The sequence below is a fragment of the Hylobates moloch genome, unplaced genomic scaffold, assembly GCF_009828535.3.
Source record: "Hylobates moloch isolate HMO894 unplaced genomic scaffold, HMol_V3 SCAFFOLD_3, whole genome shotgun sequence".
NCBI lineage: Eukaryota > Metazoa > Chordata > Mammalia > Primates > Hylobatidae > Hylobates > Hylobates moloch.
The window spans coordinates 97877459-97994993 of record NW_026652278.1 but is presented as its reverse complement, the minus strand read 5'-3'; the positions used below and the strand labels follow the sequence as shown (position 1 = coordinate 97994993).

General features: G+C 39.9%; 1 protein-coding gene and 1 long non-coding RNA gene across 3 annotated transcripts; one reads left to right on the top strand and one right to left on the bottom strand.

The window, feature by feature from the left end:
- Positions 1–13234: 13234 nt before the first annotated feature.
- MKX (mohawk homeobox) lies at positions 13235–86697 on the bottom strand. 2 transcript variants are annotated; one of them, XM_032144509.2, is made up of 7 exons: positions 86585–86697; positions 84099–84368; positions 82190–82349; positions 76074–76227; positions 75310–75645; positions 15881–15914; positions 13235–15775 (listed from the first exon to the last, which is right to left on the bottom strand). In XM_032144509.2, the coding sequence occupies exons 2-7, from the start codon at positions 84284–84286 to the stop codon at positions 15589–15591; spliced, it is 1059 nt and encodes a 352-aa protein (XP_032000400.1). In that variant the 5' UTR covers positions 84287–84368; positions 86585–86697; the 3' UTR covers positions 13235–15588. The 2 variants fall into 2 exon arrangements, with proteins under 2 accessions (XP_032000400.1, XP_032000403.1); XM_032144512.2 differs by lacking the exon at positions 15881–15914 and having other exon boundaries at positions 15625–15775; positions 86585–86672.
- LOC116462230 (uncharacterized) lies at positions 85485–109036 on the top strand. The gene is made up of 2 exons (XR_004246314.1): positions 85485–85824; positions 108592–109036. It is a non-coding gene; the product is annotated as an uncharacterized LOC116462230 (long non-coding RNA).
- The last annotated feature ends 8499 nt before the right edge of the window (positions 109037–117535 follow it).

The following is a 117535-nucleotide window of genomic DNA, read 5'->3' as shown; positions in this document are numbered from 1 at the left end:
GTTGGCCAGCCTGGTCTCGAACTCCTGATCTCAAGTGATCCGCCCGCCTCGGCCTCCCAAATTGCTGGGGTTACAGGCGTGGGCATGCCAGACCTGATCTTTCCTTTAAACACTACTTAAGGCTTCTCCATTTTTGCGGATTGGTGCCATGAGCTACTCCTGCCCGTCCCTGCCTTCACCAGGGTCCTATACCTGCCCCCTACTTCTGGTGGTGAAGCTAAAGCAAACTGTGCTACCTGGTTTGAGGGCTTTAGGGCTGGGCCAGGGGTCAAAGTGGTCACCAGCCCAACTGGTGGTTTGGCATGCTGGTTCCAGAGATTTGGCCTGTTTCCCGCACAGGCAGTGGGGCCCAGGCTGTGGCCGACCACGTAGTCCAAGTGCTGTTTTGTTTCTCAGGAAGGGCTGCAGAGTGGGAGGAGCTGTGGGCTCTGCCCAGAAGGACTTTGTGGCAGCACAGAAGTGGTGAGTGTGCTTTCTTAAATCTCAGCAGGTGTTAGTTGGAATTGTCACACTCTGCTTGGCACCATTCAGACTCAGAAGTGAGACGGGGCCAGGCACAGTGGCTCATGCCTGTAATCCTGGCACTTTGGGAAGCTGAGACAGGAGGATCATTTGATCCCAGGAGTTCGAGACCAGCCTGGGCAACACAACAAGACTCTAGCTCTACAAAAAAATATTGAAAAATTAGCCAAGCATGGTGGTGCATGCACGTAGTCCTAGCTACTTGGGAAGCTGACATGAGAGGATCGCTTGAGCCTGAGAGGTCGAGGCTGCAGTGAGCTGTGACGGCACCACTGCACTCCAGCTGGGGCGACAGAGTGAGACTCTGTCTCTAAAGAAAAAAAAAAGAAGCAGCGAGGCAGGGGAGGAGGATCTGAGAACAATGGAGGAACAAGTCACAGGAACTTGGGGTGAGACTATACAGGGAGGGAGAGAGGGAGGAGAGAGGAATGGAGCAACTTCAGAGGGTGAAGAAGATAATGAGCTGGACTGTGATCCCCTGAGGGACAGTCAAGGGCCTCAGCATTCTGAACGAATGGGATCCCACGGCAGGGCCCCAGGATGTGCATTTACTCACTGTATCCCAGAAGGTAAGTCTGGAGGAATCAAAAGTCCTAAAGTTACTTCTTGACAATTTTTTTCAAAGTAATACATTACTTTTCTAAAATAAGCCATTTTAACTAATTTTAAGTGTGTAATTTACTGGCATTAATTGCATTCATAATGTTGTGCAACCATCAGCACTATCTATTTCTAAAACTTTTTATTATCAGAAACAGAAACTCAGCAACCATGAAGCAATCACTCCCCATTCCTCCTCCCCCAGCCCCTGGTATACGCGAATCTACTTTCTGTCTCTGTGAATTTGCCTATTCTAGCTACTTCGTCTAAGTGGAATTATAAGACGTCTGTCATTTTGTTTGGCTTATGTCACTTAGCACAATATCTTCAAGGTTCATCCATGTGGTAACATGTATCAGAATTCCATTCCTTTTTATATCTGAGTAATATTTGACTTCACTTTACTTTTATTTTACTTTTTTGAGACAGAGTCTTGCTCTGTCACCCAGGCTGGAGTGCAGTGGCATGATCTCGGCTCACTGCAACCTCCACCTCCCGGGTTCAAGAAATCCTCCTGCCTCAGACTCCCAAGAAGCTGGGACTACAGGTGTGTGCCACCATGCCCAGCTAATTTTTGTATTGTTAGTAGAGATGGGGTTTTGCCATGTTGCCTAGGGTGGTCTTGAACTCCTGACCCCAAATGATTTGCCCACCTCTGCCTCCCAAAGTGCTGGGTTTATAGGCGTGAGCCACTGCACCTGGCTGACATCTTTTTTTAAACCACTGGATTTCCCCTACTTTAGATACCTTTGCAAAAGCTCAGAATACCTGATAAGATGCATGAAGCTGTGAATGTAATTGAAGCATTTGTTTTAAGACCAAAGGGCTGGTAAAGGAGCAGACCCCCTCAGCAGCTCAGGCTGGGGTAGAAAAAAGCTGCTACCTTAACAGATCCATCCATTCTTGGTTTCCAAGGAGGTCTCTGCCCACTCAACAACTGACCACATTTGACTTTTTGAGCTTGGGCAAACTTGGAAGAATGTGCTAGCAGGGAGTTAACTATATGGAGAAAGATGACTCAGGATCCATTTTCACCCTTGCCTACCATACCTTAAAGGAAAAGAAATTTTCCTAATTGTGGTTATTTACAGCAGTGTAAATCAAGCAAATGCCATGAAGTGCCAATAAAAATTTTTTAAAAATCAGCCTTAAATAGCTAAACTCTCAACAGCAGCTCATAAAGTGAGGCTTGGCAGTTGTTAGGTAGTTATGGTTAAATTGACAGTCCTTTGGGGAATTAAGATATCCAAAAAGCAGAGGTAGTTAAGACTATAGTGATAAATGGTTGGGCTTGTTGGTTGAAGAGATTTTATAGTACACATTTAAGCTGACCGCCTGTGAGAAAGTGAACCGGAAATAGAGGTTATCACTTCTTCATAGCTATTCCATTCATTATTGACCTCAGGGGGGTATTGTGACATACTAGGAAAGTCAAGACTGAGGCTGTTTGAGGAAAGAAATCATTTGTAGGTAACATGATAGTGTCAAGCAAAAAAAAAAAAGTGTTAAGAATTGTACAAATCTAGCAAAGAAAGTAAAAAAAATATCAGAACAGGAATTTTTAGGACCACAATAAAGAAAAATAGTAAGAATATAATTTGCCCCAAGACTTCTGATAGAAGATGATAGCGTAAAGTTATACTTACCTTATGCCCTTTGCTAGAGCCTTCCACAAGCACAAGAAGAAGAAAAACAGAGGGCAAAGTTCCATCTTTGATGAAACTTGGTTTAGACCCAGCTACAGCATATGAAGAGTATCTGCACCATGCAGTGAAACTTTGACTAACTTGAGAGAGAATATAAGAGTTGACACATGCCTTTCTACATCTCAAGAAGGGTAGAGATTGCTCTAAAAGTAAGTTAAGCAAAATCCTAAAATAGTCAACTAATAATCCTTGACTTAGAAAGACAAGGACTTGAGTCATGGGTAGACCATAGGAAAAGGGATAAATCCCAATGGGAGTTTAGTTTCATAACATAGAATTGGAAGGAAAAGTGGGGCTGAAAGGCTTATTTTTTTTTCTATCCCCAAAATTGACTAGAAGCGAGGCAGGTTTGAAACAACAGAAAAAACAATAATCGGATTCGCAATTGTTGAACTGAGTCACGTGAACAAAGAAATAATCTGTGAGAACTACCACACTTCACTGTAAGCCATTTTAATTCCTGCCTGGGAGATCTGCCCACCCTGGAGAGAGGAGGTCTATCCTCATGTAGAGACAGAGAAGATTTGCTAAGAAATATGAGCATGGTGTTGTTCCAAGACTTGCCATGGACACTGTGCCCTCCCCACCCCTGCAACTATTTTTAAGCAAAGAGTGTTAGTAAGTATAAAGGATGAAAAGTGAGACTTGAATGTTATTCTCAAAGAGGAGAAAAGCAAACATAACAAGGAAAAAGCAAATGAAGAACCTGCATAAAGAGCAATTCTCCAAGGAAAGAAGAAAATTTCTGACAAATATTACTCTATATACTCCAAAAAGTTAAAGAGGAAAGAGATTTTGAAAAGCAAGCTCAAAGAGGGGATGAAAGAGAAAACAAGCACGGAGGGGAGAATAACAACAGTGAGCTTCCTGAGGACAAGGAAGAAATGGAAGATAATAAACAAAGCCAAAGCAAAATCAAGAGACATGAAAATAATACCATGAAAACTTGATACTGCTAAAAATAAGTATGAGAGACCGAGGCAGGAGATTGATCGAGAATTGCACTGCACGTTTTTATTCACATTACTGAATACCCAACACTTTTAGCAAAGTGCCTGGCAAATGTAGGTATGCAATAAGTAACAGTTGAATAAACGAATACAGCAAATAGGCAATTTTGAGAAAAATAAAAGAAAAAAGGAACTTAGGAAATAATTTAGATCTAATGATTTTTTCCTGAAATTTAGATATAACAATTTCTTTTTCCAGATTTCAGTCTGTAAATCCACGATATATCCTGGTTAAGTGAGTGAACTTTAGGTACAAATAAGGAATTGTATGTGCCCTCAGGCAAAGCAAAGACAAAAACAAAACCAAAGCCAAAACAATCCAGTAGACAATGTATCAGGCTGACGTCAGATTTTGCCACAGCAATATTCAATTAGTTGTGGAGCAATGACAAGAGTTCTGAAAGCAAAAATAAGAGCTCAGACTTCTATACCTAGTTAACTTACCAGGAGTATATAAGGGAAAAGAAGACAGCTTCAACCTGAGGGAATACAACATCTGCATGATAAACTTTAAAAACAAAATTAATGATAACATCCATCTAATCAAAAGAAAAATCAAAATAGAGACCTCAAGAAGGGGAAGTAGCATATGGAAGTATTCCCAGTAAGCATCATACCTATTTCAGTAACTGTAAGAGTTATCGTTTCAGAGAATAATTTAAGTAGCATAAATACTGACAATGTAAAATTAACAAGAAAGTATTAAAAATGACATGTGAGAATGAGAGGAAGTATCAAAATTCTAGTTACTTCACCTTTCATATTGAGGATTCAAGGTTTGTAGCTTAAGAAATTGAGATTGGGAAAATGGCCACCTTTGTGTGCCTCGACTGCCTTGCCTCTCAAACCCAACTCCAATTCAACTACCTCAGGGAAGCTGCTCTTGAAGTTGTTAGGCAGAGCCTGCGGAGTTGAAATAAGGACTTGGCTCTGCAAGGAAAGATGTAGGAGAGAGGAGAAGAGGAGAAGAGGGAGGGAGGGACAGAGATCATTTGTTAGTTTCCCTCTGTCAAGACGAGAACCTGGATTGCTATAGAGGAGAACCCCCAAATGGGCATCAAGTTGTAAGTTCTTAGAAAAAGCATGGCTTGTGAAAATACAGAGGCCTCTGAGAAGAAGGCAGCACTAGACCATGTGAAGTCTTGACTCTCAAAGTGCTGTGGGATTGCTGAGCAACTGGCCAAGTTCTTCTTCCATTCGCAGTTATGCAGCCTGGAGAGCAGAAGGGATATGTCTTGGTGCCTTAACAAGGAAGTACAGCTTGTCAGCGGGTCTATTTCCTGATCACAAGGGCTGAAAGTGTCTGCCCCATCCATTGACTCATAGGATTTCCACTGCTTACAGTGGACTTGAGTTTCAAATTGAAGAAAGTCTTGTGCATGCAATGAAAAATGGTGATTGAGCAGCCAAAGAGAGAAATGAAACACAATATCCCAGATAGGCAGTTTCTACTGAAATGGAACCTTTGGAGGTTGTATTACAACCTGACAATAAATAATTAATCAAACAAATGCATTTAAGGAGAATCAGTTGTAGCAAGATATTTTTCTGGAAGACATTTGCTATCTCTCTCTCTCTCACACACACACACACACACATACACACACACACACACACATCTGACAAAGGATTCATATCCAGAATATATTAAAGAACACTTAAAAATTAATAAGTAAAGAACAAACAAAAATCTTGAACAGTCACTGCTATAATATCCAAATAGTCAGTACTTATCAAAGAACACACATTGGGGAAAAGATAGTTATCCAGAATATATAAGTAACTCAAGCAACTCAACAGCCAAAAAAAAAAATGAAATAAAATAAAATAACCTGATTTCAAAGGGGACAAAATACTTTAAAGACATTTCTCAAAAGAAAACCTAAACATGGCCAACAGGTATATAGAAAAATGCCCAACATCACTAATTATCAAGGAAATGCAAATCAAAACCACAATGAGATGCCACTTAACTCCAGTTAGAATGGCTATTATCAAAAACACAAAAGAAAACAAGCGTTGGTGAGGATGTAGAGACAAGGGACACCTAGGCATTGTTGGTGAAATTATAAACTAGTACAGCCATTATGGAAAACAGGATGAAGCTTCCTCAGAAAATTAAAAACAGAACTACCGTGTGATTCAGCAATCCCACTACTGAGTATATATCCAAGGGAAATAAAATCAGTATATCAAAAAGATAGCTGCACTTCCATGTTTATTGAACACTAGTTATAATAGCCAAGATATGGAATCAAACTCTGTCCAACGAGTGGATGGAGAAAGAAAATGTAATATATATATACAATTCAGCCATAAAAAAGAATGAAATCCTGTCATTTGCTGCAACATAGATGAACCTGGAAGACACCATATTAAGTGAAATAAGGCAGGCACAGAAAGACATGATTCCACTGATATATGAAGTCCATTTAAAAAAATGTTGATATCATAGAAGCAGAGAGTGGAACAATAGTTACCAGAGACTGGAGAGGGAAGGGGGAAAGAAGAGGCTGGGCAGAGGTTGGTCACGGGGTACAAAGTGACAATTAGGAGGAATAAGTTCTGGTATTTGATTGCACAGGAGGGTAACCTGCTTAACAGTAAGGTATTGTATGTGACAAAATAGCTCGAAGAGAGGCTTTTGAATGTTCTCACCACAAAGAAATGATAAATGCATGAAGTGATGGATACACTACCCGATTAGGTCATTCTACAAGATATATACATTGAAACATCAAGTTGTACCCCATAAATATGTACAATTATAATGTCTCAATTAAAAAAAAACTTGAGGCCGGGCACAGTGGCTCACACCTATAATCCAGTCACTTTGAGAGGCCAAGGCAGGTGGATTGCTTGAGACCACAAGTTCAAGACCAGCCTGGGTAACATGGCAAAAACCTGTGTCTACAAAAAATAAAAAAAAATGTAGTCACAGCTATTTAAGAGGGTGATTGGGGTAGATCACCTGAGCTAGGGAGGTTGAGGCAGTGAGCTGTGACTGTGCCACTGCACTCCAGCATGGGTGACACAGCAAGACCCTGTCTCAAAGAAAAAAAGAAAACTTGAACAGATACTGCCACAATATCCAAATACTACATATTAAAATCACCAATTAAATATCAATTACATGTTGATATTAAACAATATCAGTTTGTTCTTAATGTTAAATCATAAGATGCCTCTACAAATCTATTATAAAAGCCAAAACACTGACATCTGAAAATATCAAAATTAGCAAGTCTATGGAGCAACTAGATCTCTCATACCCTGCTTTGGAGATGTAAACTGGTGTTACCAGCATGGAAAAGTGTTTGATAATATCCACTACAACTGAACATAACTCAAAAAGTCTAGCTCCTGTCTACCAGAAACGCATACATAAATTTACCAAAAGAAACATACGAGCATGTTTATAGAAGTGTTATTCATCATAGCCCCCAAAATGGAAAACCCACATGTCCATCAACAGGAGGATGTATAAATAATCTGTTTTATATTCACATAATGATGCAACTATATATAGCAATAAAGAAAAATGAATGGATGCTACAAGAATGAATTCATGCAACAAGATGGCGGAATTTCACAAATATAATATTGATCAAAAAGACCTACTCATCTGACAAAGGGCTAATATCCAGAATCTACAATGAACTCAAACAAATTTACAAGAAAAAAACAACCCCATCAAAAAGTGGGCGAAGGATATGAACAGACACTTCTCAAAAGAAGACATTTATGCAGCCAAAAAAGACATGAAAAAATGCTCATCATCACTGGCCATCAGAGAAATGCAAATCAAAACCACAGTGAGATGCCATCTCACACCAGTTAGAATGGCGATCATTAAAAAGTCAGGAAACAACAGGTGCTGGAGAGGATGTGGAGAAATAGGAACACTTTTACACTGTTGGTGGGACTGTAAAGTAGTTCAACTATTGTGGAAGTCGGTGTGGTGATTCCTCAGGGATCTAGAACTAGAAATACCATTTGACCCAGCCATCCCATTACTGGGTATATACCCAAAGGATTATAAATCATGCTGCTATAAAGACACATGCACACATATGTTTGTTGTGTCACTATTCACAATAGCAAAGACTTGGAACCAACCCAGATGTCCAACAATGATAGACTGGATTAAGAAAATGTGGCACATATACACCATGGAATACTATGCAGCCATAAAAAATGATGAGTTCATGTCCTTTGTAGGGACATGGATGAAGCTGGAAACCATCATTCTCAGCAAACTATCTCAAGGACAAAAGACCAAACACCGCATGTTCTCACTCATAGGTCGGAATTGAACAGTGAGAAGACATGGACACAGGAAGGAGAACATCACACACTGGGGACTGTTGTGGGGTTGGGGGAGAGGGGAGGGATAGCATTAGGAGATATACCTAATGCTAAATGACGAGTTAATGGGTGCAGCACACCAACATGGCACATGTATACTTATGTGACAAACCTGCACGTTGTGCACATGTATCCTAAAACTTAAAGTATAACAATAATAAAAAAAGAGATAGAAATATGAATGTAACTCTATGATTCAATTTACTTAAATTTCGCAACTAGGTAGAAGTCAGAAAAATAGTTACATCTGGGGTAGGAGCTTCGGGAATACTTATAATGGTTCTAATCTTGATCTTGGTTTTGCTTTCACAATTATATTCTCTAGGTTAAAATTTGTTGAGCTGTACATTTATGGCTTGCAAATTTTTTACATTATAACTTAATAAAAAATGTTTGGGAAAATATTCAACATCCGTTTATAATAAAATATTTTAGTCAATCCAGAATGAAACAATATTGTCTTAAAATATGAAAAAGAATAATTCTCAAATCAATATCCATTACAGCTTAAATATTTAAACACTAGAAGTGATTCCATTAAAGTAGGGAAAAACACAAGAGAGCTTACCATCTCTGTCATTAAAAATTGTTCTGGAAATACCAGTCAATACTACAAGGAAAGGAAAGGAATAGAGTATAAATATTAGAAAAGGATCAGTAAATTTTCATTATTTGGAAATAACATGATGGTATACCTCAAAGTCCAAGAGAAATATTTGGAATATTAATTTTTAAAAAAGAATCCTAATTAAGTGTCTGGCTAACAAAAGTAATATTAAAAAACCAACAGTTTGTCTGCAAACAAATGATAATTAAGATTACACAAAAATGGAAAAATTACACTGACAGATGCAAGACAAAAATAAACACCAATGAATGAAATTAATGAGAAATAGGAAACAAAACTAAAACTCTACTGAGATCAAATGAAAGAAGAAAACTGAATAATAGAACTCAATATTGCAAAGTATAAACTGATCTATATATTCATGAACTCCACAAATGCCAACATTATTTTGGGGGCAGTAGGGATTTGATAATATAATGTATCACGTATATCCTTAAAAGTTATGATGTAGAAAGAGCCAGGAAAATTCTGAGGAAAAATGATATTGAAGAATTTATATTCACTACTATAGTAAGGCCCTGAAAAGAGCTCAGAAGCAAATACTGAGATCAGTGGATTATCTAGTAACCAGTTTTGAGACAGCCAGCTAGATTCTCTTTTGCTAGGAGGATCAGGGAGAGAGCCAGATACCTAGCTTACTTCTTAGCCAAAATAAATCACCAATGGATACAAGATTTAAATATACAAAAATAAATCCTAAAACTGATAGTAGAAAACATGGATGAATCTTTTTACAATCTTGGCACTAACTATATGCCAGGTGGCATTGTAAGTACTTTATATATAATAACTAATTTAATCCTCACAGCACTAAGAAGTAGATATTATTATCAACCATCTTTTACAGATGAGGAAACTGAGACATAGATGGGTTAAGTGTACTGTGCAAGTTAATAGAGCCAGTAAGCACAAGAGAAGTGACTTGAACCTAAGCAGTCTGGTTCCAGAGTGTATGCTCTGAACTACCACGTGACACTGCTTCTGTGATGACCAGATAGATGCAGTAGCATTCTGTGTATCCTAAATATACACACAGATGAGGCTTAGCCTTCTGAATATCAAAATATGATAAGTGAAGTTAAAAAAACCCTAACAAAGTGGGAAAACATAGCATATATTACAGACAAAGTACTAAATTTTCTTTAATATACGAAGAATTCATACAAATCACTTACAAATGGACAAGTAAAGGGAAAAAAGAAAGAAAAAGAAAAACATGAACAAGCAGTTTACTAAAAAGAAATACTAAGAGGCTTATGCACAGGGCCACTCATCTTAAACAAGCACAAGTGAAAACAATGTTTAGACATAATTTTTATCAACCACATTGTCAACTATTGAAAAGTTTACTACTACTCAATGTTTTGACCAGGTTGAAGGAAAACAGGCTTATTGTTGGAAGTGTAAATTGGTAGAATTTTAAAATACTAATTTGATAACATTCATCAAAAAACTTAATGTGCTTATCATTTGACCCATTAATTCCACTTCTCGCTATCTATTCCATAGATGTATAAGTGTCTGAAGACACATAGGCATAAGAATGTTCATTGAATCATTGTTTTTTGTTTGTTTGTTTGTTTTGTTTTGTTTTGTTTTTTGAGACAGAGTCTCACTCTGTCGCCCAGGCTGGAGTGCAGTGGTGTGATCTCAGCTCACTGCAACCTCCGCCTCCAGGTTCGAGCAATTCTCCTGTCTCAGCCTCCCGAGTAGCTGAGACTACAGGCATGCACCACCACACCTGGCTAATTTTTTTTGTATTTCTCGTAGAGATGGGGTTTCACTATGTTGGCCAGGCTGGTCTTGAATGCCTGACCTTAAATGATCCACCCGCCTTGGCCTCCTAAAGTGCTGGGATTACAGGTGTGAGCCACTGTGCCCAACCTGAATCATTGTTTATCAGTGCTGCTTAATGTAAATCAACTGCATTGCTGAGAGCACTGTAAATTCAGCTGACTTTTTTTTCTTATAGAAAGACTTTCTTGAATGAAGAAAGAAATCCATTTTGTTGCAAGCTCCTTATCCCAATGTGAAATAGCACTTTGAGTAGCACTAGTTTATAATAATTAAAAATTGGAAATAACCCAAAAATTCATCAGTGGGCTATCTGCTAAATAAATTATAATAGATCCAAAAATAATAGATCCCCATGTAGGTGCTTTTTATCTTGTACCCTTCTATACTGTTTACAATTTTCTACAATTAGCATAAATTACATCTATCGTTTTTTAAAACACTTGTAATTAAAAATTTAAATTTTGTTTAGATGTCAAAAATATCTGTCAGATTAGACTCATTGTAGGTCAAATTTCCAGAAACTGGCTTTGGGCTAAAATTTGTTGTAGAAGACCTAGTGAGACCATCTTACCTAGGGTGAATTCGCATGGAGTCATTTGTGCAAAATGTAAAAACACCTCAGCTTTTTTTTTTTGTTTCCAAACTCAAAAATCTGTTTTTCCTCGCGTTGAGAGAAAAAGTTTATTGTGGCCAATTCGCTCTTCTCCCAAACCAAAGTTTTAGTCCATCTCTAAGATGGGTCTCAAAGCTCGGAGTGGTGAAATCAGGATTCTATTCCTGCAGTGTGGCAATCTGTCTTCTAATTCTAATCATAATGGTTACAAAGAAGAACAGGACTGACTGGGCGCCGTGGCTTATGCCTGTAATCTCAGCACTTTGAGAGGCCAAGGCGGGTGGATCACCTGAGGTCAGGAGTTGGAGACCAGCCTGGCCAACATGGTGAAACCCTGTCTCTACTAAAAATAAAAAATTAGCCAGGTCTGGTGGCACACGCCTGTAGTCCCAGCTACTCGGGAGGCTGAGGCAGGAGAATCACTTGAACCCAGGGGGAAGAGGTTGCAGTGAGCCGAGATCGCACCACTGCACTCCAGCCTGGGCGACAGAGTGAGACTCCATCTCAAGAAAAAAAAAAAAAAGAACAGGACCAAGAAGTTCTTGGTGCTCACAAGGACCCAATGATGGTGACCCTAACACATATTTGACAGAATCTAGGGGTGCTATATGCTTCATGGAAACTACAGTTTATAGTGCCCAAAAGTGTGAGACATGAGGCCTTTTAGGGCTGTGTGGAATACGGTCATAATCGCTAACATTTGTACAGTGCCATGCAGTTTGCAAAGTGCTTTTATATCGACTGCCTCATTGACTCCCCACAACAGATCATTGGAGTAGGTAAATTTCACAGGTCTAATTTTATAGGTGCAAACAATGGGTGTAGAAAGAAGGCTTATGCTTATTCCCCAAAGGTACTGAGAAGTGAAGTAGCAAAGCCAGAGCATGCCAGCCCAGGTTCTTACCACCACAACACACTGCCTTCCGAGGCATGACTTGCCTATGCCACCCCTGGCAGGACAGCGTGGGGGGCTTGCCCTTCTTTGTGTTTATTTGCATGCTGTGACACCATTGAGCTGGATAAGTTTAAAAGCAGGCTATGGCTGTTGCCACTGTTTGTTAAACATTGCTACTTGGAGCAGATGGAGAACACAGGCAGCAGCTTGAGTTTTTCTTAGCCATCTTGAACAGTATCAAGCAGGACAAATAGAGGGAAAGCAATCCTTGTTTATCCCAAAGAAGGAAGCGACAGCACATATCGTGTTTTCTGTTGGAATGTCTGTTCTGCCTTGGCTTTGCAACGCTTTATGCTTTTTGCCTGGAAGTTCAAAGTGATGATGCTAAAATAATCTTCCTTGAAGGCCTTTCTAACTCTGATACCAACTTTCACCATTGCACAGCAGCTTTTCTTATCGGGCATCTCTACCTCTCCACAGCTGTCCATTAAACTACCCGTGTCTTATGTTCCATTTATTTTAAATATTTCTACTTTCTTGTGCATAAAGCCTGGATAGAGGAATTGTAACTATGCAATAATACGTTCCAGTTACCAAGCACCTATTATCTGACAGACACTGAGGTAGGCACTTTATGTATTGTATTTTATCTCAGTCTTAGTGCAAACTCTACAAGGTATAGCTCCTTACTGCCACTTTGCAGATGAAGAAACTAGATAAGAATGACTAAGTAGTAAGGGACAGAGCTGAGATTAAAAGGTAGTTCTGTCCAGCTTCAAAGCCAAGGTTTTCTCTCCAGTGCAGGGCACGCCACAAATAATGCAATTGTATTAGTGAGGGAAAGAAGGCATTATGTGAAAATGTTCATTTTAAAGTTACGCATTTTAATAGTCAGCATCATACTCCCTTTTTCTCAGTCTTTAAAAGCTGGATTGGTGGCCTAAGGTGATGAAATTCAAACCTAATACAAATGCAGCACTCCCATATCATATCCCTTAACAGTCTAAGGAGAATTGCTGAATATAATGGGCCCCTCTGTTCTACTGCTTCATCTACCTGGTCAGCTCTCAAAGGAAAACAAAATCCATACGATCATCGAGGTCTAGAAATTAACTTTTATTTTAAATCTGTCAAGAACTCCTGGCAGTTATTAATTTTATTAAAATGATTACATACGGCAAAACAAAGAACAGAGGTAATTCTATTTCTCTACAACATAAATTATGAGTTAGATTTTCAGCTGCCGGCTCAGCATTGTTCAAGATTCTTTGAAAGGACTGGGGGGATTTTAATATCCAGAAAATGTTAAAGCAGCAAAAGAAAAAATAAATTAAAAAGTCATTGCAATTGGAGATATTGCCAAGGATGTGCTTATTATAAAGTCTTCTTGACATGTTAATTATAAAATCTTCCAACCTTTGGTATTAAAAAAAATCATGTGAATAGTTGTCCTATATTGCCTTGTCATCTATAATTTATAACATAGAAGAAATTTGCTGATTTTTTTAAAAAGATGGCAAACACGAATCATGACTCGTTCAAATAAAATACAACCAGCATTCATTCATTTAACTGAAATATGTCAAAACCAAGACACTTTTATTAACATATTTAATACCAGAATAACTTATAATAGTATGAAAAAGAGTGAAGTATTTGTCTTTAGTTTTCATTGACATGCTCACATTTTGGCATTTTTGTATTGTTTTGCAAAGATTCCAAAGTTTTTATTAGAGATCTCTAACTATTTAAGGATGCAAACCAAAAGAACTCATACTTCATCTGATCATACAGTCATAACTTATATATTTTGCTTTGCGCTTACTGTTACTGCAAACAGCAATTTAGAAAACAAAGTAAAAATATATATATACACAAAATATTTTTATATCAAATTATCTTCATTACACTAAATAAACCCAATCCCCAAATGTTATGTTACATGAAAAAGTGTCCTACAATTTAGATCAAGACTGATACTGTCCGTCAACTAGAGCAGCCTTTGGTTTTAAAAGCATTTTGCAAAATAAAGAAAAATGTCACCACTTGGCTGCACTATTGACCCTCATTCACACTGACAAAAATGCTTTCCAGTTAAAAAAAAAAAATAGATTACATACCCAGAAAAAAAAATCCCATCATAAAAGAGTCAAACCCTTTTTACTTCTCTGTAGCACATACCCTCTGTTATATTTGGCATTTCCACTGTTTATTCAAGTTTCAAGTCTTCCCAAGTTGATTAGAATATTATTGTTTAGTTGAGAAAGATAGTCTTCTTTCTTGATATTGATTATTCTCACTCAATGGTAGTCTAATTTAGAAACAAAATGTTTTCTTTCAATGCATGATTTCACTTCATTTTTACTTTAATGTCCAACTTGGCAAAATTCAAACTGTTCAATGTTTTGTTTTCCATATGTTTTAAATTTAAAAATCAATTTTATGTATGTATATGTATAGCCGCACAGAGATACATTTCTTTCATTCTGTTGTTCTCGCTGCAATACAAATTGTCCATCAGCAATTGTAATTTGAAACGAACCAAATAAAAGATTTTTAGTCATTCCATATGAACACAGTTTCCATCACAAAAAGACAGTGAGCTCTAATGCAAACAGGATTATGTTTTAAAACTACAGGTTTAGTATTACACAGGAAAATTTTGAGTTATTTGTATAATAAAGTTTTTTTTTAAACTTCAGCAGAACTTGAGAAACAAATCCAGATTAATTCTAAAGGGCTTTGTGGTGCTTTCCAACAGTGCTTGAAAAAAAGTTTTCCTGGTCACCATGTGTTCATTGAAATTTTAAATTAGCTTGAAGGAATCACTTCTTAAATGTACAACATTATGTGGATCGCTGCACCTTGAATTTTGGAAGTTTGTAACATATCAAATATGCAGGCAAGATACATGCATAAAATTCTCACTGTCACTCTGAAAAGCACATTGAACAATTTTCAATACTGTAGACTTTTTTTAAAAGGAAGATTTCATTTGAGTTGAACAGATATCCAAGTTTTAACATATGAATTATTGAATGTATTTCAAGGGCTTTCAGCGATTCTGATTTCAGTCCTGGAATGATTAGGCCCGTCTGGAATGATGCACACAGGCTAATAAGCATATGGCGTTGGCATTTTGAGGCATAGCTGTTCAACTATGCCCACGTTGGAGCTTATTTTCGGGAAGCAAGGCACTTACTGTAATGGTAATGCAGACGTTTTATGCATAGTTTGAGTAACATAAAATAAGTTAATATTTTTGATTAAAATGAGTTTTTTATAATTTATATGTCTTTTATAGAAGCAACTAAATGATATATGTGGGATAATTAAAAAGAAGAAGAGGTTTGGGAGAGAGTCATTTTCATCCCTGCTTCGGCTCTTAGGATGAGGGTTGATGAAAACACCAGAAAGAACATCCACTGGATCTGAAAAGCAACAAGCTCTTAAAACTGCTGCACCAGCGGCACTTTGACAGTCTTTACTTCTGCTATATGGGACGACTTCTGGATGATGCAGCTGGTAGTTCCCTGCAGTTTGTCCTTTCCCTGTGCAAGATTTGTTAAGGCCATAGCTGCGTTGATCTCCTTCCAATACGTGTCATCCTTGCTTGGTCCTTTTCTGTTAGCTGCGCTGGAGTTAAGCAAAACAGAAAGTAAACGATCAAACTCACTGCAGTTTACATTGAAAATGCCATCGCTGAAAAGCAGGAACGGCCAATGGGAACATTTTGCTCACCTGTCACCCTTACTGGATCCGTTTTCCAGAGTGTCTGTAAAGAAAAGCAAAAATTCAATTATTTTTATTTTTTTCCTTTCTTTTCTCATCTCAGGGGTTTCATCACTAATGACCAGAAGTAAAAGTTCTTCAGGAAATATGTTTGAAAATTAGTTTGCTTTTAATAAAGATAAAGCAGTTTATATTAAGATGCAAAAAAAATTGCAAAGGAGCAGAAATAAGATGACAGCGGGTAGTAAAGAATAAAAGGTAGCTCTCATAGATATACAAAAATCTGAAGTTATTTACTCTGAAAAATTGGGCCTTTTGGATCAGGAGACAAGCAGCATAAAGAGTGCTGACTGTACTTGGGGACAAGTTCTGGCCTTGCCCTACTACCCACCTGCAGTGTAACTTGGGGGCAGATTATGACCTCCCACAATGTCTGGGATTCAGTTCTCTAACTATAAAATCAGGGAGTTTTGGCTGGGCAAAGTGGCTCATATCTGTAATCCCAGCACTTTGGGAGGCCAAGGCAGGGGGATTGCTTGAGCCTAGGAATTCGAGACCAGCCTGCGCTACATAGTGAGACCTCATCTCTACTAAAAATAAAAATAAAAATAGCTGGGTATGGTGGGTGTTCACCTGTATTCCCAGTTACTCAGGAGGCTGAGGCAGGAGGATTGCTTGAGCCCAGGGGGTTGAAGGTGCAGTAAGCAGTGATTGTGCCACTGCACTCCAGCCTGGGCAACAGAGCAAGACCCTGTCTCTAAGAAAATTAAAATTAAAAAGGGGGGTTTCTAGAAAATCTTGGGGGTGCTTCTGGCTCAATGATTCTATAATTTCATGGTTATCAAATTTTCTTTTTTCTTTTTTGGTTTTTTTTGAGATGGAGGCTTGCTCTGTTGCCCAGGCTGGAGTGCAGTGGTGCGATCTTGGCTCACTGCAACCTCCGCCTCCCGGGTTCAAGCAATTCTTCTGCGTCAGGCTCCTGAGTAGCTGGGATTACAGGCACCTGCCACCATGGCTGGCTAATTTATGTATTTTTAGTAGAGACAGGGTTTCACCATGTTGATCAGGCTGGTCTCGAACTCCTGACCTCGTGATCCGCCTCCCTCGGCCTCCTAAAGTGCTGGGATTACAGGCGTGAGCCACCATGCCTGGCCAGTTATCAAACATTTATTTCAGACAAAGGATGGGCAAATAGTTCCCTCTGCTAGTTAGCAAATGAGTAACTGACCCAATGGTGATAGCAATACAGGATTTCCTGGCATATTTATTAGAAGAAGCAGGCACCAGTCCTCAGTTTCCAAAAGAACGCCTCCTTCTGCTGCTGCAGGAAATGAAAGTTAGGATGCTAGCTTTTGCTTCTGCACTCACATCTTTGGTTTAGATTTGCTGTTTCACTCAGAACACGAATGTCTCCCAACACCACATAAATATAAAGAACCCACAAAAATGGGTTCTCGAGGTCCTTAGGCTAAAAGAATCTGGTATGAGTAATACAAAAATTTACCTACTGAAGGGAAAGATGTAGGGGGGTGGTAGAGAGGCTACTGGCATGGCATCCGAGCAAAGGAGTGGGGTTGAGACTCCAAAACCAGATAGTGGGTAAGCCCCTCTTCATCATCATCACCATCCACAACAATAATCAATATTACTAGGGAGCTACTGCACTTGGCACTGTGCTGCACACAGGAAACTTGGAAAATGCAAGGCTCTCTGCTAGTTCTAGGGCCTTTGCAAAACTGTCTTTTCCTGCCCTTAGTCCTCTCCCTTCCTTTTACCCCCCACCTGCCCCTGCCAACCCAATATTTCTCACAATTTCTTTTTCTCTGCACTGCTCAAGGCTAGTTAGGAAATGCAACCTAATTTCCAATTCTGAGTTCTAAGAGAGTCACAGAACTAGAAGAGGTTTGAGAAGAATAACGTCAACATGATCATCATATAGTCTAACCAGGGCAAAACTTCCCAGGAAGAGATAGTCAAGAGAAAATAAATTATATGCCCATGAGGCAGCCAAGCTTCAATGCCCTCTCTGAAGGAAAAGGATGGGGAAAGCCTGCTGACATATCCTGAGTTAAGCCTTAAGATGCAGACCGCGAGACAATCATGGGTCACTCTGAGCTCTTTTCACAACCCTTCACCTAAGGAACTTAAATAAACAAGGCGAACAAACCAAACAAAAGCATTTAGTGAACAAATGGCAAGGTTGTTGTGAAGAACACGTGAAATCATGTGTGTCTGGCCCAGAATGGAACAACAAGTGTTAGTTCCTTTGGTCTCCTTTCACTGACTACTCAGGCGGCATTTTATAAGGTTTTAGGGATCCTTTGGGGGAAATAATTGGATCTGTGAACAGTTAGATCGTTACCTTCTGCAGCTCTGCCAGCTTCTGGCTCTTACAGGGCCAGCCTGGATGCTTAGCTATACCTCTGCTGCTTTCCATAATTTTGCAATATAAAGTAACTCATGTAAATGCAGGAAAAGAATGATCATTTGTAATTTACACAACTCTGATACTACTGATTTACAGATCATTTACTACGTATCAGGCATAATTCTGAGCACTTTGTGTCCTAATTTATTTACCATTACTGACTTTGTGTATGAATAGCATGTCTCCATGGTATCTGTGAAGTCATTTTTTATTGAGTTCTATTCTCCTATCTGTAAATCTTCACTCAGTAAGGACAGAGACAAGGCGCTACCAGAACAGAGAACAAGTCAAGGCTTTCGTTTGGGAGAAGGAAAGCCAGCAAAATTTACAGAGGAAAACAAAATGAGTTAGACCTTTCCTCCATTTTGCCCACAAATTGCAACAATTCTGTTGCCAAAGTGAAGCAATAGGTTATGGAGATATTTATTCAATGGAAAGACTTGGCAAAAGCAGAATAAGTTCCATGAGGCTTAAATAACGTTAGGGAAATAACAAAACATGATTTAGAGAAGACTATGTAACTGACGCTCTGGCTCCCAGATGAAGCCATCTCACATAGGCGAAGGAGACCAGAACCCAGTTCCCTACCTGAACTGTCAATCTCAGAGTGGTTACTGCACAGACAAGAAGAAAGCCTGTGGCTATCAAATATGTTAGGGGTTGCAGAACCCGTCAATGCATCAATGCCATCAATGCATGGAGCCTGCATGTGGAAGGAGAAGATGTAATTCACGGCTCAGGTCCACGGAGAGCTTTTATTTTAGATGAGGAGTCAACTTGTATGTCTTGCAGCCCCATGAGCTCCTGGCTGTAGCCAGCACTCCCTGTGGCTGACTCCTTGAACTTGTTCCACTGAGAAACACATTTACTGCAGCCAACTGTGAAATTATAAAATTCTGCTTACTCTTTGGGTGTATGTGTTTGACACTTTGGTGCCTATGAAAATACCTTTGAAGTGCAAAAACGTAGACTCAAACTCCCATTCAGGTATTCTTAATTGGGTTTTACAAATCTCAGCAATGTACTACACAGGATTCAATAGACTGAATTCTGTATTTTATTTTTCAGGCAGATGGGCACATTCAATGTCACTAGGTATAGATTGGATTCCTTTCCAATAACAGAAGAAAATCGTCTTACATCACACACCGGGGCCTGTCGGGAGGTTAGGGGCTGGGGGAGGGAAAGCATTAGGAGAAATACCTAATGTAAATGACAAGTTGATGAGTGTAGCAAACCAACATGGCACATGTATACCTATGTAACAAACCTGCACGTTGTGCACATGTACCCTAGAACATAAATAATAATACAATAAAAAAAAGAATTTCTATTAAAAAAAAGTAATGGAGAATAGAGACATGTTGCTTCTCTATCAATAGTCAGTGTGAAAACTGCATACAACAAAGCTCAATCTCAAAGACTGAAATCAACAAGGAAAAGCTGCTTACCCCCACTTGGGAAGTACGGGGGGTGGGCAGTCTCTGTGTTCAAAGTGATTTTAGTTCAAAAAATGAATTGATATTAGAAGGGCACGCTTTTCCTGACGCTGTTACTGGTGGGCTGCCCAGTGTCACTTGGGTATTTTGAGTCCAAGAGCCACCTCCTGTGGAGTAACGTGTTCTGGTTCCCAGAAGAGGCAAACCGGCAAAAGGAAGATAGCAAACAGAGCCCTTTGACTCTGAAACATTTGTGCTTTTTTAGGAAAGCAAGGACTCTAAAGATCTGGGAGTTTGGGGAGATTTTTTTTTTTTTATTTGTTGTGCTAAGATGAAATCTGGAGAAATGTCGCAGCTTTTAGAGAATTGATATCATTTGAGGGGAATTCAGAAAATTTACAATCTTCTCATTATACTAACTGGTTGAATTAAGTGTTGTAATTTTTTTTCTTATGCTCTTTCCCTTTGAAGTAAAAACTTATCAGCTCTTCTCTGGCTCAAGTGTGTTGTGTGTTGTGTCTTTTCAGCTCATGGTCAGTATTTGAGGAGCAGTGGGTCTGTGTACCCACCACTGGTGGTCATAGGGGTCCTGACACGTCTGTCCACTGCTGACAGGTGGTCTCACCGGCTGCACTCCAGAAGTGGCACCTAGTAGCTCCAGAAACAATCAGACAGGAGAGGGAAGGATTGTGCATGTTGTGAAAGAGGGAAAATGCAAGTTGGAGCTAGCTCCTGGTATGTAGACTCTTGAGAGCAGTTCATTAGCATGCACAGACTTGGGGTCTGACGGCCCCACATTTGGCTCGGCTGTATCTCTTACTCTGCAAGTAGCTTGGCTCAGCCTCTCCAAAGTCTGAGCTAAAATGCCTTTTTAGATTCCAAGGTTCCAAAAATCAGCTACACTGTCAATTACCATAAAAGCAACTGGTTGGCAGGAACAGCTTATTGAACCAGCCAAAAGAGCGTGTTTTAAGACCAAAAAAGAAAAGAAAAGAAAAAAAAAAAAAGAGGTGTGTATTTAGGAAAATCTTGGATGCTGCAAAACCCAAACCATGTTGAAACTTAAAGTGGGGCTATCCTCAGTTTGGACATGTGTTTCCTTCTACAGTTAAGTAGAGAAAAAATTATACAGAAAACTCAGTTCCAATGCAACTCGAGATAGCTAAGCAAAAAGCTCTGTGGCCAACTGTGAAAAATGCAACTCAGAAGCACATTAATTCTGATATATATTCCTGATGTTACATTTGTAGCCATAAAAAGAGACAAAAATGTGGCCAAATCTTTTTCTCTGAGGTTTTTAAAAAATTTAATAAATAAGCCCTAAAGGGAAAAATGTTTTTGTTTCACATATGCCACTGAAACGTAAATAAAATGAGGTGAGATTTAGAATTCAGGTTTTTAAATCAAATAATGTAAAAATTATATATGCTTCCCTAAATTAAAATGGAGGGAGTAGAAGAAAAAAAACTTTTGAGATGATGGAAAGGGAAGTAAATGAGTCAGTGGGAAATCATTACTGAAATAGCTCGGCCAAGGGGGAAAACAAAGACAGACCACTAGGATTATTTGAGTGGGAAGAGGAAGCCACTCATATTTTAAAACAATAAAAGAAGGTACAGTTGTGCACCACCTAATGATAATTCGGTCAGTGGCAAACCATATATACGACAGTGGCCCATAAGATTATAATGGAGCTGAAAAATTCCTATCACCTAGTGACATCGTAATGTGGTCATGCCACACATTGCTCATGTGTTTGTGGTGATGCTGGTGTAAAGAAACCTACTGAGGCTGGGCGCGGTGGCTCATGCCTGTAATCTCAGCACTTTGGGAGGCTGAGGCGGGCGAATCACTTGAGTTCAGGAGTTCGAGACCAGCCTGGCCAAAATGGTGAAATCCTGTCTCTACTAAAAAATACAAAAAATTAGCCAGGAGTGGTGGTGCATGCCTGTAATCCCAGCTACTCAGGAGGCTGAGGTGGGAGAATCGCTGGAATCCGGGAGGCAGAGGTTGCAGTGAGCCAAGATCTCGCCATTGCACTCCAGCCTGGTGACAGAGCGGGACTCCATCGCGAAACAAACAAACAAACAAACAAAAAAACACCTACTGAGCTGCTAAATGTATAAAGTATAGCACATAAATTATGTACAGTACATAATACTTGATAATAATAAATGACTATGTTACTGGGTTTATGTGTTTAGTATATTTTTTGTTGTTATTTGAGAGTGTGCTCCTTCAACTTAGATTTAAAAAGTTAACTGTAGCCGGGCATGGTGGCTCACACCTGTAATCCTAGCACTTTGGGAGGCCGAGGTGGGCGAATCACTTGAGGCCAGGAGTTTGAAACCAATCTGGCCAACATGATGAAACCCTGTCTCTACTAAAAATACAAAAAAATTATCTGGGCGTGGTGGTGGTGCCTGTAATACCAGCTACTTGGGAGGTTGAGGCAGGAGAATTGCTTGAACCTGAGAGGCAGAGGTTGCAGAGAGCTGAGATTGCACCATTGCACTCCAGCCTGGGCGACAGAGCAAGACTATGTCTCAAAAAAAAAAAAAAAAAAAAGTTAACTGTAAAACAGCCTCAGGCAGGCCCTTCAGGAGGAATTCCAGAAGAAGGCATTGCTATTATCAGAGATGACAGCTCCATGCGTGTTATTGCCCCTGAAGACCTTCCAGTGGGACAAGACATGGAGGTGGAAGACAGTGATACTGATGAGCCTTACCCTGTGCAGGCCTAGGCTAATGTGTGTGTTTGTGGCTTAGTTTTTAACAAAAATGTTTAGAAAGTAAAAATCAAAAATGAAAAACTTTAATAACGGGAAAAGGTTTATAGAATAGGATATAAAGAAAATATTTTCATACAGCTGTCCAATGTGTTTGTGTTTTAAGCTAAGTGTTATTACAAAAGAGTCAAAACGTTTTTTTAAAAAGTGTATAAAGTAAAAAAGTAACAGTAAGCTAAGATTAATTTATTACAGAAGAAAAAAATTTTATAATAAATTTAGGGTGGCCTAAGTGTCCAGTGTTTATAAAGTCTACAGTAATGTAGAGTAATGTCCTAGGCCTTCACATTCACTCACCACTCACTTACTCACTCACCCAAAGCAACTTCCAGCCTTGCAAGCTCTGTTCATGGTAAGTGCCTTATACAAGTCCATAATTTTTTATTTTTTTTTACCAGCGGTCCTCAACCTTTTTGGCACCAGTGCCTGGTTTTGTGGAAGACCATTTTCCCATGGACCAGGGATGGGGGGGGTTTCAGGATAAAACTGTTCCACCTTGGATCATCAGGCATTAGTTATATTCTCATAAAAAGTGCACAACCGACCAGGCGCGGTGGCTTGTGCTTGTAATCACAGCACTTTGGGAGGCCGAGGCGGGTGGATCACAAGGTCAGGAGTTCGAGACCAGCCTGGCCAATACAGTGAAACCCCGTCTCTACTAAAAATACAAAAATTAGCCAGGCATGGTGGCAGGCACCTGTAATCCCAGCTACTTGGGAGGCTGAGGAAGAGAATCGCTTGAACCCGGGAGGTGGAGGTGGCAGTGAGCTGAGATCTCATCCTGCCACTGCACTCCAGCCTGGGCAACAGAGCTAGACTCAGTCTCAAAAAAAAAAAAAAAAAGAAGAAAAGAAAAGAAAAGAAAAAGAAGCGCACAACTACATGTGCAGTTCACAATAGGGTTTGTGCTCCTGTGAGAATCTAATGCCACCGCTGACCTGACAGGAGGTGAGCTCAGACGGTAATGTGAGTGATGGGGGAGCAGCTGTAAATACAGATGAAGCTGCTTATCTCCTGCTATGCAGCCTGGACCGCTACCGGTCCGTGGCCCGGGGGCAGGGGGCCCTTGTTTTAAACCGTATTTTACTGTGTCTTTTCTATGGAAGGTATGTTTAGATACATATTTTTAATGCTTACCATTGGTTCTGATTGCCTACAGTAGTCAGTACAGTGATCTACTGTACAGGTTTGTAGCCTAGGAGCAATAGGCTGCACCATGCAGCCTCAGTATGCAGAAAGCTATGCTGTCTAGGTTTGTGTTAGTACACACTATAAGGTTTGCACCTGATGAAACTGCCTGATGATAAATTTGCATTTCTTAGAGCACATCCCTGTTGTTAAGCAACGCATGACTATATTCACCTTGCTCATGAGGCCTGGCCTAGTGCCCTTGCAGAGCAATTAAAAATCCGGGACCTGTGATAATGATCCAAAGCAAGTCAGAGCTCCAGACACTTGAAAACTGTGCTTCTGCACACCTGTTAAGTTTGGGGGCCATTACTTTGATAGCAGGTGCGCAGAGCCTGCGTCTAGTGTGTTACTGACCTCAGAAGTCTAGAGAGCCTCTGGGGATACCAGATCAGTTTCTAGAGTTATTCACATACTTGGAACAACTGAGGATAAGAACAAGACTCTGGTGAGTAGGGCAGGTATAAAAACCTCACTGAAGATTCTGAAATACCAATTGCTGTGAAGTTGCAGTGCCTTACCAAATGACCCCCAGGGCTCATAAGCAATCCCCAGGGCTCCCTGCTCACATTGCTACAGACTCCATCTCTACTTCTCCGTACCTGGAGACTGAAGCTAGGCTTCCATACCCCTCTACAAATTGGTTCTACAGTGACTATACAGTTCTTTCTTTTTATAAATAGCATTTGTTGGCTGGATACAGCAGCTTATGCCTGTAATCCTAGCAGTTTGGGAGACTGAGGCGGGAGGATTGCTTGAGCCCACGAGTTTGAGACCAGCCTGGGCAACTCATTGAGACTTCATGTCTATTAAAAATTTTGAAAATTAGCCAGGCATGGTGGTGTGTGCCTGTAGACCCAGCTACTCTGAAGGCCGAGGTGGGAGGATCACTTGAGCCTAGGAAGTCAAGGCTGCAGTGAGCTGAGATCATGCCACTGCACTTGGGCCCGGGTGACAGAGTGAGACCCTGTCTCAAAAAAGAAAAAAAAAATATGTATATATATATATACACACACACACACACACACACACACACACACACACACACACACATAAATATAGCATTTGTTGTTTTTCTTTAATAAGAAAGTAATACATCTTCCCGGCAGAAAATCTAAGAAAAAGTGTAAAATAGAAAATAAGGGGTAATCAGAGATAACTAATATTAACATTTGGATATATGGCCTTCCAAACAAGTATTATACACATTTTTAAAAATGGCATCGTTCTGGACATGTGTTATAACCTGCATTTTCTACTGAACTTCCATGTTCTCCTTACCTTTTGTTAATAAATAAGACAATAATTTACCCCTTGGCCTTTCCCAGTGTGACAGTGGATTTTGCCTGTGAAATAGAAACAGCCTGAAAGAATTCAAAATCCAGCTCCATCCAACTTAAACTTAAACGGCAAGAAGGAGTTATCTTTAAAATAACCAGGGACTGGTTTCGTGGAAGACAATTTTTCCACAGACCAGGGAGCGGGGGGTTTGAGATGAAACGATTCCACCTCAGATCATCAGACATTAGTTAGATTCTCATAAGGAGTGCACAACCTAGATCCCTTGTATGCACAATTCACAATAGGGTTCACGCTCCAATGAGAATCTAATGCTGCTGTTAATATTTATTGAATGCTTATTCTATGCCAGGCACTATGCCAGAAACTCTACTAATGTTATTTGGTTAAATGCCTGCAATGACCCTGTGTGACAGCACCACCACCCTTATTTACAAATGACACTGTAGCTTAGAGGGATCCAGGAACTTGCACCTTTGCAAGCTGTGAGACTCAGCGCCAGGTCCCCTGGCCCTGAAGTTCATGTTTTTAACTCCTGCATGGCATTATCCAAGTAACTTCTGTCAATAAAGCCACCTGCAAAGACCATGGCAAGGCTTAATGCATTGTATATACAGAAAGCCTATGGCAACAGAACCTATTAAAAATGGATTAAACTTTTCTCTGTACTTTTTGCTAGGATTTTAGATAACAAAGAGACCAAAACCAGATTTTTTCTCCTTATGATTTAATATGTAATATCAAGGAATCTGTCCAAATTGTAGAATAGGGAATTCAAGTAAGTTGTCTTGAGATCTCCTTTATTCTTTCAGTAGAGTGATTTCTTTTCTTTTTTGAGACAGAGTCTCACTCTGTCACCCAGGCTGGAGTGCAATGGCGTGATCTTGGCTCACTGCAAGCTCTGCCTCCTGGGTTCATGCCATTCTCCTGCCTCAGCCTCCCAAGTAGCTGGGACTACAGGCGCCCGCCACCACGCCCGGCTAATTTTTTTTGTATTTGTAGTAGAGACGGGGTTTCACCATGTTAGCCAGGATGGTCTCGATCTCCTGACCTCGGGATCCGCTTGCCTTGGCCTCCCAGTGTTGGGATTACAGGCGTGAGCCACCACACCCGGTCCAGTAGAGTGATTTCTAATAGATGTGTGATATCCCTATAGCCGCTCCTCTATAGCCCTGAGCGAATGACTGCTAAACAGTTCCTAGGCAGCTGCTGCTGCATCACTTTCAGAGGAAATTTTTGTGGTTATCCTCTCTTTGGGACAGTTAGAGCTTTTGAATGAGTAAAGATAAATCATTCTAAGTGATATTTGCCAAAAAAAAAGGAAGAAAAGAAAAACCACCCAACAACCCATAACAGTTATTTGCTGATGACCAAACGCTTCTACCAGTCCCACTGACCAAAGTGAGCTTTACTTTAAAACTTTGGCATGACAGGAAGAGACTGCAACTAAAGCCTGGTGAAGATCAAGGCTACTGAAGATGAAAGAGTTATTAGAAGCCTGGACTTTGTGGGTCTGGAGATAGGAGAGCTTTGGAAGCTTTCTAAATGGTGAGAAATGAATAATAAATAAATGAATAAAATGAAACCCACCCCATCTTGATGGGAAAAAAAAAAAAAAAAAAAAGGAAAGAAAGAAGGAAGAAAATTTTTTTTTTTCTGAGACAGTTTGTTGTCACCCATGTGGACGTGCAACCTCCGCCTCCCGGGTTCAAATGATTCTCCTGCCTCAGCTTCCTGAGTAGCTGGGATTGCAGGTGCCCACCACCATGCCCAGCTAATTTTTGTATTTTTAGAAGAGATGGGATTTCATCGTGTTGGCCAGGCTGGTCTCAAACTCTCAACCTCAGGTGATCCGCCCACCTTGGCTCCCAAAGTGTTGGGATTATCGGCATGAGCCACCGCTCCCGGCCAACTTTTTTCCAAAAATAAAGCCAGTGTTGCCTCCAGCCATGACTTCCATATTCTGGCCAGAGATTCTTTTCCTTTCTGCCACCCATCATGTGGGCTGGCCCCTCATGAGGGCTAATGATAGCCAGATGTCCTGGAACCAAAGGGTCCTCACCTTCAACTGCCTTTCTGTCAATGCATAGTCCCCCCACCTAGCTCCTGCCAGAGAATAAAAATTAAAAGCCACATCTCTCTCTCTTTTTTTTTTTTGAAACAGAGTCTCCGTCGTCCAGGCTGGAGTGCAGTGGCACGATCTCGGTTCACTGCAACCTCCGCCTCCCGGGTTCAAGCGATTCTCCTGCCTCAGCCTCCTGAGTAGCTAGGATTACAGGTGCCCGCCACCACGCCCAGCTAATTTTTGTATTTTTAGTAGAGACAGGTTTCACTATGTTGAAGACAGGTTTCACTATGTTGGTCAGGCTGGTCTTGAACACCTGACCTCATGATCCACCCGCCTCGGCCTCCCAAAATGCTGGGATTACAGGCGTGAGCCATCGCGCCCAGCCCAGACCTTTCTATTTTGAACCAACGGTGAAGAGCTCCCTGGTTAAGATGGGGCTATTTTCATATCTCGAAGCTCTCAGGCTAGGTTATTAATTCCATTAATAACAAGGATAGGACACCTTTCTTTTTGCAGGAGTATCAATGCCTCAGGTCGACCTGTGAAAGTGCTGCTTGGCTCCTTATGTTAGGGAGCTACAACCCTGGCTGGTGGCTCTTTAGTCATTTCCTGATGTTTCTTTTTTTCTGGCAAAATGCACAGCTCTTCTGGCCTCATCATTCTGGGCCAGTGGAGGTGCAGGAAGCAGGACTTATAACTTAAAAGTAGCTTTTCAGAATAAACAGACCACCACCCAATGATTGTTTTCACTAAGCACATTAAATATTCTTGATGCTAAGTCATTCAGCATAGTCCCACCTTCCAAGATTGCTCCTCTGTGATCTCAAAGGCTCCATCTTCCCCAAGTTTAAAAAGTTCAGCCTGAAATTTCACTTTGAAGATTTGAATGCAGTCTATGGGGAGGCCAGTGTCAGTGGGGGATGAGAAAGGGGGTCTGGAAATGTTAAGTATTCTCATTTCTATTCTTGGCTCTTGGTATTCAACACGAGGGTGGTCTGGAGGGAGCCTTAGAAGCCGTGTAGTGTAATGGTCAGAGCCCAGACTCTAAACCTAGACAGCACGAGCTGCACCTCTGCTCTCTCACTTAGCATCCGCGTGCCAAGCTGGCCAGCTGCTTGACTTCTCTGCGTTTCATCTTTATCACCTATTAAACAAGGATAATAGTACCGGAGTCATAGGGTAGTTATGTGGACCACACGAGTTCATATTTTATAAAACACTTAGAAGAGAGCTGGAGCACATATACCAAGCACTATAGAAGTCCTTGTTCAAAAAAAAAAAAAAAAAAAACCCAGAAAAAGTTAACCTCCTCTCTCACTTTACTCACTTTAATTTTCTACGTTTAGAAAATGGAATTAAATGCAGTCACCAGAAAAATTAGTGTTATTTGATGATTTAATATGAAAACCATTATGTAAGGAGAAAATATTTTAACTCTGGGCAAAAGCCCATCAGCTCAGATTAATGGATTAAGTGTGCAGAATCTATCATCTTCAAAGACAAAAATGGCTTTTCTGATGGTCCTTTGTGCCAAAACACCACAACATGCCAAGACAAAGAGACCTGGAGCCACATTAAAGAATATCTATTAGCTTTAAGTGTCTAATGGATTTTGTTACTTCATTTTCTCAAGGGGAATATTGGAGATGTTACCCAAAGTGTTTCATCCATGAAACCTAGATTTCCAGCCAAAGTCTCAGAAAATGACTTCCTAACTATGCATGAATAACTTCTGTGTGTGCTTGTATGTTGCAAAGAGCATTAATTGTTCATAAAAGCACTCCTTTTTACATGCAGGTTGGGCTACTAGTTCTGAAACCTAAATGCATTTATAGTACTTCTTAGCTAAACCTTAATTTTGTCCCCACATCTTAATATTGATATTCATCCTTTCAGTTCTATATAGCCCAAGGGTTATTTCTCCCACGATTCACTTTATAGTTACCACACTGCAGTTTTAGAAGGGTTGACTTGTTTAATAAATAAACAGCTGAATGGTGTTAGGCTACAAAAGACTAATATGACTTCAGCAAAAAAAGACTTTTTAAATGGAAAAAAATGTGCATTCATGATCTAGAAGTTGGCTGGAAAGTCTGTCTCCTCCATCTATTTTCAAACTCCTCAATATCTCTGAAAAACCATCGAAAAGTATTTTTCCTTTGATACATGAACTGTAGTGTATCTTTGAATTGGCTCACATTATTACCATGCTTTTTGTATTCCTCAAATTACCATCTCCAGAAATGACACTTCAGACTAGGAGATCTCTGTGTTAAACCTGTCTGACTGATTAACACCAGAAATGACACAAAGAGAGAGATGACGCTCACAAACTTCTTGGCTCTTTCACAAGAGTGGCAAATGGCAGTTTCTCTACTCACTGTTCATCTGCTGTATTTACTACTAGAAAAAAAAAACACATTTTGGACATAAGATGAATACTATTACCAGTTTTTCTTCTACATTTTAAATATGCTGCAATGTTCTTAATAAACTTAAACCTTAAACCTGTACTTGGCATGTCGGTGTTCTGGGTTCACACATTTCTATGCTTAAAGGTTCTGCAATTTTCTGCTTTTAATTTAGGAACAGTATTTAAAGCCTAAACTGGGGTGAAGGTATACTTTGAAATGAAAATTGGGAAGATTTCTGCTGATGGTATCAAAGAGTATAAATTAAAAAAGAACTATGCATAAGGATGGGGTAAAATTCCTTGCCCGTGGGAAGGTGGCTGGAGCTAGAGGTTACAGAGCACCCCTAGTCTAGCGGTCCTCCCATGACCCCTTTTGACCAAAAGAACACTAAATAACGTGTCTCCACTTTAAATCTTGCCAAGAGATCTACTCTAAATTTTGCCCAGGCATGTACGTCCCAAACCAAGAAGAAATGTAGCCTCCAAAAAAAGGAAGAGACCGGTCACCACTACTTTTAAATGAGAACCACTCTGCTCCTAGAGAAAGATTCCCTGCTAAGGAGAACCGGTTCTGGCTGAAGGAAGCCACATGTGGGTGAGTGGGGACAGCTCTTGCTAACTGGAAGCATCTGATTATGTTCCTTTCCTATTAATCTATTAAATATACACTTATTAAATTCCAATGGCATACAGATCCTTTTTCCATGATTACCACCTAAATTTAGAATACAAGATATTGTTAGAAAAAAGTAAGGGATAAACTGCTTAAACCTAACAAGTCAGCCAGGTGTGGTGGCTCACGCTTGTAATCCCAGCACTTTGGGAGGCTGAGGCCAGCAGATCACGAGGTCAGGAGTTCAAGATCAGACTCACCGACATGGTGAAACCCCGTCTCTACTAAAAATACAAAAATTAGCTGGGCATGGTGGCGTGCACCTGTAATCCCAGCTACTCAGGAGGCTGAGGCCGGAGATTCATTTGAACCCAGGAGGCGGAGTTTGCAGTGAGCCAAGATCGCACCAGTGCACTCCAGCCTGAGTGACAGAGTGAGACTCCATCTCAAAAAACAACAAAAACCTAACAAGTTCATCTTTTGGGAGGAAAATAAAAAACATTTCATAGATCCCAAACCACCTGCTTATACAGTATTTGTCTGAGGCACTGGATTGGTCCTAGGGCCACGGGAACATAGTGGACTCACTAAGTACGTGACCTTGGACAAGTTATTTACACACACTATATCTAGGTTTCTTCACCTATAAAATGGGGATCATTGTAACACCTACTTCATACAGTTGCTGTGGGGATAAAATGAGGTATTAAATGGAAAGCTCTTGAAACAGTGCCCAGCACGTAAGAAGGGCTGTGGCACCCTGCTTCCTGACTTGAAGAAGTCAGGGTGCAAATCATCCTTTGTTAGCCAAGGGGCCACTCCAAGCTCTATAAAGGTACTAAGCCCCTTACTGGGTCTCTCCTGTCATACCTTAGGCCTTGATATGGTTTGCTTGTGTCCTCAAATCTCATCTTGAATTGTAATGCCCACATGTCAAGGGAGGGACCCAGTGAGAGGTGATCAGATCATGGGGTGGTTTCCCCCATGCTCTTCTCGTCATGTGAGAGAACTCTCATGAGATCTGATGGTTTTATAAGGCAATTGTCCCTGCTCTTGCTCACTCTTCTCTCTCCTGCTGCCTTGTGAAGAAGGTGCCTGCTTCTCCTTCCACCATGATTGTATATTTCCTGAGGCCTCCCCAGCTATACAGACCTGTGAGTCAATCAAACCTCCTTTGTTTATAAATGACCCAGTCTCAGGTAGTATCTTTATAGCAGTGTGAGAATGGACTAATACAAGCCTCTTATTCATTTTCTTAGGATGCTCTAGAGAAGAGAATAAAATTCTCTGGGGAAGTCTTCAAAGGGGAAGCTTCCTGGATCCCATCTCTGAGATTGTGTTCAGGTAGGTCATGGCTATGGCACTTGAACAAGCTCCTCAGGTGTTCTGATGTTCATGGTGAAGGGGCTGCCCTAAGAGAACTACTGTGTGGAGCATTCTAAATGGATTGTTTTAGTAAAGAACCATGCTGGAATTCCTGGTGTTCACTCAAGTATAGCAGCACAAGGCACTATTACCTTGTCATAGTAAAAAATATATATATTATTGGATTTCTAATATTCCAGTAAGGGTCAACTAGCCATCTTAAGCCTGTATCGAGTGAACCAAGATTTTTTTGGTAATAATTTCAACTACTATTTTAAATTCAGGAGGTACATATGCAGGTTTGTTACACAGGTATATTGTGTGATGCTGAGGTTTGGGGTGTGAATGATCCCATCACTCAGTAGTGAGCACAGTATCCAATAGGCAGCTTTTTAGGCTTTGCTCTCCCTCTCTCCACCCTTTTGGAGTCTCCAGTGCTTATGGTTTCCTTCTTTGTGTCTATGTGTACTCAATGCTTAGCTCTCATTTATAAATGAGAACATGTGGTATTTGATTTTTTGTTCCTGTGTTAATTTGCTTAGGATAATGGCCTCCAGCTGCATCCATGTTGCTGCAAAGGATATAACTTAATTCTTTTTTATGACTGTGTAGTGTTCCATGGTGTATATGTACCTCACTTTCTTTATCCAATCCACTCTTGATGGACATCTGGGTTGATTTAATGTCTTTGCTGTTGTGAATAGTGCTGCAATGAATATACAAATGCATGTGTCTTTTTGGTCGAATGATTTATTTTCCTTTGGCTATATACCCACTAATGGGATTGCTGGGTTGAATGGTAATTCTGTTTTAATAAACCAAGTTCTTGACTCTAATTAAATATGAACAGCAGATATAACACTTTTATAAGAAAATATCACCCAGAAATCAGTAATTCCAACTTCAAAAATACTATTTATTGTCTATCTTTGCTTAAATATGGATATAATACCTCTAAAAATGCTTTTCGTCAGGTAAGGTGGTAAAACATCTCACTTTACTTGCATTTCCTTTGCCTGGTTCTTACAATTTTTACTATGCTATGACATATAAATCAGGGAGAATTATTACTAATACACACTTGAGAACAAAGGAATCCAAGATTTTCATTGTATTATATTACAGGATACTCCAGAATATGCAAATCACCCTCCTTCTTCTAACTGGAATAGCCATGGTAATGATATACTGTCATGAGATCTGTGTTTTCTGTTTTGAAAATAAACATGTTGGCCCAGTGCAAAATTGCTGTGCTGGTAGGGCCTTTTATTTTTATAAGTCTTTGACTTTTTTCTTAATCTTTCCTTTGGGAAAATAAGGTGACAAATAGTATTCCACATGGGGTCATCAAAAACTAATTATTCAACCTAACATAGAATTTCTTTCTAGGGTAGGATAATAAGCTTTTATAAACTAAAGTGAACTTAGTTTCTGCTGCTCTTGGAATATTTTATTCAGGCCTGCCTCAAAAAGAACAGAGCATTGTTTTATTATACACTGACATAGTGATGAGGTTTTACGAACGAGTATTTGGTTATTTTTAGTCTGTTATTTCTAGGTCAGCCCTGCGAGGTAGCTGGAGCTACATGGTCTCTAAAGAGGAACAGGGACTAGGGTAGAGATCCGCCAGGCGAACAGCTTGGCAACTGCTCAACAAAAATGACTGAGGCAGAGCACAGAGGTTAGGATCCTGGATTGAATTGTGATGGAGGATAGAGAGGGTCCTATCTAGGCCTTCTGATGGCTTTGCTTTTGAACAGCCACAGAATGTCACAGCACCAGCTCTGGAACCATAGGGCTGAAGAGGACTAAACTGCTAATGGTGGCCATCTGAAAGCCACCTATATGTCTAGGGACAGAGCTTGAGATCTGAGACAACTCTTGGCTGTGTGTGTGCTGAGAGATGAGCTGGGCTTGTGCCTCCCCCAGAGTCTGTGGGGTCATTCTGTGCAGAGACCACTCCTCCCAATGACCAAAAATTAAACATAGCAGGTCTAAAATAATAAGGATCTATACTACAGAGTTAAGAAGTGTAATATGCAGGAGAGGTATTTCTGTAGGCATCACCAGACATTCAAACTACAGTACTTAAGCATGAATCAAAGAAATTATAAAGAAAGAAAGGGAAAGAGAGAGAGAACAAACACCATGATGATCTTAGGTTTAAAAATACCCCCAAACAAGAACTGAATGACTACCAGGAAAAGGCAAGAACAAGTATAATACACAGAAAAGTTTTTGCAAGGCCATTTCATAGAAATTTAAGTACAAAAGAATGGCATGTTCACATGATTTAAACGTATTTAAATGTCCAGCCATACATACTGCATTACAGATGTCACATATGGTTATAAGTAAATAAAACACCTATAAATAAAAAAGAAAACGTATTTGTTTTAGTCACTAAAAGTTACTGATTTAGAGAAATGGCCAATGAATCTAATACTTCTGGGGGATTAAAAGCAATTTTCTGCTTTTTCTTATCTTTTCTACTCTTTGTTATATCTTTTGATGACCGTTATGGTTTGGCTGTGTCCCCACCCAAATCTCATCCTGAATTGTAGCTCCCACAATTCCCATGTGCAGTGAGAGGGACCTGGTGGGAGGTAACTGAATCATGGGGGCAGGTCTTTTCCATACTGTTCTCATGGTAGTGAATAAGTCTCATGAGATCTGATGATTTCACAAGGGGTTTCCCCTTTTGCTTGGGTCTCATCTTCTTTTGCCTGCTGCCATGAAAATGTGCCTTTTGCCTTTTGCCATGATTGCGAGGCCTCTCCAGCCATGTGAAACTGTGAGTCCATTAAACATCTTTTTCTTGATATATCACCCAGTCTTAGGTATGTCTTTATCAGCAGCATGAAAATGGACTAATACAATGATTATAGAGAGAAATGTAATATTTTAACAACCACTAACACAATCCTACCAATTTTAAAATAAGCAACAGAAATAGAGGGAAAGGCAGAAAGCTGTGCGAAAGAGAAAAGGAAGCAAACACGACATTTCCAGGACAAACCAGATCCATTTATCTATACTTTCTGGGGTTGGTTTTGGAATATACTACACATACTCCAAAGTGCTTTAAAAATTAAATCTCCAGGCCCGGCCCAGTGGCTCATGCCTGTAATCCCAGCACTTTGGGAGGCCGAGGCAGGTGGATCACGAGGTCAGGAGATCGAGACCATCCTGGCTAACACGGTGAAACCCCGTCTCAACTAAAAATATATATACATTAACAAAAAATTAGCTGAGTGTGTGGCAGGCGCCTGTAGTCCCAGCTACTCAAGAGGCTGAGGCAGGAGAATGGCGTGAACCCGGGAGGCGGAGCTTGCAGTGAGCCGAGATCGTGCCACTGCACTCCAGCCTGGGCGACAGAGCAAGACTCTGTCTCAAAACAAAACAAACGAACAAACAAAATTTAATCTTCCAATTCTAAATTCTCTCCAGGCATCCAGAACTAGATGGTGAATGAGCAATGAGAAACAGATAGTAGTTACTGCCTTGAATCAAAGTATCATACAAAAAAGCCTGGCACTCGTACACAAGAGTAAACAGACTACATATTTTCATCATAGAAGCACAAACAAATTGCCCCCCCTTTTTTTTACACAACAGCCAGGAAAACCTCCATTCCTTGCAAGAGTCCCAAGCTCCTGCAGGTGTGTGGTAGTTCTAGTTACTTTTCCACCACTCAGAAGGTGGAAGCAAGAGGGGTTGTTATAGCCCAGCCTTGCATTCAAGGGCGGAATCGTTTCTCACAAGAAACCAGGAACTGTGAGGACCTCTGAGCCTCAAAATGTGTCCCAGCACCATTGCTCCTGACATCCTCTGTTATTTTCAATGTCTCTCCAGTTAGACCCCTCCCAGTTAATGGCCAGCAGTAGTGTGCCACTGTCTGCGTTGCATGTGGTTTGCACATGAGTCCGAACCCAAGGGAGCTGAAGACATCTACTGAACATAGAAGGAGAAACGCTCCTTCCCAGGCCACCCACAGTGGGAGCTGAAAACAAGGCATGACACAATACACAACGAAGAAGTGAGCCACTGTCCCAGGCCTCTGGGCAATGTTAATTACACCGCCCACAGCATAAGACAAGAATAGGAGACAGGAAAGGAGAGATGCTCGGTAAGGCTTAACAGAAAAAAAAAAATCTCATATTTTCCATGTACTCAGTAACTAGTTCTATCATCCAGCCAATTTTCAGCTTAATTGAGGAGGTTTATAAAAATCATCCAACAAGATAGATGGTTTGTTAGGCAACTTAATATATAGACTCTTATTTGGACAGAAAGATGCACATAAAATGAAGAACACTTCCAATGTGAAAGGAGCAAGGAATCTGTATTTGCGCTGACTTTTAGGAACTCATGGAGAAGAATAAAGACAGGAGAGATGAGGGATGAGGAAGGGCCCTACTAAAGGTAAAAATGCAGTTAATTAATTATTCACATGACTAATCATAATGATAATAAAGAAAATAGAAAAAGCAGAAAGTGGGCCAGAGTTGGAAAAAGATGATTATTTTTATACCGAAGAAGAAAAGGGTAATGAGAGCTGTGTGGTACAAGGGCTGGAAGCATATATCAAAAGGTTACTTTAGAACTGGGAGTTTATGATTAATTGAAGAGGTATTCAAATGGAAATTCCATGCTAACTTTAGTAGTTATAAAGGCACAGAGAAAAAGAATAACCTATTAGCTATTTGAATTCCTAAAGTGGCTTTCTCGTAGGATTCATGCCTTTTTTGTTGTTGTTGCTTATCTTGAATTAAACACACTTGTTTACTGCTAATCAGTACAAACTTAACCACATTCTATTCCTTGAACGGTAAGTTACACTGGAAAGATAATAGATTTGGGAACTCAGAGACTGGGGTTTGAATCCCAGTTCTGCTGGGATTTTATTCAAAAAGGTTCGGGACAAGTTACTTAATCTCTCTGAGTTTTATTTTTTCTGCTCATCTGTAAAATAGATATAAGAGTAGCAAACAATTGGTACTCTTGTGAAAATTAGAAATAGTCACTGTCAGTCATGGGTACCCAATAATGTTCAATGAGCTGCAGCAATAATTACTCCACAATTGCAAATATTGTTTTTGTAGTGACAGCAAACTTTTAAGATTTACCTTGAAATGGATCAGAAAATAAGTAACGCAACAATCCAGAATAGTTTTTGTATTTGAATTGCCTAAGCTGGGTCAAGGGCAGTTATGTTATGTCTATGATTGATGTTCGAGTGTGGAAAATTCTCAAAAGAGCACAAGCTGCATATTACAAAGTTTCCAGTTTTAGAGACTCCTTGGAGAAGGTCACTTAAATTGGTTAGTAGCCATAATATGCAAAACATTAGGATGGAATCTTCACAGACAGTGAGAACGTGCATACCAAGGCTAATTCCAAAATTATGTCAGCAGCTAGTCTTCTGCTGTTCTCTTTTAGAGCTGGTGCATGAACTAGCATCCTAAGTATATCACCCACTCAATCATAGAGGTATGTGACAGTGTGTTACTCTTTTTTTTTTTTTTTTTTTTACTGTTTGAATTCTTTTTTTTTTTTTTTATACTTTAGGTTTTAGGGTACATGTGCACAATGTGCAGGTTTGCTACATATGTATCCATGTGCCATGTTGATTTCCTGCACCCATTAACTCGTCATTTTGCATTAGGTATATCTCCTAATGCTGTCCCTCCCCCCTCCCCCCACCCCACCACAGTCCCCGGAGTGTGATGTTCCCCTTCCTGTGTCCATGAGTTCTCATTGTTCAATTCCCACCTATGAGTGAGAACATGCGGTGCTTGGTTTTTTGTCCTTGCAATAGTTTACTGAGAATGATGTTTTCCAGTTTCATCCATGTCCCTACAAAGGACGTGAACTCACCATTTTTTATGGCTGCATAGTATTCCATGGTGTATATGTGCCACATTTTCTTAATCCAGTCTATCGTTGTTGGACATGTGGGTTGGTTCCAACTCTTCGCTATTGTGAATAGTGCCGCAATAAACATACGTGTGCATGTGTCTTTATAGCGGCATGATTTATAGTCCTTTGGGTATATACCCAGTAATGGGATGGCTGGGTCAAATGGTATTTCTAGTTCTAGATCCCTGAGGAATCGCCACACTGACTTCCACAATGGTTGAACTAGTTTACAGTCCCACCAACAGTGTAAAAGTGTTCCTATTTCTCCACATCCTCTCCAGCACCTGTTGTTTCCTGATTTTTTAATGATGGCCATCAGAGTGAACAGGCAACCTATAGAATGGGAGAAAATTTTTGCAACCTACTCATCTGACAAAGGGCTAATATCCAGAATCTACAATGAACTCAAACAAATTTACAGGAAAAAAATAAACAACCCCATCAAAAAGTGGGCAAAGGACATGAACAGACACTTCTCAAAAGAAGACATTTATGCAGCCAAAAAACACATGAAGAAATGCTCATCATCACTGGCCATCAGAGAAATGCAAATCAAAACCACAGTGAGATACCATCTCACAGCAGTTAGAATGGCCATCATTAAAAAATCAGTGTGTTACTCTTAATGGCTTGGAGACAAGTTTTAAATGTAAAGGTTCTTACTCAAGAAGAGTATGGCATTTGAATGTAGGTGACACCTTTGGAAATTCCCCATTTTTAAAAGCTACTTCTCTAATCTGTTGGTAAGAATTTTCTATGGGGATCTAACTGTTATATCCATCCTTTTCACAACTTTTCACAAAGTAACCACGTGTTACCTAAAAGAATTAAATTGTATCACTGTTTCATTCTTAACCAGTATACTTGGTATTCTCAAATTCTCAGATTTACTGGTGCAAGAATGTATATATGTTTTCAAATAATCCTGGTATTTTACAAATAGGCTGACAATCTCAAAACTTCTTCCCCCTGCCTTGCTGAATGGGAATAATATTCAGTTTTCCTTGGAATTATTGTTGCCATCCTTGGATGCCTGGCACTTAGATAGGGAACATGTAATCGCATTACAATGTATCTGAAGTTATTCAAATGAAAACCAAATTATCTTTTTGTAAGTGTTGTATGGAAAACTATACTTTGCATGCAGAATGTTGCCTCTTTCTCCCCCTTTTTGATATAATAAAGAGCCAGGACACCTTAATACAACCCGTGATGATAATAACAGTATTTAGTGAGCATTTTGCAAGTCATAAACCTGCAATTTATCTCATTTCTTTTTTGTGCACGCTTCCATTATTTTCAAAACAATCCCCAATTTATAATGTGGAAATTGAGCCTCAGAAAAGCCCACTGACAGGTCCAAGGCCAAATTGTTAGTCAACAATAGGGCTAGCACTAAAAGTCAGATCTTCTCATTTCAAGTGTAACAGAATTTGCTCTTCTTCATGTTGTCTTTGTTTACTTATTCACAGGTTCATTGGTTTATTCAGCAAACATTTACTGAATGTGTGCTGTATACCGGGCACTGTGACAAGCCCTCAAAATACGAATTGCAAATGGATCTCATTACAAAGAAGCTCACTTTGTGGTGAATGAATGGCAATAGCTCATTGTAGTAAGTATGGTGGGAACAGAGGGGGGATGGAGCAATGGCAGGGATAAGGAGGCAGTGGTCATGAAAATTGCCCTAAAGAAGATGATACCAGCGGGGCAGCAGGGAAGAGACCCCACGCAATTGCTTCCAGCAGCAGGCAGCCTGCCCTGGTCTTGCCAGTGTGCCCAACCAAGGTTTTCATTATCTGAGTGCCAAGACATGGAAAAGATGGGAATGCCTCAGCCTGAGGTCAAGGTGAACAGGAGTTACTGAGATGAACAAGTGGAGAGAAGCAGCCCAAGGAGAGGGATGAGCCCTATGAAAGTGCAATGTCTTGACTCCTCTGGGAAAGTGTTTGAGTTTTTGTTTGAGCTGAAACGATTGGAGAATATGAAAGGGCAGCTGGAAAATGAACCGAGAGAGATCAGCAGAGACCAGGCATTGAGGGGTTTGTGGTTCTGTGTGCCAAGATAAGGAAAGTGAACTCTATCCTGACAGGCATGGGGAGTCACTCGCTAATATTTAAATAACAGGATCAGATTTGGATGTTGGAAAGATTCCTCTTGCCCTGGTGGAAGACCAGACTGAAGGAGCCAGGCGGGATCATGGCAGGAGCCTAAGGGAGACGTGAGGAGTCCTGGGGATTAAGGGAGTAGCAGGGGGGATGGAAAGGCAAAATTCGAGAGATATTTACAGGAGAGACTTGTGGAATGACCACATGGAGTTGGGAGAGTGGGAGCTGGGAGTCTGAAACGTTTCTCAGATTTCTGCCTTGGGTGACTGGGTGGTTGGCAATGGCATTGTCTGAGGAAGGGGGGCAAGGAAGAAGGCCAAGCTTCACTTTGAAGGATGCAGGACATAAAGTGTTTGATTTGGATGTGTTGAGAGTATGTGGTGTTTTCAGGACCTTCCTGTGTAGCTGTTGATGTACTCAGAGATGTCTGATGCAGCTCTTTGCAAAAAGAAAACCACGATGTGAAATTACTTAGCAACATATTTGGAAAGACAGGGTGTTTTGATATTTTCTCCTCAATGCATTCCTTTTAATGTGGAAAGTCCGTCACATATAGAAAAAAAAGAGGTATGTAAATCAATCAATCAATAAGAGTTTTATATAAATGTAATTACAGTATAATATCTTACCACATAGATCTAAATATTTTTCCATATGCTCAGCTAATATTATTCAACATGTGATTTTAAAAAAGTGTAAAATGCCAGTCTTGAAAGATGAATTATTTAAAAATATTTATTAGTCACACATCCTTAATCCATACTCTATTTACTCTCAGAAAGAAACGTACACCCAAAGGGTGAAGCAGAAAGTAATAGTTTCCTTAAGTGAAGAAACAGAAAGAACAGAGGGTCTGTCTGGCAAGCGGCCAGTCAGAGAATATTGAAAAGCTAGAAGTCTCAAGGCAAATCTCTACTAATCCATCTTTTACCAAAGTTCTCACTTAAAGTCCCACCTTTTGACATGAAATATTTAATAGGAGTTTTATTTTAGCCACAAAGTGCCCTTAAAAATTTAACATTGGACCCCATACTAGACTAAAAGAAGAAGTTATTCAGTGACTAAAAAGAAACATGTATGTTAAAAAGAAAAGGAGAAGAAAAAAGGGACTTGTGGAAAGCACAAAGAAGTTAAAGAGAATTTCTATTGAAAACCAAAAGTTAATGACAACACAAAGCTCCTTTCTTATTGAGGACAGATGCTTCAATGAAGAATGAATATGTCGATAAAGTTCACTTGCTATTGGCATATGGAACCACAGTTGTAATCTATTGAAATGGCACAAAGACAAAAAAAAATTTTTTTAAACCCACAAAATACAAATAAACAACAACAAAAAAGGCTTTCTTATAGCAAGAGACTCCATTTAATTGGCTTCCACATGCACCTTCCCAGTTTCAATTCAGCTCCCTAACATGGGAATAACTCCCTCAGAAAGATGATCTTTGGGGTGCATGCGTGATGTTCATTTGTCTTGCATCTAAAAATTAGAAGGTAACAAGCTTCTAATCATCACTTGTTAATTTGAAACAAAAAAATTCTTCTTTCCATTAAAAGCAGATTGTAGTAAGAACTCAGCATTCTCCAAGGTCATATGCTATTGGCAAAGCTCAGAAAAACCTTGTAGTCCAACTTGCTTATGTTCAGCTGTGTTTACTTAGACTTAACTTGACAAAGTCTGCCTCTGATTATACAGAGCAGTCATCTGCTCGCAGATAAATAGATATTACACAAACTTTTGGAGGGAATGACATTTGGCCTCCATAATTCTGGAATAATTTACTATGTACCCTCAACTTAAAACAACAAAATGATTCACAATATGTTTTTGGGATTGAAACATAAATATTTCATTTTACAAAGGGAGAAGTCTCTATGACCTTTATGGATTTTAGATGATTTACTAACAAAGTATGGTATTACTTTGGAAGGTGTAGAGTAGCCCTAAAACAGGCAGTTTCAGGCAACATTTATTTCAGTCTTCTCAATAACCATCAAGATTTCAAGGAATTTATGTAAACAAACTGTCACTTAAAGAAAATAACTTTCCATCAATTTTTGCAACAAGTCTCCAGAACAGAACATGCATATAAAAATAAGAGTTAACTAAATTATTTCCAGAGACTACATCTTGGAGTAATGTTTACACTATCGGTAAAAAGCAAAAGCTCAATGTTTTACCACTGTATCTTACACTAAATGCAAAATTGTGCTTTTGGAATAATGTAAACCATTTCCGCTGAATAGAGCCTGTTCCTCATTACCCAAGAATCAATTCTGGCCCTTCATGCTTTCTTTGCTTGCTGTTATATCTACATAACAAAGGATAGACATACTTTCCTCTTTAAACTAAGAGTGTTTCGAAGGTGGAAGTACTTATTATATTCCCTAGTGATCAATCAATAAACCGATCAATCAACAGATTTTCATTGCATTTCGTTAACAGCTAGTAATACAGTAGTGAACAAGAGGAAGGTGGTTTGTGTCCTCTGAAGTTTTCTTAGCGAGAAAAATCATCCATTAAACACATACTCTCATTTTCTAAGTTGTTCATTTTAATTTATACAATAATAAAATGTTTTCCTCTACCAAAATTAACACGTTGTCTTCCCCGACTCCTGTTCCGTAACTTTTAAAAAAAATTTTAATTTTTGTGGGTACACAGTAGGTGTATGTACCTATTTTATTATTGAATAAACTTAGGGATGAAGCCCTTCATTTGGAGTAGTGGTCTGTTAAAGTAGCCACAAATGATTTCCTAGGCTGGATGCCTCTAGCAGTTCAGGCTATGTCTACAAAGGGGTTAAGTTTTTAATGGATTCACTTAATTGTTTCTATTTTGACTTTTATTCTAATTTACTAAATCTGCTTTGATAAGCACTCTGTGAAGTCAGCTAACATAAGTGATGACACTGCTACTGTTGGAACAATTGCTACTTAACGTTTTAATAAACAAGGGTTTTCAAAGGACTTTCCCTCTAAAGAACTGAAGCAGTGCACATCACGGCACACAGCGCTTTCTCACATGATTTTATCTCATGTTTGAGCTTTGAGAGTCACAAAAGATGATTTTATATATATACGTATAAAATTATAAAATATAACAGATTTTACTATAGATAATATACATAAAATACATAAGTATATAAAAGATTAAAATTATTATACATAAAAGATATATATATAATATATATTTATTATATATAAAAGACATATTATATTTAATATCTTTGTATGTTTATTTAGATATATAGATATAAAATAATGTATAAATGTATATATAATATAAATTATTGTTTTTAATATTAAAAATAATTAATATTAAAATAATTAATAATCTATTTATATATTATATTAATGTTATTTTATATTATGTAAATATATTAATTTATATTTATATTACATATTATATTGTATAGAGAAATATATAGTATATAAATTATAATATAAATAAACATAATATAAAAAGAAGTTTACAGAGTTATTTTGTGTGTGTGTACATATGTATATATATGTATATACATACATATACACACACAAAAAAAGAAGGAATGTTTTCAAATGTACGTATATATATATATACACACACATATAAACACACACAAAGAAGGAATATGTTTTTAAATGTACATATATATATATATACACACACACACACAAACACACACACACAAAAAGAAGGAATATGTTTTCAAATATGCTTTCCTTTAAGGTCAGTAAGCTAATCCACAGCCTTGTCTGGAGACTAGAACGTCCTCCTCCTACCAATCTCCAGGAGAGAATACATTAAGACCTCATTAGCTTTCAGTGCAAAACTGATCTCCACTCCTTCCACAAAGGGCAAATTCCTCCTATTCGAAGTTAGCTGTAGAACTGAATCCAGGAAAATGAGGGAGTATGAAACTCTCTTCTGAAGCCAGGCACGGACAAAGCCAAAAGCATCTCCCAAAGCCACTGATAGGCCAGGAAGCCAAGGGTAAAGGCGGCTGCTGCTGGAAAAACAACTTTCCCAGCTGGATACGAGGTCCTAAGAGAGAGAGCTGTCTAAATAGGAAGGTTAGTGGTATTAGGAAACACACAGACGTACCAATGACCACACATACTTTGCAAGCTAGATGCCTGCATGGGAGGTGCAGGGCGGGGGCAGCTGATATGTAACTAAAACCCTTGAAGGAGTGAAGCCACTTGCTGGGTGGTTTCTTACAAAGGAAAAGCAAATTTGCAAATTTTATCAGATTGGACCAGGACACAAAACTTTGCACAGAAACTAGTTATGGAAGCTCGTTTTTCAAAAGGAATGCAAACATCCTACATACCGAAGTTATTATACATTCAGTCAAGGCTATCAGGCAGCAGTGTTGTGTCTAAGGGTGAAAGAAGAACCACTGTCCTATCTCTAGACATGCAGTTCATTCTCTACCAAATTTAACGCAAGAGAAGGAAATTTAATGCAGGATCGCAGATCAGAATTAGTTTGCAGAAGACTTACAGCTGAATCAAACTTCTATGGCCTTCTCAATGTTAACCAAAGTGGAGGCGTGGGCGGAGGAAAGGAAAGATTTTCACAACCAAAAATCTTGAAAAATCTCCTATATTTTCTGGTTTCATTTTTCCCAGAATTGAAGCACCACAAAATAACAACATGCCAGTGCACTCACTTCCAGCTCACTCAGGAAGTGCTGAGGTACATAAACATTTTTTATTTCACTTTTTTACAAGAAGGTGACCAACATTTTCTTAGGCTTCCAAAAAGCTTCAGGTTTGGAATACATTTTGGTTAAATGTCAGCAAAGGAATTTGCTCATCGTTCAAAAAACACTTTTTCTTTCCAGCCTTGGAGTATATGTAGAAAATGGAATTACAAAAAGGCGCAGGATCACAAAGGGAAGTCCAGTTTTATAATTCCTAAAAGAGTGCCGTAGAAGAGCATTCTCCGTAGGAGGAAATAGGAATAACACGGAACTCTTATATAGCACAGTTTACCAAGTGCTTTCTCCATCGTTATCATATTGGAAACTTGAAAGAGCCCTGGGAGTTAGGTATTTGTATTGCCTTCATTTTATAGAGATGAATGTAAATCAGAGAAATTAAATGTTTCACCTAATGTTTTTCAGTGATTGGCAGAGGGAAAAATTGGAACCCAGGTCCTCAAAGTCTAAAACCATAATCTGAGCAGGCATTGATTGAAACCCAAAGGCCAGCAACTTACATAACACCACTAAGGTCAATGGAAGTATAATTCAATGCAATAAGCTAGAGAAAGACATCTATGGCAAAAAAAGAAAAAAAAAAATCAAAGAGGTGGTAAAATCATCACTCTTTGCAAATATGATTGTATTGCTAGAAAACACAGAAAAATCAACTAAAAGACTTCCAAGTTGGCAGGGCTTGGTGGCTCATACCTGTAATCCCAATACTCTGGGAGGCCGTAGCGGGCGGATCACTTGAGGTCAGGAGTTCATGACCAGCCTGGCCAACATGGTGAAACCCCATCTCTACTAAAAAATACAAAAATTATCCAGTCATGGTGGCGTGCACCTATAATCCCAACTACTCGGGAGGCTGAGGCAGGAGAATCGCTTGAACCCAGGAGATGGAGGTTTCAGTGAGCTGAGACTGCACCATTGCACTCCAGCCTGGGCGACAGAGCGAGACTCTGTATCCAAAAAAGACTACCAAAAGGATAAGCAAATTTATGATGGTAGCAAAATACAAGAAAACACAGAAAAATAAACTAAAAGACTACCAAAATGATAAGCTAATTTATGACGGTGGCAGAATACAATATTAACATATAGAAATGTATGGCTTTCTTATATAAAAAGCAGTTAGAAAATGCGATGGAAGAAAGGACCTGCTTATAACAAAACAAACAGATAAAATGCATAGGGATAATTTTATAAGAAGTGTTCAAGGCCAATTTAGGACATCTTAAAATATTGTTAAAAGTGACATAAGAAGACATGAACAGACATACCAAGTGTTTGGATAAGAGGATTCTACATCCTAGAAATATTGATTTTTCTATAATTATTTTGTAAATGTAACACAATTTCATTAAAAATAACAAAAGGATTTTTTAAATAGACAAGTTGTCCCTAAAGTTAATATGCAAAAATAAGCAAGACTGGCTAGAAAAACTATGAAAAAGAACAATGAGGAAGAATAAGCACAACCAGACATTAAACATATTCTAAAACCTCCATAATTAAAACAGCATAGGACAGAAACATGAGTAAAAAGAAAAGTTAATAGAAGAGAATAGAAAGACAAGACCAAAGAAAAATTAATAGAAGAAAATAGAAAGACAAGACCAACTCAATTTAAAATATGGTATTTCCAGTGAGGGAGGACAAGAAAGACTGGACAATAAATGGTGTTAGAATAACTGTGTAACTGTGGAAAAAAATAAAGTTGGACATTTTTGTCACCCATATTATACTATACCTCAAACTAAGATATTCCAAATTGATGAAAGATGTGAAGTGAAAATTGAGACCATAGAAATCCTTGAAGAAAACTTGCAATACTCCCTTTAAAGTTTTAAAATGAGGAAGTTCTTGCTATCACTTAAATTCTAGAAGCTATAAAAAATAATCAGTGTAATTACATTTCAAAATGGCTACATAAGGAAAAAATCTTTATTAAAATAAATATATACAATGATATATAACTAATTTGGGCAAAATATTTGTTAATGAATATTACAGGCTCATCTCCCTCCATAAAGAGCTGTTCAAATTAATAAAACATTATCCATGAGAGTCCATATCAAAAGAAATATGAGTATGTGTGCACAGGAAAATGGAATTATGAATGGCCCTTAAACATAGAGAGGTGCTCAGATTCATTCTTCACCAATCAGATGGATAAAATAATTAATGAGTTTAATGACACTGCATCTAGAGGCTGTAAGGAAACAAGGATTCTCATCCTTAGTGAGTGCAAACTGATTCCGAGCCTACAGAGAGCTATTTGGAATTGGGATTGAATGCTACGCAGCTGTAAAAAAAAGAATGTGAATGCTCTCCATGTGCTATTATGGAAACATCTCTAGCATACATTATTAAATTTAAAATCTCAAAGTAAAGGGATATATATACCTGTTTTTTGGTTGGTTTGTTTTGTACAGAGTGAGTCTCTGTCACCCAAGCTGGAGTGCAGTGGCACGGTCATACCTCACTGCAGACTCAAACTTCTGGATTTAAGTGATCCTACTGCCTCAGCCTCCTGAGTAGTTGGGACTACAGGTGTGCACCACCATGCCTGGCTGATCTTTAAATTTTTTGTAGAGACAAAGTCTCACTATGGTGCCCAGGCTGGTCTTGAACTCATGGCCCCAAGCAATCCTATCACTTCGGCCTCCCAGAGTGCTGAGAATACAAGTGTAAGCCACCATGTCCAGCCATATGCTACCTTTTTAAAAAATGTAAAACAAAGTAATTTTTTATTGTTAGTACACAGTACCAAGTGTGGCTATCACTATTGTTTTTTCTGGCTATGAGATAAATACACTAGTCATCATAGTCCAAATCAAAGACAAATAATTCTAGCCTATTAGCAGCCTGTATGATCTGAAATCGTTTTGATGAAGACTTTCTTTAAAAAATTGTGGTAAAATATACATAACATAAAATGTATCGTTTTAACTATTTTTAACTGTGCAGTTCTGTGGCATTAAGTACATTCACATGGTTGTGCAATCATTACCACTACCCACCTCCAGAAATGTTTACACCTTCGAGACTGAAACTTGATATTCATTAAACTATCACTCCTCATTCCTCCCTCCCCCAGCCGTGGGTGACCACCATTTTTTTCTGTCTCTATGAATTTGACTATTCTAGGTACCTCATATAAATGGAACCATACAATATTTGTCATTCTGTGACTGACTTATTTCACTTAGCACAATGTCTTGAAAGTATATCTATGTTGTAGCATGTGTCAGAATTTCCTTCTTCTTTAAGGCTGAATAATGTTCATATATATATATTTGTCCATTCTTCTGTCAATGGACGACTGGGCTGCTTCCACGTTTTGATTGTTATAAATAATGCTGCTACAAACGTGGGTATATAAATATTTGTTTCAGTCCCTGCCTTTAACTCTTGCTGGTATGTACCCAGAAGGTGCATTGCTGGATCATATGACAACTCTATTTTTAAATTTTTGAAGAAACACCATACTGTTTTCCATAGCTGTACCATTTACAATCCCAGCAGTGCTCAAGGGTCCTGATTTTTCCCCATCCTTGCCAACCCTTGTTAATTTCTGTGTGTCTGTGTGTTTAATAATAGCCATCCTAGTGGGTGTGAGGCGGTGTATCGTTGTAGTTTTCATTTGCGTTTCTCTAATGATTGGTAATGCTGAGCATCTTTTCATGTGCTTGTTAACTATTTGTATATCTTCTTTGGAAAAATGTCTATTTAAGCCCTTTGCTCATTTTAATTGAGGTGTTTGGTTTTTTTGTTGTTGAGTTGAATAGCCTACCTTTGATATAAAAGCGAGGAAAAGAAGAATCTATATTTACACTTGCTCTTAAATCCATAAAGAATCTCCGTAAGAATACAATAAAAGTTAAATATTTTAAAGATGTATTTAGATGAGATCTCTCTGTCCCGTGCTGTATGCACCCTGTATTTCTGTGTGGCATTTTGCACACTTCCTTGTTCTATGCTCATCTACCACAAAGTACTGTTTGTCATGGTCACTGCGTCAGCCCCAACTCACAGCAGAAACGATTCTCAATGATTATTTGTTAACAGATTGACGAACTGATGGGGAGAGATTAATTTAATACTTCAGCATACAGCATGTTATTAAGATGCTAAACTGTCTGATGACAAAATAGCAGTCCCTTTGGAAAGCAAAAAGATGTGCCCCAGGGGATTAAAAAAGTGGGGTCAGGACTGCATTATGACTTTCATCAGCTCTAGGTACTTGTGCTTTGGTGTGCCCTTTCCTACATAAAAAAAATTAAAAATGATATTTTACAAATGCATTGGTCTATAGGTGTATATAATCCAGGCTTATGATGTATTCATTATTATTGTATTCATTTTTCTTGTGATTAAAAAAATTGAAATCGAAACATTTTCATGGGCCCTAGGCACCATGCTACTCTGCCTAACTAGGGAAGTTGGCCTTGGGTAAGGTAACCCAGGAAAAAGTAGTGGGTGTGGGTATCTCTTAAAGAAATCAGGTCAAATCAAAACCACAATGAGATACCATCTCACACCAGTTAGAATGGCCATCATTAAAAAGTCAGGAAACAACAGGTGCTGGAGAGGATGTGGAGAAATAGGAACACTTTTACACTGTTGGTGGGACTGTAAACTAGTTCAACCATTGTGGAAGTCAGTGTGGCGATTCCTCAGGGATCTAGAACTAGAAATACCATTTGACCCAGCCATCCCATTACTGGGTATATACCCAAAGGATTATAAATCATGCCGCTATAAAGACACATGCACACGTATGTTTGTTGTGGCACTATTCACAATAGCAAAGAGTTAGAACCAACCCAAATGTCCAACAACGATAGACTGGATTAAGAAAATGTGGCACATATACACCATGGAATACTATGCAGCCATAAAAAATGATGAGTTCACGTCCTTTGTAGGGACATGGATGAAACTGGAAAACATCATTCTCAGTAAACTATTGCAAGGACAAAAAACCAAACACCGCATGTTCTCACTCATAGGTGGGAATTGAACAACGAGAACTCATGGACACAGGAAGGGGAACATCACACTCCGGGGACTGTTGTGGGGTGGGGGGAGGGGGGAGGGACAGCATTAGGAGATATACCTAATGCTAAATGACGAGTTAATGGGTGCAGCAAAACAACATGGCACATGGATACATATGTAACAAACCTGCACATTGTGCACATGTACCCTAAAACCTAAAGTATAATAATAAAAAAAATAAAAAATAAAAAAATAAAATAAAACAAAGGAATGGAGTAGAAAAAAAAAAAAAGAAATCAGGTCTGTAATGCCCAAGGTCGTGGTCCTGGGTAATTAAGAGGCAACGTGAGGATGCGGGAACCCAGCACTGCTGTCGAAAGGAGAGGTATTAATAAAAGCAACATAAAAATTCAGCCACTTCCAGGCTTGCCACACTTCATCCACACTGCTGCATCCTCTCTGACAGTTACCGGCGGCAACACTTAGCATGCATTGGCACTAAGTATGGGTTAGTTCTGCAAAGCTAACTTAAGAAGTTTTGAATTTCAAAGAAAAATGAAAATAAAATAGAACTTTCCTTCCACCCAAACTGAAATGTTCCTCTAGCTAATCCATTTGTGTTTTTAAGGGAATTTTATTTTTTAAAAAGCGTATTTTTCTAAATGGAAGCTTATATCCTCTAAACAAAAATGCTTCTGTTTGAAAGTACAGTGACTTATGTCATACAAGTGTAGATGAAATTAAACAGGTCTCTGCATTATTCTATCAGAAGTGAACAGGTTAAACCAAAGCCAACTTTGTATCCTTAAAATAGTGGGAGAGTGGGAGATGGTAAACTTTATACATTTTCTAAATAACGTTCTTCTACATTTTGTTCTTAAAGAAGGAAACTGTGACTTCTCTTAGTTGATTTAATTAAAAAAAAAAAAAAACTAAGAAATCCTTCCAACCAGAGAATATTGAAATATTTAACAGCCAGTATGGCATTCGCACCAAACAATCACGAGAGATGCTGGCTGTAGAGAACTCAGAGCGACCACTGGTGCATCCTGGCAAGTATCTCACCCCTTGTAAAAAGTACTTTACTTCTCACTTCACACTTTTTTTCCCCTGGTTTAGCTCACTGACCATCACAAGGCCTTCTCCTGTATACCTAAGCCCACAGAAATTAATAATGGTTTATTGTGCACCATTAATTTATTTGTTCATTTATTCATCTGTACATTTTCTATTTCTTTAATGCATCAAAAAATTGACTATAGGCAGGGCGCGGTTGCTCACAGCTGTAATCCCAGCACTTTGGGAGGCCGAGGTGGGCAGATCACGAGATCAGGAGATCGAAACCATTCTGACCAACATGGTGAAACCCCATCTCTTTTAAAATAAAAAAAATTAGCTGGGCGTGGTGGCGTGCGCCTCTAGTCCCAGCTACTTGGGAGGCTGAGGCAAGAGAATCACTTGAACCTGGGAGGCAGAGGTTGCAGTGAGCCAGGATGACACCACTGCACTCCAGCCTGGGTGACATAGTGAGACTTCTTCTCAAAAAAAAAAAAAAAATCGACTATACGCCAGATAATATGTCGCGTACCAGGGATGAACGAGACAAATCTATACAGTTGGAACTCCATGTCTGCATCTGCAGATCCAACCAACAGTGAATTGAAAAATATTTGGAAAAAAATAAACAATAAAAAACAACAATACCGGTTGGGTGCAGTGGCTCACGCCTGTAATCCCAGCACTTTGGGAGGCTGAGGCAATTCTAAGAGCACAATTCTAAGAGCTCTCTAGGAAGAATGAACAAGTGAACCACTCTGTGGGCTGTTCCTTAAATCTCATAGTGAGATAGTGAATTCTGAGGATGCCTCAGAAGTTCAGAGATATCATAGTTTCCTATAGCATTCCTGTGGAAGCAGAGATTCCTAGAACTGTCCTGTGACGAAAAAGTTGAAGATGAGCTAGGGCTTGATTTGTGGCCATGTACTTTGCTTCCTATTCTTGATCCCTGGTTTAAAGGAACTTATTCTGGATTCACTACTGACTGGTCACAAGGACTGGATTCCCCTCTCACCAGCTCATCTTTAGTTTCTGCATTAGCATGAGAAGGACACACTCCCCAGTGTCCTCCAATAGATCAATCAGAGAGTAAGCTAAAGCCTAAGGCCCACAGAAGGGACTCCTCCTCTGCGGGCAGCATGGGCAAGGCTAATTCCCAGTTTGAGAATTTCTACCTTTTCCACACAACTGCAGAATTGGCAATGGGTCTAATTCCATTTCTGGCCTATCTCTAACTCCATATTTCTGCTAGTTTTTTATTTTTTATTTTTATTGATTGATTGATTGATTGAGATAAAGTCTTGCTCTGTCACCCAGTCTGGAGTGCAGTGGTACGATCTTGGCTCACTGCAACTTCCACTTCCTTGGTTCAAGTGATTTTTGTGCCTCAGCCTCCAAGTAGCTGGGAATAGAGGCATGAGTCACTACATATGGCTAATTTTTGTATTTTTAGTAGAGACGGGGTTTCACCATGTTGGCCAGGCTGGTCTCAAACTCCTGACCTCAAGTGATCTGCCTGCCTCGGCCTCCCAAATTGCTGGGATTACAGCCGTAAGCCACTGTGCTCAGCCAGTTTTTGTTTCTAAACATTTGTGCTTACCAGTTATATTTATAAGTCATATCATTGGACTGGCAAGAGTTTCCTTTAGAAACGTGTTCAATCTTAGCCTAATCATATCATTACTTTTCAAGTAAGATGATAATAATTTTTTGTACTATCCAATCACAGGTATGAACAAAACTAGATGTGCTAGAATACCCTGGAAACAGAGATAAATCCCAGGCAACAGTGCTTTAAAGTCACAGACCATCAACAAGAAGAGAAGCTTCATCACTGGGAAAAGAATGCATCTCTTGGAATAACATAGCTTCAAATTTGAATCCAATTAAAAATATATTAATATTTTAAAACACTTCTTTCCTAAAAGCACTATCTACTTTTAAAATGCTATTTTATGTCATTATCTATTCTTATTTCATAATTATCACTTTTTTCTTTTTTATTTTCTTTCTTCCTTTCCTTCTTTCCCTTTCTTTCTTTTTCTTTCTTTCTTCTTTCTTTCTTTCTTTCTTTCTTCTTTCTTTCTCTTTTCTTTCTTTTTTTCTTTTTTTTCTGGGTCTTGCTTTATTGTCCAGGCTGCAGCACAGTGGCACAGTCATAGCTCACTGCAGCCTCGAACTCCTGGGCTCAAGTGACCCTCCTGCCTCAATCCCTCCCCAGTAGCCAAAACTACAGGTGCCCACCACTGTGCTCAGCTAATTTTTAAAACTTTTTTTTATAGAGATGGGGTCCCAGTGTGTTGCCCAGGCTGGTCTTGAACTCCCAGCCTCAAGCAATCCTCCTGCTCTTGGGTGCTGGGATTACAGGCATGAACAACTGTGTTCATCCTTCACTTTTTCTTATAAAACAGGTATCATTTCCCACAAAGGACAAGAAGCAGGTAGACTGATAAGCACGAACCAAGGCAGATTTTTGTTGGATCAACTGACCTGTTTTCTTTTTTCCTAGAAGTTTCCATACCAACCCCTGCTTCTAGATTGGCCAGGTGAAGGAGATGGGAGGGCCATGAGCATGGGATCCCATGATGCCCCACACCAGCTATCCTGGCTTGGATACAGCTCTGGAGTGGTCAAAAGAGCGCTCTGTCCCTAATCATCAACTCTGCTCCAAAAAGGAACCTGAATAAAGCTCTAAACTCACAGATCCAAGAAGACCAGACACTCCCATTGCTGTCTTCGAATGGGATTCTTAAGCCAGGGGGATGATGTTTTAGGGAATCCTTGAAACTCCTACAATTATAAACAGGTGTGCATGAAGAAAATACACTACCATTTAATGTCCCCAACTCCTTATAAGGGAGGTGAAGGGGACCTAGAAAGCCCCTTAAGTTCACTTAGCCTCTCAGTAAGTTGTCTGAGCATGGAACAGAATTTGGGAGTTGAAACTGGAGAGACCTGGGTTACACTACAGGTAAAGAACATGGGATTTTGAGGCAACTGGGGATTAGGAGGTAAAAGGAAAGGGTGGGAGGGGGAAGAGTAGAACCAGTGAGGTGCTGTGAGGCTGGAGAGCTGGGACGTGAAGCAGGCAAGGGAGAGTCCCATGTGGGGGTGGCCAAGGGGCACTAAAGAATGAAGACAAGTAGTGCTCTGTAGGAAATATATAAACTGCTGTGCCCAGGCACAGTGGCTCAGGCCTGTCATCCGAACACTTTGGGATGCTGAGGTGGGAGGATTGCTTGAGGCCAGGAGTTTGCGACAAAACACAGCAAGACCCCGTCTCTGCAAATAAAATGTTAGCAAGGCAGAGTGGTGAGTGCCTGTGGTCCTAGCTACTACAGAAGCTGAGGTGGGAGGACGGCTTGAGCCCAAGAGCTCAAGTTGGCAGTGAGCCATGATCGTGCCATTGCACTGCAGCCTGGGTGACGGAGCAAGGCCCTGTCTCTAAAAAAAACAACAATAATAAAGTCATATGAATTGCTGTGATGGAAGGTCCTCCTTCACTCCCTCTGAATCTTCCTTCAAGTGTACCACGTGCACAGGCTTTCTGAGAGTGGGGATCTTCTGACGTTTAAGGGAGTACATTTCACACCTGAATCCACGCGATGCAGAACAGGGAGCACATATGTGGAATGGCAACACGACCCAAGCACCAAATGTACCATATGCTTAGAAGACAGAGCCCTTGGGCATCTCTAGAAATCTTCAGAAGTGTCTGACCTTCCATAGTGTGCAATCAAGTATTTAAGGGATTGCTATTTAGATAGAAAGGATCAGAGATACCCTTGTTGCCATCTGGGCTACACAACAGTGTCTATGTGTTTGTGTGGGTTTAAGGGGGTGGATGTGCATTTTTCTGAAGAAAGATACAAGGATTTTTACCCAATTTTTAAAGCAGTCCACGTACAAAAGGAAGTTAAGAGTGACTGCTTTAGAGAGTTCTATTCTGTAAGTGATTTTTTAATTTTGACTTGACTTAACCAGGATGGAAAACACAGTAAAATTGAGTGGAAAGAGCCTGAACCAGGAGCTTAGAGACTTAAATTTTCTTTCTGGCTCTGCCATTAAGTAGCTGTGCAAGAGTTGATCACTCCCTCCCACCCTGTGTGAAAGCAGGAATAATTATCCTTATTTTTACCTCATAGAGTTATAATGAGGATCAAATAAAATAACAGATGTTCAGGTACTTTCTACAGTACACAGTGCAACACAATATAAGATATTATTAGATCTAATCTGGCATTAGATTTGCTAATCTAATACTAGAATAGTAAGTACAAAAATGACCTGAGTAAAAATATTTTTACAATTCAACCGTGGATACCATGGATATTATCCCCTCTTCTTGCCATGATAAACAATGGCGTTCTACTTTAGATGATATTTTCATCATACATCCAACATTTGGAGTTTCACTGTGTTCTAGCCTCACTTTACAACTTCTATTTTGTGACTTTTTTTACTTCTCGCCTGCTCCTCTGTAGGCGAGTACAGCAAATTTGTGCAAAGACAAAAAAAAAAAAAAAAGAGAAAAGAGGCTTTGCTTGCTTTTTCTCTGCATGGCAACAGGAATGACATTTGATCTGACACAGGGATTAAGTCATTCATGAGTAGAGCCCAAAGGGAGGAACAGCTCCAAAAAAACAACCAGGCTCGCTGGTACTACAACATCGAGAAATTCACAGTCGCTTCTGCTACATTTATAATTTGTAGTCTGTCTGGCACTGAGAAATCTAACTGCAGTCTCTGTGGTTTAAATAAAATGTATGTAGAGCAGCTTGGAGCCATGTTTTAAAATGTTCCATGTTATTTTAGTTCAAGGACAAGCTTTTAACATTTAAAAAAACCTTTGGCTTTAATGATAGATTAAAAGTGAAAGTTGTTTTAAAGGAATGTCATTGAGTCCCACTGTTGGAGAAAGTGCTTGACATTTTTTAAAATTAATTATTCTCTTAAAGTAACAATCTTCATTAATATAGGATGATCAAAAACAGAGTATGTACTCCCTCATCAAGACAATATTTTTGTGGTTTTCAAACTATGGTAGTCACAGTTCGCCCACTTAGTATTATATTTTCCAGTGATTTCAGTTATATTTTACAACCAGGATGCAATATTTTAAGAGCCGTTACTGCCGACACAATGACAGACTCAACCAAAGGAAGTTAATATTGCTGGTTAACATTAAATATAAGAAAAACTCGGCATCTTAGAACTTAAACTTATGAAACAGAAGTTGACTTACGCTGTACATATAACAAAACGATTTATGGCAAGATTAGTTTAAAACACCAAGTGTCTGCGCTGTCCTTAAACCTTCATTAGATGTAAACCTTTTGTTTTTGGAATGTATCTATTCTGAAAATCAAGGTGCAACTTTATTTTCTGTGGATTTACAGAGTGATGTGAAGTAAAGGGTGTAAGTCAAATCTACAGGCAGGGGCAGTGACTGAGGGCCTGGATCCCAGACCCCAGGCAGGGTCTCTCTTCCTTTCCTGCCTTTGGCATTCTGAGGCCACTCAGATCTTTAGGCCATAGGAAGGAACTCGACTGCAGTCTTGTTTTCTTAACAGACTTGCTGTCCCTTTCAAAGGAGCAGCTCTCCCCACTAATAGGGAGCCTGTAACCCTTGTTCCATGCAAATGCTGTACTTTCCTTTATCATAGTTTTGGCCTCTATGGCCCTCAAGAGAATTGCTGCAGGCAGATGCTTGCTTTGCCCTGGACACTCTGTTATGTTGCTGGAGTCCCTCTCCTCTCTACAGAGATGTTCAGTGGTCCGTCCTGGGATTCTAAGACCAAAATGCCACTGGCCTGTGCTACAGAGAAGGCTCAGTCCTAATGGCATTCTCTCCAGCCTCAAATGCTCACAGTGGCACTCCTGGAGAAAGGATCTGAAGTAAGACGAAGGAGGGATGAAATAAATTCTAGACTGAAGGTTGTTACTGAAGATGAGGGTGCTACATGGCTGATCCTAATCTTCGAGAATGAGGAAAGGATTAGGGTGGCCTGCAGAAGCCAAGGAGTCTCCCTGCAAACTCTCTCACACGGTTAATCCCCTCAGGATTTAGAAATTCTGCTTTCAAAATACCCTGTGGGAAATGAGGATAATAAGGTACCTACTTCATGGGGTATTATGAGGATTGAGTAAGAAAATACATGTAGGGCGCTTAGTGCAGTGCCTGGCACAGGGATCCCTAGCTATTTTTGTCATTATTATGCCCTGGTATAAGCTATTTTGATGGTGCTGTTTTCATACTTCACTGACGTCAGCTGCCTGAGATGAGGGCCTGCCGTTCTCGATTGACAGATGGAAAACCACTTACTCCGGAAGATTGAAGGGCAGACAGAGGACCTATGGGATGGGCTGGGGGCTGGGCATAGCGTAAAGACATAGGTTGCTCTGTGCATAGTGGGAAAAAAAGGTAGAGGAAGACTTATAAAAGCAGGTAGAAGGATCTCTCAAAAATAAACTGCCATCTTTTCCCAGGATTGGGAAAAAGTAAAAGATAGTGCTGAAGAACGATTTAGAGTCAAACAGATATGAATTCGAATCATGGTTCTGCAACATCTCAGCTTATATGAGCACATTCTGCTATTTAAGTCTGTTCCCTCATCCTTAAAATAAGGATAGTAATATGTACCTCATAGAGTTATTGTAAGGACTAACTAAAATAATACCTGCAAGTGTAGCACATAGCACAATGCCGGGCACATAGGAAGTGCTTGATAAATAGCAGCCATTATTATGTGTCATAAACATTCATCATGCCATGGGGGATACCTTAGAAGCACATTGTCAGGCTACCTTAGAAGCACATTGTCAGGCTACCTTCGAAGCACATTGTCAGGCTACTGGAGAGGCTGAAGTGGGAGGATCACCTAAGCCCGGGAGGTTGAGGCTGCAGTCAGTCAGCTACCTTAGAAGCACATTGTCAGGCTACTAGAGAGGCTGAGGTGGGAGGATCACCTAAGCCCGGGAGGTTGAGGCTGCAGTCAGTCATGATCATGCCACTGCACTTCAGCCTGGGTGACAGAGTGACACTCTGTCTCAAAAAAAAGCACATTGTCAATTGCCTGATGCTGGCCTGCATGTGAAAATGCCTACTTCATGTTATGAGATAAAATACAAGTAACCTTAAGGAAAGCAAGATTGACTGAATGGATAAAGAGAACACGTGTTTTCTGTGCTCATATGTAAATAATTATGTAAATTTCAACTAACTTATTTAGACAGGATTTGATTACTCCATTTGTAGATTAGCCATACCAAAAGCATTTAAAGCAGTACATTTTCTATACTTTATAATTATAAGCTCACACTCATCATAATATTAATTGTCTAAACATTTGTGGTTGTATGGGCAAAACCTTACCCAAATCCCGCTGCCACATGATCTATGCTGGGATAGGAAGAATTTTGCCCTCATGACTTTTCAACCTGGTATTACATCTGTGAATATGTTATGTTCCATGTTAAAAGGAACTATACAGATGTAATTGAGATGATCAATCAGTTGACCTTAAATAGGAAGATTACCTGGATGGGCTTGATGTAATTACATGAACCCTTAAATGCAGAGCTTTTTCCTTGGGGGAAGGCAGGGGGAGAAGTCAGAGAGGTTCAAGCCTGAGAAAGACTCAACATGCGGGTGTTGGTTTAAAAGTGCCAGGAGGCCACAGAGGAGGGAGGTGGGCAGCCTCTAGAAATTGAGAGGCAAGGAAATGTGGATCTCAGTCCTGTAGCCACAAGGAAATGAGCTGTGCCATTGGCCTGGATAAGCTTGTACATGGGTTCTCTCTTAGAGCCCAGAATGACACCTTGATGTCATCCTGGTGAGACCCTGAGCAGAGAATCCAGCTATGCCATGCCAGACTTCCAACTTCCAGAACTTTGGGCTCATAAATGGGTGCTGTTTAAAGCTACAAAATTTGTGATGATTTGTTATGCAGCAAGAGAAAACTAATACATATGCATAAAAACCATTCTCTGATTTATAACTCTAGTCATCAGTTTTCAACCTGACATTGTTAATGAATTCAGAAACCACATACTGCATTCCTGACTGCTGCATGCAAGCTGTCTGTTCCTGGCCATGCAGGTGCCATGATCTCAGGCTGGACGTCTGGCATTTCTCTTGCCCTTCTTAGTTGCAGAGGCTTCACTTAATATGTTCGTAGAATATGTGCATGGAGATGACGCTGCCCATCAGCATCTCCAACAGGATATACAGAAACATTGGAAAAGAAAACCCTTCAAATTCCCATATTCCCAGGGAAAGCCTGGTGGAGGAGTATGCTGCAATTGTTAGCTAGAAATTAGGTCTGGATATTTGCTGTTTATGATTTTTGCCCAGTGGCGAGATCAACTAGTGATAACATGTAAAACTCGACCTCATCAGAGTGATTTTAGCACCTTAAAGGATGAACCAGAGAACTGGCTCTATAATTCAGGGAAAGACCCATGCAGCATAATAGGGACTGCCTAACACAATGACGATAAATGCCCTGCAAGCAAAGGACTCTAGAAATGTTAGTTACTCCACTGAAAGCTTGCTGCTCTTGGAAAGATCTTGGGAACAGTGGCTTATTTTAAATTTGTTACTGTGTAAGCATCACAGTTTCCTCCTGCTGACGGATGAACAATCAAACTTATTCCTGAAGGAAGAAAGAAAACTCATAGAAAAATATTCTGTGGTCAGTTCACCACTGCTCAGGGACATAGGAGTATAGTGAAATACTCAGCCAGCTCATTCACAGTCAAACAAACCAACGAAGAATCTAATGCGCTGAGCAAAGCAACACACTGTATTATTATTAAGAAGAAGAAGAAAAAGAAGAAATAATAATGAAGGTATTAGGAGAAAGCAAAACTATTTTGACATTTTCACAATAAGCCAAATATGCAAATTTAAATATGTACTTTATTGGTATGTTTTCAAAATATGATCATCTTTTCCCTTCCATGGTTTTGTTTTATTTTGATGTATAATTTTAGTCAATTACATTTGTAGCACTAGCTGAAAATTATTAAAATAACCCAAGTACAAAAGGGTAAAAAAGCAATATGAAGCATATGTTATTTAATGCTCCATTAATTGATAATTTTGCTTGAAGGAAATATTGGCAAGAAGGAGTGGAATTCTTAGCTCTTTGTTTTTACTTTAAAAAATCCCAGCAGTCCTCACTCAAAGGACCTAAGTTTTCCACTGGAAAGACAAAAAGAAAAGTCAGGTCTAGCGTGCTACATGCTTAACGACACAGTAAAACAGTATCCACTTGGACTCCAGTCACATTTCAAAAGTACAGTACAGCTTAGGTGCACAACTGCCAAGTAATAATATATCATATTATTATAATTATGGCTTTTTTATTTAACTAAATTATATTTATCTCTTTATTCAAGAACCGTAGTTGAAGAAGTCTTACCTATCACAATGCATCATGTTTTTGTACATGACACCTACCAGGAATGTTGCAATAATTCCCACTGCTCCATTGTGTGCACAGTTACTCTGTATTTATTATTCGTTGATATTCAGAATCTATGCTTAACTTTGAATGTGTGCAAATTCTCCATAAAAACTCTCAGAAGTAAGGAAAACATCTTTTACCATAAAATCATTTGCTAAAAGTCTATGTTATAGAATTACCCTTTAAGAGGGGGTACTGAATAAGCTTTATTAATTTCTCTCTCAAAATCTCATTAAATTGCAAAATGTAAGTTTGAAAACAAATACATGCTTAATGGGGCTCAAAAACAATAAAATGTACCATTGCCAAGTCAGAAAAGTTGAGAAATTCATGGAAAGGAAAATATATATGGCATCAAGTTCGTGGGGAAATCCAAACAGGGAACCACAACCCAAAACAGGTGGAGGGCAAGACCGTGGAGAGTGTGAGCTGCTTCTCCCAACAGGGCACAGATGTTCTAAGTGCACAGTTCACAGAGAATAAGTGGCCTACCAGGGGAATCAATGTTATCAGTTACGAGACAGCTGTCAGAAGAGCTAGGGCATACCTCTTCTTCCTCTCTGAGTCCACAGAGAGCTTTCTGGGTCATCTAACCCCAGGATAAAGCTGCTACAAATGCTCTTTAAATAGGTTAGGGGACCTGTCTAAGGGGGGTTCCTAGAAAAGACTTTAAGGCCATTAAGTGGTACAGAGTAGAGATTCTAGTAACTTCTGATCTCTACAGGGATCATAGCTGCTATGACAAAGGAGTGATAAGAAAAAAAAAAGATGTTCTTAGAGAATAAAAGTAAGATACCAAACTTAAAAGAAAAACTGCAGTAGAAAAATTGATTTATAGGGCCAGGCATGCTGGCTCCCATCTGTCAATCTCAGAACTTTGGAAGGCCAAGGTAGCAGGACTGCTTGAGGCCATGAGTTTGAGAGCAGCCTGGGCAACATAGTAAGACTCCCATCTCAACAAAAAAATTTAAAAATTAGCTGGGCATGGTGGCACATGCCTGTAATCCCAGCCACTCTCGAGGCCCAAGGTAGGAGGATTCTTTGAGCCCAGGAGTTTGAGGCTGATGTGAGCTATGATTGTGCCACTGCACTCCAGCCTGGGCAACAGAGGGAGATCCTGTCTCAAAAAAAAAAAAAAAAAAAAAGAGAGAGAGAGAGAAAAAAAGTTGATTAAAGTATGAATGGGGGAAAAGTTAAAGACCAAATTATTAATAATAATCTAGAAGATAAAGCTGAAACTGTTCAGAAAATGGAGGAGAAAGATGAGAAACGTAAGAGAAAAAGTAGAGAACCAAGGAATCTCAGGCTGAGATCCTTTCACAAGTGAATTCTTTTAAACTTTCAAGGCATCAGGAAGAGCTAATGCTTACTTTATTTAAAATTTCCTAGCATAGAAAAAGATAAAATACATTCTAGCTCATTCCATAAGCCTAACATAACTCTAATACTAAAACTGTGCAAGGAGACCGTTAGAAAAAAAAAAAAGCTAAAGACAAATCTCAGTTAAGAATTTCGATGCAAAATTATTAAATAATGTTAATAAATTGAATCCAGAAATATATTAAAAGAATATTACATTGATATGGGATAAAAATTTTCCCAAGAATTCAAGGATGATTAAACATTAGAAAATGTACTACTGTAAATAACCTGAATAGATTAAAAGAGGACAACTAGATGACAATCTTAAAAACTATACAAATAGCAGTTTGTTGTAAATGCAATGACCTATTCAGTTAAGCATGTGGTTGGGAGATATCTTATTAAATAATCTAGGAATGGAAAGAGAATGCCTTAACTCAATAAAGTGATTACACCAGAAACCTTCTGCAAACATTATACTCAATGGCAAAATATAAGACAAATTCTCATTAATGTGTGTTATTACTGTTGTGAGTCAATGATGTTTTGTCAACCTGGCCAACATAATGCAATAAATGGAGGGAGGAAGGAAGGGAAAGAGAAGGAGAGTAAATACACAGAACTTACTATCTGAAGATGAGATACTTGTGTACTTGAACAATGGAACTAGATATAAGAAAAATATACAAAACGCAACAGCTTTCCCATATATCCATTATAGCTATTATTGAAAAGAACTCATCTGCAATAGAAACAATAAGAGCAACAAATAAAAATCCAGAAATTAACCTAATGAGAAATATCCCAACCCTATATAAAGAAAACTATAAAAACTAAAAAGGTGACCAGAATAAATGGAGAAATCTGCCATGCCCTCAGTGGGAAGACTTGATATAAATATCATGGACAAAAATATTCCCCAAACTAACATTTAAAGTCAATGAAATCCCAAATTAACTTCTAACAAGAGTTTTTAAAATAGAATTATCAAACTTAAACTTCTACTAGAAAAATAAATTCAAGGACCTAGATGAGAATATTTTGAAAAAATAAACTGGAAGTAGACATACCCTGTCATATATCAAAATGGACAATAAAACTACAGTCACGAAAATGGTACGCTATTCTATTCACAATAGCAAACACATGGAACCAACCCAAATGCCCATCAGTGATAGACTGGATAAAGGAAATGTACTACATATACACCATGGAATACTATGCACCCATAAAAAGGAATGCAATCATGTCCTTTGCAGGGACATGCATGGAGCTGGAAGCCATTAGCCTTGGCAAACTAATGCAGGAACAGAAAACCAAACACAACATGTTCTCTCTTATAAGTGGGAGCTGAATAATGAGAACATGTGGACATAGGGAGGGTAACAACACACACTAGGGCCTGTCATGGGGGGTTCAGGGGGAGGGAGAGCATCAGGAAAAATAGCTAAAGCATGTTGGGCTTAATACCTAGGTGAGGGGTTGACAAGTGCAGCAAAGCACCATGGCACATGTTTACCTATGTAACAAATCTTCACATCCTGCACATGTATCCCAGAACTTAAAATAAAATAAAAAGGAAATCAAATGTTATGCTATTAATATATGTTTAAGCTTGATAGAATACAACAGAGTCCAGAAATAGGCATACATATAAAGGAAGTCAGTGTATAATAGGGGTAGCATTTCAAATCAATAAGGACAGGTAGAAGTATTCAGTAAAATGTGTTGGGACAATTGGCTGCTCATTTGGCGGAGAAAAAAGTAGTCTGATTATGATCTCATATAATTTACAAAAATAAATTGTAGGAAGATTATAAGTATATAATATGTACTTAAAATAATAAAAATGTCAGAAAATATACTTCTGATAAAAATTATCAGAAAAATTAAAATATAGCATACTTCTGTAATCTTGGGAGAGATCTCCAAAAAATGACATATGACATAAGGCAAACATTGCCAGATTTAAACACGTGTCATCTACCCTCTTGGCCTCCTACCGTATGCTCAGGGCCCAACACCCCCACTGGGCAGAGTCCTTTATCTGCCACCAGGGAGGTTTACTGGTGCTATGCTCCCCAATGCTCCTTTGCAATGTCCCTGTCTTGTGGCTCAGAGCCCAAGTTCTGTTCTAATAGAGACACTGCGATATGCATTTAGCTATGACTTTCTATAAACTGTGGGCTTCCTTGTCTCCCTATGCATTGCACAGAATTGCACGCTGTCAGAGGTGTAAGGTACTTATGGATTATCTTGTCATAAATCTTCGTTTTACAGCTAAAGGGATGAAAGCCATGATTAATAAAGGCGCTTGCCTTAGAACACATACCCAGTTGCTAACAGATCTGGCCAACACACAGAGCTGCTGATTTCTAAGGCATTGCTCTCTGCTCTGTCCACATTATAGCTTCCTGTGGTCTCATCTACAAGTGGATAATTTCATGTAGGTCAGGAGGCTGGTTGGAGAGAAAACTGGGGCACTACAAAGTCATTTTCCAAATCATAGTTGAAACAGCGGGAACTTTATTGTAATCAAAATATACATTTGATGTGTATTTCTTCAACCCAGCCTCTACCCAGACCTTTATGCTGTCATTTTAATGAAAGCATCTGAGAGACAAGGTGAGGTCAAACATAGCACAGACGGGTCATATGCCTCTACGGTTCTTCTCTGAGCTTCCTATGAGCATTTCACAGAGTCTGTGTGTGTCAGGGGGTGGGGATTAGAATGGAATTTAAAGGTTGGTAATATGTCGTGAAATCATAAAGTTGAGCTTTTTTATATTTTCCTAATGAGAGGAAAGTTATTGTAACTATAAACTAAATTTTACTGCTTCAATCATAGTAACCATGAAATAGTCCTCGCACACCTTTCAAGATAGTTGAGAATTACTATTCCAGATGATTTATGCTTATACTTTTCCAAGCACATTTTAAGAAAAAAAATATACATACAAAATCTTCTGAAAGAAAAAAGTACACAGTTGAAAGAAAAAAAGTGCACAGTTAGATAAGCTAGAGTCCCCATGGGTTACTGCATAAACATGAATTGGTGCCATATTTCTAAAAAGGTCTAAAATAAATGAATCCAGGAGACACCATCAAAACTAAAACAAGTCCAGTTGCACTAGTGACAAGGTTATGACCCATCTGGATAGATTTAGCAGCTCAGAAGAGAATTCTAGGAGAAGAAAATATACCAAGATTAGATGCAACCAAAACAATTATAAGAAAAAAATGGAAAACAATCATATCACTCGATCTTGGTTGCAAATTAACAAAGGGTGTGTGGATTCCAACAGCCAGCCACAATATTGCAACCATCCAGCTTCCTGCTAGGCTCAGGCATCACAGCAAAGACACTTGGCACCAAATAGCTTCTGGCTAGGAATTTTATGTTTAGAAATGTAAGCCCCAGTAACATTTAAGGAATTCTCTCGCTTGCCAGATAGCCATCCTTTTGCTCTGAAGCCATGTGACATACCACTTTGCCTTTTGTGCATCTGTTGTCTACATCAGTGTAGAAACTGGGAGGAGAGACTCTGAATTTTGGCCCTTAGCAAAAGGGTACATTTTAGTATCATGACAGTCTTGGCAGAACAGGGCATTCTTACTTGAAATGTCTCTGCCATACTGGGAGATTTGTTCACCATCACCTGAGACTGGCTCAGCTGAAGGGACTATCAGTTCTTAACACACAGGCAACTATGTGAAAACTTAAGAAGCAAGCTGTTTCTTGGAAATACCACTTTATGAATGGTTGTCTCTGACCACCTTTCAGCATTTTAAAAGGTTTCATTTTCATTTGAGTTCTGTTTTTCCATTTTAATTTTGTATTACTAAAATATTTCTCTCTAAATCACATTGTAAAAAACGTTCTCTTTATTTAAATGCAAACTGATCAAAATTTTCATTTAAAACAAAAACAGCACACAAAAAAACAAAATTGTGTGTATGTGTGTGTAATAGGACCAAAAAGTGAACACAGTGTGTAAAAGATGTACGTATTTATCACTGTATCAAAGATACTCAAAAGTACTGAAGTCAGTGGGCAAGAGGCAGTTTTTTACCCCTATCTGCAGTCCAGCAATTCTGGAAGACATGAAAAAAGCGCCTAAGAGAATCATGGCCACTGCTAAGGTGCTGCCCAAAACCATGAGCCGGTGAAGTCTAAACTTCAATTTTGCTTTTTTTGGTTGTGTGACCCGAGCAAATGCTAAAAGTGAAGTTCACCCTGTAGCACCTCCTGCTGGGCTTGGAAAAACAGTTACTGACTCACTTTGGGGAAGACTCCAAACTGTTCAAAGTAGAGTGGTGTTGCTGCTTCAAACTGAGACTAATCTATCTCCTCAAAACCACTTTCAAACTGGGTTGTTATCCCTCAAGTTGTTTCTGGCCACTTCCTGGTAATAACTTCAATGTCTCCAGTGTTATCTACAAGGCAGAAGGGAGATGCCACCGATCGTCTTCAAAAGCAACCTTGTTTTTCCAACTATATTTAATTTCTATTACTGCTGCTACTACTACTACTACCTACACACACACACACACACACACACACACACACACACTCCCCACAGAAACCTTTGGCCACCAGTATTAACGGTGTGGGATCTTCTGCAAACCATTTCTATTTCCCATAATAACCAAAGATGACCCCTAGGTACTGTATGGCTATTACAACCCACAGTTTATAATATCAACTTGTGTAAAAACCTTTCCACTCTAGCTATTAAAACAGAGAAACTTTTAGAAATGCACACACACCTACTCCAAGTTCTCAAAAGTTCAACACTAATGATTTAAGTATTTTTTAAGTAAAAGTCATTTAAGTACCTGAAGCTGCCAAAAACCGTTAGACTTACTGTACAAAGGATCAGGATCACATCTCCAAGCAACAGAGCAACTCATAGCCAAAAGTGAACATTTTCAGGGCCTTGTATAGAGGCTAAAGCAATTTCCTAACCTGAAAAATAAGGGATTGATCTGGAAGATCCTTTAAAAGCTGATTGCTGGATTTACAAAAATCCCTGACTATTTACTTCTCTAGTACAGTGAAACAGAGAAATTGGGTAACGGAAACTGTCAAAGAGGAAAGAGAGAAAAAGTTCATTACGCAGCTGTTATTTAAACACACCACCCTTCATTTAAACTGAAAACTGAGAAAAATATTCAAATTTTGTGAAGGAATTTGGGCAAAGTGAACACGTTTATTATTATATTTTTTCACTTCCTCAAAACTCACAGTTATAAATGATATCATTTATAATGGAAAACAAGAAACCAGGCTTCCAAAATTAAAAGTACCAAAACTCTGGACTGGAAGGAAACACATATTTACCCTGTGTAAAAATTCAGTTACATCAACAAGACAAATTTTAACACAGAAAAATACCTTCTTAATTTTAGAAACAAAGTAGGGAGGCAGAAAGGAAAAAACTAACTGCAGCTAACAAAAAAAAAAGAAGAAGAAGGGAGAAAAGAAACCACTTCTATATTCATTAATTAGAATGTCTTATTATTTTCATAGACAGTAAAAACTTTTTGAAATTCTTTTTAATCTGAGGCCACAGAAGCATCAATGGATCATATTTGGTCTCGTCAGTGTATAAAGCATTTACAAACCTAACTAAATATAGAATTAATGGGAGTTAGGTGCTTATATTCCTTATACATAGAAGAAGGAAAAAAAGGACCCCTTTATGCCAGCTTTGAGTTTGGCTTGATTTTTTACGACTTATTTAGAAGCCCTAGGGAATGAGAAAGTCTCTTAATGGAAATACTGACACAGTCTTAAATATAGTGACATGAACAAGCACTTCTATGAAGCTGCCCCGGGATGTGACTGACCACTGAAGCAAGTCTGAAATGCATTGAGTATCAGAAAGTCAATTATGATCGATTTGCTGATAAATATCAGTAGAACGGTAATGCCAAAATACAGAGAATGCATTTGCAAGATCAAAATTTCACGTTGGTAAACTTGTTCTTAGCAGGAAAATGTCAAAAATGTATGGGATCTTTGCTCTTGCACATGGAGGAGACAGAAAGTGTAAAATTTCTGTATGGACTTTCTCCTATTCTCCTATGCAGCTAAAAATAGTCATTCTGAAAAAGTCACAACTTTGACTTTTGTCAACCTTGACAGTAAAGGTGGCATGCCGCAGGGTTTAAATGAGTGGGTTTAGATCTGTGCTTTATTTCTTAAGTCTCACCTCCAAGGTTATGTATGCTGCTAGGTAAACAATACATCCCATTACTTAGTGAAGTCAAATTTGTAAAAGCTCCATTTGTTTTTATTTGTCTGTTGGCTGTGCTTTTTATTCTTTGGTGGATTTTCTTTAAACTATCTAAATTTCTCCATTTTTCATCCTTGCATCTCCTTGGAAGTCACTCTTTTACTTGAAAATCGATTTAGTTTCATTTTATTCTTTCTATGTTTTTATTTTGATTCTCTTAAACATTTCATTGTTTTCAGCTTCAGTGTTTTTTTTTTTTTTTTTTTTTTACTTTACATTTTTCTTCTTTTTAAAACTTTTTTTAAACCAATTCAAATGTATTCAGGACCCTTTCTCTTGTTCTGTTTACAGACACAGATCAACATATACTTAAGTAAATTTAACGTTTTTTATGATTTAAGGAGCAGACATACTAAATCATCAAAACACGAATTCATTCACTGAAGAAACATTTATAGAGTAAATACGTGAAAGACACAGTCGTAAGCACTAGGGGAATTATAAAAATTAATACAACACCATTTCAGGGCCTCCAGAAGCTTTTAATACACACAAGGCAGTGACAGCCAGTACCAAAGGAAAGAGATAGGATACGGCTGCATTTCGGAAAACAATTTGCCCACATTCAGCCAAATATGAAATCAGTGTTGCTACATTTTTTAGGTACCACAATGTAAAAGGACAAAAATGTCAGAAGCAAACACAACCCTAAAATATCTGTACAGTTTCTAGGCTAAACTGCCTCATACTTTCGATTTGTTTGTAAGCCATATACTATGAAAGTGCGAGTCTCAGCGTCTATCTACATGTAGGATTTTTCGGGCTCTCACATGATACCAAATAACAATGAAAAGTGAATGGAAAGCCACCTCTGAAGGAGCCAGCACACAGCTCATGTTGCCAATATTTCTTTTCTTCTTTTCTTGTCTGCCATTAATGTCTCAGTTCTTCACAATGGGTGAAACCCTGGTACAATTGCATTTGAATTTTTGCAAGTGAAGCCAGAAAGAAATGTAATTTTCGAACATCAAATTAATTTGAACTTCAGAAAGAATCCATGTCAATGTGTTTTGCTACAATCATCACTCATAAATGTTTACTAAGAATCTATGGTATTCCGAATAGTGCTTAAGATTTTATAATTCTATAGCAATCCCTTGCATATTCAAAGGGTCAGCATTTGTATAAATCTCATTTTAAAAGATTCTGCTTAGAAATAAGTAATTAGAAAAGTTCCCTTTCAAAAAGGCTGTCAGGAAGACAAGGCTCTTTATTCAAACGAGTGAGGGGCAAGTTTCCGATTGTGATTAACTCTGAGGTTACTGATTTGAAAGGGTGGAACAGTATATAAGAAATACAAGGAAGAGGACATTTAGAGAATAGAAAGATTATTAAAGTACCTCTCCAAAGTTGTGCTGAATAGTGTAAGTTTAGAAGAGAAGAAAATTCTCTATTTTTTAAATTGGTCCTTAAATTTCTGCTATCTGGAAATTGGACTTATGTGAAATACCTCATTCCCAGATGGCCTTTGTTAGGTAAGGTACAAGACAAGGAATTGGACAACCTTTCAAATATCCTTTAAATGTCACTCGCTGGACTGGTGATAGAGGCTTTTATTATTCTCTGCTGGAGTACATCAACAGTCATTTGCATGCCAGGAAAAGAATGTCTGGAATAATCCAAAAAGGCAAAGCTTAATTCTTTCACTAAAACCAAGAAAGTGACAGCACAGAAAGGGAAATAAAATAAGAAAATAAGTATCCAAGGTAGACTTACTGGTCAATAAAAGCCCAAAAGAGAAACCGTGCGTGTGCACCGAGGCACTCATGCAGGGCCCTTAACACAGATGACTCTTGATGCCACCGTAAGACTTTTTTAAGCTACCCCCCAAGACAAAAGCTGAAATGAAGGAAACAGATATTGTCAGGGGGAATATTCACTGCTCAAAAAGACCTGCCAAGGCATCTTTTTAAACCTTTCTTCTGGTTCATTTAAATATGGTTTCATGGATAGAGTGGCCAGCACCAAACACAGGGCTCCGGTGAGTCTAAGGCAGAGCTTTCAGGGAGTGGCTCTGAATTATCATTTTTGCATGTGGAATGAATGCACATAGGAGCAGCACCTCATATGCCAATGGATTGTGTCCCAGAAGGGTCCTTGTTACATTGGTTGTTAAGAACGGAGAGTACATTTCTCCAAAGAAACTATGCCATAAATTAAGCTTGAAGCCCAGGCAGATCCAATGGTTTATTGAACTCATGAACATATCTAGATTTTATTACTGATACCAGCTTAAATTTTAAGGTACACAGTGTGCAGGAAGAGAGAGAAAAAGAAAAAAGAACACTTTCTCCCCTGAGGGTCATTATGAGCCAAGAAAAAAGGTTTGGAGATGGCAGTTGGACTTGTTATCCTCCCAAACTTTCTACGTCCTTGTTCCTCTTTCCCCAGTAACCAAAATGCCTTGTTCTCTCGTTTTGTTCCATGTCTCCAATGCAGCAGGACATCCAAATGGATACTACCTCCCAAAGTGTCCCATGCACCAATAAATGACTTCTTTTTTTCTCTCAATTAAAATCTTCATTTCTTCCCAGGGATATTCACCTCCATCAAGCAGATGGGAAGTTCGCCTGATTAATTCATACTAACATAGAAAACACTCCTATCTGCCTAGATGCTTTGGTTTATACCAGATGTGTCTAATTAAGAGGGATTTTAGAGAGTTTAACAAGATGAAGTTTAAACATTCAACCTCTTGGGAGCAGGATAAATTTATAAAGTATATACTAACAGAGCCATGGGGCTCATAGAACAACCATTCTAATGCAATAGGCTTTTTTTTTTTTTTTTTTTGAGACAGAGTCTCATTCTATTGCCCAGGCTGGAGTGCAGTGGCATGATCTCGTGATCTAGGCTCAGTGCAACCTCCACCTCCCAGGTTCACGTGATCCCCCTGCCTCTCTCCCCCTAGTAGCTGGGATCACAGGCATGCTCCACCATGCCTAGCTAATTTTTCTTTGTATTTTTAGTAGAGATGGGGTTTCGCCATATTGGCCAGACTGGTCTCGAACTCCTGACCTCTGATGATCCACTGGCCTTGGCCTCCCAAAGTGCTGGGATTACAGGCTTGAGCCACTGCACCTGGCTTGCACTAGGCCTTTATAAGCTGATCATCTGTGATCTGTGAAAGGGAAAAATGCAACAAGGGCTTGTCCTCAAGTAGAGCAAAACAGGAGGGGAACTCCACAGGTTTTAATTCAAGACTTGCCTGATTTACTCCTTCTTAGAAACCTCTTTCCTCCTTCAGTAGAGAAAGAAATTCCATAGGCTTGGTTCTGAGGGTAAAGTCAAAGTCTAATTCAAGTTAGAAAAGGTTCCAGTGAGAGCCCACTCTGTAAGGCGGCAGAAACAGTTCCATCTGGAGAATCTGAGCCCTGGTTCAACAGGAATGGAGGTGGATATTACACCGGGGGTCCTTATCCTGGCACCTCAGAAAGCAGAGAGAGCAGACCACCTGGGGGCTAGAGGCTTGGACATCAGTTTGGAAGGAAATTCACTCAGTCAAACATCTGAAAATTACCATTCGCTAAGCTCACATGATAAAAACAAATTATAATTTTAATTTAGATGACTTAATTCAACGGACACTGAGTGACTAAATTTCCTTTGAGTATTAATTACATTTAGACGCAATGACCTTAATAACTCTGACCAATTGCAATGGTAAAATTACTACCGTCAAAAATGTTTCAACCTATTTGTAGTGAGAGCCTGCTATGGTCCTGGCATGAAGCCAAAGACTGTGGATTACAGAGAAATAATGTCTATGTAAAATCAATAAAAACATGTTTGTATTTGCTTTGATGTTTCTAGCAATATCTTCAATTAGGATTACTACTTTATAATCTACAAGATTCTGCCCCCTAGAATTTAATAAAAATAAGTGAAATAAAATTCAGTGATACATTATCCTTTCTCACATCAACTTTCAACTGGCTTTTTTTTTTTTTTTTTTTGAGACACAATTTCACTCTGTCACCCAGGCTGGACTCAGCTCACTGCAACCTCTGCCTCCTGGGTTCAAGCGATTCTCGTACCTCAGCCTCCCGAGTAGCTGGGATTAGAGGTACCTCCCACCATGCTCAGCTAATTTTTGTATTATTAGTGGAGACGGTGTTTCACCATATTGGCCAGGCTGGTCTCAAACTCCTGATCTCAGGTGATCTGCCTGCCTCGGCCTCCCAAAGTGCAGGGATTACAGGTGTGAGTCACCATGCCTGGCCTCAATTGGCTATTTGATTCCATATATTTAATAAAACTCATCACAAGACAGCTACTCTAACAAAAATGGAAGAATAAATGGATAAAGTTCCTTAGCTGCTGGGCACAGTGGCTCACGCCTGTAATCCTAGCACTTTGGGAGGCTGAGCCTGGCAGATCACGAGGTCAGGAGATCGAGACATCCTGGCTAACATGGTGAAACCCCGTCTCTACTAAAAACACAAAAAATTAGCCCGATGTGGTGGCACGCGCCTGTAATCCCAACTACTCAGGAGGCTGAGGCAGGAGAATTGCTTGAACCTGGGAGGTGGAAGTTGCAGTGAACCGAGATTGTGCCACTGCACTCCAGCCTGGGCGACAGAGCAAGACTCCATCTCAAAAAAAAGGAAAAAAAAAAAGAAAAAAGAAAAATTCCTTAGCAATAAATTGTAACAAAAACAAATTGTAAAGTGTTCTTTTAAAAAATTTGAAAGTTAAAAATCTTTGTACTAGTGTAGCACTGGGGGAGGGGGTGTTAATACAGACTTAGAAAATTTCTATTTAGTTCAGAAGAAGGTTGTATGCCAGAGAAAACCATAGCAGTTGCTCAGAAAGTATTTCTTGAAATCCCCTGTTTTACTATTTATACATGCCTGGTAACCCAGTTACAGTTGCAGCAACACTGTCACTCAATTCCCACCGAAGACAGCCATTGACTGTTTTGACCTGAAACCTAGCAGATCAGTCTTAGGCCACCAGTCTTTCTTCATTCTCCAACCATAAAAACAAATCATTTAGTCTGCCCTTTTTAAGTTGATGCACACGCATGTAAAACCAGAAGTTTACATGTCTAGGTTGCCTTCTCATTGCTTGCATAACTAAAAAAAAAAAAAATAGGCTTTTATTTAAAAATAGAATTTGGCAAATGAATAGTCCATACTATGGACCAAGTGCCTTTGGAATGCTTTAATAAAAATAAGCCACCGAGATATTTAACTTTGAAAAGAATCAACTATACAGGTATGCTATTCATTCTGGCTTTATATTTTGTCACTTTTGAAAAGAGCATGCATTTTCAGAAGACTCACCACACTGGGAAAATTGCGCAGGCATCTAACCTATGTTTTTACCACGCAATGTTAAAAATTTTATAAGAAAAATATTTTTAAATAAAAGATTACCAATGACCAATTACTCTGTCTTATTAAAATTAATGTATTTGTCTTTTTTTTATATTTGCCTATGCACATTTGTACTGTCATAACTGTATTATAGTGTTTCCACAATTTTGAATTGTTTTTCAATTAATATTACATTATAAATATTTCTCAAGTATTTTCATAGTATCAGTATTATAAATAAAGATCTTGACTTTTATGCAGTCTTAATCTGGTTTGGAAGTAGGATAACATTTACATTTTTAAAAAAATTGATATTTTTTATACGTTCCAGAAAAATGTATAAAACACGAGCATTAATTACTTCTTCAAAGTTTTAAAAGAAATGGATGTATTAAGTCATGTGTTTTGGGAACTGGATTGACTAAAAATCTTAATTTTTCCTGAGTTATTGGCCATTTAAAACTTTTCTTGTTTATGAAATTTTAATTTGTGTGGAGAATGCCAATTTATTTAAATACACATTTACATATAGTATATTGCCAAACAACTGTGCGTAGTACTTCATCATAATTTTTTAAAACGTTTTTTGTTTAATAACTATTTATTGATTATTGTTTCCTTCCTTTGTAATTTCCAATTTTAATTTGTGTCGATTTTTGCTTGTTTAATTTATTATTGTTTTAAAAGAGTCAACTCTTATTTATTTTTCAGCTTCCCATTTGACCTTTTTTATTTTATTTTTTTCAATTATCTGTTTGAACAATGTGATTTCTTTTCCTGTCTCTAAAAATAAACATTCATAAAACTCTGAATTACTTTCAAGTTCTTCTCTGGTCACAATAGTCAGATGTTAATATGTAGTGTCTTCATTTTCTTTTTTTTTTTCTTTTGCAACAGGGTCTCCCTCTGTTGCTCAGGCTGGTGTGCAGTGGCATGATCACGGCTCACTGCAGCCTTGATCTCCTGGGCTCAAGCAGTCCTCCCACCTCAGCCTCCCAAGTAGCTGGGACTGCAGGTATGCACCACCATGCATGGTAATCACCATGGGTAATTAAACACAAAAATTTGTAGCGATGGGGGTCTCACCATGTTGCCCAGGCTTGTCTCAAGCTCCTGGATTCAAGGAATCCTCTTGCCTCTGCCTCCCAACGTGTTGGGATTACAGGTGTAAGCCACCTTGCCCATCTTCATTTTCATTATTGGCTAAATTTCATTCTATTTTTTCTTCTTCCTAGACCCAATTATTATTTATAAGACGATTTCTGTATTTCTGAGTGTTTGGAGTTTGTTTTTATTGTTGGAGTTGGTGATGCAAAGAGAAAGTGAGGTTGCTTAATTCTTTAGAAATGTATTGCTATTTTCTCTGAGATCTTTGTAGATCATTTGTCTCATATATATTTGTAGACGTTTGAAAATCAGATTGCTGGCGAAATGATCTAAAGGGTACATTAACAGAGCAACTTTAGATTTCTTAATAAAGCCTTACTGTTCATGAACCAAGCTTCTTGATATTATGAAGAAAAGATGTAGTAAAATGTGTGTAGTTTATATCATTAGGGCCTGCTATATCGTAACTACTCTATACATGATTGGCAGTAGTAGGGATAATAATAGTGATTATAGTAGTGATGTTCTTCCTATCTCTTGTGTAGACTCAGAGATCTGGAGGAGAGTACCTACTATGTGTTCTTGGTCTGGGTTTTCTTATCTGTGATGTAATGTGCCTGCTCTAGATGTTTTCTGAGGTTATTTCCAGCTCTAATATTCTAAATCTCATTTGCTGACATTTTCAGGACCCAGACTCTGTCTACACCAGATGTTGGTCATGCATATTCCTTGTTCCAAAGTCACCTCATACACTTCTTAAGAGCAAACCTCTCTGGGAACTGAAGTCAAGATAGAAATTTTTACCAAACCTACTACTCCATCTGAAAGTTTTGGACAGGTAGGAATCTATCCTTTATTTCTGGAAGGAAAGTAAAATTTTAAAAGCTATTTTTCAGCCCTGCTTATGCTTTTCAGGAATGAGAGTAAAATTTCCAGAGCAATGGAAGCCAGACCTATACCTTTCTTTCACAAAAGCTTGACACCCTATTAATTTGTTTTCATTTACCATCACTATTTAGCAATCAAAGCATTTAACAGAAAAGATGAAATACAAACTATTTGCAGGACTGGCCACAAGCCGGCACTATCCTCTATTATAAATTATTCATAAAAGCCAGTATATATCCCCCTAAACATTGTTATTATGAAGATTAAAATTATTATCAAGAATGAAAATTCTTCCATCTTGAGTTATTTTTGTATAAAAACAAAGTGAAAATATTAAAAAATTAAAATTAAAAATATAAAAAGAATGAAACTTCCTGCCTTTAATATGAAAACTGAAAATTTCTCAATAAGACCATAATCTACTAACAAATGTATCCATTGGCAATTCTAAACAAAACGAAAGCTTTAAAACTGAATTATTGGCAATATGTGAATAATCTGATGCCTTTATACCTGTTAAAATAAATCCCTCGGATGCAGTTTTAATTGTGCTTTAAACAGGTATCACAGGAATTACTACAGAAAGCACGGGCTTACCTGTGCGATAGACAAAGTTGCCTTCGGTTTCTGATGACGATGGAGACACTAATTCTTCCTCAAATTCATTGGAGCTAAAAGATCCCGAGTGGTTTCTTTGCCTTGTTTTTCCCATCATGGTAGTGTTCGTGGCCATGACATGTCTCAAAGAGTCATTAAGGTAACGGTTCAACAAGCTGCTCTTGTATTTGGGGGGTGCCACATAGTCCTCACTGGCCCGTGACTCTGGCCTCACTCCTGCTTTGATGACCGAACTCTCACTTTTAATCACGGGATGGTGAACTGGGGTATTATAGCCCCCTTCGTTCAGGTGGGTTCTTGGAGGATTTTCTCCATCTAAAGTGGAACAGTATCACTAAGTAGGATGGTATGCATACTTTCCCCCAGCCACCCAACTCTTATATTTAATCCTTAAAAATATATAAAGGAAATATATTTAAAGTATATAAAATTATCTTTGATATTCAAGATCAATTTTTAGGCAATGAAAGAAAATATTTATGTCATCTCTCACTTATCGTATTTTAATTTTAATGAATTTCACTGAATATGTTATTCTGACACATGGTATATCTATAAACAAGAGGAAATGGCCATCATTCCTTTGGTCATTTATAGTATTATAAAAATGAAGTTACTTCATGCAATAAAAAAGAACCATTATGGCACCATCATATTTTGTGAGAGCAACCTTAAAAATAGCAATTATGGTGAACTTGCTATAGAGGCAAAATAAAGAAAGCAAAATAAAAATATTAACAAACCTTCAGAACATGAGTCATCACTGCTTACGCTAAGCCGTTCAGCATTGCCTTGAACATACTTGTTATATAACTTTATTCTCAAAGCCCAGCTTAAATCTGGCTGTCGAACAGTATTCTTAAGCCGACGTCTTGCATTAGCAAACCAATTTGACACCTAAAACGGTATTATTTTTCAATTAACAAAACTTAAAAACATTATCCATGGTGCAATTATTTTCTCATAAAGGAGCTAAGCCTCTCTCAGCACCTCTGATCATTAAATATTCCCAGGACATAAGAATACTGGACATTCACATCCATTCATTCATTTGACAAACATGTTGCTTACTACAGGCACTGAGCATTTAGTGTATTTGTGGAATAAGGAAAAATGAAAAGGCCTTGACATCAAAAAATGTTAGTAAGAGGAAAGTCCAGTAAGAGAAGTAGGAGGGTATACAAATAACTAATATAAGAAAGAATGTGATGAATGGCAGACAAGACATTAAAATGATACAGGAGTCCAAAGGAAAGAGGGGTTACTTTCATATATGACTCCAGCCTTTTTGAGGAATTTAAGTGAGCCTTTGAAGAAAGTCCAGAATAGATCAGGTCGAGAGGGAAGGGAAGTGCATTCCCGATAAAGAGGACGCAGGAACAAATAGAAGTGAAATTCCAGAGAAATTGTAGGGGTTGAGGAAGAGGGAAGAGTTAAAGATGACCTAGAGTCATCAAACCTGTGGAACCAAGAGAAGGGTAGTGCATTTGAGGAAAGAGATAAAATTTTTTGAGGATAAAATGATATGTTTGGCTTGGGCAATGTCTAGTTCGAGGTGCTAATATTGGTGACATGTCTGGTAAGAAAATAAAAGTGGTATCTGAGATTGAAGGGAGGGGATGAGCAAATTCAAGAGGAAAAGGCACAGAGGTAATAGTCACAGTTGCAAGAGTAGAGAGAAGGAAAGCAGGGTCAAGGACCAAGCTTTGGAAACCATTAGAGATGAAAAAGGTGGCACCTGTTGGCTTCCAAAAGTGGAGCCAGCAAAACAAGCAGAGGTAGAGCCATCGGTGAAGAGGGGGAAAATAAACCAAAGAACTCCTCACTTTAAGCCAAAAGTCAAGTGTTTCTTAGACAAATAGGTGAAGGCAAAGAAAGAAACATTTCAAGACAAAGAAAAGCTACTTCCACTCTTTTTTTTTTTTAAGATTCTACTGGATTTGATACTTGAGATTTCTTCTACAATATCAGGTTATCATCAGTGCACAGATTTTTAGAAACTCAAAAGGGCGATACTTGCCTTTAAAAGAATGAAACATGGGAAGAGAATGAAGTCTTTCTGCCAGTTTGGTCCAGAACATGACCAAACTGAGGAATTTAAGCTAGGCTTTGAAGAAAGGCCAGATTACTATAATGGTTTGTGTGGCAATGTTTGCACTGGAAATTTCTACTTTTTTTCTAGATTTATACTATAAATACACATTTTTTGTGCATTACTCAAGTCCTTATTATTCTACTTTAAAAAAACCTCAAATTATACTTTTTCTCCCTGTCCTCATGGGTAAGCACATGGTGGGTTTCCCATATGTATTTAATATTCAATATAGTCAATATTATCATCTTTGTACCTGAAGCAATGATAGTTATCCTTTCAAATTTATATGCAATGACTTATTATCTCACTATAGCATTTCAGAAGTCAGTCCACCAATACTTCTTCCTGCTAAGCTATATTACTATTACCAAGATTCAGTCTGACTTCAAATTCTCAGTCCTTCCCATTCTCTACAGACAGACAACAGAATTATTGAGTGACTATTGCACTTTAGCCATGATGTTAAGTCCTAGGAATGAATAAGCTTTGTCTTCTGCACTCCTGGAAGGACTCGTGGAAAAGAACTACATAATAATTAACTGGGGTACACCAGTGAACATTAGCTGTGGAAGCACAAGGAGCCTGATCCCTTTCTTCATGAAATTTCTCAAACTTCCCTTGGATTCTTCAACTCACTGCCAAAATCTTCATCCAACTACTTTATCTAACCATACTACTAACTGGGAATTTGAAAACATTTCTCTTTCTAACTTCCCTGTCTTCCATTCTGTTCTCTTAAATGGATCTTAGCAACTATCATCAAATTCAAGAATTGATGCACCATTTTGATTTAATCACTTCACTTCTTCAAATCCTCATAAATGTCCTGTTATCCCATAATCACCACACAATGGAAGAGGACCTGCTTCCTGTTCTGAATTTGCCAAAACCATGCTGTGTGAATTTGGATAAATTATTCAACTTTTCTGAACTTTGAATCCTTCATCTCTAAAATGGATTCGATGGTTCCTAATATCCTTGCTAGCTCTAAAAATTAAGATGGGTGAATACAGCCCGAGTTCCCCCACAGCAATGTTAATTTCCTTTATACTAGGTACTAACCTCCCTCTGTTGACCAGTACTGTCTCCAGCAAGAGTGTTTTTGTCCTTCTTTGCTCCTTTCACACACAGAGTACAGCCTGCAACTTCCCCTAGATCATTCATATTTACTAGAATTCAACTCCAAAACATTTTTGTAACTTTCTTTACTAAACAGGATATAATTCAGACTAACCTTAAATCTTAACTAACCTTAAGTCTTCACACAGCAACCACACATAGTACAGTGTAAAATCCAATTCTTATGAAAGTCTTCTTATAATGAAAATGCAATGGCCTTCATTAAAAAAAAAAGTAATACACTACCCTTCTAACAGACAAAAATGGGGGAACATTTAAATGATTTAAATGTCATAGGGGATTAACTAACTTTTCGTGTATAGGAGTCATACCTCTTTTATGTTTTATATACTCATAGTCTTTTTTTTAAACCATATTATAATAGTTACACTTTAGGTGATTTTCCAGAAAGGTTTGCTGATGTCTAATACAGACTGTTTTAAAACTGATTTCATAAACTGGCCACCACCCAATCTGGTAATATATGTATTCTGCTGGGGTTTTTTGTTTTGTTTTTTTCAGTACAACCTAACAGCTAGACACACTCCAAAGTCTTTAATGCGTATTTGTAGTAGGTCCTGCAAACAGCAAACAGTTGGTTAACAAATTTGCATATACTTGTTTTGCATTTCTTTCTTGATGAATTAATACAAATTCCATCTGTTTCACTGAAGGTAAAAAATATAGGTTCAAATTTTCCACTTTTAATCTATATGGATTCCTTCGAGTTGTCGTTCATATTCTCTTCAAATTGTATTTTACGTGAAACAGGTCTCCTTATCAAGAAAAGGTTCTGGAGCAGAATTTTAATGTCAAACTGAATGCTATATGTGTATATATGTATAGACGTTTGGGCCTCTAAGCTTTCACTATAAAATATGGGAGATAGTTAGGTATGACTAATTTATATAATTATAATTTATATCAGTATCTATCTGTCTATCTCCCATATTTTATAGTGAAATATTAGAAAGCCAAACATCTAGAAGCTGGGAGGGAAAACTAAATAATATTCACCCTACTCTAACAAAGGTGTTTACATTCATCATGTTGACAGAGCAATTGTTACAGTACACCCAAAGGGATAAACTGGCATCTGTCCATGTTTGAACACACTGAATTAATGAACTTCTGAGCTATTCAACCGAAATATTGAGCACTTCATTTCCACACCATGTAATATAACACTTGGAATAATGAATAAGGACTGATCTGAGATTTTGTTGAACATTTAACAGTTATTATAAGTCTTGTAGCTGATAACAGCATATATATCTCAGCAGGCACACTCAATACCAAGCAAAAACAGAGTTATGTCAACAAAGGAGACAGAATCTTGGAACATAGCAGTTTTAACAAATTGTATGTGGACATATCACAGGAATATGAGACTTCCATTATTAGAGGAGGAAGCATTAACATCTACTCATTATTCCTTGGTAAGTTCCATATCCTGCAATAATACCAACCCCAATCACATGCCATTTTATACTATTCCACAATAAAGCTGTTTATATTTTGAGAGTACAGAGTGTACTTCTATAGCATTTGAACAATGATCAGCCATAGGATCAGCCATAAGATCCACTGGTAATTCTATACATTTTTATTTTTTCCATTATCACTTTAAAGTTTCAGAAACCAGCTTCATTAATAATAAAATTTGAAATCATTATACAGTTGTCATTTATTATTATAAAAACTATTTTACCCAACTTAAAATTACATATTTTTGTGCATTTTTATTTTCTGAGCACTAGTGTAAGAGGAAAAAAAGTGTTTTGAATGAAAATTTCATGTAAAGCATATTTTTAACATGTAATAGCCTTACCAAGATCTAAATGTAAAAAGCATTTTTATTTGTATTTGAACTATCATTACAGGTGGCAAATAATTTAAAATTATAACTACTTGTATTGCAGCTCAACAAAACTACTCCAAAAGAAAGTTTAAATGGCTCTCCTAATGACAAATGCCACTTCATAATTTAAAAAGTCCTAAAACATGGCATAAATGTCCTTTTGCTTTCTGTATGAAAGAATAGCCTCTATTAAATATAAAGCTATATAATCGGCCAAAATAACCTAGTGTTTCATTGCTGACGTCACTGTGAAATATTCAAATAACTCTATAAATTAGTGTATTTTAAAAAGAAATAGCATACTTATTTAAACTGAAATTTTAACATAGGTTATTTATTTTCATAAGTCAGGTTTTTCTGACTGGAATAATTTATTTAGAAACTACTTTGGTAAATCGCTAAAAGATTCATAGTTTTATGTTAAACAGATATTAAGCCAAGAACACTAAATTAATTTTCCCCTCCACTGCTGCAGCAAATCACTATTAATACCATTGCCTGATAATACGAAAGAAAACAGATGTCTTTGTATATAATTATATTCTGAAAATAAGCAGAAATTTCATATTCTAGCATTGATAGCCTGACTATAAGTCAACTTTCATGCCTTGTCCAACTTTCCAGTAATTCCTAAAGGGAAATTTTAAATACTCTGGAAAGCAATTTTTATTTTATCCACTAGTTCCTTTTTTCTTTTTGGAGTTTCTGCTTACTGTAAATTTAGTGGAATGGCCAAATTTTCACAGTCAGGTAATGCTACTGCAATGTGCAAAACTTCTCACCTGATGTAGCTCCTCCTCCTCTTCTTTCTGAATAAATTTGCCTGTTTGCATGTAAAAAGTTCAAGCCACTGTATTTATTTTAAAAAACTGTGATATGATGGGAAGAGCATTTGTTCCAGAATTATTTATTTCCAGTCCTCTCTGTCTTTTACTGACACAACTGTCCCAACTCTTGATTATGTCAAGTGTAAAATTCTGATAGTAGCTGCCTACAACATCGTGGTTTTGTGAACAGTAAGATTCGGTTTTGAAAAGCTAGTCAAATGTAAAGTAACGCTGCTAACCAGAGAACACACAAACTGCACCATTTCTCTACACTTGGCAAAGTAACCCAACCATCTGAAATCTGCCTCCTCTCCTTAAGCCCAGCAGAAAAGCATCAGGAGCAAAATGCTGTGGATTGCAGCTAATGCTTAGGATGCTTCCTATTAAAAAATAATAATAAGTTTGGGGGGGTTGTTGATCCAAATATCATTTCTTGTCTTTCTATCCCCTACTCCTAGCTGTCAGTAATGGTAATTTTGAAAGTTACTCTGTATCTGAGCTTTAATATTGGGCCTTAATATGGAGCGTCATACTGTGTGGTTCTCAAAGTGGGGTTCCTCCCTAGCCTCAGCTTCAGTAACACCTGGGGCCTTGTAAGAGATGCAGATGATGGTCTTACCCCAGACCTGCTGAATCCGAAACTCGGAGGTGGGGCCTAGCGATTTGTGTTTTAAGCTCTCCAGGCGATTCTGATGCTCACTAATGTTGAACCTTCTCATAAGTCTGCAGTTTACTTTTCCCTTCCCTCCCTGACAGCGCATCCTGCATTCTCTCCCGCACGGAGCATCTGCACTGAACTGAGGGATGAGGGTGAGAGGTAATTCAGAAACTCCCACAGCTCGGCTCCAGCCCTCTCCAGGTAGAAGCGCCACGTGGAGAGCCACACGAACCCTAAGCGTTCCTGCTCTTCAGCTCCTCGCCGGGAAACGGATCAGGGGGTTAATGGATCCTGATTACCTGCACTAGAGTCATCTGCGAGCCGAGGGCCAAGAGTATCTTCTCGGTCTTGGTGGGGTACGGGTTGTCACGATGCTTGTAAAGCCACTGCTTGAGGGGCCGCGCCATGTCTTGCAGGGCCTGCCGCTTGTGCCTCACCTTCCCGCCATTCTGCCGGGCGCTGGAACGTGGGCAGAGGAGGAGGCCCTGGTGAGCGACGCGGTTGCCCGCCCGGCCCCTCCACGCCCCGGCCAAGCCCGGGCCCCGCATCCAAGCTGCGCATTCCTGCCTTGCGCCCCTGCTCTGCGCGCGCCCAGAGTTTGGGAGAGGCAGGAAGTGGGAGCCACACAGTTTCTGGATGGGGAGATCATTTCGATAGGTTTATCTTGAATAGGGGGATACCTTGAACCCAATGCCCCAAGGTTAGAGGTTTAGGAGACGAAGGTCAAGTGATTTGAAGAAAACTGCTATTCCAGTCGCGGATCTGGGCAGCGGGGCTAACTGCTACCCTTCCCTCGCCCGCTGGCGCCGCGCCCTCGAGTGGCCCTGGCCTGGCAGGCCTGGCAGGCCTGGCAGGGTATGCAGCTGGCTCTCGAAACTTCCCTCGGGGATCTCTTGTCTGCTCCCAGAGGCTTTCCGTCGCTTGTGGTCAGGGGAAAGGTCGCCGACTGGACATAGGGAATAAAGCAAAGGAGCACTGCCGCCCCGGCTCTCTTTAAGCTATTTCCTTTGATCTTTCAGGAAAAGGGGGAAACTTTCCAAAGGAGGTGGTGGTTTGTGGAGGAAAGCTGCAGAACCCAAAAGCACTGTCGGGCCGTTTCCCGACTAAGGGAAGGTTAAAAGTACGGCAAGCTCTGTCCCATCAGGTAAAGTAAAAAGACCTCAGGAAAAGCATATTCAGAGAGGGTAGAGGCAGAGGCAGCCAAGAGCCTGGAGCCTGGAGCCTGGAGCCTGGAGTGTGGCCTGGGGCGCTGCGCTCCCACTCGGGTCCGGGAGGTGTCGCACGCGGCCGCCTGCGAGCCCAGCCGCTCCCCGAGGCTTGCGCGCCTGCGCCGGAGCCTCCTGGGTTTCTGCCTCTTTAAACACTTTGAAATGCAATTCCACCCGAAGCGACTGGTAGTAACATTTTGACGAAACCGAATCTCTGTTTTACTAAGCAGCGACGCCGCAGAACAAGCAGCTGATGCAATCGTTCAGGTGGAGGCCGCCAGGAAGGCTGCTCCTCCCCGGCGGGGCGCCCGGGGAGCCGCCGGGATCGGGCCAGGCAGAGCCTGCCCTCCACTCACTGGCAGTCTGAGCAGCTGGCCCACCCGCAAGCTACTGCCCCCCAGCATACCCCTCACCCCGCTAAACTCAAACCCGGCCCCGCAAGCCCGGGGCCTCCCCCTCCGGGTTCGCCGCCGGCCCCGCCGAGCCGCGTGCACGCCTGCGACTCCCTGCCGGGAGGCGACCTTCCCGACTCCTTGGGCCAGGCGAGCCGCGGGGCTCTGGCGAGGGGCTGGGGTGACCGAAGAGAAGTCCGCGGAGCCTGAGCCTGGACTCCCCGACTGCTCGGCTTCGCCTGTTTCTCTGCACACAGCTCAGTCCTTTTTCCTCGCCCTCAGCCGCGCACCGGCACCCGCAGTCCGGAGAGGGGCAACTAACCCCCAACTCCGAGGTCCAGGCAGCCGAGGGCCGAGGGGCAGCTCCTGGAGCTCTTAGTCTCCACCAAGCTCCTTGGAGCTGCCCCGACGAATTGATCCCTCATGTTTTAAGATAGGAGCCCCTTAACTGAGAACGCGCGAGCCCTGGAGGGGCAGACCTGCACTCCCAGGGAACTCCGGGCCCTTTCCCGTCCACACGCCCGCGTTTCCACGGGACCCCGGCACAGCTCACCGCCCCCACCCCTCCGGGCCGCAGGCAGGCAGGGCCCCCAGGGGAGTGCGCATACCCGGTCCTCCGATGTCTCAGGCCGAGGTTGTCCTTGAGGGGCGGGCCGTCGGGAATGCCCACCTCGGGGCGGGCGTGAGGACTGTCCAGTATACCGCTGTAGGGCCGGCCACCCCGCTCCCGCTCCGAGGCGCCTCCGTCCTCAAACAGCACCGCACCGCCGAGCTTGTTGAAGACGATGGTGTTCATGGTGCCGGTTGGCAGGGACGCGCGGCGCGGCCCCAGAGCCTCGGGGCTGGGCCGCCGGGAGCTCCGCAGCGGGGCTCGGCTTCTAGGAGAGGAAGGTGCATCTCGTTACTTACTGGCTGAGAGTGCTCAGACCCCTGCAGGTCCAGGGCCTTGAACTTGGCCGGGTCGCCGGGCTGCGGAGCCAAGGGGAGGAGCGGCGCTGCCGCAACCGGCAGGGACCCTGCGGCTCTCCCCAGTTGGCTACACGCCCCCGCCCCTGCAGGCTTCCTGGACAGGTACCTGCCCTCTTCCTTGCCTGGGCGATCGATCCCCCCATCCCTTCCCTCCCCAGAACTACAACCGGGAATCATTCACCCGCACAGGCAAAGGAAACGAATTCTCAAACGTGCCTTTGGGTTTCAGTTTGAATCTGGGAGAGGCATACTCCGGACTGCGGAGCGCGACCGGCGTGAGGCCGCGCGTGGTTCTTCAATCACAGCAGAAGACTAAAGCCTCTGGGAGCCCCAACTCGGGGCGTCAGGAGGGGTTGGATGGAAGGGAAGATTTGGGGTAATGTGCCAACAGCATCCGCAAGACCCCCCAGCTCATGAGTCCCAGGCCATATCGGAATTTGGGGGATTTTCGTGTTTTCTAGATCGTGGATGGTTTGGTTGAAACCCCCGCATCTTCTGTCCGCTAAGGTTCCCCGGGGTGAGGTTGGGTTCAAGGACAAGGAAAAGTTAAGTGGCGTCAGGACGAAAGCACCACTTCTCCCCCTTCTCTCCCCGAATCTTCCTATCATCCCCCAACGCGCCCCGGGACGTGCATGGTCCTAAGGTCCAAGGCGCCAGGACCCAGGTCCCCAGAGCCCTCAATCAGTGCCATTCTCTTCCGCAGCGCGGGTGTCAGCCGCGGGCTCGGAGCCCCTCGACACCCGTCCCTGAAGGGTGTCTCCGGGGACCCTTTCAGAGGCTGTAAAGGTGTCAGAAGCCCAAGGCAGGAGACAGCTTGGTCGGCGCACCTCCCGGGCCACGGCTGCCACTGTCAGGGAGAGCCAGCAGCTCACCTCTGGGGTCGCGGAGGCCCTGAGCCTCTGCCTGCCGCTCACGGGCGTCAGGAGCAAGTCCGCGCTGCCGCGGAGCCGCAGAGTTACAGCCCCAAGGCGCGCGGCCGCCCTCGCCCGCCCCATCTCCCCGCCTCGCGCCTCGGGACAGCTCCCGTTTCCTCCGAGCTGCCTCAGCTTCGCTGCCAGCGCCCCCTTTACCCGTCCAGCCGCGGCATGGGCTGCTACTCCAGTAACACACGCGCGCGCGCATACACACACACACACACACACACACACACACACACACACACACACCCTCTGCCTCGCCAAGTGCCCACACTCGCCAACGCCCCCGCCCCGCCCTCCGGCCACCGCAGCAGAGGCCACTCGTGACATTTAGGACGGTGGCCACCGCGATCAAACGACGGCTACGGTCTGTGTTCGTAGGGAAGTGAAGTCAGACCTCTGCTGGATGCCGCGTGTCCCCTAGGACTGCGTCCTCCCGCGCAGACAGGTACGTGCCTGGAGTGTGCACATAGCCTCGGCGATAAGTGTCAAAGAGAATTTTCGTGCTCGCAGCCCCTGTTCTACAGTTAAGACTCGCGTTGTTGTTTTCTTTTAAAATCAGTGCCCTTAGGGATGTGTGTTCATGCTGCTTTATTTGTACAAGACACCCTTCCCTGGCCCGGCCTTCTCCGCGCCACCCCAGCGCGTCCTCCTAGATGCGACGACGTGATTTTCCTAGCGAAGTCACCACAAGGTTAGCCACCTCAGACCCTTCCCCGGCAGCCCCAAGCCCACGTAGAGATCGCAGACACAGACACCCGGCGCGCTCTATGTCTGCAGGCAGCAGGCTCAGAGGCAAGCGATGGCAAAGGTCCGAGCGCTGTCCTGTCGCAAGGGGTCCGGGGGCGTGTGAACCACACTTCCTGACCCTCCCAGGACTCCCGCGCGCGGCCACCCGCGCCTCTTCTCAAATCACTTACCCCGATTCACTCCAGACTGTGGCCGGGGAGGTCACTCCCTGCAGAAGTGTCCCCCTCCCCCAACGCCGGCGAATAATTTTAAAGCAAAGGAGGCGCGGCCAGGTGGGCTCCCAGGCTCCGCGCAGACCCTTGGGCCAGCCTTGGCCGCCACCCGGGCGCGTCTCCACCAGACCTCGGAGGGAAGTTGGGGGAAGGGCGGGGAGAGCACGGTCGCCCAGGGCGCAGGGGCCAGAGCGAGCCTGGCGTTCCGCGGCAGCCGGCTGGGACACGGCGACGCGGGGGCTGTACCTGTGGCTGCGGGGCCGGCGGCCGGCTGCAGGGCGGCTGGCTCTCCCGCCTCGAGACTAGGCGCACTCCCATCCCCGCCGCATGTTCTCCACGCGGGCTCCAGCGCGCTCACCACCGCCACCGCCGTCGTCTCGGCTTTATTTACCCAGCCCGGCGCGCGCCGCCCGGGAACAGGAATAGCGAGGCCTTCTCATGTTTCCTGACTGCCGGGCCCAGCCGGCGAACATCCTGCGGGCGCGGTATCCACGTTCCCGGGCGGGTGGAGAGGAAGCGTCCGCGCCCGCCCAGCCGCGGGGGCTGCTGTTAACCCCTAGCGGAGGAGCCGCTGCCGGGGAGCCCCGGGCCCGCCGAGTCCTCCGGAGCCGGGCGCAGCTCCCATATCCGCCGGCCTTGCAGTCGTGGAGCAGACGGGGCTTTTCCTTTTGCACTTTAGGAGAGAAACCGGAGAAGCTGCCGGGAGCGCTCGGCTCCGGCTCCAGAAGCTGAGAGGCTGCGGTGCAAATCCCGTGTCTTAGCTGGCCCGATTGCCGGAAATTTCACCGCGCGTGGCTAGGCGGCAGAGGCCACTGTGACGCGCCCTGTATTTTCCTCTCGATTAGCTGGAGGGAAGTTAGAGCTCGGTTTTGCACCTACAGCCCTGGAGCGTATTGCGGGAAGTGCTAGCGCCCAGGAGCCTCTTTTCTGATGTCACTGGGCTTCTGGGGTCCTAGTTGTCTCAGTCAAAGCCAGGCACACTTTCACTTCGTGGACAAGGGCTGGTGAGGCTGCCCCCGCCGCTGGGTATGGGGATGGGGGAAAGCAAGGATGGGATGAGTTGAGCCCAGGTGGCCAACCTGCGGTGACCCAAGTGCAGAAGAGGAGGCGCGCCCAGAGCCAGGGATCTGCACGCAGCAAAGGAGATGGAACTTAGAAGAATCACAAGCTGGGACACAGGGCAAAGAGAGAGAATGGCTACCAGATTCTCTGAGTGATGATACTTTGCTTCCTAGCATTACCGCAAATATAAGTAGCGAAAGCGGCGGTTTAGGTGCAACTGCAAGCTCAGAGCTTCTGGCAGCCCAGAAGATCCCCAAGGTGCCAAGACGAAGCTGCCTGCGCTCTCGCCGAAGGCCCTGTGGTCCTAGCGAACTTTCGCCCTTTTTAAAGAACAAACTTAGATTTCCCCCCACCAAGCTTAAAGAAATAGCACCATTTGTCCTTTTCCCCTCTAACTAAATGTGGCTGGCCAGAGCAGGGGCAGTGGCCCACCTTAGCATCTTCTTCGTGTGTGTGTGTGTGTGTGTGTGTGTTGGGGGGGTGCTAGAAGTGGTTAAAATATATATCAAAGCTATTATTTTACAGACTAATCACACCCTCAAATTTCATATGTGTCACCTCCTAAATTACACGATAGCAAACTGTTGTGGAGTGGTACAATGTAAACCACAAAGGAAGGCCGGTTTACATTTTTGCGCACCAGGAAGATACAAAGTATCATTGGAGCAAGTTCTGATGTCCTCGGTTCTCTTTCGTTATATAACTTGCTGTTGCAGGCTTGCATCTTGTCTTTGACGCTGCCCTTGTGGTGTGAGTTCAGTACAGGCTTCTGGTCTACAGACCTCGCTGTAGGAACTTAAAGACAGGGGTAAATCCTAAGGTGTCAGCCACCAATTTTCAGCTAACAAATTTCACCACAGGAGCAGATCTAATTGATAATTCATAGGACGAAAGAGCCACCTTCTCTTTTAAGGTCTCTATCAGTGGCGTTAGTCACCGGGAATTGTAATGAAATCAGCTCTAACACACCCCTGAAACATTTTTTGGTCAGCTGTCCCAGGTAAAGCTATAGGCATGATACAGTTACTTGCAATTTCCCAGTATTCTACTAACTTTTTGAGCTATATACTATAGTACATGTTAGTATAGGACAAATGAATTTTGTTGTTTCAGTACTTAACTATATTTACTCAATTAAAAAATGCATTTAGAACGCTTTTAAGATATACTTACATGTAATATTTGTTTTCTTAAAGTCTGAAATGAGATATACAGCAAAAATCTTAATGCAAAAATACTTTTCATTTGATATAGGAATAAAATACATTTGAGTAAGCCTCAACTCACTAAAAAATTAACATATGGTAATTCCCTTAGACTATGATTTAATAATTAAAATCCATTTAAAAATGAAAGAAGAGTGAAGGATCCATTCTAGAAGTGAAATGGTGTGAAATGTCCCTCTGTAATATACAAATGGGCATTTATTTTATTTTTGCAAGTTTTATCCTCTATGCAAAAGGGAAGTGTTGTCTTCATTTTAACCCACAGTTCAAATACATTCATTATTAAATGACACCTATTTCTAAAATAAATGTTACTCAGCTTCTTGTGCTATATCCAATGTCAGTATGTGAAATGCTATATATAATCCTCAGAAGTAAAGCTTCCAGTTTCAGAAAGTTTTAGAAGTTTTAAGAAAGCATATGTAGTTTGTGGAAGATGGCCTTATGCAGGGGGGAAAAAACCCAAAACACCCAACAACTTAGACCAGAAGTCAGAAGACTTGAGCCCTAATCTTAATTCTGGTTAATTTGACGATGGTTTAGCCTGAATTTAGTAAAGTGTAAAATGACGATGATAATAAATTTTCCACAAACTGCCTTACACTATTATGAAGGGTTTTTTTTTAATGTGAAAGTAAGATATTGCTTTGCTAAAGCTAGAAAAATGTTAAGTAAGAACATTTGGAAGAAATATTAATTCATTATATTGGACTCTGCAGTTATAAATATATGTAATTATTACTTCCTGGTAAAGAAAAAATAAGTCTTCAGTTTTAGCATTTTGATATTTTACCAAGTTATCCTGACATTTCAGAATAAATATTAGCCAAAGTGTTTGAAAATAATGAGTGTTTTAAAACTCCTTTTTCCAGTTATTACTTATGAGCAATAAAGCAAACTACAAAGCCAGAGAATGACTACAACTTCCGGCTCAAATGGTTTAAAATAGTAAGTTAATGAACAAATAGCAGGTTCAGCTCACACGTGGCCAGTTTGATGGCAGAGATACATACTGGAGTGTGTAAGGGGAACAACAGAACAAGTGGTGAGAGATACGGCTGCAGAAACAGAAACACTGTGAGCTAAGTAGTAGAATGGGTGGCCACGAAGGATCTCACAAGGTGTTTCTGCTTTGATTATAAGTTAATTTTAGTTCCATAAATAATATAGAATGAATAACGCCTTCTTACAGGGAGGGTCTTTTGCATAAATCCACTCTCAAACAAAGAAGAATACAAGCTAAAGTCCCTCTCAGCCACTTCCACCCAATCACATTCTGCAGAGGAACCACCCAAAGCTAGCAATTGCAGGTTGGATATGCATCTGCTCAAGTTTTTTCTATGCATTTACATACATGCATAAAATAAATAAATTATAGTTTTGCTTTATGAATTTTTAAAATAAATGAGGCTGTATATAAACGTACATATACATACTGAGTATTAAACTAATTCTTGCTTTTTCATTCAGTCATGTCCTAAAGAACTTATGTATTAGTAGGCATACATGTAACTCCTTCTTTTAAACTGTTACATAAGACTCCATAATCTACTTAACCATTCTCCTAAGAATATGTCTGTCTTTCCAATTTTCATTATATAAACATCAAACATCCTTGCATATGATTATTTCTGTATATGCATACGTGCTTCTCTAGGAATAGTTACCCAGACGTAGAATTTCTAGGTTGAAGGAAACACGGTTTTTACATTTTGATAGATACTTCCAAATTTTTCTCCAACCTACACCACCGCTGACACACGCACGCTCCAATTTCCTCACATGCTACACAGCATTGCATATATTCAGTCTTCATAACGTTTGCCTAAATGGTGAGTAAAATAATGCCTCATTGTTTGAAAACATTTTCCTTTATAAGCCATTTGCATTTCTTAATTGAATTGCCTTGCTTATATCCTTATGAGATGCCTTATTGATTTATAATGCTTATTTATAAATCATTTTTTCACTATATATATTTTTACATGTTGCAAATATGTTACCTGGTCTGTGACTTGACTTTTATCTATTTTGTCTTTGTCTCACAGAATGATTAAATGTAAATAGATCAGTATGTCAGTCTCCTTTTTTGAATTCTGGTTTTTGTATCTTGCTTAAGAAGGTTTTTTTTTTTCTTTTTGTATTTTCATCTAATGCTTTAAAAAATTGTTTCCACTTGGCTTCTTAGTAAGTTATGGTTCAGATTCAGATGGTTGATTCAATGGTGTTCTAGGATGAAGTAATTTATCAGCTTAGAAGCAGAAGATCAGTTTCCAGCAGCTGTATTTTCCACAGTACAGTGTGACTGCACATAGCTTTTCAAACACATCATGTAACAAAGAAGGGATAACCTATCACAAGCAATATAGGGTTATTTGTAAAAGTGATGAAAAAGCACCCATTGTTTGAAAAAGTAAAATGTATTTCTCTCCTTGCTCAACTTTTCATGGAATGGGAATTAATTTTTTTTCTTCACAAAGCAGCTAGTCAAGATAGGAAACTTTGATAATGATTATATATGAGTCAAATTCATTCTGGCCAGAAATGCAAGTACTTTATCACCACAATTTTAAAAACCATTAACTATGTATAAGTGCAGAAAATACACATAATAAGCAATCAATAGAACTGAGATCCAAGTGGGTTAACGTCTTGTTCTACTCCAGGTCTTGCTTGAGACGGGACCTGATGTGACACTGACCCCTAACAACCCATCTTTTCTCTTGATACCAAAGTATCTTCAGTGATCTCAAATTAGAGTCCACTATATTACACACAAGAAAATATACTATACATTGGGGTCTAGAGGAGAACTGGCAGAATATTTCATCCTTAAAATATGCATTTACACTTAAATACTAGAGTTACTTTCAGAAGACTCTTCTACCTTGAGAATCAATTAGGCTTTATGTCAAAAAGTGTCCTTTTAAATAAAAATAGTGAAGACTTTTGTCCCTAGGCCAGTACAGCTCTACATATGAAACCTAATGGACTTCAGGAAATCAGTAGATTTTAAATATTTAGTCATGATATGTGCTCCAAAATGTGTCATGCTTTTGGTTGACCCTCCCCAAATCCATCTTCTCTGTTTTCATTTTTGATCTGTGTAGGATAAGTGAATAAATTCACCAAAGGACTGAATGTGAGCAGGAGCGATGTGTGCAACTTCTGCTCAACAAGCTTAGAAGGAAATTGCTGCCCTTCTCTCCCCTTTAACTCTTCCTGTGTCCAAGGGTTGGAGCATGGATGTGGCAGGGTATTAGTTCACTCCAGCTGCCATCACAGAATATCACAGACTGGGTGGCTTAAACAACAGAAATGTATTTTCTCACAGTTTTGGAGACTCAAAGTCCAAGATCAAGGTGCTGGCAGGATTGGTTTCTGGTGAATTCTCTCCCCCTCCCACTGGCTTGCGGACAGCACCTTCTTACTGCATCCCCACATGACCTTTTCTCTGTGCTCATGCTGGGGTGGGGGAGAGAGGAGGAGAAAGAGAAAGAGAGAGAGAGAGAGGTCTGCTACCTCTCCCTCTTTTTAAAAAGGACACCAGTTGTAGCAAATTAGGATCCCACTGTTGTAACTTCATTTAACTTTTTTTTTTCTGAGACAGAGTCTAATTCTGTCACCCAGGCTGGAGTGCAGTGGAGCTATCTTGGCTCACTGCAACCTCTGCCTCCCAGGTTCAAGCAATTCTCCTGCCTCAGCCTCCTGAACAGCTGGGGTTACAGGTGCCTGCCACGTCGCCAACCTAATTTTGGTATTTTTAGTAGAGATGGGGTTTTGCCATGTTGGCCAGGCTGGTCTCAAACTCCTGACCTCAAGTGATCCACACACCTCGGCCACCCAAAGTGAGCCAACATGCCTGGCTGACCTCATTTAACTTTAATCACCTCATTAAAGGCCTTGTCTCCAAGTTCAGTCCCACTGGGGGTTAGGGTGTCACATATGAGTTTTGAGGGGATACAGGTCAGTCCGTAACAGGCAGGGACCCATGTCAGCCAAGCAGATAATAACCTAAGAAACAGCAGAATCGCAAGATAAAGGGAACCTGTGGCTTTGAATGAACCACTCCAGTGAGAGCTATCAGGCTAACCTAACCTGGGTCCAAAAACCTTTTTCTGTAAAGGGCCAGATAGCAAAGGCTTTCTGGGCCCTGTGATCTCCCCTATGATAATTGAACTCTATCATTGCAGTGCAGAAGCAACTGTAGACAAGATTTGACTACGAACAAGTTAAGGAGTGAATGTTGATGTGTTCCAGTAAGACTTGATTGAATGGCACTGAAGATTGAATTTATGTCATTCTCATTCTCACTGATTTGGTTTGGCTGTGTCCTCACCAAAATCTCATCTCGAATTGTAGCTCCCATAATTCCCACGTGTCATGGGAGGGACCCGGTGGGAGGTAATTGAATCATGGGGGCAGGTCTTTCCCGTGCTGTTCCTGTGATAGTGGTGATAGTGAATAAGTCTCATTAGATCTGATGGTTTTATAAAAGGGAGTTCCCTGCACAAGCTTTCTTGGCTGCCACCATATAAGACGTCCTTTTGCTCCTCATTCTCCTTCTGCCATAATTGTGAGGCCTCCCCATCCATGTGGAACTGTGAGTTCATTAAACCTCTTTCCCTTATAAATTACCCCGTCTCAGATATATCTTTATTAGCAGCGTGAGAAGAGACATACACACACAATAGTGTTGTTCTTTTATTTTTTATTTCCAACCAGTTAAAGATGTAAAAGCGATTCTTACCTGAGAAATTGGAATAGGCCACGAGCTGCATTTTGCCGGAGAGGGGTTGTGTTTTCTGACCCATGACTTGGACTACTCAGCTCTCATTGCAAAGGAGACAAATGCCCCTTATTTAAGTCCCTGTATTTGGGGGCTTCCTTGCTAGAGGAACTTAGTCTTTACCCTAAGTAATAGACACTTGTAAAAAAAATAAATGATCCCAGTGGCCACAGGTGGGCTTAAGAAAAGTGCTTTCTAGATGCCTAGAGGCTGCTACACCAGGGCGATCTGGAAAGGAGATGGAAAGAAAAAGTGCTTCCTCCCCTTGCCTCCTGAGACTGTGTTGCATGTGTTTAGAGAATCAGCCTAATTATTTTTACATTTATTTGGTGTTATACTGTTTTTAAAAATCTTAATTTTTCCTTTGTTTTCCTTTCCCCTTTCCTCTCCTTCCCCTTCCCTTCCCTTCCTTTCCCCTCCCCTCCCCTCTCCTCTCCTCCCCTCCCCTCCCCTGCCTTGCCTTCGCTTCCCTTCCCTTCCCTTCCCTTCCCTTTTTCATTTCCTCTCATTTCTCCTTTCCTTTCCTTCTTTTCTTTACTCTCTCTCCCTTTGCCCTTCTCTCTCTTTTTCCTCTTTCCTTCCTCTTTCCCCCTCCCTTCCTTCCTTTCTTTCTCCCTCTCTCTTTTCCCTCCCTTCCTTCCCCCCTTTCTTCCTCTCTCTCTTCCTTCTTTCCATCTTTTCTTCCTCTCTTCCTCCCTCCCTCCCTTCCTTCATTTCTTTCTTCCTCTTTCCCTCCCTTCTTGCTTACATCCTTCCCCTCACCCCCTCCTTCCCTTCTTCCCTTCCTTTCTTTCTTCCTCTTCTTAGTTATTGATGTGATGTGCCTTAGTTATTGATATGAGCTGCCTTTAGGTGCAGTATTAGTACTTGGGTTTTGATGCTTATGTTTTATGTAATCATGGAAAACGCTGATTAATTTTCAAGGCTTACTGTTTTCTGACTGACACCCCACCACCACCACCCCAAAAAACTCACAAAATTTGAACTACTTTTTATTGTTTGCTTTTTAATAATCAACAATAAGTATTTATGGAGCACCTGCATGCAAAGTTCTGTGCCAAGAACTGCATCGAATCTGATTTAAAAGACACGATCCTTGCCTAGCTTACAAACCTGTTAAGAAAGCACCGGAAAATAAATATACCTCATCTAAAAAGCTTTAGGGTGTCTGAAATAAAGATGCTTGAATCCAGTAAATCTATAAGTTATCTGTAGCAATGCATGAGGGAGCTTAAAGATGATAGAATGACCATTTTATGTGTCTGCTAAAAATTGTGTAACCATATTACCAACATCCTTCCCGAAAACATGCAAAAGAGAGCATTATTTCAGAAATTTGAGCCTGATTGAAAAACAGTATTTTCACCTCTTACATCAGGCTGTTTTGAATGTTATGCCAAAAACTTCTGGGTTTCAAGAAAGATTTTTAGGACTTCCGTTGAGAAAAAAAAATGCGGTAATGGTAGACACACAGAGGTTAGCTTGTGACTTTTCTTCCCTGTGCGTGCCTTTATCTAACCTACCTCCCTGCAACCCACTTTTATAAAACCCCTGTTTTGGAAAAGTGCTAAAGGGAGAGAGGGATTGGAACAGAGGTGTTCTGTGCATAAACTTGTTATGGGTGGCAGTGAAGTCATTCCTGGGGCTCCACTCATTCTCTGTACAAGAAAGATTAATTCTTGCCCAAGTATCTGGGCCAGGGAACCTCAGGCCAGGCAGCAGGTGTGAGCATCTTTTTGTTCTGCTTTTCTCTGATGTTTGTTAAAAGTGCTTTGATGGAGTAGGCTACCATGAATCCTGCTGAGAAAGGAGTTTGGGCTAGTAGAAAGGGAAAAGGAAAAAGGCATTAGGCCAATTAATTATATACTATTTGTTTATTAATGTACATTGTTAGAGATAGGATCTTGCTCTGTTGCCCAGGCTGTAGTACAGTAACATGATCATAGCTCACTGTATCCTTGAACTCCTGAACCCAAGAGATCTTCTCATCTCAGCCTCCCGAGTAGCTGGGATTACAGATACATACCACCACACTCAGCTAATTTTTAATTTTTTTTTTGTAGAGGTGGGATCTTGCTATGTTGTCCAGACTGGTCTCAAACTCCTGGCCTCAGCTTCCCAAGTTGCTGGGATTGCAAGCACGAACCACCATGCCAGGCCTAAATTGCATAATTTAAACAGCCTGAAGTCTAGGATAGGGGAAGTCTTGCAATATCCAAACGTCACAACTTTTTCTTAGACCTGCAGTAGCAGGCAGCCCAAGACATATGTCCTGATACTACTCTTCCAGACTCATAAATGGTGACATAATAAAGGATATTTTAAAAATACATAATACATACAAAGCACTTCCTATGAATCCACACACTATTCTAAGCAATTAACTCATGTAATTCTCACAGCCACCCTTTAGTACCCATTTTGCAGAAGAGGACATCTAGGCATAGGATTACCGTAAGTCACAAAGTTGGTGACTAGTGGAGCTGGGATTTGAACCCAGTCAGGCAGACCCTAGAGCTCATGTGCTATATCACTTAACTCTGCCCCTTCTTTGAAGGTATATAGGAAGGGTAGAGAGAAAGAACTCTAAACTCTTGTCTCCATAATTGCAGGTACAGCTAAACATGCAGCTACACACCTTCCGACTCCTCACTTCACAGGTAGAAACTCAATGCTAATACGTTCACTTTTCATTCTGTATGTGACATTTTTTCTAGGTGGGGAGCAGTGGAGGGTCAGTGTCACCTGTAATAGGATGATTTTAACAACTTCAGCATCATGGTAGAAAGGCTCCACTTCATGTTCATCTTCATGTGTGGGCTCACACCCAGAAGCCAATTATTGCTGAATATTCTGAGGGTTCTCGAAATCTGGAGAACATCTTTTCCACCAGACAATGAAAAATAACACGCTTTGGAATAGCCTCAGTGACCCTGAAATGTTGTTTTCTTGTGGGAGTAGACATGATTATAAGTGGCCTATTCCAAGAGGGGTGAAAACCAGTAGCTTTGAGGAAAAAGGTGACAGTGGCCCTACAACTTCATGATCCTCTTTGATTATTTTGTCTCTGTTTTGTTTTGTTTTGTCTTGTTTTCATTGTTACAGTCGTCAGGCTTACCCCTAACATTTGTGGAGCCTAAGGCAAGAGTACGAATGACGCCCACGTACCATATGTCTAAATATTTAAACCCTATAAATCAAGCTAAAACACTTAAGTAACACATGCCCCATCCTTCTACCTTGACGAACATACCATCTCGCTGGAAAATCAAAAACCGTATAGAAAGTTAGGACTTTAGTTAGAAAAATGTTAAAGACAATTAGATTTAATTGTTATTGTACATGTCTGGATATCTTGCTGTTAAGCTTGCAGCGTTTAAATGAGTAATAAAAGAAATATAAAATATATTTATTATATTAAATTTAATTTTCTTGTCTTTAAGCAAAAATCACTGTTATTATAATCAATATTTTCTCTTAATTTGTGTTCTGAAGGATTACAAGTAAATGCAATTCTATTAAATGTTTAAAATCTGAATATGTTTTTATAAAGAATGTATATTGAAATAAATATGGCAGGTGTTTAAATTAAACTCATTTTCATGTATCATTTATGAAATGCTATTTTTATTCTAAAATAATTATGTATAAAATTAAAAGAGAAAAACAATGAATATAAAATTTCAAATAAATCTAAAATTTTATTTAGTCTTTGGAAAATTAATTTAAAATATCTTTATACAAATTATTTGCATTGCTAGTGTTCAATACATGGCTGGTTTCAATGCAAAGTATTGATATCAGATTTCATGAGTGATTTGTCAAAATTTATACAATTACTGATTTAAGTGTGATATGAATTGTTTAATATTGCAAAACGTTCTTTTGCTACCAGTTGCAACTATTGCAAAGCTTTGCTAAATATTGAATACCTCCAGAACCAGGTGATAGATGAGCAAAAAAATGATACCAGGCACTACTGGGAAACAATACTGCATAAGGCAAAGATATATTGCATTCATGCTCTCTGAAAAGGAAGGTCTGTTGAGTTGATTAACTGGTCTTTTCTCTCAGCTCTCAGAAGCAGTGTTCACCTGCAGTGTTCACCTCCAGTGTTCTCAGCAGTGCAACCCAAACCTTTACAACATTTGGATGTGATCACCTTTTACTTTAAGGACATAAAGCAAACAATGTGTAGAAGAATTTCCATGGGCCTGAATGATGTTGTCACAAGAGCAGACATTTAGGTTTAGAGTTGCACTGCACCCTGTTCAGCACGCAATCCCAAATGACAGTGTGTGTGTGTGTGTGTGTGTGTGTGTGTGTGTGTGTGTGTGTGTGTGAGATGCAGGCCTTTTAAAAGAAGGATTCAGAGCAGTAGCCCTTTGCCTGGGTTTAAGGGTGGCATGGTTATTCGAAGTGTTTATTTATCTACTCATTTTTTAAAAATTATTAAACTTGGCCCTCTGATTAATGAAAAAGAAATTGCACTAACTGAAGCCTTTCATGAATTTATCCTCTGATGATCCCACAATGATTAATACATAATTCAGCCCCTGGAATTGCAATGGCAGGGCCACCGTCTTAGTTCTTTTGTGCTGTTATAACAAAATACCTGAGGCTGGATAATTTATAAAGAATAGAAATTTCTTTCTTACAGTTCTGGAGGCTGGGAAGTCCAAGATCAGGGTGCTAGCATCTGGTGTCTGGTGAGGGCCTTCTTGCTGCATCTCACATGGCAGAAGAATGGGAAGGGAATGAACCCACTCACTCAAGGCCTTCATTAGGAAATAATGTCCTAATTCCATCCATGAGAGCTCCACCCTCATGACTTAATCACCTCCTAAGTGCTCCACTTATCTTAATGTTATCAAACTGGCAATTAAGTTTCAATATATGAATTTGAGAGGACTCATTTAGCTTATTGAATTAGAGAATAAGTTTCAATATATGAATTTGAGAGGACACATTCAGCCCGTAGCAGTCCCTATAAAGCCCCATGTGGGTAACATACGTTTTTTACAGGGGCAATTATTGCAGAATCTTCCTTTAGGAAATAATTTCTTTGCTGAGGCTAAGAAGTTTATACACTTAAGATTGGTCTTGCAAATTCAGTAAGACTAATAAGGAGACTGCTGACTATGGACACCGTATATAACCTATGGCTGTCAGTAGAATGCCTTATTCCTAGGCACTCGTGGTCTCCACGGAATGCTTTTTATTTCCCTCAGTGCTAGGCTTTTCAACCCGTTGAACCACCTTAAGCATGGGGTACTTGCTAGAAATGCAGGTTCCACATCCCAACTATAGATGCTCAAAGTCAGGTTTTCTGGGCTTCAGGCTCTATAATGGTGCTGATACAGATGTTTCTCAAACCGTACATTGAGGAAAATTGGTCTGGAGCAATGGCCCTCAAACTTTTTTGATTGTACATTCTTATCAGTAAAAAATATTTAGGGCAGCCTGCTCTAATAGATATATAGTCATTTACTGGTAATGGATGGTATAGATGTACAGTTGGGCTAATATATTTTGTAAATTGTAAAACATGCAAAAATGGAAAGGTTTTTAAAGAGGCAACAATGAAATAAACAATATTTTAAAATAAAATAATTTTTTCTATTAATGATACAAATATATTTTTGTTCCCACCAAAATGTTATGTCAATAAATAATTAATATTATCAACAAAGCTATTTTTAGTGAAAGCAATGTAATTTGAATTGCTTCATACTTAAAAAATAGTCACACTGTTTTCCACAACGGTTGAACTAATTTACACTCCCACCAACAGTGTAGAAGTGTTCCTTTTTCTCCACGACCTCACAAGCATCTGTTATTTTTTGACTTTTTAGTAATAGCCATTCTGACTGGCATGAGATGGTATCTCATTGTGGTTTTGATTTGCATTTCTCTAATGATTAGTGATGTTGAGCTTTTTTCATATGTTTCTTGGCTGCATATATGTCTTCTTTTGAACGGTGTTCATGCTTTTTGCCCACTTTTTAATAAGGTTATTTGTTTTTTTCTTGTAAATTGGTTTAAGCTCCTTATAGATGCTGGATATTAGACCTTTGTCAGATGCATAGTTTGCCAAACTTTTCTCCCATTCTGTAGGTTGTCTGTTTACTCTGTTGATGGTTTCTTTTGCTGTGCAGAAGCTCTTTAGTTTAATAAGATCCCGTTTGTCAGTTTTTGGTTTTAAACAACTTAACTTCTGCTCCCCCCATTTTACGTTTGTGATGTCACAATTTGCATATATATATATATATATATATATATATATATTTTATATATTTTTTTTTTTTGAGACGGAGTCTCGCTCTGTCGCCCAGGCTGGAGTGCAGTGGCGCAATCTCGGCTCACTGCAAGCTCCGCCTCCCGGGTTCACGCCATTCTCCTGCCTCGGCCTCTCCGAGTAGCTGGGACTACAGGTGCCCGCCACTACGCCCGGCTAATTTTTTTGTGTTTTTAGTAGAGACAGGGTTTCACCGTGGTCTCGATCTCCTGACCTCGTGATCCGCCCGCCTCGGCCTCCCAAAGTGCTGGGATTACAAGCGTGAGCCACCGCCCCCGGCCACAATTTACATATTTTTATGTCATGTATCCCTTCATAAATTGTTGTAACTATTGTTATTTTTAATAATTTTGTTTTAACCTGCATACTAAAGATATACATAATTTACATACCACCATTACAGTATTAGAGTATTCTGAATTTGACTATGTATTTACTTTTACCAGTAAGTTTCATGTTGCTCATTAGCTTCCTTTTTTTTTTCATTTTTCATACTGCTGCCATCCCTAAAATCCCAGATATCTCAGGACAAAACATAGATTCCTACAGAAGAGGTGGATTTCTGACTATATTTACCACCCCATCCACAAATTTTACAAAGGCGCTTGCTTGAGATTATGCTTTTAAGCCTTCCTTGATATCAGTCAGTTCTTACAAATTAGTCCGAAAGTGTGGCACTTTTATTTTTAAAAATGACTATCATATTCCCTGCAACTTTTAAAGAGATTTTAAAGTAGATTCGAAAATTCCTTTTCCAAGTTTTTAAGTCGAATCAGAGTTTTTCAATAGATAACACAAGTTATTTTCAGAAACAATATCACACAATGACAGGTACATTTCTAAATCCTAAGTGTCTTTTGGAAGGCAGTTATTTTCTCAATTACTGTTAAATGTCATCTTTACCTGAAGGGGGCAGATGAAGAGTGTTTTATATGTGTTTTGCTTTTATATAACTATAAAGTAGATATCCTTGAGGATGATAGTCACATCCTCAAGAAGGTGAACAAATTATTGTGGCTTAAGGCTGAAGCTTAGGATGCATAACGGAAAGTGAAATGAGAAGACTGCCAATAAATGGGCAAATGCTAGATGATGGAAGTCCCGTATCTTATGTCCATTATTTTGGTTTTCTTTCTATAAGAATGGAGCAGCCACAGATGCCACTGGGTCATTGTGGGAGGAGTGAGGGAGCCTCCAGGATGGCCTGCAGCCCTAAGTGACTCAGGGGACAATGGAATCCTTCACTGTGAGAGACAATCACAGGAACAAGAGCTGATATTTATGGAGCTCTTAGACGCTAGACATTGTTCTAGGGCTCTCATGTGTATCTTTTCATGTAATGCAACACCGTTAGCACACGGTCTCATTATCAATCCTTTCCAGCTGAAAATCTGAGCTTGAGGTCATATAAAAGCCAAGAGTCCAGCAAATCTGGGCTATGTTGACAACTTCAGTTGTGGACGCGAAGAGTTAAAGTGCTGACCTGGCTCTGGACCAGCTGATTATAATTCAACTCTGGTCTCCTAATCCAAATTCTGTATTTAAAGTCATCAAAACTGATTGCAGTGATGAGCGCTGGGTCTCAGAAAGGTCTAAAACCCTGATGTCATTGAACTGTGGAATTCCCACCCTCAGCACACAATTCTTTTAGTTTCTTAACCAATAAATACAACTTATTGTTACAAAAGCTGTATCTGTGCAATAAGAAAGCTAGAAAATAAGATAAGCAAAAATAAGAAAATAAAAGCACTATATTCCTACCACCCAGGGATTATTTCTGTTAAACTATTTGAAAGATTCGTTCAGATAATTTACATATATTTATATTTTAGTATAAATGAGATAATACTTTGCAACTTATTTTGTAACCTGGTTTTCTACATTAATGAGCTTTAACTTTAAAATTTGATAAATATTTATGTTATAATCTGTCCATATTTGAAATCTTCATTGTCTTCAAAGCACCCTTCAGAACCAGTCTGTCCAAACTAGAGTCAAATCTAGGCCCACATCTTGAATCTAGTTGTATTGTCTCCAAGTTTTTTCCCAATCAATCACCATCCCTAATGTTTTTTCGCTGCACACTGACTTGTTGGATGGGCTGGACCAATGACTCCACAGAATTCTCCACCTTCTTCATTTGTCTGCGAGCTTTCTGGTGCTGTTATTTGACTCCCTCATGCCCTCTGCTTTCCATAAACAGAAGTTAGATTTGAAAGTTTGCTGGATTCACACTGAGCATTTTCGTAGAATACGTCACAGGTGGTGGTTTGCATTTTATTGTGTGTCACAGCAGGAGACATGATATTCGATGGTTGCACCATAAGTGAGGTTAAACTTGATCACTGGATTCCGGTGATGAAAACCTGGTCCCTCTATTGTACACTTACATTTCTCACCTGTGACTAGCAAGAAAGCTTTGGCATTACTTTGGTACTCGGCGAATGTCTGATTGCCCATTCATCCTTTTAAGATCAGTTGCTTCCAACACTAGTTGATAATTCTCGCCTGGGTCAATAATTTCATTAGGAATTGACAATGATTATCATAGCATTCAGTTTTTTATCTCTCTTCATAGATGGTATTCTCTTATAAAACCCCACTAGATGAAGTGGTGTTTTTTGGTTGTCCTGAAATATAGTCTTACTGGAAAAGCAGGATAAGTGTTAAAGTTTTTCCATTAGACATATGTTTTTAGAATAAGGAGCTTAATTAATAACTGCCTCAAATGTGTACGTGGTGGGGGGCTTTCTTCTTTTTGAATATCATTATTCAGTTATGGATTTTCATTGTTTCCATCTAAGAAAATCACAGAGTTTATTGGCTTTGTAAAAACTGCCACTTCATCCTGACAACATTTTGGATCTAAGAAGTTGTAAGTTGAACAACTCAGCATCAGTTGTTTTTACACTGAAGTGCTATTTAAAAGCAGCAGATACAGCCAACTTCACAATGTTATGAACATTTAAAAAAAAGAATTGACAAGCAAGTGAGAATATCTTTTGTTACACATGATGAGCCACTCGGCCCAGAGAATGTCCTCTTCTAATGGCAGTATGCTGCCATATAAGGCTCTGTCTATTGGCTTTGCATAATTAAAAATGAATTCACCCCTGAAATATGGGTTTATTAAGGTTGGAAAGGAAACATCATTTCAAAAACTGTTACCTATACCATCGTCAAGACAAGATGTCTCTATTTTGAGAATTTTTCTTTTTATTTAAAATGCAAATACTGAATTTTAGGTTTTACTTTTCTTAAAGATGAGTTGATAAATACCTAACTACTGGCTTACTTGCACACATAGCACAGGGATTGGAAAAAGTATTATATTTGGTCATTATCCTCTAAAAGGATGTTAAACACATGGAAAAAAATAATAACAATAAATGTATCTGAATGCACATGCTTATACACCCATACACATCCATAGACATAAACACATACACACACCATGCACCTCCACACAGACACACATACACAGAAGCACACACACCCCATAACCACTCACTAACACACACACAGATACACACACACTCTGAAAAATATATTGCTAAATTGTAGCGTGACCAACTGTCTCAGTGTTAGCACTGAAAAATCATGTATCCCAGTAAACCCTCCAGTGTTTTGCAACGTGGGATGGATGGTCTCTACAATTGGTCCCTAAAATTGCCAGATAGGAAACCACACAGGATTCAACCAACAGATCTCTAATGAATCTTCCTGTTCTTGATGTAGACATTTAAACAGGCCTTTAATTCAGATACGAGCTGATATGTCAAAATGGAAGGAAAATAACTTTCTAAATACATAGGATGTGAGTTCTAAGAGTTATCAGGAATGTACTAAAATTCTTTAAAACTCCCAGCATAAAAGGGCCCAAGAATCTCACTACCTAGTTTTTCTTCCAAAGAAGTAATATAGTTGCCAATATTTCTGAATATTTCAGCCAAAGTTTAGAAAATAAAACGGTATAAGGTACAATGTGCTTGGGTTGATTTTCACTGTGAAATTTTATTTATAGCAAATGCTATTTGTACAGAGACTATTCATTGAAAAGAGACCTTGAGAAGCCAATAGAATCTATCTTTCCACATTTAGTCAAGGCCATAATTAAGCCATCATGGAATTCTACCCAATATATTTAAAAATATCCCCAAAAGGGGGATATCATTCTTTGACAAAGGTTAGAAATTGTTTTTACTTTTCTTTTCAGTATTTTAATTCTAGAAGCTGTAAACTTTTCTTCAAAGTTTACATTTTAAACTTGTAGTTACATTTGTGGCTCTCCTTCAAGTACCTGAAGCATAGATTTGGATGTACTAACCAAGCAGGACTGCAAGCAGAGATTTTCTTTGGGGGGAAAAATACAATTTCTACTTTGTAATACAAGTTTTTATATTCTCGAAATGATATGAAACTGACATATATGTAGTGGAAATAGTACTAAATAATAACTTATTGTTGCAGACCTGTAATAAAATTGATATCTCAATAAATAAAACTATTAGTTTTATTTATCAGAATTTAACAGACTCTGTAGGATCCCCAAGAGATTCTACAGGTATGGCATCTGATTGTTGGAATTTTTTTTTTTGAGACGGAGTCTTGCTGTCGCCCAAGCTGGAGTGCAGTGGCGCCATCTCGGCTCACTGCAGGCTCCGCCCCCCGGGTTCGCACCATTCTCCTGCCTCAGCCTCCCGAGTAGCTGAGACTACAGGTGCCCACCACCTCACCTGGCTAATTTTTTGTATTTTTGGTAGAGATGGGGTTTCACCGTGTTAGCCAGCATGGTCTCGATCTCCTGACCTCGTGATCTGCCCGCCTCAGCCTCCCAAAGTGCTGGGATTACAGGAGTGAGCCACTGCGCCCCGCCTGATTGTTAGAATTTATCACTAGAATCTCTTTCTTCATCTTCAGCTGAGGATCAGAAGAGATGAGCCTAATCCTAGATGCTTCCCAGGAGAAAGAAGTGCTTCAAAATGAAAACATATTCCCTTTTCCCCCAACGGGAAAATAGGTGATGCTATGAGACCTATGTTTTAATTTTAGTCCTTTTTTTGTTTTGGTGCTTGGTAGGTAGTTTAGAAGTACAGAAACATTTTATTTAGGTGACTAGTATTTTTGAGATTGAAAGAGCTGAGAGAAGTTAAAGGGTATTTGTTACTTGATGTCAGTACAAAAGAATTGAAAAGCAGTATTCTCAAATAGTCTCAAACTTTAACTTGCGTGCAATTCACCTTGGGATCTTATTAAAACCAGATTCTGATACTGTGTGGCCAGAGATTCTGCATTCCTAACAAGCCCCTAGGTAGGGCTGATGGCCCAAGGACCACACTTTGAATAGCAAGGGTGTGTACGGTGGTTTATATACAGAATGGAGTATTATTCAGCCCTAAAAAAGAAGCAGATGTTGCCATTTGCCACAACATGGATGGGCCTGGAGGATATTATGTTAAGTGAAATTCTTCAGGCACAGAAAGAAAAATATTGCATAATCTTACTTATATGTGGAATCTAAAAAATTTTTAAATATACAGAGACAGAGCATACAACAATGGTTAGCAGGGGTCAGGGAGGGGAGAAGAAATGGGGACATGTGGGTTGGAGAATACAAAGTTGCAGATATGTAGCATAAACAAGTCTAGAGATCTAATGTACAAGATGAAGATTATAGATAATACAATTCTACTGTATTTAAGATTTATGCTAAATGAGTAGATTTTATCTGCTCCTGCCACAAAAACAAATAAAAAGGTGAATAACTATGTGAGTTGATAGACATGTTTGTTAATTTGTTTCACTATATTAACCTTTTTACTCTGTATATGTATCCCATAATATCATATTGTATACCTTAAATACACACAACATAATTTGTTTCTTTAGAAAACCCTCAGCTATAGCTTAGTTCCGTCTTTCTCTTCTTAACTTAGAAAAACAAATAGAACCCAGTGAGATACACTCATTATAGAGAGGGGTAAGGGCATGGACAGGCATTAGAAAAACTACCTCTATGGGATGATTTATTTTGTGTAGAGAAATATTTGTATGACTAGTTAGGAAGCTATTTCTGTAGCACAGTGACTAGAACATGGATATAAATCTGAACACTATGTTGGTAGTTTAGCGTACAATTGCTGAGTGTTTTAATTACAATTTTTTAATTGTTTATTTTTAGAGACAGAGTCTCACTCTCCCCCAGGCTGGAGTGCAGTTGTGCCATCATAGCTCACTGCAGCCTTGAACTCCTGGGCTCAAGGGATCCTCCTGCCGCAGCCTTCTGGGTAACTAGGAGTACAGGTGCACCCATCATCCCCAGCAAATTTTAAATTTTTTCTCTGTAGAGACAGGGTCTGTCTGTGTTGCCCAGGCTGGTGACCAAGTCCTGGCCTCAAGCAATCCTCTGGCCTTGGCAGGAATTACAGACATGAGCCACTGTGCCAAGCCCCTAGTTATAAATTTTTAATCCACATTTTATAACTAGATTTAGACTTATTTTAATCCTCTTTAATGAAGTTTAGTTTTCTCTATTTTATATTATGAAAATACCAAATAACTTTCTACAAAGATACTTCATATGCTGAAATTTGGTATTGCAAATATATAAACCAAATACCTTTTTGCATTTTGTACTTCAAGGTGACATTTATATCTTTGAGACAAGTCCCAATAGCCTTATTTCATGTAGTGCATACTTCAATTCACAGTCATTTATTAATCCAGCAAAAATTAGGTACTGAGCAGTCCTCATTCATTTACTATGCTTTTTGAATTTTTGCCTGATCTGTTAAGATTGTTTGGCTATAACAGAAAAACTCCAAATCAAAATAGTTTAAACAAGATGGTTGCTTACTTTCTTCTCAAGTTCAAGAAATCCACCTGACACTCCTACATGTCAAGGATCTAGTCACTTTCTATTTTGTTGCTTCCCCAATGCAAGGCTTTCTGTCTTGAGGTCATTATCCAGTCTAAAATGGCTGCCAGGGTTTCAGCCATTATGACCACATTCCAACCAGGAGAAAAGGAGAACGAACGGGAAATAGAAATGCATGCTTCCTCTTTCCCAACACTTTTTAATGGCCTTTCCTAGGAGTTGCTCACACTGCTGTTTGCATCTCATAGATCACAGTTAACCACTTGGCCACACCTGGCTGCAAGAAAGGCTGGGAAGTGCAGTCTTTATTCCAGGTGGCCATGTTCCTATCTGCAAATTAAGGACACTATTACTATAGAAGAGGGATCCGCAAACTATGATCTGCAAGCCCAGTCTGGCTCACTGCCTATTTTTGTAAATAAAGTTTTATTAGGATGACATAGCCATACCTGTGTATAGAATATCTATGGCTGCTGTCATACTACAATTGTAGATCTAAGTAGTCCCTAAAGAGATCACACAGCCCATGAAGCCTAAAATATTTTCTGTCTGGCCTTTTTACAGAAAGCGTTTGCTGATCTCTGCAATGGAAAAAAAGGAGGGAAAGTCTCTGTCACATTTCTGTTTTCTGTTTTTGTTTTTTTTTTGAGGCAGAGTTTTGCTTTTGTCACCCAGGCTGGAGTGCAATGGCACAATCTAGGCTCACTGCAACCTCCACCTCCTGGATTTAAGCAATTCTCCTGCCTCAGCCTCCTGAGTAGTGGGGACTACAGGCATGCACCACCACATCCCGCTAATTTTTGTATTTTTAGTAGAGACGGGGTTTCTCCATGTTGGCCAAGCTGGTCTTGAATGCCTGACCTCGGGTGACCTACCCGCCTCGGCCTCCCAAAGTGCTGGGATTACAGGTGAGAGCCACTATGCCCGGCCCGGCCACCTCTGTCACATTTTTGGGGCCATTTTCTTCTCATCTCTCATCTTTGGCCAAGTTCAGCTCATTTATGAAATCCAGCAGCTTCTACAAAATGGTAAGAAGTGGGGACTGCACAAGAGTAGCATTTAGCCTGGTACAGGATGAGGGAGATCATTTAAGCAAGTTACTAAGATGTTCCCACATATTACTATCATTTTCTTTTTCTTTTTATCAAGGTAAGATTTATAATTGTCCCACATGTGGGTCTTGTAGCAGTTAGGGCTTAATTGGTGCAAACGGAATCCACTCTAGCTAGTTCAATGAGGAAAAGATTGATTACAGGACATTAAATGACAAGGAAAATCATTAAGAGCTTAAGAGCAGGAAGAAGGGAAGTAAACTCTGAGTAGATTTGGTATTAACCTGGTCCAGGTCCCTTCTGCCCACACACAGTAAATCAGTCACTGTGACACGTGTTTTGCAAAAGAGAGTTTATTCACAAGGCAGCCAAACGAGGAGGTGGGAGAGCAGGTCTCAAATCCACCTCCTTGAAGATGAGGCTTAGGGATATTTATGGGTTAGAGAAGCAGGGTGGTCTAAAGCATGGGAAAAGGTGATTGGCTGTAGGAAAAATGAAGTAATCAGTGATCTGCACAAGCATAGTCAGGGTGCCTGGCATTTCATAGGACATATGTTCAGAAAATGGCATTATTAACATGATCTACAGGTAGAGTTTTGGGTCCTCTCATGTCAAAAGGTCAACTCTTGGGCATTTGCACAGGCCCCGTTGAAGGGTGGTCTCAATCAGTTTGAACTGGATAGGAGCTGTCCCAAGTTCCTGAAAAACAACTGAAGTGACCATTACCATGGTGACTTATAAGTGTTGTCGATAAGGTGGCCAGTGAAGGTGACATTGTAGCATTCAGCTCATGGCCTTCGGATTCATGGAAATAAAAATGACCAAAAGCAAGAGGGTGGCTGCATCTGGCAGACCTGATCAGGTTAACCCCTCAGTGCTAGATTTTCAGAAATGACTTCCTAAGTACATTGCAGAGCAAAAGTACTGGAAGAGCTTCTGTCTCTTTCAGAGCTCCAGAGCACCACCCCACTGTGCGTCAGTCAGGAAGTGCTGTGATCAAGAAACCACCACTGCTGCTGGTTGCAGGACTGTGATTCCCATCAACAGCACTGATGGCCTGCACCTCACCTCTGACACCCATGGGACTCTTGTATGTGGACACCACCAGAAAGTCTGCTAATTCTGGAACAAAAACCTGAAACATCTCTATGAGACGGACTGCTGAAAGAAATAGAAAACCACAGAGGTGAGGCCTCCACCGTACTTCCAAATGCTGTATCGCACATGGAATGCATTTGATTTGTCAGATCAGTCACATTCGGAATCCAAGTTGCAAAGGAGTTTTGGAAACACAGACCTGAGTTTTCCAGCCTCTGTCAGACAAGAAGGCTAAAAAAGATTAGAATGGATGATGGGCATTCATATTCACATGAATTCAACTTCTATATATGTGATGACGTCTTCTTTCTTTTTAAGATTTATTTTATTTTCTTGTAGAGACAAGGTCTTGCTTTGTTATCCAGGCTGTACCACAGTGGTGGGATCATGGCTCACTGTAGCCCCAAACACTTGGACCCAGGCGGTTTTCTCCTCTCAGCTGCCTGAGTAGCTAGAACTACAGGTACACACCACCATGTCCAGCCAATTTTTTTTTTTGGTAGAGATGGGGTCTTACTATGTTGCCCAGGCTGGTCTTGAACTTCTGAGTTCAAGCAATCCTCCTGTCTCGGCCTCCCAAAGCACTAGGACTACAGATATGAACCACCATGCCCAACCTCTTTTTTCTTGATTCTGACAAGTCAGTACATCACCCTGTTACCATCAATCTCCCTCAACTTGAGCAAACCACGAAAGCACCAATTTTATATTCTCCAAAGTATACCTAAATTGTGCCATCTTAGATTTGAAATAGTCATTTTTATTATTAGATCGGTGCCTTAACATGTGTTTTTCTTTTGAGCCAGGAAACGCTTCAAATAAAATCCCCCTTGGAAATATTACATACAAGTAAAGAAATATACAAATCACTGCTATTGTTGGAATGGGGGTCAGGTCTTGTGGCAGAAATCATTTGTACTTGCTGTGGATCCCAGGTGCTTCCTGAGGTTTCCTGGGCTCCCTGGAAGTTAGACAGGGGCCATGTGACTGCATTCTGGCCAGTGGAGACTGCCACATCCAAGCTGGCCCTAAAATCCTCCATGGACCCTCCATTTCTCCTTTCTTATTATAGCAACAGCAGTCTTTAATATATAGTGGCATCACACAATGGTGGCAGATGGGTTTACCAGATGAAAGAGAAGGCTTTTTGGTCTGCACTGGTGTTTGTGGAGCAAGAAATAGCATTTGTGGTGTGAAGCCACTGAGATCATATGTGATCCCCACATAGCCTATTTCTCTTGCAAATATGAGCCTAGAGGTCCTGCTCAGTCACCATCTCCCATATTACAAACTCCAGCCTCTCTCTGCTTTGATTTTTTTCCCCTACTTTCTACACACCTCCTACGGCAACTCCGGACAACTATTTCTAGGGAACAGTTTGTAAACCATTGCGTTAGGCTTCTAAAATACCCTGTCTTCTGGTTTTGGAATGTAGAAGACTGTATAAAAAATGAATATTCCAGTTACAAATAAATCCAGTGATATGGTTTGGCTCTGTGTTCCCACCCAAATCTCATCTTGAATTGTAGCTCCCATAATTCCCACGTGTTGTGGGAGGGACCTGGTGGGAGATAATTGAATCATGGGGGTGGTTCCCCCATACTGTTCTCATGGTAGTGGATAAGTCTCTCATTCTCTCTCTTGCCTGCCACCAAGTGAGACATGGCTTTCGCCTTCCACCACGATTGTGAGGTCTTCCCAGCCACGTGGAACTGTGAGTCAATTCAACCTCTTTTTCTTTATAAATTATCCAGTCTCAGGTATGTCTTTATGTGCAGTGTGAGAACAAACTAATACATCCAGGAAGAACAGAAATTAATTCTGTCATTGGGATGGTGAAGGAATGTGCTGATCGTCCATCACACTTCATGTAGAACACTACTGAATTTATGTTTCACAGATAGAACCTCCACTGCTCAGAAACAGCATGAAAACCATTGTTTTTAGAATTTTAAATTATTAGATATAGAATCCAGTTTAATTTTCTGGAAACAGCAATGTTTGCTAAAGTGATATAATTTGACAGAATTTGAATCTGACTTTTCCAAAGAAAAAATGTTAACCTAGGGACTAAGGGTGTTGACTAAAAGCCCAACTTCTGAAATAAAAATGACTACAGATACTATACTTAATCAGCTAGAAATAGAATATGTGATTAGCATATCAAAATTTATTTAGATAAATTTATTATTTATTTATTTATGTGATAAATAAAATAATAAAATAAAGTCACATTATTCAAATAAATAGGAAGATGTATTAACTAGTCACAGAACATTTTATTTTATAAAAAACATGATCATCACACAGTGTAATAAACCCATCAGCCCATGAAAGGCAATGTCAACAAAGGTCACGAAGTTCAGAAGGACTTCTTTGAGAAAAGATTAACAGCCTTTTTTGGGGGAAAATTTTGGCCACAGACTTTTGACACAGGTCCCCCAAGATTTGATGACTTTTTGGCTCATCCAACATGAATACTGTAATAATTGTAGGTATCTGATATCAAGGGCTTGATCTTCCTGATGCATTGAGCGCTGGACAATGTTTCTGTCAACTTCTCTGGGGTCTGTGCTTGTTTATGCATGCCTCAAGGATCAGGAGCAAAAAGATTACTGGACTGAATGTGTATTCTGTTTTTGCAAATTGAGCTTCTAATTCATTCAGGCCTCAGTGCAGAGGCCACCTTCTCAGGGAGATAGTCCCTGACCATCTTACCTAAAATAGCTGTGCCCTCTTCCCTCATTGCTTTCCAGGCTGGCCTGCCTTCCTTCCTTCCTTCCGTCCTTCCTTCCTTCCTTCCTTCCATTTTCTCTTTCTCTCTCTTACTCTCTTCCCTCCTTCCGTTCCTCCCTTCTTCTCTCCCTCCTTCCTTTCTTTCTCTGTCTCTCCTTTCCTTCCCTCTCTCTCTCCTTCCTTCCTTAACTTCTTCCTTTCTCCTTCCTTCCCTCCCTCCTTCCTTTCCTCCCTCCCTCCTTCCTTCCTTCCTTTCTTTCTTTTCTTTCTTTCTTTTTCTTTCTTCCTTCTTTCCTTTCTCTTTCTTTCTTTCTCTCTCTTCCTTCCTTTCTCTCTCTTCCTTCCTTCCTTCCTTCTTTCCTTCCTTCCTTCTTTTCTTCCTTCCTCCCTCCCTCCCTTCCTTTTCTTCTTTCTTTCTTTCTTTCCTTCCTTCCTTCTTTCTTTCTTCTCTTTCTTTCTTTCTTTCTTTCTTTCTTTCTCTTTCCTTTCTTCCTTTCTTTCCTCTTTTTTCTTTCTCCATCTTTCTCTCTCCCTTTTCCTCCTTCCTTCCTTCCTTCCCTCCTTCCCTCCTTCCTTCCCTCCTTCTTTCCTTCTTTCCTTTTTCTTTCTTTCTACAGGACCTTGCTCTGTTGCCCAAGCTGGAATTCAGTGGTGTGATCATAGATCACTGCAGCTTCCAACACCTGGGTTCAAGTGATCCTACCACCTCAGACCCCACTCCCAACAGCTGGGACTACAGACGTGCACCACTATGCCCAAAATTTTTAATTTTTTTTTTATAGAAATGGAGTCTCTCTATGCTGCCCAGGCTGGTTTTGAACTCCAGGCCTCAAGCAATCCTCCCACCTCAGCCTCCCACAGCACTGGGATTACAGGCATGAAGCACTGTGCCTGGCCAGGCCTTTCCTTCTCTTAGTCTCTGCATACCGCTTACCTTTAATTAAAATTATGTTGTTTATGGTCTTTTTTTCTCTACTACCACATAAGCTCAATGATAGGACAGCTTTTGTTTAACACCACTGTATCTTTGGCAGATAAGCTATTGGCTGGTATATAGTAGGCACTCAGTATTTTCCAGGTTTCCCTTAGAGACTTATACTTGAAATATCATCTGAGACTCTCACTTCTCTTAGTTGTATTCCCCTGTGTGATACAGGAGCCCAACTGTTGTGAAGATAAGGAGTCAAGAGGGGAGGCTTCCTCTAGTCCTATGGGGGAGGATTCAGTCTTGAAATGAACCTGTGCCCCGGGCTGCGACCTTCACAAGTGCTTCTCAGGTCCCCCACCACCACCACACTGTGGTTAGACAGGAAGGTTAGGTGGGGCTGGAGTTGGAGATTTCCCTGCCTCTACATCATTTGGGGTTTAGTAAAACCTCGGTAGGTTAGGCTCTCACAAAGTAGTTTCTCTTTGGGGTTGTCTTTGCTGTGTGTTATTTCACAACGGCTACTTTCCTCACACCCTGCTGGAAACAGGAGGGGATTTTTCTGAGATGTTAACTGTGAGAACCTTGAGTGCTCTTAGAGGTAAAATTTCTGAAAATGCTCCCCATTCCTTCTAAGACCAGGTCCCCAGGAGTTTTTAATTTTCAAACTTGTCCAGACTGAGCCTCCAGCAATTTGTCAATTACACTTAGGCTTTCCTACCCTGGTTCTGGTGCCCACGGAGGTTTCTGCTTGAATTTCCTCCCTTGTGTGATGGAATTCTCTGTATCTACCTGTCTACCTCTCCAATTCTGGGGGCAGTGTTTTTGCCCTGTGATCTCAGTTTTCTGATGGATCTAAGAAGAGTTGCTTGTTTTCAGTTTGTGGAGCTTATTTTCCTGAGAGAGATGACAACCGAGCTCTGCATATGCTGGACTAGAAGTTGAAATTTTTTCAATGTTTTTTATAAGTGAATGACTGCTATAACATAGTGCGTCTACCAGTTTGTTTGCACTAGTTGCTCTAGCAACTCTTTGCTCTAGTTTTGAACATCTGAACTTTATTTATTTATTTATTTATTTTTTGAGACGGAGTCTCGCTCTGTCACCCAGGCTCGAGTGCAGTGGTGAAATCTCGGCTCACTGCAAGCTCCGCCTCCCGGGTTCACGCCATTCTCCTGCCTCGGCCTCCCGAGTAGCTGGGACTACAGGCGCCCGCCAAGGCGCCCGGCTAATTTTTTTTTGTATTTTTAGTAGAGACGGGGTTTCACCGTGGTTTCGATCTCCTGACCTCGTGATCCGCCCGCCTCGGCCTCCCAAAATGCTGGGATTACAAGCGTGAGCCACCGCGCCCGGTCTGAACATCTGAACTTTAATCACAACATAACTGTACAGAAAGAGATTAATTTTCCTATCAGTGAATAGTAATTTCCAAACATGACCACCAATGATTTTTTTTTACTGTAAAAGATTTTATTTTTGCACAATACAGGGAATAGTATATACGTTACACTGTCTATTAGTCAATAACTCCTTAAATTGAAAGCAACATTTTCTTTTTTAAAAAAATTATTTTAGATTCGGGAGGCACACATACAGGTTTGCTACCTGTGTATATTGAGTAATGGTGAAGTTTGAGCCCAAATCTCACTATTATTAGTGTCTATTGTTTCCATTTTTTTACGTCCATGTGTACACATCATTGAGCTCCCACTTATAAGTGAAAACATACATTATTTGATTTTCTGTTTCTGAGTTATTTCATTTAGGATAATGACCTCCTGCTTCATCCATGTTGCAGCAAAAGACATGATTTTATTCTCTTTTTATGGCTGTATACTATTTCATGGTGTATATATACATTTTCTTTATCTAGTCATCCATTGATGAACACTTAGGTTGATTTCATGCCTTTGCTATTGTACATGGTGCTGTAATAAGCATATGAGTACAGGTGTCTTTTTTATATAATGGTCTCTTTTCCTTTGGGTAGATATCCAGTAGTGGGATTGTAGGGTTGAGTGGTAGTTCTATTTTTAGTTCTTTGAGGAATCTCCATGCCATTTTACATAGAGGCTGTACTAGTTTACATTTCTTCTAATTGCAAATTGTGAATGCAATTTCTCTGCATCTACACCAACATCTGTTGTTTTTTGACTTTTTAATAATAGCCATTGTGACTGGTATAAGATAGTATCTAGTGGTTTTAATTTGCATTTCTCTGATAATTAGTGGATGTTGATCAAGTTTTCAATTGTTTGTTGGCTGCTTGTATATCTTCTTTTGAGAAATATCTGTTGATGGTTTTTTGCCCCCTTTTTAATGGGGTTATTTGTTGTTGTTGTTGAGTGGTTTGAGTGTCTTATAAATTCTGGATATTAGTGGTTTTTTGCAAAGGCACAATTTGCAAATATTTTCTCCCATTCTACAGGTTTTCTGTTTACTCTGTGGATTATTTATTTGGTTTTGCAGAAGCATTTTTAGTTTAGTTAAGTGCCACTTGAGTATTTTTGGTTTTGTTGCACTGAAAGCAACATTTTCTAGGTGTATTGATTATGGTGTAGGCTAAACTGCAATAGCAGATACTTCTATACATCACTGGTTCAAACATAATAGAAGTGTACTTCTCTCTCATACAGTCTGGAGAGAAGTATTTCTCTCTCATACAGTCTCATACAGACTCTCATACAGTCTGGAGAGAAGTGGTTAACCAGCTTGGATGGGCAAAAGATTGAGTTGGGACCTGGGTTCCTTCTATGTTATTGCTCCTATGATATTGTTCTCATCCAGATGGTTGAAACTGGATCCATAATTTAGCCTACCAGAAAGGGATAATAAATGAACCTAGAGAGCAAGCAATTTTCTCTTAAGCACCTGCAGCAGAACTTCCACAATCACTTCTGCTCACTTTCCACTGGCACAAACCAAGTCCAGTGGCCAACGACCTGCAAGGGAGGTTGAGAATGCAGTCTCTAGCTATGTGGGCTAGAGGGAGGAGGAACTGAGGATCAATTAGCTATCTTCCATACTATGTGACTCTGTGTGTGTGTATAAACTTGCCTAAAAGTTTCAAAATGCATTTTGAAGTCTGACAAACAGTGAAACACAAATGATATAAACATTATTAACTTTCCATTCTTGGAAAGAATGTTTATATGAAAATCTTAAACTAAATACACAGAACACACTCCAGAAAATGAACCTGGTAATTTTGTCAAACTTTATATAGTAATAAATATGTAATCTTGATGCTGTTTAGTTAGGAAGGACTGTATATAATCCAAATACAAAGAGTATGTGTGTGTGGAGTGAGTGTGTGTGTGTGTGTGTGCGTGTAGAGGGGTTGTTGATATGAATAGGTCTTAGTACAGTGTCTCATCTAAGGAAATCTAGACTACAGCAGCCAAAAGTAACTTAGTCAATTTTGTGCTGCTAAAGTAGAATAGCACAGACTGGGTAATTTATAGTGAACAGAAATTTATTGGCTCATGGTTTTAGAGGTTGGGGAGTCCAAGATGGAGTGGCATCTAGCAAGGGCTTTTTTTGCTGTGTCATACCGTGGCAGAAGGCATCATATGGGAGAGGGAGACACACACAGAGAGAATTAAAGAGCATTAGAACCAGAAGAGGCAAATTCATCCTTTTATAAAAGCCCACTTCTAAGAAAATGCCATTAATCTATCCATTCATGAGGGCAGAGCCCTCATGGCCTAATCACCTCTTAAAGGTCTAACCCTTAATACTGTTACAATGGGAAATAAATTTTGACATGAGTTTGGGAGGGTGCAAACACTCAAACCATAGCAGTAACTTAGAAGGAATTTTAATATTTTATGTGTATTCCTCAGTCTTAAAGGGGATCTATGTTATAACCCACAAAAATACTTTTGGAAATATCATCTCTCTTCCACACTTCTTTCAAGCTCCATATTTGTTGCAGACTCTCCCCAAACTTTCCAAATTCTCCCAACATCAATCTAGCATGGCTTTTCTGCCTTCTTCCTCCTGCCTCCACCTCAAAATCTTTCTTATTTATATCAATTTGGAATTAGGCTTCTTTTTATAGTTTCATTTCTGCTTTGCTCATTACCTGGATTCTGCACAATAGAGAACCCAGGGCCGACCCAGAAAGCAAAAATCCTTTCCCTTTTCTTCATGCATCTCTGGCCCAGTTGCTCTCCCTGCCTCCTAATTTTGCATTACAAAAATACCAAGAACTAGACTGGCAAAGAAAGAATTCCTAAGACCGTGGGGGGAGGGGTAGAATCTGCAGAGACAGGAACGAAGGAGGCTATGAATACTTACATATTAAAACGTCTTGTTTCCATCACACATATATCATTAAGAGCTCAAGTGAGGCTAATGTGGGCTGCTATAACTCCAAAACAGATGGAAAATCTCTCAGTTTAAAAATACTCACAAAGCTGGATTTATACAGATGTTCCACCTGAAGGCAGAGCTAGACAAATTAATGCTCACAGTGGACTACGAAACTCTAATCTATAAAGTGAAAAGGGAAGGGAAGGAAACTAAAAGTTATTGAGCACTTACTCAAGTATTGTGCTAAGCTCTTTAAACAATGTCAAGTCATTTAAAACCCCCAATAACCTTACAGATCAATGTTCTCAGCTTAGGGATCTACAGACCATATTCTCAGTAGTACATGAGAGGTAAGATTGAAAAATGCTTGTGTTTCATGTCAGAAATAATATGAACCTGGTTAACATGAGCATATTCTGAATCATCAGAAAGATTACTTTATAATCAACAAATATTGAGAGTGTCACACAAAGTAGTCCATTGTGCTACTTTAACTGAAGTACGCTAATGAGAAAGGCACAAAGGCAGACTTAATATGTAAATGACATGCATATACATTCATTTCATACAGTATGAGGTCTTTTGGTCAAGACAACCTCATTGTGTATGAAATCAATGATGGCTCTGCAGGAGTTCAAATCCAGAATAGTGCTAAGATATTCTAGTTATTATCTGGCAGATGGTATTAAAGTCATATTCCAAAGAACATGCATCATATTCATATTTTGAGCTATGATTTGATATAAGACAACAGTATCACATTAAGTTAATACTGTTTCTTCGAGTTTCATTTTTTTGCTTTGATTTATATTAGTGT

Coding starts and splice junctions, on each gene's coding strand:
- MKX (XM_032144509.2), bottom strand. CDS start 84,286: ATGAACACCATCGTCTTCAACAAGCTCGGCGGTGCGGTGCTGTTTGAG. Junction 76,228..82,189: donor CGCAGATGACTCTAGTGCAG/GTAATCAGGATC, acceptor ATACCGTTTTAG/GTGTCAAATTGGTTTGCTAA. Junction 75,646..76,073: donor TGATGACTCATGTTCTGAAG/GTTTGTTAATAT, acceptor GTTCCACTTTAG/ATGGAGAAAATCCTCCAAGA.